Genomic DNA, 144,179 nt, shown 5'->3' on the forward strand with positions numbered 1-144,179 from the left:
TAAATAACAACAACCGCGGACCTAGTCACGTGACGCAACGTTACCCGTTGTTATTATAAACGACTACTACCCGTTTCTTTCAATTAGACCACAATTTATTAATCTCTTCTAGGAACGTCTAGAATACGAATGCTCCTCCGTTTTTTGTCATAAAAGTTTAGTGCAACTTAACTCTATGCAAGTTTCATTGTGTAACTTGTTGTGATCTTCATAGCTGTTATAATTTGGTTCTTAATGGTTGGTAAGTTATTTTCCATGACTCTTATTGCATTGTTTCCTAATACACTCTCCCCAGAAGAAGGACGCTTTTTGTATTTACTGAATCAACTTGTTGCAGAAAGAGTTGAGTTTAATCGCAACGTGAAAATCAAGTGTAGGTCCTAAATAACGCAGTATACTGACTGGTTGGAATTCAACATGTGATTGATTTGTCATGTTGGTGAAGTTGTGTTTGATTCCAACTGGTTCTGAAACGGGCGTCATATCTAGTTCCATTTCTCTTTGCAGGAACGTGCGGTTCCATGACACTTTCTCCGGCGACAAGTTGCTCCGCTCTAAATTCCACACACTAATCGAATGACCAAATTCAACCCTGGGTTTAAAAGTATGCTTTTACCCTTAACCTGACGCTAAACCTATTATAAAACCCTATTGCAACCCTAACCCTTAAACCCGGAGCAATTCTAGCAGGAGCAAACGTCGTACGTGCATTGGTATATTATTTGCCTGTACGCCTATCATTATTCTCCATGATTGTTTTCCTATATATTGTTTTGTTTTGTACGGAATGTGATATTCGCAAGTTAATTTCTATATTATATGTGCAGCCTTTATCTGTACATGGCAATGAATAGGCCGAAATTCGATTCAAATCCAATAAGCCTGTTCACGGTTGTAAACTGCGCACGAGCAGAAAAAGGTCATTGGAGACAACCATGAAGGTGGCTTTCAAATTCACTGATATAGGCATTTGTGATTTGATGATTATTCATGTATTCCTTTCAAATATATTTATCACATCCAAGCTGAAGAGTAATAAATAGAGCCTTCATAATCACTGGTATTTGACAGTAGCCTTAACAATAGTAAAATGTGCCAAAGGCAGACAATAAAACATATTTCCATTCTTTATCCCTGATGTACTATTCTAGTCACCTGGTCTATACAATGCCTTTTGTTCTTAGAATTTGAATACTCTACCGGTAAAGCTTACGCAACATCTACATTTGAAATTGATAGTGCTTATCCTAATGAAAAATCACAAAGGTCATTGGAGAAAAGTTGATCATGAGCTAACCGTGAACTGGCTTATTCAAGTGAATTTCCGTAAACTTGAATGTTGTACCTATAGAGCGATCATTTCGCTCCTCAAAACAACCCCCCCCCCCCAAAAAAAAAAAAAAAAAAAAAAAAAAAAACAACGACAAAAAATAAACAAAACATTCGAATAACAATTTGAAACGATTAAAATGTCTCATTGTGACGAATATTCGTGGTGTATACACCAAAACCATTTAAATATCCGATGTTTAAATTGTTTTGGTGTAAAAACCACGAATATGCGTCACAATGAGATATATCATTTCAATACTGATTTTTGTTACTCTCTTATTTCAAAACCGGTTCCTTTCTGTTTTATTATACTCACGTCGTGGTGTAATACAACCATCATTGTTACATTATCAGCATGAGCAGTAGTCCGAGAGAGCGGTTGAAAAGAAAACGAAATATTTCAGATATCTCTGAAGTTCTGAACCGATCTGTTCCAGTAATCTATACTCGTAATAACAAATCAGTGGGAGTTTCGTAAATACTGTAATAGTTCTGAAACATAATCGTGCCAGGTGCTTTAACTTGGAATAATGGTATATTTTTCAGCCCATGAAAAGTAGGCCGATAGCAAATTAATATATTTCCAATTTAAGTAAAACAAAACTAAGTTATGTTAGGAGAATAATTTAAGATCGGACAAAATTCTTTATGATAATGCTTATGATAAGAGCATACTGATCTTATGATTTTCATTTACAGATCGAGCATACTGATCTGAAACAAATAGGAGTAATGCCGAAAATTTGTTAACAAATTATAATTTCCTCCTATAAAAGCCTCTTAATTTACTATCTATTGTCCACGGCGGACGGTATTTGAATATTAATGAGTCAGAAAGAAGAGGATCGAGGGTATTTGAATTCCAGTTCATCGTGGCTTAGCCGTGAACCAGAATAGCCTGGTGGTTGAGTCGCTGCCCGGAAAGCAGTAGATGGCAGGTTCGAATCCCACTGGTTCCAATTTTTTCTGACTTATGATCTTATGATTTTCATTACAGATCGAGCATACTGATCTTATGATTTTCATTTACAGATCGAGCATACTGATCTGAAACAAATAGGAGTAATGCCGAAAATTTGTTAACAAATTATAATTTCCTCCTATAAAAGCCTCTTAATTTACTATCTATTGTCCACGGCGGACGGTATTTGAATATTAATGAGTCAGAAAGAAGAGGATCGAGGGTATTTGAATTCCAGTTCATCGTGGCTTAGCCGTGAACCAGAATAGCCTGGTGGTTGAGTCGCTGCCCGGAAAGCAGTAGATGGCAGGTTCGAATCCCACTGGTTCCAATTTTTTCTGACTTATGATCTTATGATTTTCATTACAGATCGAGCATACTGATCTTATGATTTTCATTTACAGATCGAGCATACTGATCTGAAACAAATAGGAGTAATGCCGAAAATTTGTTAACAAATTATAATTTCCTCCTATAAAAGCCTCTTAATTTACTATCTATTGTCCACGGCGGACGGTATTTGAATATTAATGAGTCAGAAAGAAGAGGATCGAGGGTATTTGAATTCCAGTTCATCGTGGCTTAGCCGTGAACCAGAATAGCCTGGTGGTTGAGTCGCTGCCCGGAAAGCAGTAGATGGCAGGTTCGAATCCCACTGGTTCCAATTTTTTCTGACTTATGATCTTATGATTTTCATTACAGATCGAGCATACTGATCTTATGATTTTCATTTACAGATCGAGCATACTGATCTGAAACAAATAGGAGTAATGCCGAAAATTTGTTAACAAATTATAATTTCCTCCTATAAAAAGCCTCTTAATTTACTATCTATTGTCCACGGCGGACGGTATTTGAATATTAATGAGTCAGAAAGAAGAGGATCGAGGGTATTTGAATTCCAGTTCATCGTGGCTTAGCCGTGAACCAGAATAGCCTGGTGGTTGAGTCGCTGCCCGGAAAGCAGTAGATGGCAGGTTCGAATCCCACTGGTTCCAATTTTTTCTGACTTATGATCTTATGATTTTCATTACAGATCGAGCATACTGATCTTATGATTTTCATTTACAGATCGAGCATACTGATCTGAAACAAATAGGAATAATGCCGAAAATTTGTTAACAAATTATAATTTCCTCCTATAAAAAGCCTCTTAATTTACTATGATAATGCTTATGTTGCAGAAACTCCGTCAATGAACTCTTTCAAGTCGAACCTTGACAAATTTTGGAGGACAAGTTTAACCCTGTCAAGATATTCAATTGTCCATGCATTTCCACAACAACACAGCGCTTTTTCTAAGTGAATATTGCCAATCTGTAAATCCGAGAGGCAAATAAGTTTGATCAAATTGTATGCCTACTTTCAAGGTATGATGAAAAACGAATGAACATTTGGGAGTCTGGAGATCAATTCGATTTCAGTCATCACCATCACTGAGACAACCTTCCGAGTCTATAGAAGACCGTTGAAGACTTGAACATCCTTCGAAAGATTTTATGTTTTGAAAAAGTTGACCGTGGTTTGTGCACGAACATTTTGTATTATTACGTCACGTGAGTCGTTTTCAGACTAATAGCATATCAGCCCTTATAAAGAAGGATTAACCTATACAAAATAATATGATTCTAGGTCGTATAGGCTGAGGATTTTAATACATTTTTGTGTAACACTTTCTAAGAGTGTGTATTCAGAGTGAAGTGGCTTAAAGATTTAATGAAATTTTGCAAGAATGCACTTCTCGTTCATTTCGAGCTATGTATAACTTAAGTATACTGAAGAAAAAAATTGGAAATGACTTGAGCGATGACAAATTTCAGAGCAGTCCAATACTAGGCGTACTTTTGCCCACACTATGTAAGATCCTGCAAATGACTTATCCATTCATTCTTTATTTTATTATTCTCGAAAGAATCAAATTAAACACGATATAATGAAAGTTTTTTTTATTCAATCCCTATAAAGTTACAAACAGCCTTATTTTCGTTTAAAGAACCTGGGGTCATATGTAAACACATTGCCTTAATGAGCAAGAGAGAAGATAGAAAGGAGCCTTGGGGTATTTCATTTTTATGAAGCATTTTCTTTAGATTTATTTATCCATTCATTCTTTAATTTTATTATTCTCGAAAGAATCAAATTAAACACGATATAGGAAAGTTTTTTTAAATTCTATCCCTATAAAGTTATAAACAGCCTTATTTCCGTTTAAAGAACCTGGAGTCACATGTAAACACATTGCCTTAATGAGCAAGAGAGAAGATAGAAAGGAGCCTTGGGGTATTTAATTTTTATGAAGCATTTTCTTTAGATTTATTTATCCATTCATTCTTTAATTTTAGTATTCTCGAAAGAATCAAATTAAACACGATATAATGAAAGTTTTTTTTTATATTCAATCCCTATAAAGTTATAAACAGCCTTATTTCCGTTTAAAGAACCTGGATTCATATGTAAACACCTTGCCTTAATGAGCAAGAGAGAAGATAGAAAGGAGCCTTGGGGTATTTCAATTTTATGAAGCATTTTCTTTAGATTATGTATTTTTTTTCCTTATTTAAATCTGGAGGAGAAAAAATAGAACAAAAAATATGAATATGTTTCTGATCATTCTTTCTGGTGAAGTTTACCAACATCAAATTGTACGTCAACTTCTGATAATCCTTTAAGCTTGTGAAAACAGGTCACTTTCAATACGAACATAAACTTTTAAAGAAAAATGTCTAAGGTCAAAAGTACTAGGTCTAGGTCTGCTCGTTGTGCATAACAACTGTGCATTCAAAATCCACACGGGAGCACGAATACAACAGAAATAGTCTGGGCACTATTGTATGATGCCCAAATACCTCAATACAAAGATTCTTTATCGACTTTTTTGTTAACAATAAGGTGACTCCATCAAAGGCCTACTTCAGGTACAGTGCGTATAGTTAGTTTTGATCTATTCATATAAGTCTCATACTTTCCGACCTCAAAGCTCGCACCAACCGGCATTCTTTTCAGCCGATATTCCATCTTGTGGAAGCATTGTGACGTATGATTATGACGTCAGATTCTCAAGGTCTTAATTTCATTATCATAGCTCCATAACGTTGTTGTACTCTATGAGCACTGGCTCGCATTTTGTTTTAATTTTCAATCGGGGTACTTTGGAAATTTTCCTCTCCTCTCTTGTGTGGTATTTTGTTCCCAATTTTCGTCATTGCCATTTGGGTAAGTTCAGCCAAGAATAAGTGAGTAAGATTTATTCATTTTGTTTATGCCGTAGACACTCTTATTTGTATTTGGGTATACATAAAAAGAAAGGTTTGAAAAAGCCTTCGAACAGGAAAGAATAAGCGAATAAATAGACTGTAATTACATGTAGACTTATCTCTTATTTAAAAAAAAATCATAAAAGAATTTAAATACCTTTGGTCAGAATATGAAAATTACTGTGTCGATCAATAAGGATAAAGCATTTTGTTGGACAAAGATTGTATGGAATAGCGACACAAGGAATGAAAATCCCACCCATTTTTTGACAGTGGATGGCAACTAGAATCTTTTTTTATTCTTATTCAGATCTTGTACAATGTTTTAACGGAGGAATAATTTCAGAATTGAAATAAAATTATATAACTGCCATTGCCTTCTATTAATCGCTATTTGTTCATTTTTTATACTACATGTACGTAAGAAAGTTTACATAATTATTGGCCAATAAATTTAGTTTTTTGGGGTCTGTATGCCCTTAGAGGTTGATAAAAAAGTTTTTTTTTAATCCATCTCTATAGATTAACCTCAATTAGCATATAGGTTTTTTCTTTGTCATTGCCATGTAAAAACATGTATGTGAATACTGAAACAAGCGCGATAACTTAGCCTTGAAAATCAAAACCAAAAAGAAACATTTGAACACTTTTGACTGTCATTAAATCAATATTGCCCCTGTAAACAATTTGCCACGGCAAATTCCATTGTAAAGGTAGACTAAATATTAAATTGTCAAACAGTTATATTTGGACAAGAAGTTACAATGATCAATATTATTATTTGAAAACATATACGTGATGATATTGAGTAAATAGTACGACAGTACTCTATAAGCGATAAGAGGGATATACAATAATGATAGAAAATTACTTCTAACAATGCACAATATTTGCTTCTCGATACAGGGAAAACGAAAGAGGAGAACTTTCCAACTGTCAGAAATGCAGACTAATCCATTATTGTAAAAAAAACATATGCATGATTATAACACCTGTAACGATCTTCATTTAATAATCATACCAGTTCAATTTAGACATTCTTAAATTGCGTATTAATTTTTTTTAAAAACAAGTGCACACCTAGTTACCAATAATGCACATAGCATTTCCATTTATTTGAAAGCAGGATAAAAGAGCATTGTAGATTAAATGCCTTGCTCACGGGCATAGGTGCCGCGGCCGGGGATCGAACTCCGGACTTTCCATGTATAGCCAGGCGCCTTAAACCACTCGGCCACGGCACATCATTAATAAACTAAATCATTGATTATTAACAAAATTCTAATGGTACATACATGCATTATTTTATTAATAGCCAATGTAAGTTTCTTTTAAATGAAGGTCCTCGCTTCATTGGCACTCTTTGGATTTGTATCAAGTTTCTGTAGTCTATTTCTGTAATGTATAATGCCAGGATGAGAATTAATGCGAGGCAAATAATTAAAAATGATATTTGGGCAAAATAAGCGGCGGCTTGTTAATAAGAAGTGAGATGAACTTTTTTTCTTAGAATGAAGGGGAGTCACTTAATTTGTTAATAGGGGCACAAGAGCCCGTATAATTACGGATAAACACGGGTTTGTGAATTTGCAGGTACTTAAGCTGTATCAATTCAAAGGGCCGCGGAACGGGGAGGGGGGGGGGGGGACTTTAACCCCCATTCTTCCCAAAACCGTGTACAAAACGTAATTTTTGCATGGTCAGCCCCCCCCCACTTTCAAACCCGTTCCGCGTTCCCTGCAGTTTGCATTCAAAGGAAAATCTCCACCACCCGGTATAGGTTAGCTGGTATTCTTAAAGCACAAGTCCACGACAACAAAAACTTATACAAATAAAAGTAAAAAAATCCAATAAGCATAACAATGAAAATGTCATCAAAATCGGATGTAAAATAAGAAAGTTATGACATTTTGAAGTTTCGCTTAATTTCACAAAAACAGTTATATGCACATCCTGGTTGGAATGCAAATGAGGTGACTGGTGATGTCACCCACTCACTATTTCTTTTGTAATGTATTATATGAAATATGAAATATTATCATTTTCTCCTCATTGTCCTGTGAAATAAAGTTTTGTTCCTCACTGAAAATGTAGAATTACCATTGCTTCACATCTTATGGTTCAGTCAAGTTGGTCCTTATTGTCACATCGGTAATAAATGAAATAATGTATAATTCAAACAATAAACAAACAAAAGAAATATTGAGTGAGGGACATCATTGACTGTCTCATTTACATATCACTGAGTTGTGCATATAACTGTTTTGTGAAAAAGAGGCAAAACTTTAAAATATCATAACTTTCTCATTTTACATCCGATTTTGATGAAATTTTCAGTGTTGTGCTTGTTTGATTTTTCTCTATTTACTCAAATCAACATTGTCCAGGGTTGAACATGACCTTTAAACGTATACAACTTTAGAATATATTATGGATTATAACTTCCATAATTGAACTATACCCAAATATATTTAAGATTGAATGAATGAGTGAATGAATGAATGGATGGATGGATGGACGAAAATCTTTTTAATAATAACAGTGTTGACAATTCGATGTACTTGTTTATTTGCTTGCACAGAACATTGTGCAAATTTCCCTTGATAGGAAAAGTTATGGCATTGATATTTATCGATATAATTGTGATTGATCGGATCAATCACAACACTTTGTGAGGCGAGACCCATGCTTCTATATTCAACAGCCATGATAGCATCCTTGCCCCTGATAGGCCTGAAATTCAGTGACCCCTAAACTTATAGCGATAAAGTGATAGAGCACTGTGCCGTAAAATTCCCTCATTTTTGCGCTTAATTATGATAATTGTTATAGGCAGCGATGCATGTACTTCAATGAGGAGGGTTGATTGCCAATTAGGAAGATACAAACTCCCTTGTGTAATATGAACAGATGAAGACATGACCTGTTTAACAGTACCAGGGCCAATCTATGCAGGAGTCATACATGAGGGTAGAATGTAAGATGAAAATATGAAGATAAGACCTAAATATCAGGGCCCCGTCTTACAAAGAGTTACGATTGATCCGATCAATCTCAAGTATTATGGAAATCCATCAATGTCATAATGTTTTCTTTCGGAAATTTGCTGAATATCCTTTGAAACAAAGAGAAGCATACTGAATTGTCAAGAAAACAGTGAATGTATGAATATACGGCATATCTAGAAAATACTTTGCACAAACGTGTATTTTAGATGTTGATGTTGCTGGCTTTCCATAGTTACGACTGATCGGATCCATCACAACTCTTTGTAAGACGAGCCCCAGGAATCATAAATGGGGGTAGAAAAAAAACCGTTTTGTTTTGCAGACTTTTTCGAAAGCAACAACTATACATTTCCAAGACTCAATCGACGCAAAACAAGTTCTCCCTACAAAAAGGTCATGAAAATGAGGAAAAAGTTATTTTCTTCTTCCTCCATTTCTTTCTTTGTCTTCTCCCAGCGTCGCCCCACTTTTTTTTTTTTTTTGGGGGGGGGGGGGGGGGCGGGCAGTGAGGGGGGGATTCTCTACTGGTATACCCAAACTACTTACTTTTGTCAGTGTCTATAATACTCTCTGGGAGTGAAAGATTTTAATCTTTAAAATGTGAATTTAGACAATGAGTAAACCATTCAGAGTGAATATAAAGAAAAAAAAATCACTTAATCTTTTTTTCATTCAAAGAAAGACAACACGGTAAAACGCACAGTTTAGAACGACGCGACGAAGGGAGTGAACAGTGACACATGCCCTAAAACAACATTCTTATTTCTTATTATCAGCATAATCAGAGGATCATTACTGAGACTTTCCATGGACTATTTATGGACACTCATCGAATAGTTGATGAATTCACTATCATGTGACCGTCATTGTGCTCTGAATAATATTCTCTTCATATTTTTCTACTATCATCCCGAGTATCGTGCTCCGCCGTCAATGAGACCATGAGTTGAGAGAAGCATGAGATCGCGATCAGACATTGATAGTGCACAAACTGTATGCGCAGAAGATGATAAATTACTTAAAGGAGAATTAAACCCTTGAAACCAGCTGAATCCATATCAAAGAGAAAAATCAAAGAAACATATTGTTGAAAGTTTGAGGAAGATTGAATGAATAATAAGAAAGTTATGAGCATTTGAATATTGAGATCACTAATGCCATGTAGATCTTCCCATTGGCAATGCGACCAAGATCTGTGATGTCACACACGTACAACTCCCTCATTACTTTAGTACTTATTTCACTTATATTCTCACTTTTATAGAGTCTATCACAAGGTGAGGTGTTCTCTTTATATGAGAGGACAAGTACAGAGGTTTCACAACATTATATCATTGATGAATCGTGTGTCATATGATTAGAATGAGCAAAAAGAGATGTTTTGGGGTATATTTTCAGTGTCCAAAAGGGGAGAGTTGTTCATCTGTGACATCATAGATCTTGGTCGCATTGCCAATTGGAGGATCTCCATAGCATTAGTGATCTCGACATTCAAATGCTCATAACTCTTCTATTGCTAGTCCTATTTTACTCAAACTTTCGTTGATCTTATTCTTTGATTTTTCTGCTTTCACAAAAGCTAACTTGCTCCAAGAGTTTCATTCTCCTTTAAATCCTGGCAAATTGATGTGCAGTTTTGGTTTACCTTTGGCAGTCTTAGTTCCATTTGTTTTATTTGGGAAAATGTATGTATATTTTAAGATATAGAGGCAATATTGTGATGGTCTATTATTTATAATCCCATTTTTGCAATATTCCTCCTAATATTCCAGAGATACATTGCTCATATTTTGTAGAGAGCGTTCATCTCATAATGTTATGGAGGTCATTATGTGCATGCGGAAGTGTGCGGATCAAATAATAACCTATTTTATGTCGCAAAATCGTCTGCTTCTTAATATTGCTGCTTCAGATCTAAAGCATGATGGTTGAAAAGCATTTTCTAACACAGCGCATCAGCCAACAAAACCAAGCAAACTTTGCCTTTGTAAATAATCAGATACGCCTTTGTATTCGCTATAATTGTCAAAACACCTGTATGTTCTCATTAAGATGCACAAAATCACTTGGCCATTATTGGTCATTATGTGCATGCGGAAGTGTGCGGATCAAATAATAACATATTTTTTGTCACAAAATCGTCTGCTTCTTAATATTGCTGCTTCAGATCTAAAGCATGATGGTTGAAAAGCATTTTCTAACTCAGCGTATCAGCCAACAAAACCAAAACCAAGAAAGCTGTGCCTCTGCAAATAATCAGATACGCCTTTGTATTCGCTATTGTCAAAACACCTGTATGTCCTCATTAACATGCACATAATCACTAGGCGGCGGATCTCGTTCGATCAAAGAAACGATAACGGTGAATGTTCATCTCTAATAGGTCCATGGACTTTCTAACAAAAATATCATTAAAAATGAACGTATTCTATCCGGTTAAGTGCCCGTCCGATCTATTCATCTATTCAAATTTGAGTAGATTTTAGAGTGTATAATTATGATTGGTTTTGATGCTAGAGTAATAATAATAATAGCTGGATTTATAAAGCGCTTTTTGCCTGAGGATACAAAGCGCTGCTATTATTACCCCGGCTTTAGCTCGAGCTACCATCACCGGCGCTCAGTGCATTCAAGGAAATAATCCTGCCGGGTACCCATTCACATCACCTGGGTCGAGTGCAGCACAGTGTGGATAAATTTCTCGCTGAAGGAAAACACGCCATGGCTAGGATTCGAACCCACGACCCTTTTTTATTTGACATGTTCTGAGGCATATTTTATTCCTAAAAATGATCCCGACATGAATTTAATGACAGGAATTAGGCACTCATAAAGATGGCCTTCTTTACACAGTTACAAGTCAACTGGTATTGTTATTTCACTGACAATATCACAACTCTTTATTTAGAATGCTTCAGCTTTCCAGTGAGCCTGCATGACGCAATTTTTCTATAGTTGTGACTAGACAATTCCCGCGGGATATCGCTTGTATGATTAACGTTGTAAAATGCACCAATTCATTTTAAAAATATAATTTTGTATTTGACGTGTCCATTCAATAAAGGGGAGCGTTTCATGAAGTGTTTGTCAGTGATTTTTTACTGACAAGGTAGCTCTCAGCCAATCAGGTGCAACGATTTTATTAGCTTTTAACAGTCGTAAGTAATTTGCTTTCAAGAGTTTTATCGATTACTTTGATTAAATTGAATTACTAAATCTCATTGTCAAGTAGGCTTACATTTACATGGAACGGTTTATCACATACGATAAACAGTAGGGAATTCGATCAAATAAACATTTTTATATCATTTTCGTTGAATAAAATGTTCATGTAGACTTCCCCGTTTGTTCTTCGCAGGTAACATTGTGATCACGTGACACCATACCATCTCCCCAAGAAAGGACATCTAGATATATCATGTGCACCATCTCCTATCCGATGTGATGTGACATGGGCCAGGGAGACACGGCACCTGGGATGCGTTCCAAGAGGCGGCGACTGGATGCGACCGTTTCCATGACAACCGAAGAGTCTTCCACGCACCGCATCCAAGGTTTCATTCACCCCCTTTGAGAGTTATCGATGCAACTGGAAAATTGAGAATTGGAATTTACGAATGCTGATACTGGAATAAACCTGATCAGATGACTATAGGATAATCTAATAATGGTCAGGAGCTACCGTTTTGTAAGGAAAAGACCATCAATAAGTTTTCAAAAGAGGAAGGAAAAAGTTTACATAATTATGAAGCAATATTAAGAGCCTCCAAATCTACAGCGAGTTAACGGGACATTCAATGCCGCGTTTGACAAAAGTATACCAGAATCGCTTTTAAAGATATCTCTGACCACCAAGCCAACCATTTTCTTGAAACTGGAGAAACATTGCCCGGCACAAGCATGAGGAGTGGAGTTCATGTTTTCATATAGTCTGTTTTTCATAACGTCTGTTTTCACCCCAAATATCAAGTAACCTACCAGTGTGACCAAACTGACCATTCCAAATTAGCGCATCCACCGCCCTTTCTTGTTTTCAAAAGTGACGTTTTTCTACCCCCCCCCCCCCCGAAGCGAAGCGGATTTGGTAGCCAATCTATGATGTTTTCTTTCTCGATGTTGGCAATGAATACTAGCGTGTTTTATGAAGGACGTTAGCCTGTCGGCGAGGACCGCTTGAAGACTCTTCAGTGAAACAATATCCGTGTTTTGTGGCTTTGATATTAATTTGCTGGTATAGCCATCTTGCAAGCTCTACAACCAAATACTTGTTGGATAAGTTAGAAATTGATTAACGACTTCCAGTAAAATATAATCTAAAATCAGTCTGTCAGAAGCTGTATTTTTTTTCTCCGAGATTTAGATTGATTGCGCTTTATTTTAAAGTTATCCACGAGTATTTCAGTCAGTCCGAGATTAAAGTGCAAGAGGACATTGGCCTTTAAAGACTGGAAAGACCAATGATGGTATAGTCGTGCTCATTTTGAGTGTTAATCAATCGATCGCTGCAAGTTGGATCCATAATCAACCCAGTCTGTTCCTTTACGCGAGTAAACCATAATCACAACTGATCGAGGCATAGAGAAGGATGGCAACAACCCAAGCAATGTCGTTTTCAACAGGCATTCCCGTCGTTACAACGTCGAATTCGACCCCTATGATCGACGGAGACGACAGTTTATTTCCCCACTCACTGACGTGGATCATCATAGTCGGTATCGTCTATTCCTTCATCATCCTCATCACCCTGGTCGGCAACGCTTTCGTCATAGCCGCGTACAAGGTGGACGAACGCATCCGTGCTCGACCATCGAGTATTCTCATCCTTAATCTCGCCATCTCCGACTTCTTCATCGGGATCACACTCATCTTCAATTACGTTTTCCTCCTCTACGACGAATGGCCACTTGGTGAGATACCCTGTAAGCTATGGACGGTCTTGGACTACACCTGTTCCTACATGTCTGTCGTCACCATCACCCTCATAAGCTTAGATAGATACTGGATGGTGAAGAAGAAGCTCGGCTACCGGAAGTACCAGACCAAGAAGCGGATCCTCATCACCCTTGCGATCTGCTGGAGCGTCGTTCTCGCATTCTACACCATAACCGCCTTTGGTTACGGCGCGATGACGAACACCAACCACGTCGATTTCTCCGACGATTGCGAGATGGAATACCTGTACAGCACACCGTTTTCAGCGGTGATGATCACTGTCGAATTTGTGATACCGTTCTTCGTCATTCTCTACCTGAACATCGTGGTGTATATGAATATTCAAATGAGGACAGGGCAGCTTGTGAGGTCAAAACCTGACAAAGGGCATGACATGTATTCGAAGACTTCGTTGGATACTGATAAGACGATAGGGACTGATTCTGCGAGCGGGTTGGCCTATTCCTCCAATCCTCTGTACGCCAAGAAACCTGTTCCTATAGTAACTATATCATATTCGACAAAGGACAAAGCGGTTACGCCTAATGACACTACTGAGTCAACGGACGAAAAGCCTTCAAATGCATACGAGGTTGATGAGTCCTTTGAGGAGTCAAAAGCTTCTGACGAAGGTATTGTATCAGGAGGTACCGACATTGCACCAAATGTCCACGGCTTTGCAAACCCGAGTGTAGATGTAAACGACGTCGATATTAAAGCCGAGACAGCAGTGGTGTCGAATAGCCACAACACGAACAACAATGCTAACCATAGCACAACTAAATCGGATGATGGTATGTTAAAAGTTGAAGAAAAGACACGCCCACTGTCAGCAGCGTCCTTGAATTCTGTTGTTAGCTCCAAGGGGCACACGACTCTGGCACGCACTAACAAGGAAAAATCTAAGAAAGCTCGTGAGTTTCGACGACAACGACGAGCCGCCATCGTGCTCTTCACGCTCGTCATCACGTTCGGCATCTGTTGGCTTCCCTACCAGATAACCACAATCCTTGTAACCATAATGGGTGATGGGTCGATTAATTACATAATAGAAGAAATCATGACGAACCTCCTTTGGTGTAACTCGACCATAAATCCGTTTCTCTATGCCTTCGTGACTGTGTCTTTCCGAAGAAACTTCATTCGGTTCCTCGGCCTTGATCGGATCACGTGGTGTCAGAAGAAACAAACTTCGGATGATGTGCAGGACCGGATTCACACGAGCGACCCAACTGAATGTGATAGCTAATACCGAATGGATATAGCTAATAAATTTACTTGTAGACCTCATCTTAGAGGCTGAAGCCATTGCCTTGCATGAGTTCATTGCGTTGGTGATCTGCAACTGGCGCATCCCTGACAACTCCTTCTGCGCGTATTCCTATATCCTCTGAGGGAGGGCGCTGTGAGAATATGACGTCGTATGTATAATTGTTCATTGTCTGAAGAATAACTCTCTTTAGGGGCGTCGCTAGGATATTTTGTTTGAGGAGGGGGTAGGACCTATTTTTGGCGACAACATATTCGTGATGGTTCCTACGCTATAACTTCAATATCAAGTTTTCGGCCCTTTGCTTTTATGAAAATTTATGTCTGCGAACGAGTGAAGCGATAGATCCCAACATAACCATAATTAATTATGGTATGAGAAAGAAGTTTTTTTTCGAAATAAGTACTACTTTTAAAATAGAAACGATATGACGAATGATCACTACTTTATAACCTTCATCTATCTACCGAAATTAACCATGTCTTTAGCGCCTGTTTTATACTCTCGCTTGATAAACCATAACTATGATTATTCTGTATACAAGGGAGCGAAGCGAGCTAGGATGTATAAAATATTGGACTAATCATTATTCGTAGAAACATCTAGTGACGCCCGGCCTTCTCGTTAGGGGGTTTTGTATCAGAAAAGAATATATATACTCGGGTAAAATAAGGCGTACTTAAAATACTGTAATAAATTCATTAATCCTAATCGTAAGATGCTGTATCAGCGAAAGTCAAAATAAATATTTTATATTTATGTTGTCATGGTAATAACATGAATAATGGGTCAAGATGTGATAATAAGTACATTCTAGTACTTTTTTTTTTTTACATTTTCTTTATAATAGTAGGAAATATCTAAACAGAGAGATTGTATAAAAAGTATACAAGCCCAAAAGAGTTTACAAGAAACATGTAATCAATTACAATATCTCAAATTTAAAACTTTCTGTTACTCTTCTTACATAGTTCTTGGTACTTTTAATCAACTATGTCAGTCCTATCATCATGTGGAGCGTTTCATTTTCATCATATTTATCCGCAAGTTGTCAGATCTGGCTAAGATACAATGTTACTGTTGTAACTGTCAGATAAAAACTGGAGTTGTCAGATATAACGTCCGACAAGTCCTTTCATGAAACGCTCCCCTGGGTCCCGTAACACAAAGGTTAGCGATTGATTGTATACGCTTGATTTTTACGATTGACTGTGTACATTGTAGTCAATGGAATCAATCGTTGAAAAATGTTCTACGATCATTGCTAAGTTTTGTGTTACGGGCCCCAGATCCATTGGCGATGGAAGCCAAATATTTTAGGGGGACCACCAAATTTTTTTGACAAGCAAAAAAAAAAAAAAAAAAGGTTATCAACCCAAACTTTTAGGGGGGACGCAGGAAATAAAATTGACAAGCAAACAAAAAAAAGGTTATCACCACAACATTTAGGGGGGATCGTCCCCCCACCTCAAATTTAGGGGGGACACGTCCCCCTCGCTTCCGCCGCCTATGCCCAGATCAACAAAAGTTATTGCATTTGGAATAGAATGTAATCAGTCAGTTTAGAGTTGGTTTCGATTGTGTGACATTCTTCGGGTGTGTCGCATAAAAACTAATTTGCAATTGATTTCAAAATTCAATGGCAAATTTGCAGGTGATATAGAAAATCAAATTTGATTGGTTTGAAGAACAAAAACCGAATTGTATTATTGATTCTGTGCGAAATATATCTTGAATAACTATTGGAAAAACAGGGTATGCTAATTTTTCTCAGTTGCGCCATGGAGCTCTATGGTTGCGCTTTGTTTCCTCTGTAAAAAAGCGCTATATAAATACAATTATTCCCATTATTAAATTATTGTCAGACACTAACCATTCTACACTGTGGACTATTTAGTCTTCGCTTAAGACAAGTTGTTTATCGGTATTTATGGAGGTTGTCATCTATCCCATCACCCAAATAAAGACTTATTTTTGGCATATTCTTTACAATTTACAGAAAAAGTGGTTATTCGATATGTGGTAGGACTATACTACTTCAATTGCAATATGGAAACTATTGCTTCAAAAGGCAAGAATAATAATTACCCATGATACTGACGTTGAGGGGGTATGATAATTTTATATCACCGGTTATCAATCTGTGTTGATCACGAGGAGTTTTCTTTAGCTAACTTTTTTTCCCAGATCGTTCTTTGGGGCCTGAGGCTGATGTTGCCATCACAAAATGTTGAAAAATGGCCGGTGACTGCCACGTAATAAACCATAATTAAATTAATATTACAAGGTTTTACGTCGAGCTAATTAAATATGAATTAGCACTATTCTTAAATCTGTCCATGTTGGGAGATAAAGTGAATGTGTTGGCGGGAAGTGAATTCCACGGCCATTCATTGTAATTTCTGAGATGAGGTTTTTTTTCTTCAATATAGTGTAATGAAAAGTTGGCCTGCATTTTTGAATGAATGAATTTTAACTGTGTAATAATGTGAGTAGTGCATCCTTGGAATGATGTATTATTTCTTAGGGGGGGGGTGCCATTAGCATTGAATAGTGGCTGATTTGACGGATACTGATGATGTGGAATATTCCATTATAAATGTAATTAAAACATGCATTACGATCAATTTATTAATGTCCATCCATTAAGTAAAGCGAATGAAATTATTGTTTCTTCAGGTAAATGATGTGTTAATCACGAATAGGGAAGAATAATTTTGTTAACTTATGTAACGGGAAATCTATGGATCGTTACGTTTTATCGTCATGATATTGTAACATTAAAACATTTTTGTAATTATTATACTGACAATAACCTGTCTGGAACGAGTTCCTTTATTCCGAAATTAACATGATAATTTAAGACACCAAATTTTGGTAGTGATTGGAGGTAATTGTGACGATGGTGGTGGTGGTGGTTGTGATAGTGGTGGTAGTATAGTGGTTGTGGTGGTGGTGATGATGATGATGATGATGGAAATGATGGTATGATGATGTTGATGGTGGTGATGATGATGACGATAATGATGAAAATGTAGTATGATGTTGTTGATGATGATGATAATAATCATGGTGTTATGATGGTGGTGGTGATGATGATGATCAAGGTGATAATAGCTTGATGAGGACTCGATGATAAGGATGATGATGATGAAGATGACGATGATTATAATGATGATGGTAATGATGGTGATGATGATGATACCGGATAATGATGATGATCTTTATAATGATGATAATGATAATGATGATTATGCTGATGATGATTGTAGTGATGATGATTTTTGTCTCTGTTATCACGAACCAGCCACAGAGATAAATAAAATAAAATTATGAGTGAAGCGCTTTAAAAGTTATGTTTTTGTTTCGCAGCTATTGAGGGCTAGAATATGCATCTTAAATTTAACAAACTGTTGGGCAGATCTCCTCCCAGGAAACTGATAGTGGGGGGGGGGGGGGGATCGGCTGACCATGCAAAAAATCCAACAAATCAAATGGTTATTTTACGTCTTTGTACACTTTTATTGAAAAAAGGCTCTATAGCTGCGGACCACGAGAAGCGCGAGCTGAATCCACATTGACTTCAAAATGTTTATTTTAAGCATATAGTTACGATAAAATATCTGCAGGCGTGGAGTGCAAGCTGAAATTTCATCACTTTTAGGGGTAATGCAGCAGCATTAGGGAGGCCGTTATGGACCGGACTCTTTCGTTTTTTTTAATTCCCCTTCATATTTTTTCTTAGGGTTAGGAGCGAGGTCCTTCGGCATTTGCCTCCCCCTACCATGGACATGTCTACATTGATTATTTCCAATTTTCTATTTATAAGCCCTTTTCATTCCTTTTGGTTTGCCGGCGGTGGGAGGGGGGGGGGGGTCACAATCCCGTCATTCTTTTAACTCTTCGAGCGACCGACAGAGGAAAAAGCTGGATAAGCCCCATTGTCTGACAAATACAGGTTGGGGACTGATATACATTCACAATGGGGGGGGGGGGGGGGGGGGGGGTCTTCAATCTCCCATTTTTAACAACAAACGTTTACATTGAAATGAGCAAATGACCATCTGTTGGTGACATTTTGCACGGTTAGCCCCTCCCCACCCCACTCTCAAAATCGTTCCGCAGCCCCTAAAAGAATTAATACAAATTTAAAGTATAATAGGTTTTGTTTGTTTATTTGTTTGTTTATTTATTATTCGATTATTAAAAAAAACATGAAAAATATATTACATAAGTACATGACATAAATGGCATAAATAGAAATAAACAAAATGAATTGCAAATGAATAGATACAATACAATAATCGAAAGGATAGCCCATTTCAGAGTTATTGACATAAATTACTCTGGTCTTCCATGGGGTCCATAAAAAGATATATTAAAATAGTTTACATTGCAATACAAGGAAAATTTGATTAAAAAGAAAAGTGTGAAATAGAGAAAAAAACATAAAAAAAAAAATATATAACATATGTATAATTGAATGTATCAATTAACACCCCCCCCCACCAACGATACAAATTATCAAACCAGAACCTACTTTATCACCCCCCCCCCCTATGTGAGCAGCAATAGAGATGCTAACAAATGGGGTTTATACATCAACCAAGTATTCAACTATTAGTCTATTGAATTCCTTAAGTGTGCCAGATCACTCCATTTTTAAAACTCTTGCTTATATGCATAAGCACTTCAGGGGTGGATCTCGCTTTTTTCCAAGGAGGGGGTTTGACCGAGCAATTTGACTAGCAAAAAAAAAAAAGGCTTCACTTACTACAAAATAAAAGTCATTTTTTGACAAGCAAAAAAAAAGTTTCAATACCGATAATTTTTTTTTACAAGCAAACACCCCGTAGATCCGCCAATGCACTTGCATTTATTTGATGCAAGATGAAAAAACAATGATTAGGAATATTTCTTTACAGCAACGGTTGGCTTCCATTGTGTGGGGGCATTGGGCATTATACCCAAAGATAGAAGAAGAAGAAGAAGAAAAAGAAAAAGAAGAAGAAGAAGAAGAGAAAAATCTAACAAGCATAAAACTGAAAATTTCATCCAAATCGAATGTGAAATAAAAAAGTATAATGGCATTTTTAAGTTTTGCTTAATTTCACGAAATAGTTATGTGCACATCCTGACCTGGTAGGTATGCAAATGAGCAGACTGATGATGCCATCGATTTACTATTTCTTTTGTATTTCATTATAGGAAATATGAAATATTCTATACTTCTCCTCATTGCAATGTAAAACAAAGTTTTATTTTTTTTCCTTAAATGTGGAATTACCATTGTTTCAACAGTTAATCGTTCAATCAAATTGGTCCTTATTGTTAAATCTGTAAAATGGAAACATTGAACAATTCAAACAATAAAAAACTAAAGAAATAGTGAGTGGGGGATATCATCTACTCTCTGATTTGCATGTCACTGACTTGTGCATAATATTTCTATTTAGTGAAAAATAAGCGAAACTTAAAATGTCATAACTTTCTTATTTTACTTCCGATTTTGATGAAATTTTCAGCATTATGCTCATTTGATTTTTCTCTATTGATTCGAATCAACATTTTTCCGGGGTGGACTTGACCTTTAAGTAAACCATACCACGAGTTGAACCCCGGACTTCCACGGTGAAGCATGCGCCATAGACCACTCGGCCATGGCACCTCACCGCAATCTTGCATATTTGGTGCAGCTCCCTCTAACGTTAAAGAATCTACAGGCCGATGTTAATTTGAATTCGAATGTGCATGGACTTTTGCTTTGCGAGCTCAGTGACGAGTCGGAAATTTGAACTTTTTATAAGTAAGTGAAATAGAGGTAAATTGTTATCAATATTGTCAATTGTGTGCAATTTTTTATGTTCATATGACGTGGAGATTGAGGTTGAAGAGAGAGATTGTGACAGTGCGCTGAACAGGTTGGATTTGCAAATTTTACAAGCATTACTAGCATTAGTTCCATTCGACAGTTTCATCGACACGACAACCGTTACGTTTCCCGGGACTTCCCCCAGGCCCAGCTTGCCGGGGCCGGCTGACGTGACTGGCTTGAGTGAGTGTGTACGTACCGATTACGTGGTAGTGGTATGGTGAGACTACCACATATCGACCACCTCTTTTGAAACCGACCACCTTGCGCGTGTTAAATTTAGACTCCCTCATAGAGAAATGCAATTTCCGTGGAGATCTGGGGCCTGTTGCATGACGAGATGAGCGATACGTAGGAACGTCCTAGGGCTAGGAGTAGGACCATTCTTCCGAGATAGGAAGATTGGCGACAAATCAGCGCTTTCCGTTTCACGAAGGCAATTTTGTCTTCCAAGTCCGCGACATCGTTAATTATCGATAGTATCGGAAAAATATTTAGTCTTCATCGTCACCTGAACCTTTTATTTCTGAATGACGACTTTACATAAAATCCGATATTTCAATAAAAGGAGATCAAATAATGTTTTATTTATTACTGATAGTAGAATTGATGTATGGAGCTTACTTTATGAGGTTATAAAAGAGAAAAAACTTTAAAGATTCACAAACATAACTAAATAAAATCGAAATTTTCATTATTTCCCTTATTTAGAACACGGTGTCTTTTTAGAGACACCTTTTATTGATATTTCAACGAAAGAGACCCTTGTCCGACATAAAAATTGATTTAACTAAGTAATTTCGACATTTATTGGTTCAATATTCTGTATGTTTATAGAATACTTGTATATAATGATAATTTTGCAAATTATGCGTTAATATGTTATTTGTTGAGGTAAATATAGGGTTTGAATGGAGTTAACAAAATCAACAGTGTCTGATTGTAAGAGACTAAAGTAAAAAGGAAAATATGAGAGGCTGCGTGTGAAAAATCTAATTTATTTATTTTATTTGTCAGATATAACGCAAGAAATACAAATGTGAGTGTTTAGAGTATAAACATACCTCAGTTGCATGATGAGTAACAGAAGAAAATGAAAATATGAAAATTGCTGCAAACATGTCCAAGTGGATAAAGTAGTAAATTGCAATAATAATTAAAACATAGAAAAAGGTGTGAATCAATCCGCAACGGAAAAAATACTTTTACAGAAATAATGCTAAATATGACAACGATCATAAACGCTGGTCATATTTAAAGATGATCACTTAATTTATGGAAGTTTATATAAGAATATAAGGTTTAAGAAATAACATTAAAAAAATATATGTTCAACATTTCAAAGTTAAGGAGTATAGAGATTATTTGCTATGACATAAGGGCCGAAAGGGGCCTACCCTAAGATTTAAAATGCGCCTCTTCGTATGGACTTTCCATAATCTTTTCTTTAATGAACTTATCTTCATTTGTAATGATTGTGATGGATTTGTAAGCTATAGGCTTAATCTGTATCTTAAATTCAATATTAGCTGCAGGTTTTTTGTTTTGTTTCACTGTTTCAAATCCAACAATTAATTTTCATTGATTAAAATAAATCTCAGCAAAAAAAAATTATTATAATGAAAATAAAATAAAAATAAATAAATGATTTAGCATGTTTAACATCTTAGTTTTTTTTTTTTTTTTTTTGCTGAATGTTATTGAACACGTTTTTTACCTTAAATAATTTCTTTTAAAGAAATTTGTTTTTTATCTATAATGAGAAAGCATGAGGGGTCGGCTAAAGAGATATAGTGCCGCCCATTTCAAATATTTCAAGTTTATTTTTTTAATAGAAAAGGGGTGGGGATAAGACGGAGGGAGAATAGAAGAAAACATATTTTAGAAAATATTTGGCCCTATACATTACCCCCGGGAATATAATACATGTATCCCGGAGAAGTTAAAATGACATCCGTTTTTGGTCGTCCTGCCGTGCAAAAAGACGACCTGAAATTGATGACAACTAGCCCCCATATAAAAAATAACTTGGCACCATCCCAGATAAAATGCATCAGAGTGCAACCAAAAAAAATGTTTAGAGGTGATATGTCAGTGTGGCTTGCCGTAAATGCATTTTCTCTCAATGCCGACGGTGGCGGGCGGTGTGCAAAGAAGATCATGCCTACGTAGGACATGTCTGGAGGTGTCTTTCCAAGGACCATTCTTCATATCGCCCAAATCGGCTTTGTGAAACAGTTGAGCGATATCTCGTTCTTACGTAGAATGGTTCTACGAAAGACCCTTTCATGCAACAGGCCCCTGCATTTTTCAAAGAACTGCAGGAAAAGTTAGGGTACACGTACAAACATGTGCCTACACTTATCCTGTGTGGTTTTGTACTGATATAAAAAGGATATTATAGAGTAGAAATTACATAATTAATTAATTTCCTTTACTTATACATGTATATCCAAGTCCACCTCACAGTCACACCCACACAAACACGCACTAACCCACACCCATGATTCTGACTTCTGAGCATGAAAAAAAAAAATTTAACAAATAAGTTCTTGATCTTTCATAATTTATTATTAGTAGATAAGACTCTCTCCCTATATTTATATATGTATGTATTCATCTTGTTTATTTATTTTATTTCAGTTTTGTTTATTTATCTTTTTTTTTGGAGGGGGGGGGGTGTCATTAAAAATGAAAAAAAAAGGCCAGTGTGTTTGTGAAGTTGTATACCGGTGTGTAAGGCTGTTGGGGAGTCAAAATACGCTTAAAATCTGATTTACCCTGAATAAATACACCTGGTGCTAATGAATATTAAAATAAAAAAAACGTATCGTGATAGTGCGTTTTAATTTTTGAAATAGTTAGTGACTGGTATTATGCAAAAAAAAATGTGATAAACTTGGGCTCCTAAAAAAGTGCTTGAGGAGCCCGGCTGGCTCCCTAAGAAAAAAGTTAAGGTCAGGCCCTGATTCGTTGTTCGTCGATATATACGCGGATTGAATCGGAGTCGCCGAGCGAAACATGGGAATCTGATCTGCTCAATTTTCTGCACAAATGAGACGAAAACTGGGTAAAATTTATGAATATTTTCGCAGATACGATGCTTAGAAGATTAGGTGGTCGATAAGGGGTAGTTCCAACCATACGTGGCGATTTGTGATACGAATTGCACCGCTGCGCTGGCTTGTCGCGGCTTTAAGTAATATAATGCGCTCCTTCAAATCAGCCTTGTTCGCAGATCTTATTTTCATAACGGAACATAAGACTTGATGTTAGATTTAGAAGACTAGAAAAAGTCACCGAACTCTCTGTATCTATTAGATATAGGGAGTTCGGTGACTTTTTGAAATCTGGAAGAATCCCAACAAAGCATTGGAAAGCTTGTGAAATGAGAAAAATAATGGTGCTTCAATCAACTCATTGTCTGATATATTGACGGAGATATTCCAATTTACAGGGGAAAATATGCAGATTTTTTTTCTGTCAACAAAAATATTAAAGGCTTGTTTGAGTTGGGGAGACAGTTGCGTTTTTAAATCTTGAAGGAATCCCAACAAGTTTGGTACCATTGGAAAGCTTGTGAAATAAGAAAAACAATGGTGCATAAATCAACTCATGATGTTAAATATTAACAGAGATATTTATGTTTAAAGGGGAGAATGTGCCGATTTTTTTTACAGCAAAATTAGATTTTTCATAACTTACACAAAATGCAATAAATGGGACTGTGTAATACTTTTTTTTAAGGCAATGCGCTGCTATGCGGGGCAAGGCATGCCCTTGAATTATACATCATTTTATTCATAAAACTTCAAAGTTTCTCATGGTATATAGGTTTCTATAGGGTTTTTCCTCCTGCTTTAATGGCTTCATACTTGTTTTATACATGGGTGCACAGACAGATACAAATTCTGAAAGTGGCATTTTCACCGAACTCCCTACTAGATATGATATCTTGTTGATTCAATGCCCAAATCGCTGTGGGTAGAGAGTCGAGGTGCACGGCTAACGATATGCTGGGCCTGGGAGACTCTAGTCTTGAGGACTTGATGATGTCTTTAATAAATCCTTTGACATATACTTCTTCATCATCCAATGATGAAGAAGTATATGTCAAAGGATTTAAAAAAGACATGGAGTCCTCAAGACTAGGGAGACTCCAATACGGGAGACAATCTCCCATGTTGGAAACTTGCTTTGCAAAAGAAAAAAAGAAACAACACCACCAAAAGCATAAGTTTTTCCACCGAAAATTTTGTCTCACTGAGGTCAGAAGCCCATTTGATTTGTGTGTGGATGACAACAAAAATCCTTATCAAAACAAAATAGACTGTGAATTTTTAAAGTAGATGGTGAAAAGGGGTAAGTTTTCATGAGGAATCTGCCTATCACATTTTCATTTGCCGCCAAGGTAATCCTTTTGCAGCAAATGTAAACAGAGGAAATTGGTCTCCCAAACTGGAGACAGCTCTGAATTGGATACCCAAATTCTTTACAAAAGTCTCTGATATTGGAGACAATCTCTCTCATGGGAGGCAGTCTCCCATATTGGCTGTGCGCCTCTACTGGTAGAACAAAGCGCAGATCCAACCATTGCCAACCAACGGCCAACCAAGCAAGACCAACAAGTGATCATGCCCATGATCGCCATCATGGCATGTCGTGCCTTGGATCATTGGTGTGAATATGTTGGGTTCTTGTTTTGAAAAGTTTCTAGATCATTCAGAGGGCTATTCCACGGTTACTCACGTTACATTTGGAGACACCTTGACACATACTTGGAGCTATAACTCCATTATTATTGATAGGAACTAAACATCTCTTTATCACAACATAGTACGCAGTCTGACTATACTTTGTATAAAAACAAAACTTGGGAAATTTCATTATGCTCCTGGCAAATCTTTGAAATGTGTCGGTTACTCATGTTACATGATTTGGACATGCATAAAATGAAAAGTGGACATAAGTGAAAAGTGTCCTCATAGAAGGCTTTTATGAAAGTTGATTATATCCATTTCAAAGAAGTATATTTATTATTAGGGCTCCAGACAAATTTGTATATAATTCAAAAAATAAAGAACACATGGTTTTTACTAGGGGTGCAGATAAAGTGGTTACTCACGTTACGGTTCAGATGGGCTATACAGTACAAAGACACATTGAGCTCATGTCCACCAACCTATGGAATTGCCCCAGAGATGATCTAACGTTAGGCCTAACGTTAGAAGTTAGATGCTCGGCCGGGGTTAAATGATCAATACAGTAGATTCTTATTTTGATAATAATACTATCCATTGGTGGGTCTGTATAGTTATAGAATCTTATTCTGATCTGACTTCTTGAGTAATATTCAACAAGTATTATTATGTTGTAAATGCTGTAAAAGTAATTGTTTAATAACAGGCTGGATCAGTAGATGAGGGGTTTTGTTTTGAGCAGGATTCAAACCTGTGCCATTTATACAACAGTACACATGACCGTGCATGCAGTGTAGCATAGATATAATAGATACTATGATGAGCCAAACAGCCCTACCCCTTAATATATGACAACTCCTTACTATGGAAATCTTGTTTCTGCCATCAACGGCTCATGTTCGAGTAAGGTGTCTGCAGGTCAAAGAGCAGAGATAGACCTAGAATCTAGACATAATTAAATGACTCGCTGTTCTACACGTTCTATAACAGAATTGTTTGGATTGGGACAGTACGCAGAATATACATGTAGGGTGGGGAGATGCTGCAGATGCATACTGTTTTCTGAAGTTACATTAAGTGAGTGAACATGGTAAGCCAAGTGACTATTAAAGCTTATTTTTCAAAGTGAAATTGAAGGATTTTGTACCAATGTTTGGGGAGGGGGAGGGTGCAAGCGACCTCCAAGTGTCCTCTTCCCAAATCAATGGTCAAGGAAGTTCTGCATTTCTCATATTTCAATACAGTGGATCATTCTTGTTTGAAAATACTAAATTATTGTTTTTTCTGTTTGATTTTTCCCATCTTCTGCCATGTTATAGTACCTGTTTGAAGAGAGAGACCCACAATCATGTCGACGGAGAAGAAATCAAGGACAGACAAGGTCATCATGGTGACCGGAGGCTCTGGTTTGGTTGGGAAAGCCATCGAGAGAGTCTCCAAGGAAGACCAGAGACCTGATGAAACCTGGGTCTTTCTCAGCTCCAAGGACGGTGATCTACGGTAAGTATTTTACGTCCATCACATTTCACATGATAAGATATGAAAAAAAAAAGAATTGGAAGAGGAGGAGGATAAAGGAAAGAAGTGGAAGAAGAAGAAGAGGACAAGGAAAATGAGGAAAAAGAAGAGGAGGATGAAGATGGAGAAGAGGAAGGAAATGAGGGAAAAGAGGAAGTGGAAAAAGTGGAGGAGAAAGTAATAAAAGAGGGAGCAGAGTAGTAGTAGTAGTAGTAGTAGTAGTAGTAGAGTAGTAGTAGTACATGTAGTAGTACTATTAGTAGTTGTAGTAGTAGTAGTAGTTGTAGTAGTAGTAGTAGTAGCAGTAGCAGTAGTAGTAGTAATGTGCTGCACTCGACCCAGGTGAGGTGAATGGGTACCCGGCAGGAGTAATTCCTTGCATGCACTGAGCGCCGGTGATGGTAGCTCGAGCTAAAGCCGGGGTAATAATAGCAGCGCTTTGTATCCTCAGGCAAAAAGCGCTTTATAAATCCAGCTATTATTATTATTATTAGTAGTAGTAGTAGTAGTAGTAGTAGCAGCAGCAGCAAAGAATATGAAGGAGAAGAAAAAAAAGAAAGCAAGGACATACACATTTTGTTGTTGAATACATGTAGATGAAATATGTGGAATCTGTTGCATAGTTTGTACATGAATGAAGGTTATCCAATATTTGAGGTCTAATATCTAGAGATAATGGAATATTGTATTTCAAATATGAAAGACCAATTCTTTAGCTCTTTCATTTATATACCCTGCTTGGTGACACAACATTTGCTACTGTGACATAATTTGCTCTCGTCACAATATCTAGGACACCGTTCTCACTATCGTCCCAAAACTAGTTCACTTGATGGAAACTAGTTTACATACTCAGGGACTCGGTTTTATAATTATAAGGGGAGCAATAAAAAGCTCTCCTAGAACTTTTAAGGAGAGCGGTAGAGGAGCACTTCAAAAAGCTCTTCTTCAACATACAAGGGGAGCTTTTTGCCCAATTAACAAAATGGATGGAGGAAATGTATGTACTATAAAATTACAATCAACAACCAAAGGAAGTATTTATAATTGTTTTACAATGTATTGTAATTAGATTGTGTGTTGTAAAACCTGTTTTAGTTAGGTTTTGACTTTGGCTAAAAGTTAAGTCAAAACTTTTTTTTTTTTTTTTCGGGGGCTCCATTTTAATTTTTTTGTCAAATTTCGGGGGCTCTTTTTAAATGCTACTTTTTTGTATTTTGAGGAATACCTGTTCACTTATTAAGGAATTATTACTTTTTGTTTAATATTGTATGATTTTTAAAGTTATTTATCATGTTTAGAATCTTGGATGTGGGTGTGTGTGGATGGGTGGGTGTGTGTGTGCGTGTGTGTGTGACTGTGAGTTGGACTTGGATATAAATGAATTCAATATCTAATTTCTACTCCATTTATTCCAGTACAATACCCTAGTCAGCCATGTACAGTACATGTAATAAAGGCCCATCACATACCCTAACTTTTCCTGAAGTTCTTTGAAAACGCAGATCTCCATGAAAATTTAATTTCTCTATGGGGGAGTCTAAATTTGGTGAGAATGTATTCATTAAGAACTTAAATATACATGACAATGAAGAAATTATCAAACTTTATTGGCAGTTTTGAATAATATTCCTGAAATGTAAACTCTGTCTGAAACAGAAAATCACCATCATTGAGGCCTTTACTGAGCGAATTGTCCCCCAGAGCTCTGGCAGAGAGACAGAGCTCCAACTGGCTAGCTAGTAAAAGCGCCAATGCGTGAGCCTGCCGCCGTCCTTGTAAAAAAGATGGAGCTTTGTTTGATGATTTATTGTCTGATATAATACCTCATCCCCTAGAAAAAGAAAACAAATGATTTTTTAGTTATAATTGATAAATTAGATAACTTATTTTGGAAGTTAATAAGCCGTTTTGAAAAGCAAAGCCGAATGACAACTCACCAATGCTAGGTTACTAGACTCTGTGATTTATTTCCTGTGTAATTCGAATTATTTTATCACAGAATTGTGATATCTGTAGGGGAAACATATGCATTCGAAATGGCACACGGTGGTAGTCATAATGGACCCCTATACATGCAACTCTTTCCGACCGTTGCGTTTATTTTTTTTTCCATACCTGGTACCATGTGTATGGAAATACGTGGTACAGAAAAAATAACGCAACTTCGGAATTTGAAACTGCGCTACTCGCTACTTTGAAGGCTTATTCGTGATTTTGAGTGTGGATTTTGGATGGTTTTTAAATGGTAAGCGGAGCTCGAGCATATGGCACTAGTGGGCCGTTGAGTTGTTATCACTCTGCAATAATTTCGGGGGCGACATTCAGATTTTATGTCGCCCCCGAAAGCATGATTTTGGGTGATTTCGAGGGCGACTTTAGGCATTTTCGCGCAGGTCAGCTATCGCGAGGCGCGCTATTAATCGCGCTACCAAAAATGGATTAAGGCGCGCATGTAGCGCGCGATCGCTCTCGCGCGCCTTAAAATCGAGTCCCTGCATACTGTAATGGGAAGTTGAGAACGGTCGAAAACGTCTTGTAGTCTAGGTGATTGGTGAAAAAAATGTTCAGAAAATGGTAAAAGCATGAAAATTGGCACAAAGGTAGAGTAAGTTATTCTAAACACTTTTAGCAGGGGGTGCCAATGTGAATTTGCCAAATATAGCAACGGTTGCTAGGTAACATATTTATCTTAGTAACTGAGCTTTATTGGGCTTAAGTAACATTTTCATGAGCGATGTGTTGCATGAATTTTAACCTAAAGCATGTTCCTTTGTGTCACAACCGTTTTAATCCATTTATTCATAGCAACGGCTGCTAGCAACAAATTGTTTATCATTGTTCAGATGAATATGATTATGATTTACTCAGAATAGCTCAGAAATTAAATCTGGCCCATAGATTCATCATTTTTCCTTAGGTAGACCCAATAAGCACCATAACAACGGTTGCTAGGTAACACGTTTTCCACAGTAACCAATTCTTATAGGGTATTTTTTTTTTCATGATCATAATAACCAAATCTTTTCTATTAAAGCATTAATACATTAATCACAACGACCCAGGAACAATTATACCATGTATACACGCCCATGCAAAATACCAGATGATATAAGTGACATGTTTAGAAGTAACATGTAAGGTAGAGGTACTAATAGATGCTTAAAAACGTAAAATCTTGCACAAATTAAACTACCTCATGATATGGTTCATATTTCCAAAGTCGATGTCTATGGGTTCCACATTATTGGTATGGTAATGCTTGCTGCATGTTAAAAAAACTCACCTTAACACCAATTTTTCTCCATTTGGAAACAATAATTATTATGGATCAACATAAATGATCAACAAATGATTGACCATCGATTTAAATCATTTGGTGTCTTTCATAGCAAAGGGTACTTTGTTAATGTCTGTTATTACTACACTGTAAACATTGAAGTGCTAATTCAGCACTTACAGTGCTTGTATATAGTGACTGCACTTTGATTGCTGATTTTCTAGTTTGAATTTAAACTAGAAAATCAGCATTCGTAGTGCAGTTACTATACATGCACTGTAAGTGCTAAATTAGCACTTAATTTTTTACAGTGTATATAATTTAGTTACACATTTATCATTGAATGATAATAGACCTCGTGTTTACTTATCTGAGTGATTGACAATGGAGGTAGAATTGATCGAATTTGTATCATCGATAATTAAATGTCTAGAAACCTTTGACTTTCTGGAAATTTATGGCTATGTATTCGCCCTATGAATCTTCTTTAAGACCCTATATAACACCTACAAATGCCCTTGGAAAGAATTCCACAAAACCAACATTTAACAAGAGAAGAACAGTTAGAAGAACAGTTACAAGAGCTCACCAGGAGGTCATGGGTGCTTACATGTTGAATATCTCTGATCTTGGAGAGATGAAAAAATGACCGCCAAGAATTGATTGAGTCAACTAAGTTAGAAATTATTTCAAACACCAAAATCCCGCCAGAAAGTAATTTTCAAATGATTGCTTGGATACCCCTTTATCTCTAACTAACACTAGTCGTTCTCTTGAAAGCCAACACACTCTGCCTTGGTTTATCCCCTCCCATTCGAAGCCTGCAATGAAGATCATTTTAGCTTTCCATGTGCAGGAGTTGATTTTGACTTGTCAATTCCGTCTCCAGATGTTTTGACTAGGATCAATCCTGCAGCTCTGTGATCTATCATGACGTGAATGATCCTGCTAGTTGATTTTGACCGGTCAGTTCCGTTTCTAGGCATTTTGGCCGGATCCTGCAGCTATATAATTGATCTATCATGACTTGATCCTGCAGAAGTTGATTTGGACCTGTCCGTTCTGTTTCTCCTAGGTGTTTTGACCTGAATCAATCCTTCAGCTCTAGGATTTATCATCACGTGAAAGATCTCCTAAGAGTTGATTTGGACCGACCATCAGTTCTGTTTCCAGGTTTGTTGGCCTGGATCCTGCTGCTCCGGGATCTATCATGACTTGAAAGCTCTCGCAGAAGTTGATTTTGACCAGTCAGTTCCGATTGCAGGTGTTTTGGCTGGGATCCTGCAGCTTCATAAATCATTACTTGAAAGATCTTGCAGGACGTAATATTATGCGCAGCTGACTTTGTCACCTAAGTATGTGACGCACTTGTGGTATTTGGGGCCCGTTGCAGAAAGAGTTGCGATCAAACGCAACTCAAGAAATAAAGCACCCGTGTTCGGGACTTGCGTTTAAACGCAACTCTCTCTGCAACAGGCCCCAGGTTGGCTGGACGTGATCCATACTCGGCCACAAAACCCCGGCACAGAACAGTAGCATTAAGTTCTGATATGCTTCTCCCTTCCACATACCTCCAATACGTCTTTGCATGTCCAACTCAGAACTCAGATGAAAATGAATTTGCTGATTGCACTATCACCTTATATAATGTCCTTATGAGGAGAAGTCTCTTACACTCTGATTGACGAACAATTCATTGTTACACCGAAGATGATGATGGCTGTATCTTTCTTGATGTATTCCCCTGTTGCATCTAATATTCTTTGTCGAGCATAATGCATGCTTCACAGTGGTTTTGCTTTTCCCTACTTATAATCAATCCAGAGTCTTAACCTAAATTTTGGACTAGATATATGCCCAACTCTGTGAAGGCATGTGCGACACATAAAATGTACGTTCTATTCATTCGCTAGAATTGTACCCAAAGTCTCAAACTACTGGAAACTGCACAGTTGTACATTATGTAAATATTTTTTTCTTCATTATCTAGATAGAAACTATTGCAAAATAAATGACTCAACTGTCCAGCATTATAATCAAATAAAAAAGGAGCAACATACAAACAATGATGCTTGAGCTGTTTCAGGTCTACTGCACATGCTATACAGTGCATATACAGGAAATGATTCTTGAGGCTGTTTCAGGTCTACTGTACATACATATTCAAGTCAGTCGATGTGATATCAAAATTTTACTAACAAGTGCGTGTGCATTACTTCCCAAGAAGGTTTGTCATTTAATTAGGAGCGATTAGTTAATATCAATAAAATTTCAGCTTCCCTTTTCTCTCAAGGTTCGGTGTCTTTCCCAGTGTTCCACGCTACATCCACTACAATTCCCTGTTTTAGTTTCATAACAAGAGAGATGCTATATGCACATTCAATGACCCAATGATGATTTTTGTCTGTGTGTTAGCTTTGTCATGTGTGAGTAAAAAGTATGCAAAAAATAATAAAATTAATATGTACAGGGTATATCGAAATTAGGTTTGTTACCTAGATAAGATTAGGCCTACTATGCAGGCATTATAATTATTTGGATTGTCTCTGAACTTTTTAGGGATCTGGTATATTTTTCACTCCAGAGTCATACTTGACCAATTTTCTAACCACTTTCATTCAAACATAATATTATCAATAGTTGTTATGGAAAATATGTTGCTTAGCAACTGTTGTTATACATGGTCGGAATGTTTCTTGATATGTGATTGTAAAATGGGAGCTTAGCAGTCAAAATATAGTTTTTGAAATGTAAATAACACCCCAAAAATGGTGGTTACCAAGGTAAATATGTTACCTAGCAACTGTTGCCATACGACAAGAGGTCACATTGGCACCCCCTGCTAAAAATGTTCAGCACTATTTTCTCTACCTGTCAGCCAAATTTCATGCTTTTACCATAATCTGAACAGTTCTTGCTATTTTTTGCACCGATCATCTAGACTATTGGACGCAATCTTCCAAACCAGTTCAGAAATCCACCTCGCGATGTAGTTTTGAAGATCGGTTTGCCTCGGTTAACTGGTTTTAGCGTGAGGACACTTGTAACCGTTCTTCGGGAAGCGATCTTCGCACATTCCGAGCACGCTACTCCACACGCTGTGTGTGTGGAATGCCTACGCTGCGGTTTCAAATTTCGCGCAAAACATGTCTCCCCACTGAGAGTGTTCCCATAACAACACAACCACTTTAAGTGAAGTGGTTTTGAAAACCATTTTCGGGTGATCAAATGGGAACGCGAGAAAGCGATCTTCCAAACTGTTTTCCTGAACCAGTTTCCAGTAAACCAGTTTTAAAAAGTATAATTAGAATGGTGTCTTTAAAAGAGGGCATACTGTGCTCTCAGCTGAGTGATTTCTTTGTCAATGGACATGATCGGGTTTGAATACTAGTAGTGCTTTTTTTGTCTTTTTTAAAGAATGCAAGATTGAAAAGGTTGCTTTTCTCATTGACTTCATTTCCAATCAGGCCTGGTTTCAATTCACTTTACCATTTTACAACTTGGAAAATATAGAATCATACATATGTATACCTCTTTCTATATTAGTTTATTTAGTCAACACATGTGGTAGAAATAGGGTATTAATAAAAAGATGAATCATGATTTACTGTTGCTCCATTCTTGTAAATATGTAAATTGTAATGATATAATAATAATCTTTGAAATTTCTTTCATACATGTACATACATGTATGTTAATTTTTTATTTTGATTTATATATATTTTTTTATATTCGTGGCCTTTTGTGGGGGTTAGGCCTACAAGTACAATGATTCTAATCTATTTTCTTTCAACAGTTATTGGCAGAAATGAGCAAGATTAAAGATAGATACCAGTTGTGGTAACAATCTCAATATGAGTTTGAACACAAGTGTTAGTGTACATAAAAAAATATGTGCCAATTTTCTGTGGATAAAAAAATGTGTAACTGCTGACAAATGAGCAAAATAAGCACAGAATTGAGAATTCCATAAAATGTAGGGTATTTTTACAAGCAATGTACATTGTCCCACATGTGCCTTTTTGTGTTAGTTATCATCAGAATTATCGGTTTTCAGCTAAGATTTCATGATTTGATAAAGAATGAGTCTAAATACCTGATCTAGATCTATGATAATATTGCAGTACAGGATTTTATTTTTTCAAAGTTTTCTCATGAAATAATTGTTTGCTGTGAATTACTTTCTTTTACCTTTAACCTTCAGCATTATGCAGAAATGCAGTCTTGCGCAGACTTTTGTCAATAGCAAGTATCACAAGCAATTTGAATCTGTTTACCTTTACTCTTTGATACTGTTTGACATGCAAATAGGTGTGGATTATGGGGAATTGAGGAAAAAGTGAATGAATATATCCCTGCTTGGGACACTGCACTTGTTGAAGTTGGTCTTAAAGGGAAACTGGCACTGGTAACAATAATGTTGTAAGAATAACAACTCGCCTCGGAATAGAATATTCCTAGATAGATGACGCTATATAAATGCCTATTATTGTTATTATTATTATTAATGTTCACAGAATTGAACAAAACTTACACAGAATTATGATAACTATTTATTACAGAGTAGTGAGCATAATACAGATCATAAAAATTACTGAAAACACCTGTCCATTTGCTCTGTGGTCTCCCATGTTGTTTCCACCAAGAAAAGAATGTGGTACCGGTACTGTAATTATAAAATGAATATTACAAGTATACAAATCAAACCTGAATTATTTTTTTAATTGGACTTTGTTGTTTTAAATATAAAGCGTGTATGTGTTGCTTCCAACCAATTACCATTTCCTATTGAAATTATATTTCTATACCAGGGCCCCATCTTACAAAGAGTTGCGATTGATCCAATCAACCACAACTATGGAAAGCAAGCAACGTCAACATCTATAATACACATTTCTTCAAAATATTTTTCTAGATATAATTAATGTATATTCATACATTCACTGTTTTCTTGACAATTCAGTATGCTTATCTTTGTTTTCAAAGGACATTGTGTACATTTCCTGTAGAAAAAAATATGGTATAGATGGATTTCCATAGAGTTGAGATTGATCGAATCAATCGTAACTCTTTGTAAGACGGGGCCCTGGAACTCAAACTTGGCTTTAACCCGAGTATGCACCGAATCTAGAGAAAGAGAGAGAGAGAGGAGGGGGGGGGGGGGCACAGGTTTGGAATATATGTGTGTGCATGAAAGAAAGGAGATTAGGGTGGGGGATTCACAGATTTGTTTGTTGTAAACTCAAACTCATTCAGACTCAATATTTGTATGTTTTCTCCACCAGTGCTCTGTTATTTATGAACACGCTTAATAATGGCCCTGGAGTGAGAGCCAAAGTGGGGGTTTTCATTCATAGATTTGTGGCTCCTGTATCCTATTGTTCACTGTGTGTACATCATGTATACTGAAGGGATTTATTAGGAAAGTATTCTGATGAAATCTTGGCTCTATAGATGTTTGCAGACATACAATGCTAGTGAGGTGACAAAATGTCATATAAGGGTGTTTAAAGGACAACGACCACCCCCCAAAAAAAGTTGATTTGAATGAAAGGAGAAAAATTCACCAAGCATGGCACTGAAAATCTCATCAAAACTGGATATAAAATAAAAAAGAAAGTTATGAAATTTTAAAGTTTCACAATTTTAACAGTACATCATGGTCGGTGACATCATCCACTCACTATTTCTGTTGTTTTCCCTTTTATAAAATAGGAAACATTTGAATTTTCTCCTCAATTTGTCATGTGAAACAAAGTTTATTTTCCTCCCTGATATTGGCAGGCATGCATCCTAGTGAGTTGAGAATACACTTGTCAAAACATCAAGTATGAGTGGCCCTTTTCAGGACCAATACATGCCCATGAAAGAAAACATACATGATGGACTGTAAAATTACCGCACTCTATTTCTGGTTCTTGAAAAAAAAAAAACACCCTTTTTTCTTGGCCTTCAACACTAACGATAGGAAGCCTTATAATATAGCAACAAAGCCTTGTAAAGAAAACTAATAAATGCCATGATGAGAGTTACAGATCCAGGGACTGTTTACTGTTAAAGGAGAATGAAACTCTTGGAGCAAGTTAGCTTTTGTGAAAGCAGAAAAATCAAATAATAAGATCAACAAAAGTTTTAGTAAAATAGGACTAGCAATAGAAGAGTTATGAGCATTTGAATGTCGAGATCACTAATGCTATGGAGATCCTCCCATTGGCAATGCGACCAAGATCTATGATGTCACAGATGAACAACTCTCCCCTTTTGGACACTGAAAATATACCCCAAAACATCTCTTTTTGCTCATTCTAATCATATGACAAACGATTCATCAATGATATAATGTTGTGAAACCTCTGTACTTGTCCTGTCATAAAGAGAACACCTCACCTCGTGATAGACTCTATAAAAGTGAGAATATAAGTGAAATAAGTACTAAAGTAATGAGGGAGTTGTACGTGTGTGACATCATAGATCTTGGTCGCATTGCCGATGGGAGGATCTACATGGCATTAGTGATCTCAATATTCAAATGCTCATAACTTTCAACAATATGTTTCTTAGATTTTTCTCTTTGATATGGATTCAGCTGGTTTCAAGGGTTTCATTCTCCTTTAATAGCCTGCAAGCACAGACTCTTATTTGATACTTTGACCAATTCTCTTGCAAATGGTAAAAGCTTTTTATATTCCCAAGTCTTTGCATGCCTGTATTACAGCTTTACTTTTGTAGACCTCGATGTATCTACTTTCATAAAGACTTGTTATGGACAATATCTACTACATGTATAACAAGTTTACTATCAGCCAATCAAGTGGAATGAATAGCTTTTAAATGTTATTGCTGATTTGTAATATAGCAAGTTTTATGTAACAGGCCCTTACAAAGATGATTTTTTTTAACACCATCGTTTCCATCGACACTATTTCAAATGTAGGTCTGAGTCATCCCGCTTTTTTTTTTAAACCAGTGACCGCCTTGGATTTTTTTCGTTGGAGACTGGTGAAGCACTGAAATAAAGAAATACTTAAGAAATTTAGTGTCGCTAAATGCTATGAATTATCAACCAAGTTAAGGCCCCTTTTTCCTTATCTACATGTAGATCTATATATTGAATATTTAACATGATATTGTTATTCCCAAACCTTGATCAATCAAGTAGTTTATATGAAAATAATGGTATGAATCAGGATTTCTCAATTTTCATGTTTGAATTTATCAGCCCAAAATGTTGTAATCCTAGTCCTGGTGCGCAGCCGTTCTGTTGTTTGGTCGCATGTGCGATGCAAAGTGTTGACGCCCTCTTCGTTGATTGGTCATACATGTAAACAACACCAGATTTCAATGCCGCTCTTGATATCACCCATTATAACCTTTGTACCTTTTGCCCCGAGGGCTGTTTCATATCGCTTGTATAAGTTAAGAGTGACTTTACATGTAAGAACAACTGGTGATCCTTTCTCGTGGTAAATGATATTCAATATTGAATGCTCATTGGTGATTATGTAGCACGGAAGAAAGGATCACAAGTCCGTCTTAACTAATGAACACCCACCTGATATCTTAAACTCTACTATAATTATTATATTTTTGTTTTTGTTGATTATCTTCACAGGTCAGAAGAGGAGACTGCTGCCCTCTTTGAAAAATATCAGCCAACGCATGTCATTCATTTAGCAGCCATGGTTGGTGGACTCTTTGCCAACCTAAAACACAACCTTGACTTTTGGGTGAGTCATATATGTATTCATAACAAAAATCAGATCCCCCCAAAATTACCAGAGTAGTTTTAAAGGGAGGGATACTCCAGGCTGAAAAATGCTAAAGTAAAATCAGACAATTAAAACAGTGAAAATTTTTTGACAAGGAATTACAATGTACAAAGTGGTGGCATCTCAAAATTTTGCATTATGTGGGTGAAACGGAACTTTCTGAAGTGTGCCTTCATGAATATACGATAGGTGAGCTGATGGTATCATGGCCCCACCTTTCTTTTGTATTTTAATACATGAAATCTTTATTATTTTATAGTAAATTTATAAATCTGTTTTGTTTGATATTTGTCTCGTCTGCATACATGTAGCAGAGCGAGACTAGAGGTGCTGCTTTTCTGACGGCTGCGGCATCGTCAACATTGAAAACTTAACCAAGGTTAATAAGTTTTTGAAATGTCGTCATAACTAAATTTATATAAGTATATGGACCTACATGGGCAATTCCAAGCAAAAGTGGACATTTTCCAAAAAATTATATTGGCTCTATTTCAAATCTAAATCAATTTTTTTCAATCAAAACTCATATGGAATTTCATAAATACAAAAGGGGAACATAATTAGCCACAATTTTTTTTTTACGCAGCTCCTTATAGGTGAATCCAAACCATACAAGAAACTCTATACATGGGACTACATATATTGTTTTTTACTTAATTTCAAATTAACAGAAAACTATTGCTTGTTTTGTAAAATTTTCTTTTGGATAATCTGAAGGTCATCATTTTACATCATATCAAACAAAATTTTTAAAATATAAGTTCATTTTACGTTGCCAGTGAGTGGATATTTCTGATGTCACTCTGTAGCCGGGTATGGGTTTACGTTTTAAGTCGTAATTAATGAAATAATACACCAATTTTTTAATGTAATGCAGCATATTAAAGCTAGAACAACATAAAATTTAATCAATAAATCAAAATTATGATAGCAATTCAAAATTCGCAGAGTTTGAGCAATATGTTTTCTCCTCAAATATGTCCATTTTTGCGTCACTCCGTAACCATGTTTATGAATATTCATATCTCATTAATTCAGTGGATCAAAATAACAAATGTTATTATTTTGAAAAGTGGGTTTCAGCAACTACTGCCAGGTACCATTTCTTTGCAAATAACTATTCAAATATGGGTGATATCTTTGTTTGAATGCAAGAATATTGTTTCTGAATGTCACTCCGTAACCGTGGAATTTCTCACATGTATTTCATGATTAAATGAATTTTTAATCTTTTTTTCAACTACTGTAGAGAACCAACATAAAAATCAACGACAATGTTTTACAAACCGCTTACGAAACCGGTGTGAAAAAGGTCGTATCCTGTCTTTCAACGTGCATCTTCCCAGACAAGACTACTTATCCCATCGATGAAACCATGATCCACAATGGCCCGCCGCATGATTCCAACTTTGGCTATTCCTACGCAAAGCGGAGCATCGATATACAGAACAAGTAAGTACTTCCTGAGCAAGTATAGTATGCAAATACCTATTTTAAGTTAAGAGTTGATGTGGCCTGAATACACAATGTTGGTTTTGAATATGTGATTTGAAACTGGCTTATGTGGATTTCATGTCGTGATTATTCAATTCAATTTTATTTCTACTTAAAAAAACAACAACACGTATCAATACAATACAATACAATATTCAATACATATCAGTACTAGTATCATAAATTGCACAAGTAACGGCTTGTTAAAAAGTGACCCCTTACAGTAAAGTAAACATACAAAGAGAAATTGACACAAATGTTTACAATGTATAATACAAACTAAAGAAGGGCAAGACCAAAAGAAAGGAAAAAGGAATCATTCGGTATGTGAATTAAATCTGCATCAATCGGGTAAACTAATTAGGAGGTGACGTTTATACAAACTTTTGAAATGTTTTAGAGTCACTGAAATGGTAGGTTGTTCCAAAGCATTGGACCTTTAACGGAAATTGCCTTTTGTGCTATTGATGTGCAGTTAAAAGGAAGGTGGGTATTTTGAGCATTCCTGGTACTATGAATATGAATTGAACAGTTTAGAGTGAAAGTGTAGTTAAAAATTTTTGGAAGACGATTATTAAATCATAGATTAAACATAAAAATTTGTCTGTTCACTCAGGCTAGCCTCTTCAACAGGTTTCTCTCTCCTTTAAATTCAGTCCATGTAGTGTACAAGCATCCAATACAATTGTGGAGCGTCGTGGCCCAGTGGATTAGTCTCTGGACTTTGAAACAGAGGGTCGTGGGTTCAAATCCCAGCCACGGCGTAGTTTTTTTTAGCAAGGAATTCATCCACAGTGTGCTTCACTCGACCCAGGTGAGGTAAATGGATACCGGTAGGAAGTACATGTAATTCCTCAAAAAGCCATGTGCACCTGAATCGGTAGCCAAGCTTAGCCGGGGTAATAATAATAGCAGGGCCTGCTGGGAGAACAGTTTTCGGAACTGAAGTGGCTTCCCTGGGTAAATATACCATTATCATTATCATTAGTATTTAATAATGAATAAAGAATCATCGTCACTGCGGGGAAAATAAAATACTTTATTTGTTTCCATTGCAGAGGATACCATGCCCAGTATGGTTGCCAATTCACCGCCGTCATTCCAACCAACGTCTTCGGTCAATGGGATAACTTCAATTTACAAGATGGTCACGTGATACCGGGTCTTATGCACAAGGTCTACCAGGCAAAACGTAAGGAAACATTTATAGATAACAGAGGATGACGTGTTACAGCTGGTCTAGCAATGCAGAGCCACCAATTAGTAGGATTTTTAGGATGTTTAAGGGGATAGTGACAGTAAATTGGATTTTTACCCTAGAAATAGGTTTTTAAAAATCTTGTGATAATGATGATTTGTGGTATGTTTTTCAAAATTTTAAAGAAAAATTGGATGAAGATAGGATCAAAAGAAATGAAGAATATGATTTTTCACTAAGGCTGGCAGCTTTGACAATGCTGTATGGGGGGGGGGGGGGGCTGGGGCAAGTCTGCTGTGGAAACCCTTTACTCGAGTGAGTTATAAGGGGTCTGAATGCAAAGCCCATTGTGTACTGAAAGCACTTTCGAAACATCAAGTTTTGTATGTGCTAGTCTTTGTGTGAAGACCCACTTGTTGATCAAAGTTTCAATCAGGGTCTGTGCCTGCAGACTAGGCTGAGGCACTGTCATTTACATGTTGCATGCTGGACATCATTCTTGTACATTATTGACTTTTTAAATGGATCCAAAACAAGTAATTCAGTTCAGCTTACTATTTATCATCTTCCGATCTTAGAATACCCTAAACCTACCATGAAGGTTGGCACTGGACCTCGTGCTCGTGCGCAGACTTTTGAAATGGACTATTAATAAGTCTCATCCTCTGCTGGTCTTGGTCAATACCCTTAAAGCGACCTTTAATTGACAAATCATGGGGAAATCAAGGCTAATCTCGGAACAGAGAAGGGATTCAAGCCTTTCACTCGGCCGCATGCCTGGGGGTGTTATGCAATAGACGCCGGCATGTCTGGGAGGTCTATAGGAGAGCAATTAGTTAGTAGACTAACCAACCAGAAGTAAACTGCGTGTTTTCACTTTTGAAACATGTAACTTCACAGAGGTTATTTATTTTGGTTTAGCAATCAAGAGACATGCTATGAGTCTAGGAATTGGGGTTGTTGGAAACTGGAACTGCGATGATCCGAAGTAAATAACCATCAAGAGTTCGGTCAAATTCGTGCTGTACGAACTTTTATCGCATTAGTCCGACGGGCGCTCATGACGGACAGATCGTATTATGCAAGTCAATTGGCCTTTTGCAAATTTCGTATTGATTCAATTTCCCCATGATTTGTCAGCGGCTGGGCCCTTTAACTTACCCTTAAGTCCAGCACACATTATGCAACGCGATTGCACTAAGGTCCGATTGTCAACTTGGTGCATCACAAGGCAATCGCATGGCTGGCCAGTCTACACAGACTACACAGTCTGTAACAGCTCTGCAGTGTGCTGCAACCCCATGGCACCTCCTTTTCCACTGTCAGTAGCGCAGGGAATTGTTGTTCGTTCAATTCAATTCAATCATGGTTTATTTTGTATAAAAACAATACATGTTACACAGCCAGAAGGCTGAAATTAGCATGTTTACAATAAAACGTTCACAAGACATGGATAAAAGCAAACAATTACAATTTAAACATGTACATAGATAATAAATAATTTTTAAAGAGCAAGTGTACATAACAATTCATTAAATATAATAAAATAGAATGGAAAAAGAAACTATGTAAATACAATATTAAAAAGTGATGAATATTAGACAATTAAAGATTCAAATATCAATTGGATTGAAATGGAGACTTAAACAATGGCAAAAATTGAGTTGATTTCAAGGGTATGAAAGTAAAAATTTATTTAGAATTTAGTAAATCAATGAAATATGGTATTGCACTTTTTCTAAAACGATCTGTTTTGCATTTTATCTGAGCAGAGTTTGGAACACTTCTTAATGATATTGAGACATTTTTCCATTTTGGTTGCCAGTTATTACAGTGAGGGTTTTTTAAAAGAGATTTAGCAAACTCCATACACAGTTTTTTTCGTCTTCTTTCAAGACATTCTAGTCCACATTTTGTTAGTGCATTTTCATAGTCTATATAATCTGAGCCAAGAATTATTTTGCAAACTCTTTTTTGTCCTTTACCTGTTTAGCAGTTAGTGCTCCATTGAAAAACCGTCGTGACGTCATGGTCTAAGACAAGTGGGATACTCTGAAAATTATCACAATGTGTATGTAGAAGAATCGTAGGAAGATTTGTCACGTCCGACATCTGAGATTTGGTGTGCAATTCCTTTGCAAAAGATCGGATCGCCGTTGAAGCGCCTTGTAGGTTGGGGCACACTCTGTGTTTTGTTCAGGCCTGAGATTCTCTCGATATTTATCGGGTTCCCGATATTTTTTCACCAACATAGGTGGTCTCTGAGATCGATGTAAATCCGGTATGAAACTAAGGGGGGTTAGGGTTTCTATTTTCAATGCCTTATTCGCAAAAATTGCTAGAAAATGAAGGGCACATTGCGCCCAAATTCACTCATTTGCTGTTGTTACTTTTCATGAAAATTGCCGTCATGCATTCGCAAACTTGATTCTTCGACGGCTATTTGAAGTTTATCGCACACGGTCGGTATTGATCATGGGCGCTGCCATTTTGTATTACCCACCAGACCGTTTGCGCGTTGCAGTGGAGGAAACAGCGTGCACTCGGTGCGCGCGCGATGGCTGCATTCAATTCATGCAGGCGCTAGGATAACTCAGGGAACTCCAGCCCGCGAAGCGGGCGGGAGCTCACTGGGTTAGCGCTAGGCGTGATTACGGTGATTTGTCAATACAGGAGTTCTTTCGTGCGAGCGAAAAAACAAGAAAAGTTTGTAAAAAATTATGGCTTTTCAACGGAAATTTCTTGATCGAGGTGAAGAGGCGAGGGTGAAAGGGATCAACGCTTCAGTTCGTGAGAAATGGACTTGGAAGTGGGTTGAAAAATCAGTGGATGGAAGGGTGGCAAGTGAGTGCATACGGAAAATTGAGGAACCCGGTAAAGCTTATACTGTACGTGGTGTAATAAGGAAGTCAAGTACGCAAATGGCGGCTGGAGCATGATCAAGCAGCACATGTATGATGCTCACAAGTTTTACTATAGCATTATTAATGTACGTATTGTGCATTTGATTCAGAAATATTGAATTCAAAATCTCATAAACCTCTAACATATATAATTGAGAGGTATTGTTGCATGCACTACAAATGAAAGTATATTTCCTGGTGAATTTAAGCACTTTGTGCCTCAGAAACACAATTCTTTCCCTTTTTTACAGCAAATTCCAGGTACTTCATGGTGTTGAGGAGATGCCTTCTAGATCCTCTGAAAACCCCCAAATCCATGACCTTTGGGGGGCTTCGACCCCCTCCGGGGCGTTGCCCCTGGACCCTCGGCCTTTAGGTGCCAGACTCTGGTCACTTCTCTCCCTACGTTCACAAAAAACAGATATTTTTTAAAAGGGCCACTCTCAGGCCTGGTTTTGTTTCAACGGGACCTTAGTGCAATCGTGTTGCATAGAGTGCGCTGTGCATAAAGATAAACACCAGTAGTGGTAACGATCTCCAAATGACTTCAAACTGAATCCAATGAAATTACCACCCAAGTGTTTGTATGGATATAAAAACATGTGCCAAATGGGTCTGGAAAAAATGTGTAATTGTCGAGAAATTAGCAAAATAAGCCTGGAATTCCATAAAATGTTTTAAATTCAGAATTCCATAAATTTTTTCCGAACAATATTAATACACTGTCACACATATGCCTATTTGTGTTAGTGGTCATCAGAATTACCTGTTTTCAGCGATGATTTCACAAAGATGAGTTGATATTAATGTACCAGAACTAGATCTATGATAATATGGTGGCATTTAACCTTGATTTTAAAGACTTTCTCAGGAAATAATCATTTGCTGCAGCTGTCTTTTACCTTCAATAGTTATCAATTTTTTTCTCTCCTACTCTTTGACCCCTAGGTGATGGCACGCCCCTGACAATCTGGGGCACAGGGAAACCGCTACGCCAGTTCATCTACTCTTACGACCTCGCCCGCCTTTTCGTGTGGGTTCTACGAGAGTACGAGGAGATCGCGCCGATCATCCTCTCCGTTGGTGAGGAAGATGAGGTTTCTATCAAGGAGTGTGCAGAGCACGTCGTCGAGGCTTTCGACTTCAAGGGAGAGGTGGTCGTATCCTTTAAAACAATCAGCATCAGAAATCTACTGAGGGGGGGGGGAGTTTCACAAAGAGCTAGATGCGCACTTACTTAAAGGGGAATGAAACCTTTGGAACAAGTGGGCTTGTGTGGAAAGAGAAAAATCAAAGAAGAAGAACAAAAAAGTTTGAGAAAAATCTGACAAATGATGAAAAAGTTATGAGCATTTGAATATTGCGATCGTTAATGCTTTGGAGATCCTCCTATTGGCAATGCGACGAAGATGTGTGATGTCACATGTGAACAACTTTCCCTTTAATGGACTATTAAATGCCCCCAAAATGTCTCTTTTTGCTCCTTCTCATGGTGATACAAAACTCTTTATCACCAACATATTCTTTGAAAATCTGTAGTACATGCCCTCCTATAGAAAGAATATATGATCTACCGATAGATTAAAAGAGGCAGTTTAAGTGAAATATATACTAAAGTAATGGGAGAGTTTTTCAAGTGACATCACACATCTTTGTCGCATTGCCAATGTGAGGATCTCCAAAGCATTAGTGATTGCAATATTCAAATGCTCATAACTTTCTCATTATTGGTCCAATTTTTCTCAAACTTTCGTTGATCTGTTTCTTTGATTTTTCTCTTTCCACACAAGCCCATTTTCCTTTAAATTCCCATTTGTGTGCAGTATAAAAGGCATCACCGCATTGGTCAAATCATGCCGAGAGGATGCGCACTACTGTGTAATAATCAATAAGATTGCGTGTCACATACCATGTGTGCGTCGGCATTTAAGTGTGACTCTTAAGGCAAACTTGACTCTTTGTGGAACGCTTCTCAGGGCAACGGATGGTTTTGCCCTCATTACTTGCAAAATAATCCCCCCCCCCTCTCCCCCAGAAATCCTGAAATCTTTATTTTTGTGCTGAACTGTGCTCGTCATGATTGTTCCCAAATCTGCGACTTGAGTTTTATACCATGTTTACATATGATCTATGAACTGATGAAATATTAAAGAGATCTATATTATAGCTAGATTTCCAATGTGATGCTTAAAGGCGACCACACACCTTACGATTGGTCTGCGACCCGATTTCAGAATAAAATGTAGTAGAATATGTTGCTAATATTGAGACTTGGAATATCTTACTGTGTAATGTTCTAAATCACCGTACGAATACATATGTTCAAATCTGTGACTATGCTATCATCCTTCTAAGAATAAAAGCGAATTTAATATCTAGTCGTAATGACGTCATAGCAGTCGTACGATTGGCTACGATTTGAAACTAATTTGGTCTTTACTCCAAATTAAAGGCTTGCAATCTTTCAAAATGGTTATATTAGTATTCTTTCAATTGATTTTAACCTCAAATAAAATGATATGTTCCATTCACATTTTCAGAAAATGAGCAAAATGCAATTTGTTCCAAAATCGGATCGCGAACAATCGTAAGGTGTGCGGTAGCCTTAAGGCCAGCAACTACTTTAAATTTTCTATGAAAGTGGGATGTGCAAGGAGAAGGTAGCCTGGAAATGATTTGTTTGGCTTTTGAGCATCATTGCCATGGTACATGTAATTATCATTGGAGTACAAAAAGCTGTCATAATCGTAACATACTTTAGGCACCTTGATAAAAGCCAGAGCTGCATCTTTCCCGCAGGAATCATGCAGTGGCATTTTCATCACCAATCCTCACATTTCACCATAGAAAAGTAATGGGACATATGGGAAAGCCGTTAGGAAAAGACATATAGGCCCGAATTCACAAAGGTGGTTTTTAAAACCATTTGTTGAACCCATGGTTGAAGCAGATTTATACAACTCCCAAGAATGTTCTGTAATCTGATTGGTCCAAATCGGATCACATGATATTCAGCGAATTGCACTATTGCATCCAAACTGCACTATCCTGCACTCTGACGTCATACCAAAAGTACTATCCTGCACTCTGACGTCAGAGTGCAGGATAATGCGAGGTCTCGAATTATCTAGAATTTAGATCAAATATAGCATTCGGGGCAACTCAGTAACATTAGTGAGGGGGGGTTGTATAAAACAAACAATACACGCATTCTTGTGCATAGAGGACCTAAATAATGAACTCTGCTCAACTCGCCAAATGGATATACCGCACTCGGTCCTGCGGACCTCAGTGGGGTATATCTGGTTCTTCTCGCACATCGTTCATTATTTGGCCCTGCATGCATGCGCTATTTGTATATTCCTATATAAATTACGCGTATTTACCGCGTATATTAATAAAAATTCTAATTCTGATGCATGCTTTTGTCACAATTGGCAAATTGGCACCTGTTGCCGTGGTTATCCACTCTATTTTATTCATGAGTCCACTGTTTGAAGAGTGGATTCATTAATTCAAAACAGTGGGCTCATGAATAATATTGTGTACTTAACCATGGCAACAGGCGTCAAGTTGGCGCACTGTGACAAAAGCGCGCAACGGCATTGGACATCTTTTAATATACGCGGTAAATAAGTGTAATTTATACAGGAAATCTACATAAACATGGGTTCAACCGATGGTTTTAAAAACCACCTTTGTGAATTTGGTCCATAGTATCTTTATCACGGGATGCCTGTACAAAGACATTGGCACAGACTTTCAACAAATACCTTATGCAACAGGACTTTGGTGGGTATTTTATTTGTTGAGAATGGTATTTCCTTAATTCTTTGTTTTTTGTGAAACTAGTATGATACAACTAAATCAGACGGTCAATATAAGAAGACAGCTAGCAATGCAAAGCTCCGATCGTACCTTCCGGATTTCAAGTTCACTCCTATAAAGCAAGGTGAGTTATATGAGAGTTAACCTGGGCTCTGTAACACAAAGGTTCGAGATTGAAACCTACAGGTTTGTAATATATTTTGGCCAATTTTAATTTACTTAGTTATTTGGTGCAGCTTTTCATCCATTTAGGCATCTGTGGAATCATAAAAGTATGTTGTAGCTTCCGTCCATTTAGGCACAAAAAATGCCAATAATAGTTTCTGTGCAAATAAACAATTGAATTTGTAATCTGGAAGACAAGGAAATAATCAAACTTTTTGCTCACTCTGATTTTTTATTTCATCTCTTTTTATCTCTCTCCCCTCTATTTTTCTCTCTGTCTCACAGCTCTGAAAGAGACAGTAGCATGGTTTGAAGCAAACTATGATATCGCCCGCAAGTAAGCGACAGAAAGACTTAATTCACTCCAAGGTCACAGGAATAAGGACTTACATGTAGGGGACTTTTCACCGATGGTAGTCAAGCAAATTGTTTTTACTTATTTTTCCTTGATTACATCTTGTTTTAATCATATCCTATGGCCAAATGGTCAACGGATTTGGGGGACTTTTTGCTCACGGTACGGAAACCAAAGTGTTTCTGTTCAGTTTATAGATCTCATTAATTTTATTTTGGTTTGAGTATATTGGTACATGTAGGATATAAAACGTGTGCTTTAGTTGTTGGTGCAATTTCATAGTGTAGTGCCTACTTTAAAAAAAAAATGCTCTCTGCCCAGCGTAGTTTTCTTTTTCTTTTTATTATGCATTGCACAATCTATCATTAATATTCATACAGTTTTTATGTTTTTTTTTTGTATAACTTTCAATGCTTTGTTTTTACTTCTGCAATAATACAAGTTTTTAACTTGTATTATTTTCGATGTTTTATTTTAACATCTGCAATTTTTATTATTTTAATTAAGCATACCAAATATAATAATTATTTCTGGGATAGTATAAATACTATGAGGCCGTTCTCATTACGCTTTCTAAAACTAGTTTACTGGAAACCGATTCAGGAAACCACTTTGGAAGATCGCTTTGCTAGCGTTCCCACTTGATCACACGAAAGTGGTTTTCAAAATCACTTCACGTAAAGCGCACTTGTTGCTATGGAAACGCTCTCAGTGGGGTGACACGTTTCGCGCGAAATTCTAAACCGCAGCATAGGCATTCTACACCTGTCATGTGGAGTAGCGCGCTCAAAATGTGCGAAGATCGCTTCCCGAAGAACGGTTGTGTCCTCACTTACGCTAAAACCAGTTTAACGAGGCAAAGCGATCTTGAAAACTACATCGCGAGGTGGTTTTCCAAACTGGTTTGGAAGATCGCTTCCAAGACCACTTTGATCGTTCTCACTACGCGTTAAACTAGTTTCCACTAAACTAGTTTCCAGTAAACTAGTTTTAGGAACGTAGTGAGAACAGCCTCTATAACATGTACACTTGAGTATAGATATTTACACTGTGGAGTAGACAACGTTTGTATAACAGTAAAGCCTAGTGTGTGTGCAAATGTGCCATATAACATCATTTGCTAAAGTTTCAGACATCCTGAATGTTTTTGTGTATGATAATGCATGTAATAATTGTAATAAATTAACAGTAACAGGCTTGATATTATTTGTTGGTGTTGATTCTGTGTTTGATTTAAATGGTTAAAGGGAAATTAGTTCAAAGAAATTGTCCATTATCTTGACCAATCCTTTTGTTTTCAAAAGTATTTTTTTAACAAAAAGATGAGCTATGCCATTGGATAATTTCTTTAAACTTATTTACCTTTAACCATTCAAATCAACCAGAAAATCAACATCAATGAAAAATATATAGGCCAGTTTTTTATTATGAAACTATTACAGAATTTTACAATTATACACATGTGCTACAGACACAAATTTTCATGTCATCTTAAAGGAAAATGAAACCTTTGAATCAAGATAGCTTGTGTGAAAACAAAAAAATCAAAGAAACAGATCGACAGTTTGAGAAAAAATGAATAAATAATAAGAAAGTTATGAGCATTTGAAGTTTAGATCATTGTTATAATGTAGATCCTCTAGTTGGCAATGCGACAAAGATGTATGATGTCACATGTGAACAACTTTCCCATTACTTTTCTATATATTTCACTTCAACTGCCTCTTTTATCACATCTATCTGTTGATCATATATTCTTTCTGTAAGAAGGCATGTAATACAGATTTTTAAAGAATACATTATGGATAAAGAGTTTGTATCACCATAAGAAAGAGCAAAAATATACATTTTGGAAGTATTTTGTAGTCCATCACAGGGAAAGTTGTTCACATGTGACATCACACATCTTTGTCGCATTGCCAATGGGAGGATCTCCATGGCATCAGTGATCGCAATATTCAAATACTCATAACTTTCTAATTATTTGTCTGATTGTTATCAAGCTTTCTTTGATCTTATGCTCTGATTTTTCTCTTTCCACACAAGCGCACTTGTTCCAAAGGTGTAATTCCCCTTTAAACTTTAATAGGCAAGTGATGGTCCTATATTCAGTTGATTTCTTGTGGCAATGCTAATACTCAAACCACCATACGGTGTGCAGGTACTTGGCTCGTTGAAGTGTATATCTTGTTACAGAACAAGTTGAACAAGAAGACAATATATTATAATACATTAAGTTTTATACGATAGGCCACTCTTATCAGTGCATTATAATGTCTTTCTTGTTTTTTTTTTACTGGTCGTGATCTACATGTATAACCCTCATTGCTTCTGTGCAATAAGGTACGTGTAAGGGTTGGTTACTGTGTTGTTTACAGGGGTAGTTACTCTGATGTCATATGGTATAAACCAGAAAAAGGAGAGAAAATCAGTTTGGCAAAAATACATCAAAGAATAAAAAACTATGGATCATGGATCATATGGATTTCACAAGCAGTTACATGTATAAGAATAATAATAAATCTGGTTATCTATATTGTGCTTAAAACATTGTATGTATCTGATATCGAAAGTTAGATGTTGACATGGCTAGATAGGTCATTATAATCTCGCATGTCGACATATAACTTTTTATAAGTCGACTTTGCAAGATAACATGTCATGTTGACATAGTAAGGTTATTAAAAAGTTGATTTGGCTAGATAAAGTATCTCGCCAAGTTAACTTCTATAAAGTAAGATGTTGACAGGGCGATATATGTTTTCTTTCCACGTCGACATTGCAAGATGACATATCTCGCCAAGTCGACTTATATAAAGTAACATGTCGACATAGTGAGATATGTTCTCTTTCGAAGTCGACTTAAGAAAAGTTATATGTAGATATGGGAGATGACATTTTAAATCTTTTGTGACATGATATCATATGAGAGGCCTTAATTGTGTATTCAGACTGGATCAAAACTTGAGACATTCATTCATCCTACACGTATGTTATCAATTATGTAGCAAACTAGCATTTTATATGGATGTTAAGTATATAAATGGCTGAATTATGAGTGTATACAATTCAAAATGCAGACTTTCATTGATTTTTACTTATCTGTATATAAATATTTTGTTATATCCCGTTGTATCATTTCTATTTATATTATTAGTTATGTTGCGTAGTATAGAACTAACATTTATTTTTTCCTTGATGATGCGTACATGTATTTTCCCTTGACTTTTATTTATAAGCATATATTGGTTTAATTGCAGGGACTATGTTATAGAAACATAGCGATTGATTGATTTATTAAATTTGCCATGTGTATCATTTACAAGGCAAAGTACAAATCACCTTAATTTGAGTTATGCCAGCTGCGGTAACAATCTCAAAATGATTTCAAATAAAATCCAATAAAAATCATGTTTAACGTCCCAAGTGTATGGTTACATGAATGAAAAACAGATGATTCTGGTAGAAAATGTGCAGTTGCTGGGAAATAAGAAAGAATAATCATTGCATTCCTGCCAGGAGTGGGATCTTTTTCCAACCAATTATAATACACTGTCCCACATGTGCTTATCTGAGTTAGTAATCTTCAATGTGCTCGCATTTCAGATTGAATTTCATTTAGAAAAAGTTGGGTTTATGTAAACATATTCTGATCTGTGATTTTGTCAACAATCTTGATTTTAAAGATTATCTCATGCAAACATTGTTGTTATAATTACTTGAGTTTTATAGCCTTAAGTATGCGCTGCTCTTGTATTATGGGTGATTATATTCAATATACAAAGGAGTGTTCTAATGGGTTTAATTTTGCTCTGAGCTAATCTTCTTTCATTTACCTTTACTATAAAGATACCACAAATCCTCCTTTTTATAAGTTCCCTCAGAGAGGACATCAAGACACTATCTCATGGATGACTGAGAACATATATCCTTTCTTACTAATTAGTTGATAAACAACAATTTTAACATTCCACTTAATACTCCTCATTTCGGTTTTGATAATTAATCCACGGTGCTTATATGTAGCATGTATTTACAACTGAAAACAAAAGGGTAATTTGGCGATTCCTTCGTCTAGCAAGGTTGAAACAAAATAATTGAAGTCTTGCTGTTACCCAGTAGTAGCATGTTTTTGCATAATGATGAACGGAGCATACAGGGTCGTAGAAATGACAAAGAGTATCTTTGCAGGTGATATATGACATTATACAATAGTCGATGGGTTAATCAGTTGTTCCTTCCAATGAACAGGGTCCCGTAACACAAAGATTAGCAATTAATTGTACACTTGATTTTCATAATTGATGGTACATTGTAGTCAATGGAATCAATCGTAGAAAATTGTTCTACGATCATTGCTATGCTTTGTGTTACGAACCCCGGGGCCCCGTCTTTCAAAGTTTTGCGATTGATCTGATCAACCACAACTATGGACGGCCACATCAACATCTAAAACACGTTTGTTCAAAATATTTCCTAGATACGATGTATATGCATACATTCAACATTCTCTTGAAAATTCAGTCTGATTCACTGATTCTCATTGTTTACGAAGGAGATTGTGCATATTTCCGGTAGAAAATATTATGGTACTGATGGATTTCCATAGAGTTACGATTGATTGGATCAATCGTAGCTCTTTGTAAGACGGGGCCCAGATGTGTGTTCTAGATCTCAATGGGCAAAGATTAACCCAAAACCTGTCGCAGATTCAGTGTCTGCTGTGAGTTTGTGAAAACAGCTCAGTAGCCACCTCTCTCAGGTGATCCCTCCACTGTTTTGGAGATTTGCAGAATCCATTAGAACAAATCTATTAAGTTAGAGATTAAGCATGTTTCCCACTCTCTAAGAGTTTATTTCCAATTGGTCTAATCCCAGTTCATCCAATTACCATTTTGTCTTCTATCATTTGGTCTACCATCAGTTCGTCCACTATCCACATGGTCTAATTGCCATTTGGTCCACTCACCATTTCGTCTAATTACCAGTTGGTCCAATAGCCATTTAGTCCATATACCATTTGGTCTAATTAAATTAAGTGATAATTGGGCAAAATGAATGAAAAGAAAATGGGTATAGAACTGGTTTTGGGACGAAATGGTCAGATGAACTGGTGATTAGATGAAGTGATTATTGGACCAAATACTGTTAGACGAAATGTTGATGGATGGACTGGCATTAGACTAAATGAAGGTAGACCATGTGATGATTGGACGAGTTGGCAATAGATGAATCGGCAGTTTACGTCTCCAAGTATACTGCACTGCTAATTGAGAATGAACTGTCTTCAGATTGATGTGCCAATTTCTTTTTTACTTTAAGTATAGTCAATGAATCATGAATCAAATTTGGTTTTCATGAAATCAGAATGCCTTGTAGATGTGCTTGGAGTGCAAAGTAACAATAAATATATTTACTTATGGAAAAAACTATTTTGTGACTGTAAAGAGTTTTTTGTTTTGTTAAAGAGAGAAAAGGACAACAGAAGTATATCCAACATGTTGTTAAATCTCTCATGGTTATGATGATCATTATGAAAGAGGTGATGATGGTGAAGATGATGGTTGTTATGATGATGGTGGTGGTGGTGGTAATGATGACGAAGATGGTGATGTTGATGCTGGCTATGCTAATGATGGTGATGATGGCCATAATGGTGATGAACATTGTGATTTCAATGATGAAAAATTATGATGTTGGCAATGCTAGCTGCATAAATCCCATTCTATGAAAGACACAGAAATGATAATAACTGTGCTGCACACAGGTGAAATATGTGTGCATTGTAAGTAATTTCAAGTAAATTATTGTATTATGAACATTACAAATTTACAATCAGTTTTTGTCTCACCTGCATAACAGAGTGAGACTATAGGTGCCGCTTTTCCGACGGCGACGGCGGCGGCGGCGTCAACACCAAATCTTAACCTGAGGTTAAGTTTTTGAAATGACAGCATAACTTAGAAAGTATATGGACCTAGTTCATGAAACTTGGCCATAAGGTTAATCAAGTATTACTGAACATCCTGCCTGAGTTTCATGTCACATGACCAAGGTCAAAGGTCATTTAGGGTCAATGAACTTAGACCATGTTGGGGGAATCAACATCAAAATCTTAACCTAAGGTTAAGTTTTTGAAATGTCATCATAACTTAGAAAATATATGGACCTAGTTCATGAAACTTATACATAAGGTTAATCAAGTATCACTGAACATCCTGCATGAGTTTCACATCACATGACCAAGGTCAAAGGTCATTTAGGGTCAATGAACTTTGGCCGAATTGGGGGTATCTGTTGAATTACCATCATAACTTTGAAAGTTTATGGATCTGATTCATGAAACTTGGACATAATAGTAATCAAGTATTACTGAACATCCTGTGCAAGTTTCAGGTCACATGATCAAGGTCAAAGGTCATTTAGGGTCAATGAACTTTGGCCAAATTGGGGTATTTGTTGAATTACAGCCATAAATTTGAAAGTGTGTTGGTCTAGTTCATAAAACTTGGACATAATAGTAATCAAGTATCACTGAACATCCTGTGCGAGTTTCAGGTCACATGATCAAGGTCAAAGGTCATGTAAGGTCAAAGAACTTTGGCCACGTTGGGGGTATTTGTTGAATTGCCATCATATCTCTATAAGTGTATTGGTCTAGTTCATAAAACGTGGAAATAAGAGTAACCAAGTATCACTGAACATCTTGTGCGAGTTATAGTAGTTTTCAAAATCAGCACTGCTGCTATATTGAATCGCGTGATGCAGGTGAGACGGCCAGAGGCATTCCACTTGTTTCACTCAAAAAACAACTTTTGGGGTTGACCTCGATTTAGAGCACTTTGCTATTACATAATATATAGCTCCAAATACCAATGTTTTTTGTTTGTATGTGATGTACTGTTTCATGTAAATGTATTTGACTGTTAGATTTGGTAATGAAAGTCAATTCACCTCCATTCAATTCAATGCTACCATCCATACACTCTTATTTCAACAACACACAATGACTAGAAACGTACTCGGTCTTTTTATATATTCAATCATAAGTTTACATTTATAGTGGATCCGAATGAATGGTTTACACACAAAATCAATACAATACAGTGCAAAATAGTTCATAGAGTGACGCAGACAGATAATAGCAAAGTACATAAGGAAAATGCATATGGTACTAATATTAGGCCCACTGCAACCTCATTTTCATAGTCTGAATAAAAGCATTTTTGCTGAAAAAAATGTGTTGCAGTAATAATCCAAACCATATCCTCCTAGAAATGGCTGGTAATGTGAAATGTTTTGCAGTTTACACATGCATGCACGTAAAGCCAGGGTAAATATGCTGCATTTTTGTAAAGCGCTAAGAGAGGTATTAAGCACTATAATTATAAGCAAGTATAACTAGTACTTGATTGAAATTGCACCATCTATGAAAACATGTGAAGGTGCCATTAGTGCAGCGGAGTTCATCAATCTTTGAGCAACTGTCAAAGAGGACTTCAAATGCTACGACTCTTGTCGGCAACTGCTGAAAAGCAAATACCTTTGAGTAATTCTTGCAGTTTTATCAGGGATCAGGGATGCAACTTTGACAATTTTCTGAAAGTCATCTAGAATCAGCCATTTTTTAAACACAAAAACGTTTTTCTATCGCTGAAAATACGTTTTAAAAGTGTGAATTCATGATTTAGTCTGAAAAGTGGCATCCATGTGTAATTATCTTGGTGAAATCATGATTATCACCGAGGTTCTTGTGGGGTGCTTGTCTGGCAGTAATTTTCATGAAGAATATTGCTGGGAGTAATCAACATTTTGCAGTGGCAGCTTTCATTTATGGAGTAATTGGATCATGATGGGTGCAATTTGCAAGAGCCTTCTAGTATTCCGACATTGCCGTATATTCTTGGACCATTAACACAAAGCTTAGCACTGATAGTAAAACAATTGCCTATGATTTATTGCATTGACTACGATGTATAATCAATTGTAAAAATCAAGCATATGATCAACTGATAAGCTTTGTCTACTCCACCCTGGATATATATACATGTGTATAAAAAAGGTTGTGATACACAACAACACATGCATTCTAATATTAGTGTCTAATACAGACATCCAATTCTCAACAGCCGAGATAACCTGTGCACATTGAATAATGAAATGTTCTCAAAGGCTAACTTTTCAATAAGAACAAGCAATATAAACAGGTTTAAATTAAAACACATAGCTTGAATATTTGGAATACATATTGGTTCATAGGAGTCCATTTCCTATCTGTAAATATGTAGCTGTTGGATAGAAACTCGAAAAAATATCAATTTTCTTTACCCAAATTTATTTTTTAAAGAGTAAACTAAATTACGCATAATACCACATAACTCGTATAGGGTTTTACTTTTCTTATTTCATAAGGAAAAAAGTTTAGATATCTGAGAAAAGTGCACAAAAATATCAGATGTGTATAATCCCCCATTTTATACTTATAACATATTAAGCACAGAATTTAACTCGCAAGTATTTACAACTTAGACTATATAAATATATTTTCCTTTAAATGAAAACAATTCTTAGTGCAAATCATGAAAATAACAATAGCTGAATATCATGAATACAGTTCCCTTGCAAAACCAATTTTCATAGTAAATTATTGTAAGAAAACTGATTAAGCATAAAATTCCATTTCAATTAAATGATCCGATTGATTTCATCAAGATGACATAAGTTACAAATAATGCACAGAGGAATACAATATTTAGCACCCCATAATTCAGAATGGGTTGCAGAGCTTTACATGTTTACATGCAGTTTCAGATCCAACTTTTAGCTTTCCATACTCTTTATTACACATCGACTGAGGCACTGTCATTAACATCATATGTATGGTATCTCCAAATAAAAAAAAATGAGTATCTACATGTGTATATCAAATTTATAATTCCAACATCATACAGTCATGGTTTTCAAATACAAGTAAGGAATCATTGCAAACAGTAATATTGGATAGGTATGATCTTTAAAAATACCACACATAATATACTCCACTTAAAAAGCCTTGGCAATGATTTAGCCCCAAAATTTTCTAGCGCTTCAAATCAAACCTAAAATACTCCATTACATTATACACAGACATGAATTGAGGTCTACGTACTTGAAGTGAAATGTACATATACATAATTGCATGTTAATTACATGTACATATATAACGATGCTGTCGCACAGTGACTGAATTTGAGATTGGAGTTGGTAGCAAAATCTACATTGCCTTCCCAAGCGCCAAAACCTAATCTGAGTTTACAAACTTGATCCGGATGTCATTGATAGATCAACACTACGTAAAACTTGTCCCAAGACTTGGGGCCCCGTCTAACAAAGAGTTGCAATTGATCCAACTATGGAAAGCCAGCAATGTCAACATCTAAAATGCATGTTATTTCAAAATGTTTTATAATTATGATGAATATTTGTACATTCATCATGTATTCAAGAGGCGCGATAGCAGTCGGTAGAGCTGAAGATTTGGATTCCGGTGACCCAGGTCCGATTCCCACTTGGTGCGCCAGTGCTTTTTGGCAAGGCATAATCCTCATTACCAGGTCCCTCGGAGAGGACATTAAGCTATCAGTCCTCTGGTTGCTTGCTAAAAAGCATTCAGACATGATGTCTTAGCAATCAGGTAAAAAAATCCCAACAACCACCAAATCATTGTCAATTCAGTGTGCTTCTCTTTGTATACAAATGACATTGTGGAAAATTCCTGTAGGAAAAATTATGACATTGATTGATTTTCATACAGTTGAGGTTGATCGGATCGATAACTCTTTGGAAGAAGCGACCCTGATTAATTTCAAGTTTGGTGCTGTGCTGATATAAAACTGACTTAACACCAACACCATAAAATAAACACCAAACTTGAAACCACTCACTACACTGGTTAACAACACCGTCTGCCTTCCTCTTAACACTTTTTGTCAGACGGTGTTAGCCACATATTCAAATTTTAATTTCTTGCCATGAACAGTGACTTAAAACATTCCCACAAATTCCCCACTTTTACCACAAACAGTGGAATCACTAGGTAAAAATTCACATTTCTAATTCATACACAACATTTCAAATCATCAATACATACAAGTACTCCTGTGAACATTTTGAGCATTGACAACACAAAGTTCATCAAATCAAGGTGCAGACATTTTGTTTTCATAAAGATTTCATATCTTTTTACAAAATCAAGGTATTAGATTCGAAAAGAAAGCAGACATATAACAAATCAGTGATTACAGTCAATGATATAAATAATAAATGAAATAAAGAAAATCAGTTAGAACACCTAACTGATAGAAAAAGATTACATTATCGATAGACAGGAATCACTAATGATATCACGTTCATGTTAAAAACAATGCTTCTATTTAATTGTAATCTGGTTTGGCTGATGTAAAGTGAATACTGTCTGGTTAGAACTTTTTATTAAATTGAATCAAACATTTTGAATATTCCTGCATTGGTATTCATTCAAGGTATTCTTACAGGTACTGTACATTAAATTTGGGTAAAATATGAATTATGTATGTATGAATAAATGGTTAAACAGAATCCGATAAATATGGGGCAAGGTGGGGATTTCATAAAGCTGTCCGTAAGTTACGATTGTCTTTACAAACGACTAGTGACCCTTTCTTACAAACTAAATCAACAGCAATGGAAATCTGGTGTGTATCACTTACCACAAGAAAGGATCACCAGTCATTCCTTAAGTCGCTCGTAATTTATGAACAGATTTATGAAACACCCACCTGGATTAAAGCCTTTGAGCTAATGATGTTTACCATCTGAAATCTTTGAATCCATACAGTACATGTGTCAGAAGAAAAAATGTTTAACAAACATACATGTTCTTCAAATATCTAAAGTTTCTTTAAGATATATTTTAAAGGCAAAGCTTAGCAATGATCACTGAGCAATGTTTCGTGATTGGTTGAACTGACAGCTATGTATAACCAACTGTGAAAACCATGTGTATGATCGATCTCTCAAATTTGCATTAGGGGACCCAGGACCCGTTTCACAAAACCCTTCTCAGTCTAAATTCTTTAACATCCAACTGAAACTGTTATACAATCAACACACAGTTCTATTGGATATACATGAATGTGACTGTTGTGAAACCGATCCTACTTGGTTAACATACAATTAGTACACTCAGCTGATATATATAAATCATAAATAATCAAGGGTATAACACACAAGATACATAATACATATATAAATCAACATCTTCAAAAAGGGTAGCTACAATAATTACATTTGTCAACTTAAAATTTCTCAAGAGCACAACATTTTCAAGGTATTTGTGAATTTTGGTGCCGTGCTAATCACAGCCATGGCTAAGATTAAGAATGGACGGTTAGAATAGACACAAGTATGAGAACGTTATTTAATAGTGCTTACAGAACTGGTCATGGATATCTGTCTATTATATTCAACAAACTGTTGTTTAAAGCTAAATCCAACAAGCCTCCCAACAACCAATCGGTTCATATCAAACACCATATTTTTCTCATTTTCAAAGGAATGCTTTCAGTGGTAAGTTTAGATGATTTATTCATTGGATATGCTATTTATATGGACAACACTAGGTCTATGCGATTGGGGGGGGGGGATTAGATTTCATTTCTGTCTGCCTTAAGTATGTGTAATAATACAAAGACACTTTTTGAGGGAGGTATACAAATCTCTAACGATACAGGCTAAATCTCTCAGCTCACCCGACACTCAAATCATTCATAGCTGTGTGGGAGTAATAAATCATTTTCTTCACTATTAAAGCACGACAAAAGAGTACAATAAGATCAGAAACATACCATGTAAACCAAATTTTTATGTTTCCAGCTTCAATAACTTGAGCACAGATATCAGACCATAGCGTTGGCTAAACTTCAAAATCTAGCTTAAGTTTAACTTCAGAATATGGGCCTAAGTGTCTAGTTATTAATACTATGGGTAATTCGGGGGCCACCAATAATCAGTTCAAACCACTATCAGAACATTGAACACAACAAGATTTAAGAACTCAAAGAAAAAAACCCAGGTGTGCATGGAACTTTTAAAGGAATTAAAAGGAGACACATGGTTTTCAAAATAATAATGATGAAAAAAAATCTTTGTCTACTAAATAGAGATCATATCAACAATCTAGATAGATGTGCTAAAAATAAGTCACATAACTCTTATTTTCACTCATTCAGTGTTGCCATAAAAATCAGTAATGCAATCACTTTTTTACAAGGTTCAAAATAGAAATTTCTTGATACAATACAAACAACATCAACACGCACACACACACTTTAAATCTATATCCGTTTTCCAAGTTAAGTAGTTCATTTCTCTTATAGTACATCAACACTATATATCTGGCATAATATTTTCTTTTCTTCTTTTCTTTTTACAGATACTGTACAATCTGACACAAGAAACGTAACCATTGGACAAAAATAATAATTGTCTCTTCCATTTGTAGTACTGAAACAAGTGAATAAGGTGACAATGATTTAGACAGCTTTGAAGAAAAACAGACCATAAAGCATTCATTTGGTCACTCAAGACTAATTAAAGACAAGTCTGGAATAAAATTCTATCTATACACCTGTTTATCTTTTGAAGTAAAATGGCACATGAAATGAATGGATTGTTTAAGTGAAAAGATGGTTCTATATATTTTGAAGGATGTATTCAAATAATGAATCTTCATAAATTTATGTCCACTGATGTCTAACTTGTGATAACAACCAAGTGTTTATAATCATGTGATCTCTGCCTGACCAATCACATTCAAGCTCCCAGTAACACCCTTTATACCGGCTTTTGATTGAATAACACTTATTTATTGTTTATCAGTATCCAAGACTTTTCTATGTGTTGTGTCATGTAATAAGACAATTTAACCTTTCTTAATCAATGTAAAATACACCTAAATTCTAAGGGAGTCAGGCACAGATTGACTGCCAAATTTACTGAACACTTTGAAATTTTGCATCACTAATTGTCTTTCATGAATAAAGCCTTTGTGACTACTTGAATGTGTTGAATTGGCACAAAGGGGTTGCAAAAGACATCCATATAAAAAAAGAAGTATTGTTAGGGCACCCAAAAGCTATAAAGTGCAGAATTACTTTAAACCCACAAACCATCATATGTGCTGATGCCATCGTAACGTACAGACAGCAATATTCACATTAACATTTGGGCAATTCCACAATGTACATGAAGTACGTCCAACCCCCAATGTGTGGCACAGATTCGTCTCTGTCTTCTAATTCATATGAAAGTAGGCCATATATGAAAGGCTGTAATCTTGGAGTGAAATAGAAATGGAGAAAATTGGGGATCAGAAATATACAGAGGGTGATTGCATTGTATCAATGTCTGAACGTAGAGCCGATTTGACAATTCTGATAATTCACACGTCAGTTTAAGCAGCAGCTTTCTCGAGACCGTTGTGGTAGAGAAGGTTGATACTCGCATTCTTGAATATAGGGTAGGAAAAAATGAGAAAGGGGGAGAGGCGGGGGAGAAGGGGGGAGGTATGATCATTCACAAGCCAGCTTGTGATCAAAGCTACTTAGCGTGATACCAAAAGCCTGGACTGCACAGAGAGGATAGCTGTAATCCATGGTGAATACCTCCTCACCGACACGACCAAACTGCATGATAATGTAGTCCACTGGAGAGGATGAGAAAGATGGAGAAAATGAGATTGTAGATCAATTTGTGAGTTTTTGTTATCACAATGCTTCACTATCATTGTGCATTGTAATATCTAGAAGTGGCATCCTGTTATGAGGTGTCTTCAGAAATTGACCCATGCTTGTGGATAAACTCGTTGCATTTCTCTGATATTCAAATTGACTCAATTTGCTCTATGACCATGGAAAAGTACAATCTTGTAATCAATGTGTCCATCACCACCACCACCACCACCACCACCACCACCACCACCACCACCACCACCACCACCACCACCATCATCATCATCATCATCATCATCATCATCATCATCATCATCATCATCATCATCATCATCATCATCATCATCATCATCATCATCATCATCATATCATCAAATCATCATCATCATGACCAATATCGACACTATGATTATAATGATCATCATGATCATATCATCAACAACATCTTCGTCATAACCACCACCATCCCAGCATCACCGCCAAAACCAACATCATCACCATTTATCATTATCAAGATCACAATCCATTTTCATAGTTGTCGTCATCATCATCATCATCAATGTCATCATCAATATTATCAATATCATCATCATCATGACCAATATCATCACCATGATTATCATCATCATGATCATCATGATCACATCGTCAACATCGTCTTCGTAATAACCACCATCACCACCACCACCAACACCACCCCAGCAACACCGCCAAAACCAACATCATCACCATTTATCATTATCAAGATCACAATCCATTTTCATAGTTGTCGTCATCATCATCATCATCAATGTCATCATCAATATTATCAATATCATCATCATCATGACCAATATCATCACCATGATTATCATCATCATGATCATCATGATCACATCGTCAACATCGTCTTCGTAATAACCACCATCACCACCACCACCAACACCACCCCAGCAACACCGCCAAAACCAACATCATCACCATTCATCATTATCAAGATCACAATCCATTTTCATAGTTGTCGTCATCATCATCATCATCAATGTCATCATCAATATTATCAATATCATCATCATCATGACCAATATCATCACCATGATTATCATCATCATGATCATCATGATCACATCGTCAACATCGTCTTCGTAATAACCACCATCACCACCACCACCAACACCACCCCAGCAACACCGCCAAAACCAACATCATCACCATTCATCATTATCAAGATCACAATTCATTTTCATTATTATTATATTGATACTCACGATCATTGTCATGGACAATCTGAAAGTTTTTGACGGAGGCTTGCGTGACTCTGCCATGGAAATTCAGGACATAGGATTGCGTATCTGTCAAGGAAGAGAATCAAACAGAAGTGGTTAAACATAAATGACTCTAGCCACTATATGGTCTTCTTCTGGCACCATATATGTGATATATTCACTAACTCGTAGTAGTTATGGTGTGAAGATAATTTTTAATTGCTTCACTAATAGTACCCTGATCATTGCACTTTGGCCAGCAATCACACAGAGTATACATATTCTACACCCCAAAATGATCATTTAAACCATGCGTAATGGTACTATAAGATATAGTTTTTAAATTTACTATTAAATGTCCTTTTATATACATGTAATGGTAAATAATAATGTAAAGCATTCTTACCATCATTCCAAACAGGGGTTTTGTTGTGCAGCTCGAGAAGATTTTCCATGTCTTTCCTCTTGAATCGTTCTAACATACTTTCACGTTCCTACGAAACAAACAAAATAATAGAGAAGTTGAAAAAAATACTAGTAACAATAGTATCTATTTCTTCTGGTTATACACGTACAATCCGGTGGATTCACAATACGGTGCGCCATCTATCGGTTGCAGCGAATAGGCCAAATTTCTAACTTTGGGGTCGACATCGCACGCAGGCGCAGGCAACGCAGTGTATTTCATCTCGTTTCATTGTATATCAATAATTTCTTATAATCAAGAAATAAAATTCTTAAGGCTCTATCACATCGTTCCGTGCAAGCTCTGTGGGTGAGTTGCGGGCAATCAACTGCAACCACCCACAACAAAGTTTTGAGCATGTTCAAAACTTTTCTGCGTGCAAATTAGACGTGCGTGCGCTTCTGCGGGTAACAGCATGTGAGAAACGTGCGAGATACTGTCAATGCGGGCGACCTGTGGGCAGCAAAAAATTACCTGCAAGTCACACGCAAGACTTGCACGGAACGATGTGACAGAGCAATTAGTATCAAGAAATAACATTAGCTGATAAATCAGCTTGTCATATATATGACAGCATATGCTTATTCTAATGAGACAGCCCCTTCACAAATGATTTCTAATTAGTTACTTACATTCCTTGGTTTATGTTCTACTCTCATATGATCAAGGCTCATTCCTGGAATGATAACTGTCATCTTACGTGGTCCCTTACATAAAACCCTCCAACCCACCCTATCAGTACCTTTATCTAAGATATGATTTATAAATGAGATACTTACATTCCTTGGTTTATGTTCTACTCTCATATGATCAAGGCTCATTCCTGGAATGATAACTGTCATCTTACGTGGTCCCTTGAATCCTAGTACATTGGTATCCTGGTTTGAATAATATGAAAGAAAATCCATATTTTATTGTTTGAAATAGACATGAAATGAAATACTCCAAAAAATTGCTTGCCTAATTGATCTTGGGCCCGGCAGCCGCTGTGCAGCGCCAGATCGACAAGGCTCTATCCCTTTATTCGTTGAACGCCAAACAGGGTAGCAGCAACTCCCATCTTTTCGACGTCTTTTGGTCTGACGTGGCCGGGGTTTGAACTCTCGACTTCCCAGTTGTGAGACGCATGCTCTACAATTGAGCCAACACACCGGTTAAAATTATCAAAATATAAACGACTATTCAAGTCAGAAACATGCTCATATTGTCAAAATGTCTTTTTTTACCTAAAAAAAGAAACACAGCTCAAGTTGATTTCCAATTCAAGAATGCTTTGAACAGAGTCATCTCAAGACCTAAAATACCTCATGTAGACTATGCATCCTTATCCAGGATGTGACATTTTGATATGGCCTGATATGTAGTCGAACAATATACACTCACTACAACAATGAATGATTTCCTTCTAGTCTACACAATACTTATACCATATTATTTGCCAACATTTTTCAATGGAGATCAAATGACCATTACAGTTTTACAACCAAAATTCACAATATATGATTATTTCTCGTAAAGGTAGACATGTATGCATCAGGACAATCCTAACTCACAAAGTCCTCTGGCAAATAAGAAGACCATGTGCCAGTGCCCCCCAGCTATAAGAAGTTACTTACATAGTAAACTACAGCTAGTTCATTGCGAATGTTACCACCATCTGGTAATGCGCCAGGTTTACCTGGGGCAAGGCCTCCGTCGAAGATTGTGAATTGTGTGCCCATGAAATTCGCCCTGTACATAAGAGGACAAGAAAGAGAAATATTCATGATTTATCATTAACAGTTATTACTTCTTCAGTGTATCGTTTGTTGAATTTTTACAATACAAAACATACAAATCAGTTTGAATGACATACAAGAGGTACCTTTAAAATATTTTTAACATGCCCTAGGCTTAGCCGAGGGTGTTTGGACAGTTAGAAAGAATGAAGTGCGGGGATTTAAACTATAGCTCACAATTAAATCATGTGCATTATTTGTTTTATGGCATAGAGATGTGAGCCCTTAATTCAATATAAAACCATCTCTAGTCTAGTCACCATAGTTTACTAATAACTCATTACTGGTTATGAATAAGATTATGGATTATCTCAACAATTCTTAGTAATATATATGCCTGGGCTGTTTCATTAAGCTGTTCGTAAGTTGAGAGTGACTTTAACAACGACTGGTGATCCTTTCTTATGGTAAATGGTATACACCATTAATTATTCATTGGTGATTATTTACCGCATAAGAAAGGTTCATCAGTCATTCTTAAAGTGGCTCTCAACTTACAAACAGCTTTACGAAACACCCCCCCTTATGCGCATATACACAACCAATTATTTGATTAGAATCCAGTACGTCATTTTAACAAACTATATTGCTTATTATTTTATTTGATATTCAAATAACAGAGTACACAAGGAGAATATTAATTAAGTGAGACAAATAGTGGGCGCGTCGTGGTCTAGTGGTTCTGACTCCCGCCTTTCAAACAGAGGATCGTGAGTTCAAATCCTAGCCTTGTTTTCCTTCAGCTAGAAATTTATCCACACTATGCTGCACTCGACCCAGGTGAGGTAAATGGGTACCGGCAGGAAGTAATTTCTCAAAAAGCTGTGCGCACCAGAATCGGTAGACTAGCTTAGCCGGGGTAATATAGGAGCGCCTTCAGCACCTAGCAAGGTGGATACGTGCGCTATACAAATCCTATATTATTATTATTATTATTAGTTAATACCCCTAAGTACTGAGCAAAAACAAAAACCCTACCTTAGTTTACCAACAAAGTTTTCACCATCTCTAGAAAGGTCTGTGGGGTCTGTCGTCATGAGATAGTTTGACGTCTTACTCTTCTTTCGCCTTCTAGCCGCTAGCAGAAATTGCTGTAAAACATAATAGCTTTACAAATTATACTATGAATGTAGAATTAAAAATAAAATACTCTGTAAAACTACACAGCGATGTTTACTCTTTGGATGCTAATAGGTCACAATAGCCTAGAATACATGTACATACTTTTTTTCTAAGTTTTTCTTCATGAAAAGTGGCTTAGTTGGTAGAGTGGCAGTCTTGTATTCCAAGAGACTCAGGTTCTAAACTTACTCTGTGTCTTGTTCCCTTTCTTAAGGCATTTAATCTCAACTGTTTGGATGCTAATAGGTCACAATAGCCTAGTATACATATCTTCCAAGCTTTTCTCTGTGGGTGGAGCAATGGTCTTATATTCCCGGGGACTCGGGTTCTAAACTTATTACATGCCTAGTTCCATATGTTCAGGTATTTATCCACATCACCAAGTCCCTCAGAGAGGACCTTAAGCACTCTGTCCTGTGGTTACTTACTATCAAGCATTCATGCTTTCTTAGCAGTCACTGAACAAGTTTTACCACTCGATTTGATATGTAATACTGCAGAAATACTCCTTACAAAATTAGGAAACCATAGTATATAGCACATTGACTTTTTGTAGCAAAATACACAGAAAATGTGAAAATGATTATACAGGGTTCCCACAGAAATTTGAAAAAAAAAACAGAATTCCATGACTTTTCCATTGCTGCTTCCATGACTTCCTGTGACGTGACTGACGTCCCGGGAGTTATGTAGAATTTGGGATGTCAAAAAAAAACTGGGAAAAATGGAAATCATAACACCAGTTATAATGAGAGTTGCGAGACACAACAAACTGGAAAGCTGCCATAACCAAGAGGTAAATGCAATTCCATGACTTTTCACAATTACATTGTGAAATTACATTGATCCAATAACCATATTTGTGTAAGTTTTATAAAAAAGAGACATAATATAGAGATGATTTGTCTCAAATTACGGTTTTGTAAAAAAATAAATAAAAAATGTATATATATATTATTATTATTTTTTTTTAAACAATATTGTATTTTTAAAAGAAAAAACGTACTGGTTGGCTGCTCTGGTTATAGCCATCTGAAACCTACCTTTCTTCCATCCTCTCTCTCCATGTGTAAGTAGTACGTGGGATAAACGCTTCGATCTACGCCCTTCTTATCACGTGTGATCCGACACCTGACCGACTGTCCCTGGGGAGCCGGTGCCAGGACAAACCGATCAAGCTCTGGTCCATCAAGGACGCCCCCTACTGCTCCGGCAAGGTTATTGTTCCCGCTGTCTGGTCTCTGCTGTAGGGACAAAGAGGATTTTTTTTTTTGGGGGGGGGGGGGTTATATTCAGGTTAACTACACTTCAAAGAACAACTATTATCAATCATTGATAAAATCATAAAACAACAAAAATGCTAATCTTAGTTGTTTTGGACCTTATAAAATTCATTATTCTTCCTTATGACATTTTAACAGCTCATGACATGAATTAAAAAGCTCCAGAATTTCTCCTTTCCCCAAACTGTTTGAGTTCCATGCACTCAACACAGAAAATCATGTTTGGGACTACAAGCAAACGTTTAGGAATAAAGTTTAGTTCTGTTTCATGTTTATGCTTTGCATGTTATGGGCATCTGATCACAAAATGAATGTTTCAGGTCTTGAGAGATATTTTGGCTCAGAGGAAAACCCTAATAATAAGAGAATCTTAGCGAGCTGTTATCTTGCCGGGTTACAAGAAAAGTTAAGACAATTTTCAGAACACCACCCTTGGACTTTGAACAAGGTCCAGGGTTCAAATCCCAGAGCAGCTGTAGCATTTTGAGATTAAATACCTTCTTTTCTTGCACTGGTTGTGTCGGCGTGGTAAAGTTTCCACCCCCACCGGCTGTGTACCCTGTTGTGGTGAGGGTCTGTACAGGGGCTTCGTACCCCGACGTCTGGAGGGAGGTGTAAGGGGGAGGGGCGGGGCCGATGTTGGCTGGGGCTACGATTCCTTCTGGTAGGGTCGAGGTGGGTATACCGTCGTCTGGATCCTCAAAAGGCACTGTGCCGGAGATGCCCATGGCTTTCAGTTTGCGTTCCGTTTCTACATAGGACAGCAGATACAGTATGGAAGAGTGTTAAAATGAAACGTTAGTCTTAGTGTCTTCACTACGCTGGACTGTGCTGCTTGGAACTTTCCACCCCTAAAAGTTTCCAATGGGCACTGAATGGAACACGACACCCACCAGCCCGGCACTAACTTCCCCACTGACATTGAAAATGAAAGGAAAATTAAATTTCTAATGGCTAAGCACTGACAAACCATCTGCAATATAGTTTTTGTCCCCTTGAACTCCTGTAACAAGAGGCTGGACAAACAGATGTTCCACCAATAATGATTCCCTAGTAAATTTCCTTGTTGCAATGTATTTTGTGCACCTATGTATTAGCTCATAATATCTACACCAATATGTGATACATTTTTTTCCTGTTATTATACATTGGACCAATCAACTAAAATTGAAGTGATTTTAACTCTCCATTGTCATTGGAAGATGATCAACATACTACGCCATCATCATTTTAAGATATTGAACTGGGGTGCATTCCATGAAATGATTTCATCAATGAATTCACTGACAACTCTACGAAGCTACCAAATCATTGCATCTGACTGGCTGACAACACATTTGCCTTTGAAATATATATACAGGATGCCTTTGTGAAACTAGGTCCTTACCTGTTGCTCCTTTGGATTTTGGCATTGGTTCCGGGTCGGTAGAAGATTCTTCCACGGTTAGGACCTGGACCGTTGTGAAAGATCCAGAGTTATTTAGCGTGTACGTAGCTGCCGGTCCATCTATCCCTGTATACAAAACAACAAAGGAAAGTATTTAATGGCTGCGGAACCTAAAAAATTCAATCAATTGAATAATTATGGTGCTGATGACGACGACAACAACAACAATAATAATAACAATAATAATAAATGTGATTTATAAGGCGCCATATCCGTTTAATTCTAAATATACCCCAGGAGCACAAGTGGATGGGGAGCCAACAAAATAACAAAAAAGCACAGAAATGTTATACTCAAATCATTGATAAAAACAATTTATGAAAGTTTTCATTTCAATGTCGTAATCTACTACAGACTTTTTCAAAGGTATTTTTTATCACATTTATTGAAAAAAGTGTGGCTGAGTGGCAGTAGCCTCGGCTTTCTTCTGTGGCCCCTGGTATGTACATGTTCATGCCATGTTGGTGACAAAGTTATACTGTATTAACTATTGAGGGTAAATTTTAAAGGGATGGTCCGGGATGAAAATATTTATATCTTAATTCATAGAGTAGAATTCACTGAGCAAAATGCTGAAAATTTCATCAAAATCGGATAACAAATAATAAAGTTATTGAAGTTTAAAGTTTAGCAATATTTTGTTAAAACAGTCGTCATGAATATTCATTAGGTGGACTGATGATGTCACATCCCCACTTTCCGTTTTCTTATGTTATTACGTAAAATCATAATTTTTTCATTATTTCATACTTGTGTGAATAATATGTCGCTGTTATAATGAAATAAGTTGCAGCAATAAAAAGCTAATGCACTAAATCAGTTGTAAATCAATTTTTCTAGTTCTTGGAAGAAAAAAATTGAATAAACCTAATTTCATATAATAAAATACAAAAGAACAAGTGGGGATGTGACATCATCAGCCCACCTAATGAATATTCATGACGACTGTTTTCACAAAATATTGCTAAACTTTAAAATTCAATAACTTTGTTATTTTTTTATCCGATTTTGATGAAATTTTTGGCATTTTGCTAAGTGAATTCTCCTCTATTTATTTAGCTATAAATACTTTCAGCCCGGACCATCCCTTTATAAAGCAATGGTGCCAAGGTACAGATTTGTGTAGGCCTAAACAGAAATAGCAATTTTTAATATATTTTTTTTTCTTATTTCAAACAGTAGATTCACAGAACTGCATGTTTCATAATGCACACTCCAGTTTGAATTTTCCAAGAAGAAATGAATATAAAAGATAAACCAGAGAAAGCAACCAACTTAATTATCCCCACAGGAGAAATTTACTCAGAAATCAGGCAGGGCTTTCAACGCAACAAAAAATTATAATACAGAGATACAACAGGAGCATATGCATATTTTCAATCAATGCAAAAGCAGGGAGATATTGAATAGTATTTGTATTTTTTGTGACACACAATATTTTCAGACAATGAAGAAAATTGACATGACAAAAACTGAAATGATACAATCCTTTTACGTCATACCTTAATTTATTCATCATCCAATTTTGATGATTCATAAATGTATTACTTGTTGATTAGGCCCTATTGTTGATCATTAATTTATTCAATACAAGTTCATATACTGGCCATGGTAGATCACTTACAATGTCAGTATTAAACATTACTGTACATTTAAACTTAAATGCATGTTTTCTTTTACATTTGATTTTAAAAGCAATAGCCATGAAAAATGTTTTACTGAAATGATGCAAACATTTTACGTCATAACTTTAATTCATTCCTCATTCAATTTTGATGATTTTAATCAATGTATTACTTGATGATCATTAATCTATTCAATACAAGTTCATATACTGGCCATGGTAGCTCACTTTTTAATACAATATGTTCATAACTGTACATCTAAATTTTAATATACTTGTATGTAAATGCATGTTTACTTTGATTTTAAAAGCAATAGCCACGTCTTTATTTTAATGAAATTCATAAAATGGCCAAGCTCTTGCCTAGTCCGACCATATTTCCCCCTTTTTAAACAAAATCATCTCCCTAAAATGTCATGGTTCATATTGATCACCCGTATTCCCGGATATCATGGTTTCCCAACCTAATAAACCCTTCTCCTGCATGAAGTCATCGTCACGAACGACCCCGTGTAAGACGAGATCAGACGCCAGGAAATGAAAGCTTCTCACGGTACAACATCACCAATTTTTATGAGGAAAGTGATTTATCTCGGACTGATGAGAGTGTGGTAGTAATCGGAAGATGGGTCTCCGTATCATGATTACTCAACGCGACGCTGACATATTCAGGACTCCTTGATTTATGCTGTCTGCCGTGTGTTTAATAGATAAATTTCACTCACTGGATTGGAAATACATATATGTACAAGTTCATGCATTAAACTTTGATAATTCTAGGGCAAGGACGGGGCTGCCAATCCACAAGATTTGTAAATTGAAGAAAGGAAAAAAAAGGATTTGGGGTGGAAAAGAGTATTCTGAACTTTCTCCATAGTTTGCGTATGAATACGATTTTAAGAAGAGTATTTTTTTTCATAAAACCTGCAGTAGTTTTATTTTAAATAAAAGAATTGAATTTACTGCAATAAGGAACATTCGGCATCTCTACAATGTGTCTCCTCTAAAGGTTACATTTCTAAAACTGCACACATGGGTAAAATTACACACACAAAAAAAGCACAAAAATATGCAGGGCCAATGAGAGCCATTTAGAGCATCAATTGCCATGGAATAGATAGTCCTTTTTTCATTTTTAAAGTTATCCAGCCCAGCACGCATGGACTTTCTAATATACGCATATTTTATGATCTCTGAGAAGTAAAGACATTCAACTTTTTTTTTTTTATTATGTTGTGTAAAAAGGAGTCTTGAAATCCTAGAAGGAGGGGGGGGGGGTGGGGTAATCACCAACACCTATCAATCCCTTAATATTTAAAAGCTGTAAATATCAAATCAGAAAACTGACTCTAGATCTCACTTGAAATCTATATCTTTAGGGTACATGTATTCCAATAGTTGATTGATCCCCCATCAACTATTTGCCCAACTTGCATTCCTTCTCAAAGAATAAAATTGTTTATTAAATGTCTTCATTTCACAAGCAACCGGAAACAAGGAGAGTGCTTGTAAATAAAGTGCTGGTAAAAATTTACATATGTACCCATAGGATATTTGAACAGATCCAACAATAAACCTGGGATTTTTTTCCCTATTAAACCAAAGCCTCAAATTCTCCTAAAACCAGGCGCTGGTTTTCATTAATCTAGATTTCCAGACTCTCAAGGGAGCAACTATATATCTCAACACAGAACAGCATTTCTTCTCGCAGTATTTAATCATGATTTTAATTTTCTGCCTAGCACCCTCCCTGCCATCCCCTTCTCTGTCTCTCTCTCTCTCCCTCTACAACCTTCTATTTTCCCCTATTTTTTCCAATCATTTGTCTTCATGCCCTCCCTATAAACTTCAGAAAAGATTCATACTCATCCCTATCCAGCAGATTTGTTTGCCTGTCATTAAATTTCCTGTTTTTTTTTTCTTAATCTGGTTCTGACTCTCTCAGTCTCAACTCTCCCCCTCCCCCACAATTTTTTCTGTCTCCCCTCCCTAAACTCTCTTTCTCTGTGATTTCATCTTTTCCAATAATTCTTCGTATTTCCTGATTCTTTCTGACTGCTCCAGTCACACAAAGAAAACCGACTCCAAACCAAACACGATGGCCCGTATTCTGAAGTCAGTGCTAAACTTTTTATGGGGAGCTAAAAATTAATTCTGTTTGTATTGTGTATTTCTTATGTTTACTAAATATTTTGTTTCCTTTTGCTTTCATAATGAAGAATAATACTTCAGTTATCATTCCTAGACAACTACAAACAATTTGGGTGTCATATCAGTTAATAAATTGAATGTGTACTGTTAGGGATTTGTGCTCCAATTGGCTCTCCATAGTTAAACCAGAGTTTAATTTAAACCCGAGTTCAGAATACGGGCCCATATCTTTGATTGATCAGGGGGGTGTTTCATCAATATTTTCGTCCGACAACTGTCAGCGCTGACTAAAATTGTCAGCGCTGACAATTTAGTCAGCGCTGACAAAAATTCGTTTCATCAAACTCTCGGAGCTTCTCTGACTATTGTCAGTGAATTTTTATTTTACAAATCGTCTTGAACGAGGTTCGCTGACTAATTAGGCCACGCCCACTCCCAAAGTCGTGATAAAACAAATTAAAGATGTAAAATTGGTTGATGTTTTCGCCGCCACGATTCGAAATGAAACGAAGAAATGAGAAGAAGCGAAGGTCCTCGTAGACGTGAATGAGGATTTTACCGTAAGTAAAACCCTTCAAAATGTCGTTCATATTGTATGTAAGGTGATTGAATTATTCGTTGTGCGTGATTATCAAATGAATTACAAGAAAAGAGGATCTTCTGGCAGGACCCCTGTCGATACGATCGGTGAACTTGACAGTACAAAATCCAGTCTAGTCCCATACCCGTGTTTCTGTGTCTGTAGAACTATCTCAGGTCCAAACTAACGACACGGCTCACGGCTGTCACGTTTTTATGATCCGCACATGGCTGCAATTTTATAAATTTTGCAAAGAGAATTCTTTATATTGTTCTACCTTTATGTCATTCTATGTTGCAAATCATATTTTTTCATTTCCTTTGGTTTTGTAATAATTTTGTTGCTCGGTGTGGTCGGAGATATCCTTGATCACCAGGCAAACCAGCGTGTGCAATTGTAAATGTACACATATCCAATGGGGCCATCCTAATTCTGTGTTACAGAAATTGGAATTGAACAGGAGCTAAATCACATGGTAATAGTGTGAGTGGTAAATTTGTAAAGTGGATGTTCTCAACTATTAATGTAGGCTTAGCCTTAGCAAGTCACAAGTCGAATGAAGTGAAGGCTCTCGACAGCTGGCGAGGATTCGGGGGGGGGGGGGTGATGCGATTGTGGCAGAGGTGCATTCACACCCAATAAAAATTAAAATCTAGATATAAAAAAATTATTAGATCTAAGTTTTAAATAGTGCAACCGGCCCGTGGCCGTACTGGTATAGCTTATAGGCCTAGATCTATCTTAAATTATCTTGACTTTGCGCACCCAAGTGAAATGAGCCATTGCATAGCTCCCTTTTAAAAAAAAGATTGATCGTCCAATTTGGGGGAGACAAAATAATGCTCTTCATTTGTGTGCGATTATGAAGTTTGTTTTGCTTTTATTTTTCTAAGTCAATTTTTTAGACAAATTACTATTTAGCATGAATCTGCAATAGCATCGGTGTTATTGGGGTAAATAAATTAAATTATTGTTGATAATGTCTCTTAATCTATTTTTTGAAAAATACTGTCGTACCACATAAAGTTAGAGTCTAGTCATACCTAACCTTAAATAGCATGTAAAGGTTAAAGGTTTCTTCATTAGAAAAAAATATAGGAGAATATGGAATGGATCTCATCAATCCCAAGTATTTTTCTGCCTTGAATCTCATATTAAAGTTCCATTGAACAAAGGTCACAGTCCAGAAATAGTTGACAGTTTGATGGGGATGCAATTTGCTGCAGTTATGAATTAGGAGCCTATTCATATTTTTTATTAATTTGATCGTGGCTTTTAACCGGCAAGGTATCCAAGCGCTATTGAGTTAGAAAAAAACTTTTATTTTTATTTTTTAATTAAAAAAAAAAATTATTGAAAAAGCTGTTTTACTATTTTGTATGGTCAATGTGTTAATTACCGTCTTGTTTATAATCAAGTGAAAATTATATGAATTAACAAGGATAAATTGTTGACCGATTGTTGGTAAATTCTATAAATTTCAGGATAATAAAAGAAGAAAAATGATTGGTATATTCGATCATTCCCCTTTATGAAATGTCAACAATATTCATTGAAAGTGCAGTATTTTTCAATGATCACTGTAAATCTACATATTTTCTTTGCTACATGTATAACAATGTGATATTATTAATATTTTAATTTCAGACTATGGACATTTGAACAGTATGCAGAAGAAGACGGATCTGGAACTAGAAAGCAAGGCTCTGACTGGTCTACTACAGCAAGGAATGTGCCAGCGGCCAATCTGATGAACATGTGACAGAAGATTTGGCGATGGGTGAAGAAATACTGAGATTGAAATGCAACCACAGGTAACATGTAGACTAGTAAAATGCGATAATGATTAAAAAATAATGAAGGATATTGTTTTGGTTGCAGAATGTAAAATCATAAAAACCCACATCAATGACAATGAAATCGGACTGTGACCAGATTTTCTATTTAAAGTCAGTTTGAAATGCAAACATTACATAAGCATGAAAGACATAATAGATTCAATATATTTTGCATGTTAGCTGCAGGGTCAGCAGAACGGTTTTGAAAGTGAGGGGGCTGAGCCGAAAGTGGGGGGGGGGGGGGGGCTGACCAATGCAATAAATCATAAGCAGATGGTCAATTTTACATTTTTGTACATGGTTTTGGAAAACAGTGCGGGGGCTGAAAAATATGAAATGACCATCTGGTTACGATTTTTTGCATGGTCAGCCCGTTCACTGTAAAAACCGTTCCGCTGACCCTGCAGCTAACATGCACCCCCCCCCCCCGCCGGTTTCCGGAGCCCCTGCTCTCACCCCTCAATCCATTTAGCACTACTTGCTCATGTGTATGTACATACAAGCTACATTGTGAGGAATAATTTCACTTTTTAAGTTTCTCAGCCAGAGCATATGTCATTTACTATTGTTTGTATTTTTTATTAACATAATAAAAACTTGAACCCTTTATTTACCCCCTTCTATATGAAACCTGGTAATCAAAAGATGTTTTATTTCCTGTTTTTAGACATGTACATATACATGTGAGAAGAAATACCAGATTATGGCAAATATTTTAATTAGTTATTTCAATACTATTTTTCCTTCAGGTGGAGGCTTCAACCAAACTTTTCAGACAGACATGAGATACAAAGTTACACAAGTATAAATGGTTGAAGGTTTAGGAGAGCCAGACAAGAAGGCAGGAAATGTGATGTCACTTGTAAGTTAAAACACACTTAATTATGACTGCCTCACTTTGGCGAAGAAAGTAAAGTCACATTAAAAAAATATTAAATTACTGGTACTGCTCTCTTCTTTATTTGGTCTACTCAAATATTTGAAAACAATGACATCTATAAGTGCTTAGATGCTTAATTGATTAATGGTGATATTTATTGGACAGTTGTAAAACAACCAATATCAATCAATGCTAGATGGTGTGACTTGCTTTCTATTGCCAAAGTAGTAAATGAATGTTCCATTGTTCTGCATTCCTATTAGACCCCCCCCCCCCCAAAAAAAAAAAAAAAATTATATCTCTTGTAGGCCTGTATAAATGTAATGCCTACAAAAGCAGTCATGAAACCTCATTAATTCAAATGATCTTGGTAGGGGGGGGGGGGTGCCTCAGGATCTTGCCTGTTGATTGTGCACTCGCTTCAGAAATCATGCTGCTGTTCCTGATGTTTTTTTTTTTTTTTTTTTTATATGATAACATGACTCTTGCATGAAATCAGCATTTGGCTCAAGAAATAAAGACCAAATGTGATAATATTGGATTTTGACTCCCTTTCTTTGGTAAACCAATGAGAAAAACCCAAGTCATTAAAATCAATTGTGTATAAAAAAGAGGAAATTTTAATCATTTTCTTATGCATTTCTTTGTTATTAACTTTTTTGTTTTCATTGTTTAATAAGGCTTTGGTGACAATATTTTAACCATTTAGAACTTAAAGTTCTTATTTCAAACATTAGAAATAAAAAAATGTAAGTTTTAACAATGATAATTAAATTAAGAATAAATGACTGATATCAATAATGATGGAAATTGATATCTTTGTTAATAAAATATCACATGCTCTATAAATTAAATCCATTTCAGTTACTTCAATGAACATGGACAGCAGCAGGAGCAACAACAACCATGCAGGGAACATCAGGCGCAACATAAATAACTTCATCAAGAGATGCAACAACCACAGTGGTAAACATCAACAGCAGTAGCAACAACGACAGTAGAAACAAAGCCAACAGCAAGGATTCTAACAAGCAATCATACAAGCAACAACATCAATAGATGCATCAGGAGATGCAACAGCCACACTCGTAAACAGCAGCAGTAGCAGCGATGACAACAGCAACCACACAGGCAACACCTTGAGCAACATCAGTAGCAAAAATAACTAATTGCACCAGGAGATGCAACAACCACACCCACAACACCAAGAGCAGCAAAAACAAACAGCAATTCCAGCAATCACGATGACAACAGCAGCAGCAACACCAACAACACTCATGAACATTGAAAAAACTTGTACAAAAGTCAATGAGGTCGCATTTTTCAGACATTATCAGACATTATTGATTAAAAAATGCACAATGATTTATTTGGGTTAAAGAAAATTATGTTTGAAAAAATGTGTACATTTGAAGATGTTTCCTATGTATTGATTGATATAATATAGTTTTAAAGATGAAAATATTATTCTTGAAATGTCTACTTTTTATTTGTCATTGACTAAAAATAAATACATTTTCTTTGAATTTTCTCAATGAAATGAAAAATAAGCAATTTATTAAAATGTTATATTCAAAATCAACTGAAATTGATCGATTTTAGCTGCAAAGGCCCTCAAAAGGCTGATTAGTCGGTGAAAATTGGATTAGTCGGTGAAAATAAGTTTTGTCGGTAGGTGAAGGCCACCGACAAAATTAGTCGGTGGTTTCCAATAATTTGTCGGAGAAAATCACCGACAAATTTTCATGAAATGGAATTTAGTCGGTGATGGCAAAATTGTCGGTGAAAATGAAATTAGTCGGTGAAAATCACAATTAGTCGGAGAAAACCACCGACTAATTGTTTGATGAAACGCCCCCCAGGAGGGTGTTTCACAAAGTTTTAAGTATGACTTAGAGTCGCACTCAAATGCCGAAGCATACATGATATACAATGCGTAATCTTATTAAATTAATATGCAGTGGTACGCGTCCTCTTGGTATGATATGGCCAATGCCTTTCTAATGTATACCGCACGCAACTAGGAATTGGAGTGCGACTCATTCTCATTACGCTTTCTAAAACTAGTTTACTGGAAACCGGTTCAGGAGACCAGTTTGGAAGATCGCTTTGCTAGCATTCCCATTTGATCACCCGAAAGTGGTTTTCAAAATCACTTCACGTAAGGCGATCTTGTTGGTATGGGAACGCTCTCAGTGGGGCGCAAAATTCGAAATCGCAGCGCAGGCATTCTACACAGTGAGTGGAGAAGCGCGCTCAAAATGTGCGAAGATGATTTGATTTATTGATTTCCATTTCAGAGTACCGGTAGTATATAATATGACAAACATAACAAATTAAATTTTTTTTACAAAAGACATACGGTTGATGTCTTGTGCATTTGTGCAGTTGATTTGTGCATTATTTGTTGTTGTTTTTTCTGCCACACTCTCACTCTCATCTTTATCTGGTGATTTTTTTTTTTCAATTCCTTTTTTTCAATTCAATGTCTTTCAGTCTACATGTATTTTCATATCCCCTTTGTCGATGCAATGTTTACCCAAACTGAACAAAATAGTTTATCACAAATACATATATATATTAAAAAATACACAAAATGATCATACCGTAAGTAACGGTGTATTAACCGCACCTTTTTCTCGGCGGGATATAAGCAAAAGTCGGGGGTGCGGTTTATACACGGTGACGGGTCTGAGCCCGCCCGCGTAGCCCCTCCCGAACATGTAAGAAGTCTGCCAGTTCACAACACATCGAGTGGCCGGCCGTAGCCGCCCAGTGCAATGTCGTTTAGAGGGGTATGAGCCGCGGGTAATGGGTAGCGATTATTATGATCTTATGATCAAATACTGTCGTAACAAATGCACCCACCTTCATGACACTAATTTCGACTTTATTCTCGATTCAAAGCAGCGAAGTTCCCTGGCTAAGTTCATAGAGACGCCAAGCATTCTCGGTAATAATTTGTCACAGCTGAGCGAGAGCCAAGAGCTAGCTTGCGTTGTATTTTGGTTTTAGTGCGACTTAAGCTGGCGCTATTCATTTAATTTAACCCCTCAAAGTCCCGTTTCGCGCCAGCTTATTTTTTTCTTTCCCGTTTGCTTTTCATAAGATACCATGTACACCGTGCACCACGCACGATAGAGACGGCACGAAGCCGTCAAACAACTGGAAAAAATACAAATTTCTTTGTTTCTTGAACCTTCCTGTAATCCCGTATCCAAAATTCATGCTAAGACATCGAATGCTAGACAAATTCTGAAAGTGATTGTGAGGTTGTGATGCAAGAAATGTGAAAGACACAGATCACAATTTGATAAGATGTACTGGTAGTGGTACCGTATCGAAGTTTGAAATGTACATGTACAAGAAAGGCAGTGCTGTGTGTGTGTACACTGTGACTGTGAGGTGAGTGAGTGTGTAAATTGCCAATATTGGCGGGACCTTTCTTTCTTGCTAACATTTGTAGATGAATTGATCAAGAACAGCAGATTTCTGCATACTGGTAATCTCTTTGAATACTTTGAAATCTTTAACTTAGTTTTTGTTTCTTCGTACCTCAAATATGCATGTAAATGTGAGGATTTTTTTTTTTTTTTTTTTTTTTTTTTTTAGTCCAAAGTTGGGGGTGCGGTTTATACACGGGTGCGGTTAATACACCGTTACTTATTAAAATTCAGAAACATCTCGTCAGGGGAGAAAAAGTGTATAAAATATTTTGATTGCTTGGGCCCATTTCATTAAGACTTTATTAACAAATATTATTGTAAATTATGTATACACTTTGCACCATGGAAACTTTCATTGTGATTGGCTTCTGAGCCCCGTTGAATATGACGGTTATACATATATAATCTTAATCTTTATTCCACATAGAATAGGCCATGGGATCTGTCAAATCCTTATCTTACCTTGCAGGCCCTCACTCGCTGACGAACTGTGTGATGGTGACACCAGAGGGCGCACTTCTTCTGGTACTTTTCTGCGTGTCTTCCCACCGGAACCCTGCCTTTCTTCATTAGGCTGTACCATTAGGGGTTGGTTGTGTCTGGCACGTTTCTCTTTGAGTAAAGCACGCTGGATTATATCAAAGGGGACAGAAATATATCATACATTAACATTTTGAAAGAGTCCTGATTATTAACTATTAGGCAAAGGGATTATATTTGAAAGAGACAAATCTTGTAACATCTAGATCCTTCTCCCACTCATTTTACATAAAGTGAAGCTGGCATGTGTAATACAGAAATAGCATCTCTACATGAAATGATTACTTAATATGAAGTGGATAATCCGATAATAGCGATGAGTTCACATCAGCTCTAGATAGCACATGTATAGCAATATTGAAGTTCCAAGAAATTTCATGTAGATGATAAATTGCGGGAATGCAAGGTATTGAAAAACAAAAATAGTGAACCATAAAGGAAGAAACAAGGAGAAGGAGGAGGAGGATAAAGAGGAGGAAACGTTAGAAGGACAAGAGGGTAAATCACGAGAAGAGGAAAAAGAAGAAGAAGCAGCAACAAGGGAGGATGCAGAAGGGACAAGAGGGGAGGACAAAAGACAGATCAAAAGAAGAGGAATAGGAAGGAGAAGGAGAGGAAGGAGGAGGAGAAAAAGAAGAAGAAAGAGGAGGAGAAGGAGAAGAAGGAAAGAAGGAGAAGAAGAAGAAAAAGGAGGACAAGGAGGAGAAGGAGAACAAAAAGGAGGAGAAGAAAAAGGAAGAGGAGAAGGATAAGAAAAAGGAGGAGAATAAGAAGGATGATGAGGAGGAAGGAGAAGAGGAGGAGGAAGAGGAGGAAGGATGAGGAGGAGGAGAAGGAGGAGAACAAAAAGGAGGAGGAGAAGAAAAAGGAGGAAAAGGAGAAGAAAAAGAAGGAGGGAGGAGAAGGAGGAGTGAGGAGAAGAAGAAGAAGAAGAAGAAGAAGAAGAAGGAGGAGGAGAAGGAGGAGAAGGAGAAGAAGGAGGAGTAGAAGGATGAGGAGGAGGGGGAGAAGAAGGAGAAGAGGAGGAGGAAGAGGAGGAAGGAGGAGGAGAAGGAGGATGTGGAGGAGAAGGAGGAGGGAGGAGGAAAAGAACAAGAATGATAAAGATTTGAGAATCTTGAGACAAATCAAAAGGACAAACCAAAATAAAACAAGAAACAAACACAAAAGGGAAGGAAAGAAAAAGACTTAAGAGCACTGTACTACATGTAAAAGAAAATAGCCAAAAACATCCTTCATAAAGCTACCTTGGTGTAACCAACGTCATCATCCGAAAACAACCCACCGGGTACTGACACTCGAAGCCTGTGATAAAGTTCATGCACACCGTTTTCTTCCATGGCAAAAACTATTCGATAGTCATGAATATCACAGCAAAAATTCCTGGTGATTGACAACCTCAGTGCAATTATACAGCAAACGATAGCTGGGAAACGTTGGAAGGCGACAGGTTTTTACGCGGTGTGTAGAGTCTTCAAGGACTGTGTAATATCGACTTGACAAGAAACACTATTCAGATATCTCGTTTTCCATACTATGGTATGCCCCCTCCCTTTTTTTGTGGGGAAATCTTCAGCAATTTATGACAAGTGGAATGCCTCTGGCCGTCTCACCTGCATCACGCGATTCAATATAGCAGCAGTGCTGATTTTGAAAACTACTATAACTCGCACAAGATGTTCAGTGATACTTGGTTACTCTTATTTCCACGTTTTATGAACTAGACCAATACACTTATAGAGATATGATGGCAATTCAACAAATACCCCCAACGTGGCCAAAGTTCTTTGACCTTACATGACCTTTGACCTTGATCATGTGACCTGAAACTCGCACAGGATGTTCAGTGATACTTGATTACTATTATGTCCAAGTTTTATGAACTAGACCAACACACTTTCAAATTTATGGCTGTAATTCAACAAATACCCCAATTTGGCCAAAGTTCATTGACCTTAAATGACCTTTGACCTTGATCATGTGACCTGAAACTTGCGCAGGATGTTCAGTAATACTTGATTACTATTATGTCCAAGTTTCATGAATCAGATCCATAAACTTTCAAAGTTATGATGGTAATTCAACAGATACCCCCAATTCGGCCAAAGTTCATTGACCCTAAATGACCTTTGACCTTGGTCATGTGACGTGAAACTCATGCAGGATGTTCAGTGATACTTGATTAACCTTATGTATAAGTTTCATGAACTAGGTCCATATATTTTCTAAGTTATGATGACATTTCAAAAAAAAAACCTTAGGTTAAGATTTTGATGTTGATTCCCCCAACATGGTCTAAGCTCATTGACCCTAAATGACCTTTGACCTTGGTCATGTGACATGAAACTCAGGCAGGATGTTCAGTAATACTTGATTAACCTTATGGCCAAGTTTCATGAACTAGGTCCATATACTTTCTAAGTTATGCTGTCATTTCAAAAACTTAACCTCAGGTTAAGATTTGGTGTTGACGCCGCCGCCGCCGTCGGAAAAGCGGCGCCTATAGTCTCACTCTGCTATGCAGGTGAGACAAAAACTAATGATGGTATTAGTACAGCAATGTTCTATGACAAGATAGCTGCCAAACAATGGAGCGAAACAAGTTTATACGCACTGCACAAAGTCTCCAAGGACTCTTTCACCGACTTGGCAAGAAATGCTATAAGTCAGATATCTCCTTTCAGGACTCCAGTCCACCCCTTCCCTGCGTTCTGGAGAAATCCTCAGCAATGTATCATTAATAACTTTTGTCTTCCAAACTGACAATGTGCCTCACAAATTTGTTCCATAGATAGAAGATGATTCACGACTCCGAAGACGATTCAGAAATAAACATCCTCAACTGATGAACACATGTATGTATCAAGATCAAAACGTCTTCTGCCTATATTCTTTACACAGATCTAGACTAAACCTGCAAACATTGGTTGAGCTGGCGGTGAGGATGATTGGTGTGTGGTGATATAGATGACCACAAGCATCCCTCCCCCAACTGACTTGTTTATCCATCTTCATGTACCAACCTTCAAGATTTCTTAATCTATGTTTGCCATCTTATAATTTGCTCGGTAAATTATTAAAAAGATGGATGATTTTGTCATTATCTGTGAAGGATAAAGCTTACATAACAAGAGATAGCAACAAAGCTATTACATGTACAAATGACACTGAGACATTGTTCTGAATATCAAAGCCCTATTAGCTACATCAAAAGTAGATCATCATCACTATTATTATTTTTATTATTAATATTATTATATTATCATTATCATTTTTGATATTGTAATTATTAACATTACCATTACTATTATTCTTTATATTATCATCATTATTATTGTATGAAGCCGACCTGATTAACATAAATATGACAAGCTTTATGATAAAAGAGGCAAGAAAACAATCATTTTAAAAATATTAAAGTCTTGCAGTAAATCTGACCATGCACATACTGTGCATTTTAAGGGATTTTGGGATACATATATTGTAGAGTCATGGAAATCTTTAAAATATCATTTGAGTTCTTGCACATTTTTCCTCTAAAAATTCTTCAATCTTTCATAAAAATCCTAAATCAAGAAAGCCAAACTTCTAAATATCACACTTCACTGTATTGGGATTGCTAGATATAAATGAGTTCAGACTCATTTTTTGAAGTCATAAAATCTTGTATTTCACGATGTAGCACCATGCATTTTACATGTATTTTCTTATTTTCTGTTAAAACTATTTCAATGCCAAATGAATCTACATGTATAATCAGCAAACATTGAGAAAAAAAACATGGATACATTCATGATTTTCTTTTGCTAAAGATGTGTATCAAATACATAATATACACAAAGTGTCATACATGTACATGTAATTCTTTGAAATCATGCAGATATATACATATGTAGTCATTTGTGATCTATATTCTAGAAATTTCTTTCAATATTGAAGATTCAGAGCATAAAGTGGGTGGAACCTATAAAAACTAACAATTTCCAGCGACAATCTTGGAAACGGTTACCATAGCAATGAAAGAGTGATCATAAAAGGTTGTTACGCAATGACGTGAAGCTTGGCTGACAAGGCTCTCAATTCCAAAGGATGAAGCAATATATGAATTTCTTGAAAGGATCCATAGAGTGAAGATACATGTTTTTTTTTTACATTATTGAGGTTTATTTCTTGAAAGGATTCATAAAGATGAAAAAAATATATTGACTTTTTTACATTATTGTATACTTTTGCAAAGGATTCATTTAATAAAATTTGCAAATTTGACTTGAACATGAAACTTGTGCACACTGACATCAAGTTGGTTGAAGGACAAAAAATACATGGGGCTGGGGGTGATTTAGCCCCCCAGATGCTCAAGAGGGCCATGGAAACTAAGAAAGGGAGGACTGGAAATCCTCATTCATCACAATAAAAGCTTATCCAATGTTGCAGATTTAGGCAGTAAGCTGTGAAAAGAACATGTAACCTCCCAAAACAATTAAAAAAAAATTATTTTTGCCTGAGCTGGTTTATAGCAGAAAAAAGGAACATACCAAAGAAAGTCTAACGGAAATACACTGGAGAATATTAAATATGTTATTTTGATTTTGTGATTTCAACATACGACAAAGCCGCCCCATAAGTCCTCAAAAGATATACATTTGCAAAGACTGTAACATACTGCACAAGTCATGCAAAATATATGTTGTGACTTTTGATTAAAATCATGTCAAATTACAATTTAGCAAAAACAATTGAAATTCACCTGTTTTTCAAGTTTTTGTTGTCTGATGGCATTGGGTGAATTGGAATGATCGTCATCCATGATGGCGCCCGGTGGACCGCTCCCTCCTGAGCTCCAGTCACTGTGTGGCTGGCTCGTCCGACTTCTAAAGAGGAGATAGAAAAGAGAATAAAAAACACATGAGGGTTTGCAAAGTACTGGGGGGTGTTTCACAAAGATTAAAGTGTTTAAACTATTAATTGGTGTGTTGCAAGAAACTTTCAATTGATCACAAGTCGATTCAGGTCCCAAAACCAAATGAAAGTCATGCATTTTATTGCAAACTTGCAACTGATTCATTTCGATGGTGTGCATCTTGAATCGACTAGTATACATGCAAATTGATTTGTTTTTAATAGTTAAAGTTAAAGGACAAGTCCACTCCAACAAAAACTTGATTTGAATAAAAAGAGAAAAATTCAACAAGCATAACACTGAAAATTTTATCAAAATCGGATGTAAAATAAGAAAGTTATGACATTTTAAAGTTTCGCTTCATTTCACAAAACAGTTATATGCACATCTCGGTCGGTATGCAAATGAGGGAACTGATGACATCACTCACTCACTATTTCTTTTGTATTTTATTATATGAAATATGAAATATTTTGATTTTCTCGTCATTGTCATGTGAAATGAAGTTTCATTCCTCCCTGAACACGTGGAATTCCATTATTTTAACATTTTGTGCTTCAGGCAAGGAGGTCCTAATCGTCAAATTCGTAAAAATTGAAATATTGTATAATTCAAACAATAAAAAACAAAAGAAATAGTGAGTGAGTGATGTCATCGACTCTCTCATTTGGATGTAACTGGCTCGTTCATATAACTATTTTGTTGAAAATAAGCGAAACTTTGAAATGTCATAACTTTCTTATTTTACATCCGATTTTGATGAAATTTTCAGCATTCTGCTCGTCTGATTTTTCTCTATTGATTCAAATCAACATTTTTCTGAGGTGGACTTGACCTTTAATATCACTTGTAAATTTGCAACTGAAATTTGCAATTGATTGCGAATATTTTGTTGCAACTCCCCCATAGAGTCGCACTTAAATTCCCGATGGCATGTGGCATATAAGACATCACCACGTACACTGGTCAAATCATGCTCAGAGGACGCGCGCATTACATATCATGTGCATGTTGATACTCTATCAAAGTTGTATTTAAAGCTAATGAAATGAACGTAGTTGCAGTAAAACACTGATTTTGTGAGAAAGTCTGTAAAACCAAGGTAAAGTATTGATATTTCATCGTGGATCTATATCTGGTAGTTACATAAACTGAACTTTGTGAAATCATAATATCTAGCTAAAAAACGATCACATTGAAGATCGCCAACACAGATAGGCACACGTGGGACAGTGTATTATTGTTGCTGGAATAAAGACCCGACGGAAGTGACCGAATCCGCGCTTATTTTGCTTATTTCTCAGCAGTTACATGTACACAAATCCTTCCAGAATCCTTTGGCACATATTTTTTATTCATACAAACAGACACTTTGGTGATCATTTTATTAAATTCTGTTAAAAAGTCACTTTGAGATCGTTCCCACAACTGGAATTTATCTTTAAACTCTTTGAGAAACACCCCCCCCCCAGAAGACAAGTTTTAATTTCCACTTTATAGCCAAGTGCCTGTACCTGCAGCAGATAATGATATCATGAGAGTTTTCAGAATCAAGGTTATGACCATATCATTGTAGATTTAGATCTAGTTCAACATAAACCATACTCTGTAAAATCATGAAATCTCAGCTAGAAAAAAATGATCACAACTAAAATCACTATAACAGTAACACAAATAAGCACATGTGGGACAGAGTATTAATCATCATTGCTTTAATCATTGGATTTAGATCCGACACATGGCTACCGCACGCTCTTCGCTCGCATCGTTCATGTCAGTCAATGGTATGGTGCGAGCGAAATAGTGCGCGGTGTAGTCTCGCGCTCCGTGCATGTTGCTGCTTGAGCTAGCGTAGCTAGCAACGGATCGATCAGTGCGTTCCCCGCCGGCGCGACCCGGTAAGGATTCAGCCTCGCGGTGACTCGCTACCCCCCAGACCCTACCCCCCAAATATTATATCAAATTCACATCGAACTCGGCGACCACAGATTTTGACGAAAAAAAATCGGAATTCCGATAAAAATTGGACAATTCTCATGCCTGTATTATTATTATTTTCAGATCGTTTAATTTTGAGATTGTTACCACAAGTCCTGTTAACATGTATAATTATATGTTTTTGCCCTCTGCCTTGCCTTTAAAAAAAAAAACCCATATAATTTTGGGATATTTATGGGACAAAACAAAAATAAAGAATGACCAGTATCGAACTAAACCCCAGATTCTTAATACCTTAATGCATTTTCAAATTGAAGACTTATTAAAATGGCTTCATTCTAATAATAGGCCAAAGAGATTGGTGACTGCTTTGAATGCAAATCCAAAACACTAGCAAAATTTATAAACAGGCATGCAAACAAAACATCTTGCCCTGTATCTTCTAATCTATTTTCTTAAATAAAATGATTCTAATACAAGGCTTAAAAGATATTGCAGAAGTTGATATAAAAAAATATACATGTACAAACAATAAATCTAGGAAATTCATATCACAGTCATCCTTCCTAATCTTCATCTCTGGAAAGAAATATGAGGCAAGCGATTTTTATTTTGTTGTCAGGGTCAAATAATTTTTTTTCTCAAATATAACATACGACCGAGTGACTCCTACAAAGGTCAATCGAAAACACTGGCAAAAATTGATATTAAAACAAAAACATACAGCTTCAAATCCTGCTTCATCTTCATTTCAAAGAAAAAATATGAGGGCAATTTCCTTTTCTGAGCATGATGAAATAAGAAGCGGTCTGGTCGAGGAAAAAGAGCAATCTGAAGATTATAGCCATCAATAATAAAGCGAGTCTGGATTAATATCAGCTGTCATGGTTGCCATGGTGATGGCTGGCAGTGATGGTGTGTGTGAAGAAAGAGCTAGCATGAAGTGAGTAGGGTATTGGAGGAGGGTGGTAAGAACATGATACCATTCTCCGGTTTCTCCATCGTAGAGATGATATCCCCAGTGCGAAAATGAATAGGAAGTCATTATAAAACAATATGTACATCTATATGTGATCACTCATGAATCACACGACACGACTCATGAACATTTGTTGCAATGAAAATCTATAAAGTTCCAGTTTCCCCATCGTAGAGATGAAATCCCCAGTGTGAAAATGAATACCGATAGGGAGTTATTATAAAACAATATGCACATCTAATGTACATGTATATTTGTGATCACTCACGCATCACACTTTACAACTCATGAACATTATAATGTAATGAAAATCTAAGTTTCTAGAAAATGAGCAAACCCCTGTTCATACATGTAGTCAGCTTGTTGAACCGGTTCCTAATGAAGCAATTCAGTAAACCAATTCACAATTCAGAGGATTGCTTTTTCAGCATTCACAGTTGCATTGCCAGCAAGCTGTATCGATCTGAACACTCACTGCCAGGCTATGAGGTCGAAGCTTGAATGCGAAACTCCAGGGCCCCGTCTTACAAAGAGTTAAGATTGATCCGATCAATCGCAACTATGGACAGCCAGCAACGTCAACATCTATTATGCATGTTTGTTCAAAATATTTTCTAGCTATGATTTATATTCATGCATTCATTGTTTTCTTGAAAATTCACTGCACTTCTCTTTGCATACAAAGAACATTGTGCAAATTTTTCGTAGAAGAACATTATGACACTGATGGATTTCCATAGAGTTACGATTGATCGGATCAATCGGAGCTCTTTGTAAGACGGGGCCCTGGGCTCTGTAACATAAGGTTTTGCGATTGATTGTGGAAATGATTTCTATGATTGGTCATACACAAAAGTCAATGCAATCTATCGTAAAAATTGGCCTAACTATCAATCGCTAAGCTTTATGTTACGGGCCTGGATATGTTCATCACGCCATGGATGTACCAACCTGCACAACAAACTGGGTGAACATCAAGGGCCCGTTTCATATAAAAGAGTTATACCTCGGTCACAGTTGCTCTACGGCGGCCGTACGGCAAGTCAAAAACAGCAGTTTTAATATTTTGTACCAGCTACATAGTTGATTTGATTAACAAGTGGAATGCCTCTGGCCGTCTCACCTGCATCACGCGATTCAATATAGCAGCAGTGCTGATTTTGAAAACTACTATAACTCGCACAAGATGTTCAATGATACTTGGTTACTCTTATTTCCACGTTTTATGAACTAGACCAATACACTTATAGAGACATGTATGATGGCAATTCAACAAATACCCCCAACGTGGCCAAAGTTCTTTGACCTTACATGACCTTTGACCTTGATCATGTGACCTGAAACTCGCACAGGATGTTCAGTGATACTTGATTACTATTATGTCCAAGTTTTATGAACTAGACCAACACACTTTCAAATTTATGGCTGTAATTCAACAAATACCCCAATTTGGCCAAAGTTCATTGACCCTAAATGACCTTTGACCTTGATCATGTGACCTGAAACTTGCACAGGATGTTCAGTAATACTTGATTACTATTATGTCCAAGTTTCATGAATCAGATCCATAAACTTTCAAAGTTATGATGGTAATTCAACAGATACCCCCAATTCGGCCAAAGTTCATTGACCCTAAATGACCTTTGACCTTGGTCATGTGATGTGAGACTCATGCAGGATGTTCAGTGATACTTGATTAACCTTATGTATAAGTTTCATGAACTAGGTCCATATATTTTCTAAGTTATGATGACATTTCAAAAACTTAACCTTAGGTTAAGATTTTGATGTTGATTCCCCCAACATGGTCTAAGTTCATTGACCCTAAATGACCTTTGACCTTGGTCATGTGACATGAAACTCAGGCAGGATGTTCAGTAATACTTGATTGATCTTATGGCCAAGTTTCATGAACTAGGTCCATATACTTTCTAAGTTATGCTGTCATTTCAAAAACTTAACCTCAGGTTAAGATTTGGTGTTGACGCCGCCGCCGCCGTCGCCGTCGGAAAAGCGGCGCCTATAGTCTCACTCTGCTATGCAGGTGAGACAAAAATGAATAGAACGGCTATTTTCCACTCGCCGTAGAGCAAATGTGACCGAGGTATTACAATTGTCAGACCTGCCAACCTCTGGGAATGAAAAACTGTATTCTGTGATAAAAAAAAATGTATTTTTCCCCAAAAAAGTGTATTTCATAATAAAATGCTTGGCGCACTCGCTCATCGCGGCGCTCAAGCTGCATGCAAGCTAAAATGCGCACTGCTCTTGCAGATGAAAAAAACACATTAAAACATGTGTTTATCTTCACCCTGCTTTTAACAAAATGATTGAAAAAAAAAAGTTACCTGAAATTAAATTGATCTAATAACCATATTTGTGTACGTTTTATGAAATAGAGACATATAGAGATTATTTTTCTCAATAAATTACGATTTAGAAAAATATTTTTTTTTTTTTTTTTTTTTTTTTACAAAAAACATATTTTTCAAAGAAAAAACGTATTTTGGTTGCAAAAACATACTTAATACGGCTAAAACGTACTGGTTGGCAGGTCTGAATTGTTTTTATTTTGTCATTATGGCAACTACCATGGTGATCCTCGATTATGATTGGCTGCTGAGCCCTGTTGCCATGGTAGTTACCATAATGGCTAAGTTACCATAGTTGTACCTCTTTCTGAAACGGGCCCCCAAGTCTCAAGATGAAAAGAAAAGGTTCATGAAGAAAAGCGATATTAAACACCATATCGAAGGTTTCGTTGACCGGTTCATACCAGACCACCTTTAATACATGTATTGTTTGGAATGTTCAAAGCCACAATGAGAAAAAAGGAAGGTGGATGTGAAAGGGAGCTGTACCCTGCACAACTACAGGTTTATATTTTATGCACATGTACTTTCTATATCTGTACTTTCTTGCAGTTTGTGCTCGGGAAGCCTATTCATGATAATTACTCTCGGTTTGATGGTGTTTCGATTAATTTTTTTTTTTTTTTTTCAAAGTGCAAGGTGAGGTGGGATGAAAATCCTTTGTAGCTATTTTCTACTTCAGGGCTTGTTACCATTATCCTGTAAATCATTTCTACAAGAAAGACTATCAAACAATAACGCACATCCATGAACAGTGAACATAAATAAAAACCTTCATGAAATCATGTTTGTATTCTTAGAAATTTCACTTCAATAGATTTCAAACAATTTATTTAAACATCATTTGCTTTTATAAGACAATTTAATGCCCCCCCGATTAAATTACCTAATTCCGTGCGTGTTCACTAAACACGACAGCAAATAATACAGGTTGCTAGATGACACCCTTGATGTTGCTAGGCAACAGAGAAAGTGCTTGGTAGCTCATCTATGCAAATCAAATGATTGGTATCAGACGTGAGAATCTTTTCTCCACGTCTTCTTAAAGGACCTGTCACATTGTCCCGTGCAAGCCTTGCGGGTGAGTTGCAGGCAATCACCCGCAACAAAGTTCTGAGCATGTTCAAAACTTTTTTGCATGCAAATTAGACTTGCATGTGCTCCTGCAGACAAATGCGTGCGAGATACACTATACAAGCAAGATAAAGTAAATTCCGGCAAACATAGTCACCCGCAAGGCTCACACTGGAATTGGGCCGCGGAAGCGGGGGCTTCAGCCCCCCCCCCCACTTTTTTTCAAAAATGTGTACAAAAATGTAAAAATGACCATTTGATTGTGATTTTTTGCATGGTCAGCCCCCCCAATTTGAAAACCGTTTCGCGGCCCCTGGGAATGATATGACACGGATGCCATTTTAATCATAGTCTAGATAAAAAAGTCTGAAAATCATCTAGAATGACCTCTTTCTTAAATGAAACAGATTGAAAAAGTCTGGATTCCCATTTAATTCTGGGAAGTGGTATGCCTGCTACAGTACATACTGATCTGTGTCTGTTTCAGATTTACAATTATTTTGCTTTTACAGTTTTATAAAGGACATTCTTGTGCTTTTAAATGACACAAAAAGTTTTCCTAAGGAAGATCACTCAAGTTATGCCCCCCTCCCCTCTCATCTTGAAAAACAAGTTCACATGTAAAGCTTTTCTGCATAAAGTACAACCCATTATTATACATGTACTGTACATGATCTTCATCAGGTATGATCTTCCTCTAGTGCAACACTCAGTACAGCTTCAGCGATGCATGAAAACAGCTTGGCTAAATTGTCAAAACCAATATTTCACTATGCCCATTGCCATGGCAACAGCAGCAGCCATAATTCTTGATAAAGCAGGAACTCGAAATTCCAAAATTCATTTGGTTAAAGTCTCTATTGAAAGCCTTGACGAGGTATATGTCGTTGATAGTTATAGTGTATATAATTTTACTCATACATGTATAAACAGGAAATAAACCCATCATAATTCAAAACAATAAAATGAGCCATGCTGATGTAGGTCAATCAATTATGCAGGATAAAAAGGAAGGGTTCTTTTGACAAGGAATAGTATACAATTTTACAAATGTACAAATTCATGATCAAACAAACGTAAAATAATATTTCTTGCTCAGCTGTTTTGTTACCTGTGATAGTCATTGGAATGTATGCTGATCAAATATTTTAACAATTTTTGTAAACAAAAGGACTGATCAAAACTAAAGAAAAATATATTCAGCACTGGCAATCTTTGTAATGAAAATATCATAACAAATAACCTTTTATGAACAATTTCTCATCATTGCCAGAATAATCAATGAGATCTGATCATTACAGGTTTAACGTCACATACACAACAAAGTATGATTTTTTTGTTAGTAGACTTAAATTTTTGTTTCATTTAACATTCTGAACATTCCAACACATTAATACGCAGTGTACAGTACTTGTATGTACTTCCAAATAGTGTCACAATCAGTAAAGCATGTAATGCAATGCAACGCACGAGTTCCGCACCCTATGTGATGTCCAACCACGAACCATAGCAAGAAAAGTGCTTTCCCTTTCCATTATGATGAAACAGTTCCAGTTCATCTATTGAGGCTGATTGATATTCATAGTTTATTCCCAACTACAGACACTGTGCAACTACATACGTGTCACATGCAAACAAACTCTTTAATTTTCAGGGGCTTCTTTTCTCAATCTACTGCATAAATCTGCAACATTGGATGAACTTTAAACATCGAAGGAATGCCCAGGATTTCCCAAGGCCCTTTTTAGCATTTCCGGAGCAATATCACCATGAGCATTCCCATGACATTACATGTACTAGAACATAAATATACAACTCAGGGGGGGTCATAGAGTATTTTGCTGTGTCGGCATACTGTATGTGCACCCTGAACATGCAATCCAAAAAAAAAATGTGTGGTGCTTGATGATGATGGTGGTGGTGATGATGATGGTGATGACGATGATGGTGATGATGATGATCATGATGATAATGATGATGGTGATAGCAATGATGATGATGAAAGTGATGATGATGATGATAGCGATGATGATGATGATGACTGATGATACAACATCAATAGGCATTTATACAGTGTAGCACTTTCTAGATTGAAATAATATTTTCAGAGGCCATACAAGTATTACTAGTATAGCATTAAAAGACTAAAGTAGGGCCTGTCTTAGAGAGTTGTGATAGATTATCTAATTTAACTCAAACTGAGATTGATCTCAAACTGACTTGAGAGTGATTGCATGTTTCTTGCAATGCCTTTTTTATAGATAGATGATCAGTACGATAATGATTATACCACACACCCGTGTACTGTGTTATTATACTCCGCCATTATGAAAAAATTCTTTGAAAAACAATTATCTTGCAATGATTATGGCAGGTTGATGCAAGATTTCAATTTGGAGGCTACACAATCAATGATAACGAGCTCCTCTCAATCAGGGTAATCATAATGATGTATTGACCTCATTATTTGTCTATTATGGAAGGCATAACAAATGAGCATGTTCACACGAATAGGCTCTCTGATATTAAATTGTTGTAGGTTTACTGCATATACAAATTATTACATTACAACATTTTTAGCATGTAACATGTAGACTGAATTAAAAACATGATTGTTTCATGCTGAACAAAAGGGGGAAGGGGCGGTTTTGCCCCTCAAAATGCTCAAAAAGACCCCTGGAAAATCACTATATAGCCCTAGAAAATCAACATTCACTTCATATCAAAGCTTATCTCATGTTGCCAATTAGGCAGTACACAGTAGGTTGTGAAAAATAGCCCCAAAAATTGGGGGAAATCTTTTTTTCCCATTGTTTATGAAGACAGTCTGTAGAAGTACATGTAAATAGAGTGAGTCTAGAGAATACCAAACACAGTAGGATCAGTATCATTTTTTTTAATTATTTTATACGGGGGGGGGGGGGGGGGGGAGATGTACATTGTAGGGTAATACAAGTCTGCTTGATAAATGCACAAAACAGCATAAAGCCAGTAGAAAAAAGATTTACATGTAGAATGTACTGTGAAGGCCTACACATACATGTACACATATTATAGATCTAAGGAAGATATGAACTGAATCAAACAGGACCTACAATTGCTCTGGGTTTTGTCTATAAAAGATGTAGGGTTAGGGTTGCACTAGGATCTTATATTAGGTTCAGTGTTACCCGTACGTTTTATAGAGTAGGTATACTTTTTAATCTAGAGTTTAAAAATAGTGATTCAATAATAGTGCATGGAATTTATCGCGGGGTAATTTTGTCTCCAGAGCAAATGTCGAGGACCCGTTAAAAATATGTCACAGAAGGGCCATCTGCACCAGCCCGAGTTTTCAAATTTGCAAGCTATTTCTGATCCGGAAAATTATCCCGATCTAAACAATCTCGAGATTATTTGCAATGGAGACGCAATTATCGTGCCAGTTTGTAGGATTAATCTCGAGATTGCAATTCCAAGTCAACTTGGGATTATTTGCAAAATAGCGCGCTATTTTACGAATTATCCCGCTAATTCGCAGGTGCAGACGCATTCGGGACAATTTATTCAAGGCGTCAGACCATAATGCATCGATGCCTCGCTCGAGCAAGAATCGCTCTTCTTGCGATGGTGGAGACGGGGTATCTTGAATCTCGAGATTAATCGCGAAGAGGGCAGATCGGGCTAAAATCTCGAGATTGAGCAAACTCGGGCGGGTGCAGCACCGCCTAGAATTGGAACGTTACACCAAAGAGTGTTACAATGACAAACAGAACCTTACAATAATGATGTTGAGCAACATGTAACACCGCTACTTTGGCACTGCTGTATTCCATTGTGATTCTCTACAAAACTCTCATGGTGTAGTTTTAACAACACTTTTCGTAGTGTACAAACTGACCTTAATTTGGTACAATGTTATCTTGTGAAAAAAAAAATATTCTCATAAATTTATTCTTAAAGATCAGTGGATAGGGATGCTGGTACATGTAGGATTCTAGGTTACCATGTATGGGATATTTTTTTGATGGGATGGAAAAGATACTTCAAATAGTAGGGTCAGCTGAGATTCAATTAAGCAGCTAAAAATTTAAACCCCATTTCACATCACAGTGAAACCAGCTACTATAAAAGTTAGGGTCAGTTGTCGTTTGAAATCTAATACATTAACGAAACCTATCCCACCTATCCTAGGGAAAAAAAATATGTACCTCATTTGCATTGCGGAAAGTCATGCTACCATTAAAAGTTAGGGTCAGTTGTGATTTGATTTTTTAATAATGATAATCTATTCCGTAGCCGATCAGGCATCCCATTTGCATTAAGGTACATGTATAGGCAAGCTATGTAGGGTCAGTTGTGATTTGATATTCAGGACATTTAATTGCTCTAATAAATAAAGAAGGCCCATTCACATTGCAGAAAATGTTACACTATGCAAAAATAAAGGGTTAGCTATGTAATTTAAAGAAAATATATATATTCAGGAAAAAAAAGAGTATCAAGAAGATTCAGAACCGAACAACTGAAACCCAAAAGAAAAGTAATTGTTTCCTTGAAAAATTTAATTTTACAAAGAATATTTTTATTGATATGATACTAATTGTCTGAATAAAATCTGAGACAGAGGTACAGTACATGCAGATGAGATTTGTTTTTGTTTTTTTGTTTTTTGTACCCTGAAGATATACTATAATCCTTGCCTGAATTAGGCCACTTCAGTTAAAGTGTAATCCCCCCCAAAAAAATAGATACCCCCTTTCCTTATAAAAAAGTATTTTGATGTACAATATAATACAAACAATCACGTTCCAATTTCAGTGGATGAGGCAAATAATCACTTAATATTCTAACCTTTGTTTTGCTTTAGAAAGACATCCAAATCACCTTGGAATAGATAGTATTTTTGTAAATACCTTCACCAATGTAATTATTTGCTTTGTTATCATCACCATAACCATAACAATTTATCCTTTAAATATACCATTATCACTTTCATCAGTTGATCACGTCTATGTTAAAGCTAAATTACAGTAGTTGCAGTAAAACACTGATTTCGTAAGAAAGTCTGTAAAACCAAGGTTAAGTATTACTATATCATCGTTGATCTAGATGATAGATCTGGTACAGTTACATAAACTGAACTTTGTGAAATCATAAAATCTAAGCTAAAAAAGCAATCACACTGAAGATCGCCAACACAGATAGGCACACGTGGGACAGTGGACGGAAGTGCCCGAATCCGCGCTTATTTTGCTTATTTCTCAGCAATTACTCAATTTGTTCCAGAATCCTTCGGCACATATTTTTCATTCATATCAACAGACACTTGGGTGGTCATATTGGATTCTGTAAAAAGTCATTTTGAGATCGTTACCACAACTGGCATTTATCTTTAAGTAGGAAAAAAGTAGAAGAGCAGTGAGATTTTATTTGCCAAATTCATTACATTAGACTGCTCTTATTTTGTTTGAATCAGCACCATGAATTAAATATATTTTAATAATTGATGAACATTTCTTCAAATTTGAATGACAAGCAATCAAGCAAAACGATGCAAGTCATGCAAACAGACAAATAAAAGATACCAAGTCAAGCATGAATAACATTGCGCTCTCCCACCATCCATTAGCGGATTGGACCTATACTTTGTCCAATTGCGTACAGCACAAAAGGTTGGTGAAGAAAAGCGTTCAGTATCCAAAAGCAGAAACACTGCACAAGCTACTGATTGAGCCATGCCTTGACATTTATCATTGTACATACTGCTTTGTGTTGAAAAATAGGGTCCTTTTATATGGGAAAATGTTCTAAATGTCATACATAGTATGAATGGATTTCTCTACCTTATTTTTTTTTCTAAAGGCCACCGCACACCTTACGACCCGACTGGTCTGCGACTGGCTTGCGACTGAGTGAGGGGAGATGAATCGCAAGATAGTCATAAGCCTAGACACCGCACACCTTGCGATCCGATCTGCGACTCACGCATGCGCTTTTTGCTTTTTGCCATGTAGCAACTGCGAAAGTGCGCTTACTACTGCGTATGTGCGTTGTTTATACGCGTCGTGCAACTCTGCTGTCTGATTGGCTGGAAGTTGGATTGAGCTTGCGATCCAGTCATAAGGATTTGACATGTCAAATCCTTACGATTTTCCTTGCGACTTGTCTCTGACCGGTCTGCGACGCTCAAGCTGACAAGAGCTATGACGTCACATCTCCCCTCATTCAGTCGCAAGCCAGTCGGGTCGTAAGGTGTGCGGTGGCCTTAAGGGAGGGAGGGAGGGGAGATGAGGAAGCGAATGGGAGGGGAGGGATGCATGGACACTAGTAGGTTCTGTAGGGGGGGGCAGGGAGGGAGGAGAGGGGAGCATGGACCCTAATAGGGTCCATGAGGGGAGAGAGGCAGGTACATGTAGTCTGCATGCACAGACCCTGATTGAAACATTGATCACCAAGTGTGTCTCCACGCAAAGACTATCACATACAAAACTTGCTGTTTCAATGAGCGAGAGGGCCTCCAGTACACAAGGCATGACTAGGCTGCACATTCAGACCCTTAACGTGAGTGAAGGGTTTGCACAGCACACTAGGAGGGAGGGGAGGAAAGGGCAGGAAGGGAATGGGTGGGGAGGGAGGCAGGGGGTAAGGGATAGAGGGACAACAGAGGATGAAGAGAAAGCAGGGAATGAGACATTAAAACTTCACTATCTGAATACAACTCAGAAAGTAATAATGCAAACTATTATAAAAAGTTTGTATCTACTCATTGACTTTAGACCAATCCTAGAATTGTCCATGTGTACATGCTTGGTAAGAGATGCATTCCATCAAAGTTGAAAATGAAGTATTCCTCAGACATACCGAATCCCAGGAGGCAGTACAATGTCCGGAGGAAAGAAATTTTAACTCGTCTACCGGAACCGAGTGATCCCTGTCAAACGCCTGCGGGAATTACAAAATTCACTGGTCAACAAGAAAATAAGGCTGTAAGTGATGCAGATAAAAACACAAACAATTGCCTGTCTGTCTGTACACGAACACCAGGGGGCAGCGTGCATCGGTATTGGATTCTTGAATCTATGTATTTCAATGATGGCCCTCGCCCAGAATGGGGGTTCATCACGAATTCGTTATTCAAACGAATGTCAGCTTACGACGCAGTCCACCGGATTGATGGCTGACATCTGATATGGAGCGTGTGCAGATCTTGGGCGAGGGGATGAAATTACCACACAAATAGCTCACTCCTATAAACTATAAGCCCCCGGATGATGGAGTCCCTATTCTAGGTAAAGTTGGGAATTACTTTGAGTGTGTTCATACCATTTTGCTCAAGCGAGAATCACAAATCGAAACAAACACAAAACATGCTTGACAATGGGACAGCATTCATGGAATTTTTCATCAAATCTGTTCATCTACAAATAACTGCTGATTTATCTTCAAAATGCAAAACACATCCTTTTCTCTCTATTAAGATATAATAAGATAAAACTTGCATGTATATTCTGCTTTTATTTAGCATAACATCGGAATGAGATATCTCTAAAAATATATTTAAAAAAAATGAAGGACAGTTAGTACGATGACCTGGGGGTATTCACTGAGAGCCTTAATCAATTTTTGAAAGCTGTTGACCAATCAAATCATCTGAACTTTGTTTTTATTCATTTAAAATTGATTTTCAGCTGTTTCATCACTCCCTGGGGTAAAATTGAATCAACGGAGAACCTTCAAACGTATAAACAGCCAGTTTTAAACATACCGTTGAAATGTAGCAACAAGGGTTGTTACGTTGATCTGTCACTTTCATGTCAACACTTAGCAAAATTCAATTAGGCTAATGGCGTAGTTCAATAAAAATGTTTTCTTGTAAATTGATTCACACTTTGGATTTTTTGCTTGCAGCCACCTTGCCCTGTTTCTCCTGTACTGATCATGTGTGAAGGGCAAAAATATTTTCAAATTTTTCCAAATTCGATTTGAGACCATTTACTGGGGGCATCGTGGTCTAGTGGCTACAAATTTCATCTTTCAATCAGAGCTGGGACGTGGGTTCGAATCCCAGCCATGGCGTGTTTTCCTTCAGCAAGAAATTTACCCACATTGTGCTGTACTCAACCCAGGTGAGGTGAATGGGTACCCAGTAGGATTAATTCCTTGAAAGCACCAAGCACCTTGATTTAATACAGTAAGAGTGAACTTATGCAAGGATGTAGTCAAGGCCGGTACTTCCGAGTTATGAGGCCATTGGAAAAAACCTCCCATAGACTATAGTACACTTGACTCGGACCGACCAGTTACTATATAAAGCTTTAGGTTAGAGGGCCCAGAGTTGAAATTATGCACCTAAATCAACTGATATTGCTTGAGAACGGTTGATTTTTATAGTGTGAATGATACCAGCTTGGTGTGAAGTATAAAACCAAAGGATAGGATTACTGTGAGAGTCAATGGTGATTGTCTATCACATCTTAACCAATAATTGTAAGGGATTCCATCCAGACAGAAAATCAAGTAATATCATGATAGCATCTTGAATAAATAACGAGATGCATTCAGCAAGTAATTGAAACTGGAGATTGCTTCTCTTCTCTTTTTAAAGCAAACTCCATTTTCTTTCATAATGGCGTTATGCAGTTTGACAATCTCTTCAAATGAAATACAAGAGCAGTTTGAAGAAAAGTTGATGAAATAGGGCCTTGATTTAATATTCATTTATTATCTTTCTTTTTGTTGGGGGTGATTATGAGCAAAAAGAAATTATTACTATAAGCATGGACTGACAGGTCTATGATGGTATAAGGCAGTTTGGACTCAAGAAATCTTGACAGTATTGTTACAATTTGGTTCAAATGGATGGGGCATACAGCATACACATATTTACATTTTCTATCCATGAAAATTCAAGATTTACAGTAAAAGTAAGCCTTAATATGTGATGGGCACTCAGCAATCTTAAAGTGGTACATGCAGGACACTACTAAGTGAACTTCATGTATCTGTGAAATCTCACTTCCTAATAATGATCCTCGGTGCATTTCTCTACAATTTTCATTACATTATTTTCAACTTGCGATGTGATTCCCATTCCTTAAAAAACTCAACACTGATTTGCAATCACTAGGTGGTTTCAGACCGCCTCGAAGTTCGCCAGTTCCAGGTATTCTCTGATCGGGAAATTTACCCCGATCAGAAAATACCAGGTATTTTGGCGGTGTGAATGCAAACTACGCGTAATATCCCCGAAAGAAAATACCCGATAAATAGTAGGTACTTGGCGAAATTACGAGAACTTTCGCGGGGATTTTTCCAAGGTCGTGGGTATTTTGGCGATCTGAAAGCAAATTACGGGAACTTTTAGCCCAGCGTGTCGTTGGGTGCGGCGCCGTGCATGGGTTGCTGCTGGGCTAGTGATTTTGAATTTTGCGCCTTGCTGCTTATCAGACCATACTGCGCATGCTCGTAACTTCAGGATCTTATCCCGAAGGGTATGTTTCAGGGCGGTGTGAATGCAGGAATAATTAATGGGTATTTTTCAGCCTAAAAAAGTTCTCGTAATTTAACGGGGATTCTTGTGATTGAGGCGGTTTGAAACCACCTACTCAGGGAATTCCCCGTGTTTTGATAGATAATCGAAAAATCTAATACCAAATTCAACACGTCCTTCATTTGTCTGATCTTGGGGTTTCTAATGCAATTCCAGTCCATGCCCTGCTAGACAAAAGCCTCAATTGTCACCCCAGACCCCCCTCACACACACAAAAAAAAAAGAAAAAAAAAGAACAGGATGTGCATATCCCAAATTAGCTCCATTTAAATCCATTTCATTGAAATATTACCTGTAAGTCTAATCCTGTCATTCAGCATTGTGGTTGAGAAGAATAGCATCTAATGACTCAAATTAGCCCTTTCTCTAATGAGCCCTCTCTGGAATTATTGTCTTTAGTGGGTTTTTTTTTCTTCCATTATCAGAAGATTTTTGCAGTATGAAAGAACCAAATCTGCTTTAATTGGTGCAGTATTCTAATCCCTTTATTATAGATACATGTAGGTTGTAATCCCTGTTTGATAAAGAGCAATCTATTTCCTGTTGTCTAGTACTATTTGTTTCCTACAGGGAAAAATTGCATGGGGGCTAGGGGCGATTTACCCCCTGAAATGCTCACAAGAGCCCTGGAAAGCAAATGTTGCAGAATTACCCAGTAAGTTGTGAAAAGTAGCCCTGAAAATAAAGTAATATTTTGCCTTGTCCTGTCATCATGTCTAAAGCTTTGTTAAAGGTTCAAGTGATAAAACTTTAGCTCCCAATTCTCGCCAATATGGGTACTCCAACTAGCCATTAACACATACATGTAGCTCCTTGCCCCCTCCCCCGCTTTGAGACTGACAAATGCACACCCACATCTGAACAAAATGAGTGCCCCCTCCCCTATCCCCTACATGATCTTATAAACAGGAATAGTGAAAACACTTTTGGGAAGATATACCAAAATGTAAAGAGTGGATTTAAATTAAATCTGTGATATATATCATTCTATGATTTATTCTATTTTCCTCTATTACATGTACATGTAGTCCTCTCAGAGTGACAGCCCCTCTACCTCTTATATCACCTTCACAATTCAATTCTTCTCAACATACACATAAGATTTCCTTCACTTGAAAAATCAGACATAAATCTCTATTTACTCAGCCATTTCGCGTGTTTCAAATAAGCTTTATCGCTCGTGCAGGAAAAATGTCACTTCAAGGAGTTCACTGCATGTATTTTCACAGCTTCCTATTTTTGCATGCATGCTGTACTGTATGCAAACTTGATGGGATCAGTTCACATCTAACCCTGATTTAATGTTGATTCCATACCTCTACATGTATGGAGGGGGAGCACTGCACAGCGGTATAGGGACTTTCACATTAAAGTGTCGTTCCTTTCACGAATTAATCATATTCCAGATAGAATGTGGAGAATAATGTGGACTCGGCAATAAAAAATGTGTTCATGAATTTAAAAAATGTGGATTATTTCTGAAGAGTGTAGCAAAGAAATAAATGCAGTGCAGATAATTTTCATGGTAACCGCTAGTGAAATGATAACGTGTGCAGAATTTGTGGTTTGATTGGAGAGTACATACATGTGGTGCAGCGTGGCAGTGTGCGGGCAACAAGTACCCTTCAATCTCACAAGTCGCATTATAGAATCCTGGGAGTGTTTCACAAAGATTTTAAAGTATGACTTGGAGTCGCACATAAATGCTGACGCGTATATGTTATACAATGCGCAATCTTATTGATTAATACGCAGTAATGTGTGTCCTCTTGGCAAGATCTGACCAATGCGGTCGTGTCTTTTATAACGCACACAACTGGGCATTTAAGTGCGACTCTAAGTCATACTTAAATCTTTGTGAAACACCCCCCGACCCCCCCCCCCCCCACGGTCATGAATTCAAAGTGAGATGGTGAGCGGATCGACTGCGAACCGAGCCGTCCTAATACAGCAGCACTCAAATAATCTGGATCATTCTGGTTCTTGACCTTTAATGAATAGAGATAAGCTGCATCCTATCCGCATTCACAAATGTTGATATGAAAGGGGGCTGAAAAACAGAGTTCTCACTGTACATGTGTTCGTTACTAGTGTCTAAGAGTAAAGAGAGGCGCCACCTTTTTAGTAGCACTGCCATCGTTTGAGAGAGAAAAGCATGTTTCAAAAAAAGGCAGTCACCCACGTATTTGACAGAAAGCACTTCTATCCATGGCAACTGAATATTTTCCCCATTTTTATCAGGTTCACAGTTGAGATAAAAGAGGCTGAAAGGCCTTTCAGATATGATTTTCTCATCACCGGAGTGAGCAGTATATTTTCTTGTTTGAGTATTGATTTTGTTTCTAAGGGCATTTATTTTTAAAGCACTTGTTGTGCAGTGCGGTGTTTGTAGGGGTTTTTCTGATAATCTCACCTCAGTCAATCTTGTATCTACATGTTTGATAAACTCTTCATTGTACTGTACATTATACTTTCTTGACGCAGTTGAAATAAAATCGGATGAAAAATGGCGGCAAGTTAAAAGATGCAACTTTCGTTTTCAAATTGGTATACTGAAATGTAATATTGTGTATGAGCTACATGTAATCAACCAAATTCATCAGGGGAGCATTCCCTGAAACTAATCATTAGTGATTTTCACTGCCTATTGTTATAAGCTACTGAATATCCTTGCATCTGATTGGCTGAGAGCAAATCAGTTGGTGAAATTCACCGACAAGACTTTTCATGAAACACTCCCCAGACCTACTTTCTCTACTTGTCCAGGGAATTTTTCGTTTATTTTCGGGGGCGACATGTATTTTTTTGACAACCTACAGTACAGCCTAAATCTAAAGCTTTAACATTGCCATGAATGGGGATTTTCCCAGGCTCCTTTTTTAATTTCCACCGTATATTCCAGCGCTCTTTCGCGGCAAAAATCGCCCCGAGCCCCTAGTATGCTGTGCAAACCCTTCACTTGAGTTAAGGGTCTGAAAGTGCAGCCTATATATAGTGCACAATGCCTTGTGCACTGAAGGCCCTAAGTTTTGTATGTGCTAGTCTTTGCATGGAGGCCCACTCATTGATCAAAGTTTCAAACAGGGTCTGTGCCTGCAGACTACCGAGTCCCCATGTAATTTTTCCTTGCTACACTGCACAATGTACACCACTGGTCTATAATCACACTATAATCAAATAATGTTTTGGTTTGTTTGAATGTAATATGTTTTACTGATTTGTCTGAACAGACCGGAGGATACATTATTAATAGAATATCCAAAGGATGTTGTAAATTACTCTATCAAAGCCAAGCACTATATCAAGTGTCAGTTACAAAGCCAATGGTATGGGGAGTATTTCAGTAATGATGTCGAGCTTTTAAGGATAATGATTACGGCTTGAGCATGTATCCTTAAGCTCAGGCACGGATATATCCGGGGGGGGGGGGGGGGGGGGGGTGGAAGGTGGAGACACACCCTCTAACATTTGAAAATATAATGGTACACCCCATATAAAATTATAATGCCTTCATTGCACACCCAGTAAAATGAGATTATCTTTTTTTTTGGTTGTCAATTCTTTTTAGGAAGATGAAATGTCCTTCATCTTGGACCGATGACCCTATTAATTTATTTTCAAATGTTTGGGTTCTAAATTTTTTTGAAACAACTTTGCAACCCATAAAAGTCAGATGCTGGTTGCAGATGATGTAATTTTCAGATTAGAACACTATTATTATGGCTATTTAAAATCTTGGTCTACAATAGTCCACCATAATGTCCATCCATCACTACGTCTATAGATTACTTTTAGACTCAAGAACATGTTTGTAGGTCTGATTTTTTCAAAGGTGCTTCTTTTTCCTAAAACTTCAAGCAATTTTTTTTCATAACTAAAATCTGCAGCAAATATCAAGGGTCTTTTACAACATAGGCCTACATTTACATGTGTATATGAGAATTTTAAAGATTTTGGGAATAACCCCCAACAGATTATTTTTCACCCAGGAAGCACAAAAATTGGCTGCCTCACATATGTAGATCTGTGCAGCCTTTCTGCTGGTTGATTTCCAATTTGTCTAATGCCAATTCGTCCAATTGCCAACTCATCTACTATGATTTGGTCTACCATCAGTTCGTCCACTATCCACATGGTCTAATTGCCAATTCGTCCACACAACATTTCGTCTAATAACCAGTTGGTCCTATGGCCATTTAGTCTATACATGTACCATAAATTGGACTCGGTGTTGATTGTCCAAAATGAATGAAAATGAAATGGACATTAGACCAACCGGTTATGAGACGAAATGGTCATAGACCAAATGGTGATTAGACTAATTGATGATTGGACCAAATGGTTGTTAGACGAAATGTTGATGGATGGAATAACATTAGACTATTAGTAGACCATGTGGTAAGTGGATGAGTTGGCAGTAAACGAACTGGAAATTTACCTTTCCGCTCCCCAACATTATAACATGTGCATGCTATCAAGATGTATCCTGTGACAGTGCGAATAGGAGTGCGCTGAATTCTTTGATCTTGAAATTTGTATAATTTAATATTGATCAGTTAAACGAAGGAAACAGCCAGAAGGCATTTTGTATCTCCTTCAGCCCACTTCCATCCCTTCGTTGAAACATCAAATTGTGCATTAGTAATCAAAATCAATAAACTGGTGGTAGGCGACCTGCACTGTAGACAGACATGGAAAAGGGAGTCTACGTATACCAGGACCACGTCTTACAAAGAGTTACAATTGATCCAATCATCCACAACTATGGGAAGCCAGCAACATCAACATCTATAAAATGCAAATTGGTGTATTCATCATTTTCTTGATGATTCAGTGTGTTTCACTTTGTTACAAGATTGTGCAAATTTCCTGTAGAAAAATTATGGTTTGGATGGATTTCCATACAGTTGAGATTCATTAGATGTAGAGGTGTTGTGGCTCAGTGGATAAGTCTCTGGACTGTGAACCACAAGGTACGGGGTTCAAATCCCACTGCAGCACTAGCGTCCTTTGGCAAGGCAATTATCTACATTTGCCACTCTTGACCCAGGGGTAGTAAATGGGTACCAGGTAGGAAGGAATTCCTTGAATGCTCGAGTGTCCCATCAGGGTAGCCGTGCTAAGGCCAGGGTAATAGTACATGTATGCAGTGATTAGAAACATTTGTATTAAGCGCTATATACATGTAAATGTTGCATATTATTATTATTAGATCAATCGTAACCCTTTGTTAGATGGGACCCGGGATGAATCCTATCATTAAAGGGAATAATCCCCAATTTCATAATACTGGGCATGATAATTACATGATTAAATGCGTATGTATGCTGTACATGATAATCATGAAAACGGGCATTCATCAAATATATTGTACAGTGCAATGGAATTGCATAGCAAGTGGGCTGTGATGCCAACCTGAACAAAAAGATTTCAGTATATTACAAAAAGCTGAAAATCTGTAATTTGGTGAGGGAATCAGTATTTTTAAAGAAATAACACAGGACAACACATAAAACTGGAATAGGAAATCAGTATTTCGCATGAAACCATCAGTGTTCTTCTAATTTTTCAGTACTAAATACGGAAAATCCATACTACTTGGCAGCTCTGGAGTGTGACACTCCATGATGAACAGTAGGCTACACGTAGCACTGTCTGTCGGGACTTTAATTAAAAAGGACATAAAATATGTGGATGGACAAAACTGCTTTGACGGGTGCCAACAATAAAAGGGGACACTCCGTCCAGCAATACATGCCTATAGCACTATCACAACAACTTGAGAGTGAAAACAAAGCCAACAGCACCAAAGGAAAATGTTTTTATTGCTTGAAAGCACAGCCGGGTTGAAAAGCCGTTGAACAGCCAGCGGTCAAACTTGACAGTATAATATCTCCAGCAACTGCAAACCACTCAGCTTGGCATAGATTTATACATCCATGTACTTCAAAAGATATGGTTGGTTTTATGAATTCAGATGATTCGGCTCGCACTGCAATGTATAAAAAGAGCACATCACTCTAAGTGCTTCCTTACAAAGCTAAGGGTTGGCATGGCAACAAGAGGCAGATAGAGAGTGGACTGCTCACCAATTACAGGGCCATATTTGAAGGCATCGGCGCAGATCAATTACATTAGCACACCCAAGGCCCCTTGCGTCACTGCGGTATTTTAACTCTATCATTTATAGACAACATTGGGAGACAGCAAGTCACTCGATCAATTCGGTTTAAAATGCATTGTGACTACGTTTTTATAGCAAGCACTACAAATGACAATTGTCATCTCAACATATATCTTGGTTTCAACTCCAACCTTTCAAACTGATGAACTGTGTCATTCATTTTTAATACATTTTATCATGTGAAACTACTATTCAAGACACTAATGCATGAAATTTCATGATTAAAAAATGGACCTTAAAATAAGAGGGGGGGGGGGGGCTGGGGGCAGGTGCAATGTGGTTTTAATATTGTCAAAACACACTGGAGGCCTACAAAATTTCTTCTTTGTTTGAATTTCATGCATTCTGAAATAAATTGGCAATAAATTTGAATTATTTTCACTTTTTAAATTTTGTGAAGTCAAAACTTTAGAATCCTTCTCTTTTTAACTAAAAATGACCCTTCATTTTATATGCCCAGGCTTTAATATAAGCCCGGATATAAAAGCCTACACTACTATTATAACACCAGTACAATAATACTAGAAGCCTACATTCATACTGTAGAGAAGTTTCACATTGTTAAAAAATATCAATCAATAGTTTAGCAACTGATGCAAAATATCCCCTGGCTTGCTTGTCATTGTTTGCGGGTTCAGGTTTACTGTATGGCTTTTGATTTTATCACTACCATACCTGTACCATCGCAATAATGAACTTTGACCTCATTCAGTGCTCAACAAACCCAGCAGTGATAACAGACTTTTGTGCATCTAAATATACATATCATTGTTACACAATTATACAGGTAAATGTATGTAGACCAATATGTTTGCAGTACATGTTACTGAAAATATCAAAACTGCATCCGCCTGAAAAAGCCTGCATACTGTGATCCTGGTGTCTCCAGCACCTTATGTAAACATGTACATTGCAGTTGCCAGTACCAGTCAATAGTTGCTAGGCAACCATCAACAATCATATCATCATAATGAGTCTACAGCACAAGTACAATCTTCACAATCTCTTCCTGTGCAAAGTTCCCCATGAACATGTTCTGTAGCTTCAGGTTATTGAAGACGATCAGCCCACGATCCACCTAATTTTAACATCCCCTTGCTGTATCGATGACAAGAGGAAGTTGGGTTTGATATTAATACCGGGTTGTAATGAAATTAGCATAAGTAGCAGAGAAGGGAAGGGAAGTCGGTAGCACTGATTTGATAAGGATGACAGAGTGGTGTCAGGGGATCTCAACAAGAGTCAATGTTTACACTCTGGTTTATGACTGACTTTATTAGATACTACCCCTGTATTGAAGACACATGTCCCGGGGGGGGGGGGGGGGGGCCACTTACATTGACGAGTGGATACCATGCGCGACCAAAAAAAAACGTAAAAAGGATGTCTTTTTCAAGATAGGGCACGTTACGTACGTAACATGATAAGGGTGTCAAAAACACAAAAATATTGAAAAAAAGGGTATCTATTTCGCTCGGAAAAATATACGTGTTTAGGGTCAAATGTGCGGGGATGATAAAACAAAATCAAAATGTTGTATAAAGGATGTCCTTTTTGCCCCAACACTACGTGTTTAGAGTCCGATTTGCGCGAGGTGTGGAAGATGGGGCCGTACTAAACCAAAATAATGGTGTCTAAAGGTAAAACCGACGACCGACGGACGCGTGACATAACAATAAAATATCTCTGTACTTGTTTAGGGGTTCATTTCAGGGAATTCTTGCTAAGAGTATCGTTTCCAATACTTGTTAAGGGGTGCATTTTCAGAATATGGAAAATACATCGCTGTACTTGTTTAGGGGCTCAGTTCTGGGAATACTTGCCAATAGTATTTGTTTCCAATACTTGTTAAGGGTAGGGTTTCACGCCAATACTTGTTAAGGGGTGCATTTTCAGAATATGAAAAATACGTGTTTAGGGTGCTTTTCAAGACCCCGTGGTCGCGCATGGTATCCACTCGTCAATGGAAGTGGCCCCCCCGGGACACATGTATGGTAGGGCTTACAGCTGCAAATGTTATAGAACCAGGGGGCCGTTTCATCTGTCCGTATAAAGTTACATGTAAGACTGACTGTAAGAACGACTGGTGATCCATTCATTGTGGTACATGACAATGTTCATTGGTGATTATTTTAACCCTACAAGTACTGTGCTATTTGAGATGTATTGAGGATCCCCCCCCCCTGTCCTCAATACATCTCAAATAGCACAGCACTTCTGATCTCGGCTGCCGTTCCCGTCGAAATTTGGCATGCACATTCTTTACCACATAAACTACAAGCTAGTATAAATTCTGAAAATAATTATTTTTTATATATTAGGAATAAAATATGCAAATTTATTCATGAAAAACATTTGCATATTTCACACCCAATTTCACTTCACATTTTCTTTTTTTTTTGCAGATGTCATAATCTAATAAGGTCTCCACAAAGAAAAATTGCAAAATCAAATTTTTTCCTTATGTATTTCTTTGTTTTTAGAATTTCTTATGTGTTTCTTTGTTTTTTCGTCTTTTAAAAAAAAAAAAATTATTACTGACCATTTATCAAACCCTAAATTAATCAAGCAGACCAATTAGAACGAAAAAAAAATCACCCTATTATGATTTTCATCTCCCATACACATTGTACAAAAAGTTTAAAATGAGCCATTTTTGGCAAAACATTGTCTCGTAAAAAGTCATGTGACGTCGTGATGCTATACCCTTATGTCGCGAATTTGGTCTCAAAAGTTGCGCGAGACTTCAGAAAAAAATGTCATAATATTTTGCGGCGCTGTCTTTATACGTTTCGGAAATATCGCACAAAGTGTCGAGGGGGGACCATCATGGCCCCCCAGAGTATTTTTAGAGTTATGTGTAGGCAAGGTTCATCAGTCGTTCTTAAAGTTACTCTTAACTTTTATACAAACAGAAGTTTATGAAAAGGCCCCCAGAGCTGGGCCCCATCTGCGATAGATGGAAGTAAAACTCAAATTGTGAATGATCTAATGAAATGTACACGTGTACAGTAACTCAAGAGGTAATTTTAGATGAACCGCAATTTGACTTTGATTTGTACAATGGGCCCCTGGTCTCAAAATTGTGAAAGAAACTACGTCTATAACGGTACCTCAATGTGATTGAGGAGAAGTGCTGATACCTTCTCTTTTTTTGTATGAGCACTACAGGAATTCAGAATTGCCAAAATTATTGTAAAAACAAAAGGACCTCCAAAGAGTATAAAATATGAAACACACACAGAAATACATTAATGGGACATATAATAAAATAGACAAACATCACATTACATGTAGTTTGGAATGTGACCGCATCTAGAGAACAATTCTATGTCTACGAGCATTCTACATCTCACTAAATCAAGATGAAAAGAAATTATTGAGTTCATAAGATTTTATTTTCACCCTTCCAAAATTGTTGAATTTTACACTATTAAAGGCACACTGACATGTGTTATTACAGACAACTGAATACATCCATATCAACTTTGTATGCCAATACTACATTAATATAGGTTCAACTTTTATGCTGATTAGTCTAATTATTCTCTTTAGTCTTTATATGCTTTACATGTATTTTGATGTTCACGTTTTATATTCATGCTATTATTGCTGATTACTGTACATCAGACCTGCCAACCTCTGGGAATGAAAAACTGTATTCTGTGATAAAAAAAAATGTATTTTTCCCCCAAAAAGTGTATTTCATAATAAAATGCTTGGCGCACTCGCTCATCGCGGCGCTCAAGCTGCATGCAAGCTAAAATGCGCACTGCTCTTGCAGATGAAAAAAAAACCATTAAAACATGTGTATATCTTCACCCTGGTTTGAACAAAATGATTGAAAAAAAAACTAGTTACCTGAAATTACATTGATCTAATAACCATATTTGTGCACGTTTTTTTTTTTTTTTAATACAAAAAACGTATTTTTCAAAGAAAAAACGTAATGCCGTATTTTGGTTGCAAAAACGTACTAAATACAGCTAAAACGTACTGGTTGGCAGGTCTGGTACATGTACATTTTTGAAATTGGAAATAAAGATTGAAGTTAAAATGCAATACATCTGAGCATATTTCTCCACTTTTGTTGTCCGAATCTCCATGTATAAATGTCTCCCAATTTTTGCTACAGGAGATGTTACATGTAATACACCTGAGGGCACTGGACACGAACAACTTCTACTAAAAGTACACAGTCTGTAGTCAATATATGAAATTGCAATAGAATTACATTATACATGCACATGGTGGTTGCAAGCACCTTTTATGATGTCCATCATCATCAACATCATCATAATGATGATCATGAGGATCATCATCATCAGCAGCAACATCATTATCATTAGCATCACCATCATCATCATCATCACCGTTATCATCATCATGATCACCGTCACCAACATCACCATCATCATCATATCATCACCACCACCACGAGCTGATGTTGATGATCATCATCATCATTATCATCATCACCATCAATATCATCACCAACATCGTCAGCATCATAATGATGATGATGATCATGATCACCATCACCATCATCATCATAACCATCATTAACATCACCATCATCACCAGCAGCAGCAGCAGCATCAACATAATTAGTATCAGCATCATCATCACCACCACCATTATTAGGATGATAATCATCATCATTCATCATCAACATCACCATCATCATCACCATCATCATCATCATCATCACCTCTCTCTCTTGTATCCTTCCTCCGTTAAGGTCAGAGATTGCTAGTATCAGTAGCAACAAATGCAGACACTTCCTATATAAAAGGGTTGTTAGAGCTAGAAAAGTTGCTGAGGAGGTTTTGGCAGGTTATGTGAAGATTGCGAATGAAGTATAAAATTAATGTGTGGAGCTGGGTTTTACTGGCATTGTTGAGGTGCACAGGGGAAAAAAGATAACATCACCATCATCATCAGCATATCATCATCATCATCATGGTGGTGGTGGTGGTGGTGATGATGATTATGATGATGATATCATCATCACCATCATCACCAACATCATCATAATGATGAGATGATGATGATTATCAATCCTCATCATCCACATCATCATCACAATCACCACGTCATCATCATCAATCAGCACCACCAATAAGTTTGATATTACTTGTTTTTTCGCATAAATTTAAAAGGCCAAATCTAAACAAAAAATAAGCTGGAAAATAGTGAATTTTTATGACAAACAGATCAGGATCAGCCAGGTTCTTCTTCGATCGCCGTCAGTGCAGCCACAGCTGCCATTCCGCTGGCGATCGAGGAAGAACATGGCTGATTCCGATCTGTTTGTCATCACAATCAAATTCGCTATTTTCCCGCATATTTTTCGGAAAGGTAAAAAGCCGTTTGTATTTGATATAGATTTATCTTTATTATTTCTTTTTTCCCCCGTCAAAAAGCAAAATTTAGAAGTAATCGAGGAGGGTGCAAAAGCGCACCTTTCTCCATAAGTTTAGTTAGTTATACTCGTTCTCATTGATGCTGTGTAGACAGTTTGCTCCACCATAACACCTACGAGATGGCCATCACCTGTCTGTGTACGGTAGAAAGTTGTTGTGTGTCCGGACAGGTTGTGTGTCCAGACGATCAATTTTAGAAAGTCATTTGAAAAAAATTACAACTTATACTAGTTATACTTATACAAGCAAAGTTTCATCAATTTTTAGTACAAAAAAAAAGTCAAAATGTTAGGAAATATTATAGAGAGCAAAATAGAAGATGATTAAAAAAAACTATTGAATTTATATAGTCCAATCCAAAGTCAAATCCGCCGTTTTGGAGGAGTTTTTCAACATTTTCTGATACTAAATATAGCCTAGGTCGGGTGTCCGCACAAATTAGTTACAAAAAAGGAGGCTTCAAAAATATAAAGACAAAGTGTCCGGACACCCGACCAAATGAATCACTATCAGAAAATGTTGAAAAACTCATCCGAAACAGCGGATTTATCAGTCTACACGGAACAATCCACAACTCACAAGCCTGCAGTAGGCTAACTATAATATTATAAGCTCACATCGTTTTCGCACGGCGCGTTCGAATGCTCTGGCTCTGCAGAATGCAGCGGTCGGCGATCCGCCGGTCCTTCCCACCGCATTAGCCGTGGCCGGCCGGGCACACACTACCGTTCCCGTACTGTGTAGGGCTATGGGTGACATGATGTAGTCCATCCGCTGGCCAGCACTGCCGCTGGTCGCATTCAGCGAGAACTGCACGACAAAATCCAAATATCTAGTAATAAGCGGAGGTAATATCATATAATACTCACTCCTTATGATACATCGTTCAATTCCCTATGATATCCTGGTGATGAAGATCACTTTTCTTGACACTCTATTGAAATAAAAGCAAATATCTTGTCTGACTTCAAGCTAAATGGCTTCGGATCTGTCAATTCATTCGTCGCCCATTAGTAAATTGTGTACATAACAACGACTCTCATTGGTCAGCCTCATCCACGTGACGAAAATTTATGAAAAATATTGCTCGCCGGATCGCATCCGGGAATTTGTCAGCGAAAAGGAATTTATTCTAGCGAAACGAAAAGCGAGTCTAGCCTTTTATTTATAGCGAGGGGTACCAGAAGTGGGGTTTGCTCCTGCATAAAAAGTATTTTACCTCCTGGAACAGAAAGTTGTGCCGTCAAATATTAGTGACATGATATGAGCCCCCCGGGGGGCCACTTCCATTGACGAGTGGATACCATGCGCGACCATGGGGTCTTGAAAAGCACCCTAAACACGTAATTTCCATATTCTGAAAATGCACCCCTTAACAAGTATTGGCGTGTGAAACCCTACCCTTAACAAGTATTAGAAACAAAACGATACTCATGGCAAATATTCCCTGAAATGGGCCCCTAAACAAGTACAGGAATGTTTTATTGTTACGGGTCCTTCGGTCGTCGGCTTTACCTCATTTGGTTTAGTAGGGGTACGACCCCACCGGCTTCTACACCTCTCGCAAATCGGACTCTAAACACGAAGTGTTGGGGCAAAAAGGACATCCTTTATAAAACATTTTAATTTTGTTTTATCAACCCCGCAAATTTGACCCTAAACACGTAATTTTCCTAGCGAAATAGATACCATTTTTTCAATATTTTTGTGTTTTTGACACCCTTATCACGTTACGTACGTAACGTGCCCTATCGTGATAAAGACATCCTTTTTACGTGTTTTTTGGTCACGCATGGTATCCACTCGTCAATGTAAGTGGCCCCCCCCCCCCTCATACCCGGGGATTGCGTAGCCCATTTTGAGGGGGATATGACGTATTTATGGGGGCAAACTTTCGCCAAAGCTGCTTGTGAAGCGAGTAAGCAAAACGTACAACACAAAAATCCAATTTTGTGATAGATTTGACATAGGCCTAATGTCTAAAAAAGGCTATTATATTCATCCCTTTTTCCTTTCCCTTTCTGTCTTTTTCCTCTATTTTTCTTGGTCGTGAAACTTTTTTTTCGGTGGGGCATGGCCTCCAAACCCCTAGCTATCTGTATGCCAGTGGGCCACTTGGACTGCATGGGAAAGGATGGAGGTTTGCGGCCCCAAAATCCAAAACAGTGCCCTTAAAGGTCAAATCCACCCCAGAAAAAATGTTGATTTGAATAGAGAAAATCAAACAAGCATATCAACGCTGAAAATTTCATCAAAATCGGATGAAATTTTTAAGTTTCGCATATATGTATTTTTCAGAGAATAGAAAAACAACTAAGTGATGTGCAAATGGGAGATTCGATGGTGTCCCTCACTTACTAGATCCTTTGTTTTTTATTGTTTGAATTAAACAATATTTATACAGGGTTTTTCTTTTTTTTTAAAAGGCAACCGAAGTTCAAAGGCCATGGGATCTGGAATTTGACATGAAATGAGGGTCTTTATACTCTTGATTTGTGAAAACTGACGCCTGCATGGGGACCGTTTCATGAAAGAACTTGTCAGACGTTTTATCCGACAAGTTCAGGGGGGCGTTTCATGAAAGGACTTGTCGGACGTTTTATCCGACAAGTCCCATTTTATCCGACAGTTACCATAGTAACAGTACCTCATCATCATCATCATCATCCGTTTAAGTACAGTCCACCAGGGGAGCGTTTCATGAAAGGACTTGTCGGACGTTTTATCCGACAAGTCCCATTTTATCCGACAGTTACCATAGTAACAGTACCTCTCAGCCAATCAACATCAGAGAAAGATGTCAGATCTGACAACTTGTCGGATGAAAATGTTGATGAAACACTCCCCGGGTTGGTGTATTATCGTACTTGTAAAAAAAAAAAAAAAAAAAAAATAAATAAATAAATAAATAAATAAATAAATAAAAAATAAAAAAATAAAAAAAATAAGCCAATCAACATCAGAGAAAGATGTCAGATCTGACAACTCGTCGGATGAAAATCTTGATGAAACGCTTCCCTGAAATTATAGGGGCTTGGGGACGGGAGAGAGCGGGTATAATAGGTTACAGTGGATTATAATTGGGAACTGATATAACAGGCGTGAAGGGGGGGGGGGTGGCTTAAGGGCTGCACATAAGTAACCTATACTGCCGTACGTGAGTGCCCATGGGACCCCCCTACCCAGGTGCAGATATATCCTGATTAGATTTTGAGAGGCCGACTATTATGCAAAAATAAACAATATGGCCTCTAAAATGGTGTTGTGTCTTATCCGGCTGAATCGGTTCCCCCCATTTGTAATTCCTGCTTTTGAATTTGAACTGATGGGGGTGGTGGCTGCATGAACTTGATACCTCAAAACGATTTTTTTTTATCAATCATTTATTGGATTCCCACATAATTTGTTATTGCTAGACCTTTTTTATACAAAAACTGCAAAATATACACCAATTTAATTATTGAATTTGCTTGTGATCGACAATTTTCATGATAAACAACTGCAAAATCAGGTGAGTAAATAGTATGATTTTGATTAATTTAATTAAAATTTCAACCCTTTTATTTCTTCCTAATTGCTTAATATTGGAAAAGGAAAATTTCACACAAAGTTCAAAGTTGGTTTGAATAAAAAGAGAAAAATCAAACAAAATTGGATGTAAAATAAGAAAGTTATGACATTTTAAAGCTTTGTTAAATTTCAAAAAATAGTTATATTCACATCCTGGTCGGTATGCAAATGAGAGAAGACTGATGACATATAAGATTCGGTCTATATATCTATTAATCATTTCCCCTTACATTTGCTTTATTCCCCCCTTTTATCTTGGTCGTGATATTTTTCAAACTCTTATTTTGTTTTATTTATTTTATTTATTCATTAATATTAATTTGATTATTTGTTTGTTTATTTATTTATTTATTTATTTATTTATTCATTTATTCATATTCCACAAATTTTCAAATTACATTTAAAAATAAATTCTATTCCATCAATTGATTATAATTTATCATCATTATTATTATTTATTTATTGTTTTTGGGGAGGGGTTATGGCCCTCAAGCCAGGCCTCCATCTGTACGTAATAATAATAATAATAATGATAATAATAATAATAGTAATGATAATAATAATAATGTTAATAATAATAATAATGATAACAATAAGCGCCAAATCCACTCTGTAGATTGCTCAAGGCGCATAAAGAGCAAAGAGTTTAAAAAAAAGTTTTTAGAAGATTTTTAAAGTCTCGACAGACGTACGTTTTTTATGTCTTCAGGAAGGCTATTCCACAAAGTGGGACAAGCAAAAGCAAATGATCCCCCCCCCCTCAAGTGATACGTAAGTGATATGATGTCAAATATAACCATTTTTTTTTTGTAAATCATAAAAGCAGCTATACTTGCATGAAGGTGAGCATTGCAGTGGCGTATCTTGGACAAACGGCGCCCGGGGCAAGCGCTAAAATCGCGCCCCTTTCAATGCGAGTGTGAATGTTTTTTAATATTAAGACATTAATACGGAATATTCTAAGTTGTCTTTTTATCATAAACATGAAGCGTATCTAACTAAGGAACATGTTCACACTCTTTATAAGTGATGTGCAATGGATTGACGCTCAAGTATATGTGACGAGAGGTTATAGATCTTCCCCTTTAAGGACGTTCCACAGTTAAAATGAAATCCATGTCATTTTCACCAAACTTTGCACATAGATACTTTAGAACCTGAATATTCGAAATATGCAAAAATTAACATAGGTCCATGTGCTTGATTTTTTGCTATGGAGCTTCAAAGTTCACCCGAATGAATGTTCTTACGGATTGCGCATTCAAAAGAATTTGGCATTTTTAGACCTCGCAAGATCACTACAATGAGTTTAAACCTCTATTACTCAGTCAAAATACATGAAAAAGTCATCAAATTTCGCAAGAGAGTTTATAAGTGTATCGTTAGAATGGATAATCTATTTATAGTGCTATTTGTTTGCAATTTTAAGTCTAACAGCACTGTGAGTTCTTAAAAATGGCGTAAAACATAACAAAAACCCAATCTTAAAAATGTGAAATTTCAATAACAAACTACAAAAGTACAATAAATGCTGCACTTTATTCAAAATCCATGTCATTTTCACCAAAATTTGCAAAGTTGTAGAGGAAGGTATACCCAAGAGGTGCAAACATTAAAAAATAGGGCTTCATGTGCTTGTTTTCAAACTATCAGCATTTTCATTAGAGCAAATGTGCTTTTTAAAACACCAAAATGCGCCAAATGCTTTGTATCTATGAGAAGAAAAAATCAAAACCACTCTACCATTTATTTAAACTCGGGGTCATATTTGTGATTTTTGGCAGCACTGCAGAGTAAAGTATTTTAAAATTGTAAAGATGTTTTTTTTAAATGGTCCATGGAATAATTAAGGTTTTTTAGCTTCATAAACTAACGCATCGGATCTGCAGTTAGAGTGCAGATGATGAGAAAATTCAGTTCATACCCACAGCTAATTAATCACCTGTTCATTCATTGTGACGTCAGCGCGCGGAGTGTAAAATATGCGCAGATCATAATGCACACAAACATAACTGTGGAACGTCCTTAAACAAATTTAGGGGGGGGGGGGTGAAAAATTACCTAACTTCAGAAAAACCCAGTGCACTTCATTCGCTATATTGTATGAGCTAAAATGTGCAATGTTACCAAGGAGTTGGGAGTTTTGTGTTATGAATTTTAACTTCATAACCTGTGTACCATATACCTTCCACTTTATCATGTAGATTGTGCGCCCCTCTTTCTATCGCTGTCCGAAACTATCAAATTGATTTTTTAAAGATTTCTTTATATATAACATTAATGATAAAATCACTATTCGATGGTAATATTGACATTTTGTACATGGAAACTGAAAAAAAGTATGTGTGTGTGGGTGTGTGTGTGGGAAGGGGGGAGGGGGGCTCCAGTTCCGATGACTCATCCCCGGGACTCACCTTTGATATATGGCTAGCTCGGGAGACAAACCACTGTCTGAAGCAAGCCAGAGAGAGCAAGCGGTCTAGCGCCAGCTGTTGATGATATACAGCCGATTTCCCGAACATTCGTCCGTCCATATCTGATCGAAGCTGAATCAGAAGTATTGAAGCTCTGACAAAATGGTTGATTACAGCAAGTGGGATCATATTGAGGTAATATTATGTTCCGTTTTAGGTTTATCATTCGTGACTTTACATAATGTATTTTTTTGTGATGATTAAAATCATTTGCAAACAATTTCAAAGCCAGTCTTCATTTTCTTTATTGCAATTTGTTGAACCCCACCAATTTCAGTTTATGGGACTGATGTAAAGTGATTTTTGTGACTCTGACTCTGAGTCTGACTGAGTTTAGCTTGTGCCAAAGTTGTGTGGGGGGAGTGTTGCAAACGAGCGGACTTCATTTTTCATCAGGTTCGACAGGATTTTTTCCTCTCATATGTGAGTTTATTTAAATTTGGCACTGCACTGGCAATTTAAATTGGAAAAAAGACACAGTGACTGACTCACTGAGTAAAGCCTGTGCTTCAGAAGTTCAGTACCGGTATTGTATTACCGTAAGTAACGGTGTATTAACCGCACCCGTGTATTAACCGCACCCCCCATTTTCGGATGGAAAAAAAAAAAAAAAAAATCATAAAAAAAAATTTAATCAAACTTACTTTCTATCTCTAATATGCGTATTTAAGAAAGAGTCAAGAGCCAAAAAATATCGAACTTTCGAAGAATTACTGGTAAAAAATGATGGGAAATCAGCGCTTCGTCACTTATCTGCAAGTTGCCGATATTATTGGCCACTTCCACACTCCGAGTCACCTCACACACACACATATGGTACCGGTGTTCATTGCAAGTACCGATACCAGCATCAACATGGGGGCTCACCCATACGAGAAGATCGTTCATATCATATTTCCTGCATCACAGCCCCACTTTTGCTTTCAGAATTCTGTCTAGCATTCAATGTCTTGACATGAATTTTAGACAAGGGAATACGGGAAGGTTCAAGATACGAGAAATTTGCGATTTTGTTCAGGTGTTTTTCTTGTCTGCTTTGAACCACTACCGGTAGTTCTCAGTACGTGTGTGGCAGTATCTTACAGACAGCAAAATAGGAAAAAAAATGCTAGTACCGGTATACCGTATTTTCAATGGGAGCTCTGGGCGGGAATAAAGTGAATAATAATTAAAAATAAAAAGTCGGGAGGAGTGAAGATGGGGATTGAAGATTGATTTTGAGATGATGGATGATAGAGAGAAATGAAGGAAAGGCAAATGAAAGAAATTAATTGTCAAATAATACCAATAATTTGTCAAACAAAATAACTTCCACAGAAAGGTAAAGCGCCAGCTTACGTTGACGTTGCGATAAACATTACACATGCATGTCTTATTCGGCTAGCTGCACCGCGCTGTGCGATCGATTGGCGTCTGAACTTTGCCGCGATGACTAAAAAATGACAACAAAGACAGAGTCACACCATTAAAATAAGTCAGTTTCATGAAGGTAGGTGCGTTTGTTACCGTGATATAACTTTGAGGGACATTTACGGCAGATACCGGTAGTCATAGTTGCTTCCCTTTTATACCCGCGGCTCATACCCCTCTAAACGGGATTGCCCCAAGCGGCTACGCTCGGCCACCCGACGCGAGTTGAAAAATGGTAGTGGTATCGGGCTGAGATTGGCTTGGCTCAGACCTGTCACCGTGTATAAACCGCACCCCCGACTTTTGATTCTGTCCCGCCGAGAAAAAGGTGCGGTTAATACACCGTTACTTACGGTACTTTGTAAAACTAAAATGAAATGGTGCATGTGCTCACTGGTTCACCCCGACCATTCGCCATACAGAAAAATGTACGGGGTGGGACTGATCTGAGACCAGTGCCGCTAACACTGTCATTTCTAATGTAGGAACGCGCGAAGTAAAAGAGTCTGACTTACCAATTCTTGTGTTGACCCAAATGCAGATTTTGGTTCTACTTAAACAGGATTCCAATGCCCAATGAGTCAAATATCGTCCTTCAATTGAAGATTTCTTTCTAAATCGGGTAAAATCATAAGGAAATTTTTCCTTATTCTCGTCTGGTCCATAGTCTCCTACGTAAGTATTTCAGCACGCCCTCTTGTGCTGAATAAAAGAAAGCTAGCCACTGAACAGTGGCGACCACAGAGCTGGTTACAATAAGCTCCTACCTGTTTCCGGTGAAGCATAATAATAGGAAGCTCCGTGATCCGGGGACTGTAGTCTTTTTCTCACCAGACACCACTAACGTACCTAAGGGGCAGGGAGGGCAGACTGCACCCCCTGACGAGTCACAACTCATGCAAGGGACGTACCCCTGCCCCCCTGACGAGTCACAACTGATCCCTGTGACGAGCCACAAGTGGCCCCCTCTTTTGAACTTGAAGACCTTTTTTTTTTTTTTTTTTTTTTCAAATTTTTTGGCGGACGAATTTGCCCCCCCTTTGGAAAATCCTGGGTACGCCACTGCCTGACACTCAATATTTTGTTCACTATTTTTTTTTTACACAAGAATTATTGTTGTCACAGGCGGCGGAGGGGGGGGGTACACATTCAATACCCCTTAAATTTCAGGAGGAGGGGAGAGTTCCCCTTAATAGAAATAAAGAAGAAAAAAAACCAAAGAACAAAGACTGAAAAAAAAGTAAGAAATAAAAAATCAAAAGAATTAATTTACGCTCAAAAGAAAAAAGAAAGAAAGGGTAAGGGAAGAGGAAAACAGACAAATGATGCTCTGGATACAGTACTAGAAATATTATAGATAAGCCCCCCAAAATAGCCATTTGGAGTTTTTGGACTTTTTTATTCTTTAAACATGTTTATCTAGACGAAACAAAATTGCCAATCTGTCGAGGCTATCGAGACATGTTTACCAGAATGCATCACGAGTAGTGTTTCATCCATCGGGGTGGATGAACCTCTATGGCTTCGTGATATTTTTTTCTTTTTCGATTTGTCACGATCAAACACCATTGAACGAACCAAGAGTAGTGACGGTCACCGGAGGTGGAAAAATCGGTGAGTTTTTAGTCATTTTTCATATTATTTTCAGCAATTAGATCAAATTTGTTATATAAATTTATGTCAAGTATCACACTTGATCTAGTTCGATAAGGTCATGATGTTTGGGTGAGGGAAGGGGAGGAAAATAGTCGATGCTTTTTTTGGCCATGCTAGTGTATACACACGAGAACGAGGTTATATTATAACCTCGTTCGTAGGATGAGTGCATGTGCTGAGCTGTGCCATATTTGTGGCAATCGCAAGTTGAGAACTTGAGTCTTGACTAATGACTTGTCTTGAGTCTTCACTCTGTTGCAAAAAAGTTTGTTACTTTGTGACAAACTTTTTTGGGCCAAGCCAAGAAATAGTGGAATTTGTACGTTCTGCCCTTACACCTTCATGACCTTGTTTTCTCCATGATGGAGCCACTGTTACCGCACTCACACTAATTACGAGGTTCGTATATATACGAACCTCGTACACCGGACCGTGTTTGACCGTAGATTTCGAAGTAGTCGGCAAACATTGCTTCATTGCTGAAGTAATATTTGCCGAAACTCCTTCTCGCTACGCACCGGGGCTCTTTCCGGTAAGTAGCAATACATAACAAAATTATACATATATATGATATTATACTAATTTCATTTAAAAAGAGCAAATTTCGCTTACCTCGGCCTAGCAAGTGACTTCGTTTGTCTCTTCTACGGAAATACAAGGAAGCCCGTTGGTGGCGCTAATAAATTTCACAACCTTAATTCAGCTCCTCGGTAATTTTATAACTGTGTCTAAATTCTTTGAATGCGCAATTCTTCTGATTAATTTACTAATTATGGGCACCAATAAATAAAATACCTTCAAAAACATAATTCAAGATTACTATTTGCGATGATAACACTTTTGTTTCAATCAATTTAAAACGATCACTAATATATATATATTTTTTTTAAATACACATGCCTGGAACGAAACCAGCAGTACAAGCAGTATTAACGAACGTCACGGTATACCAAAGTCTATACAATGAAAAGATTGGACACTTCACGGACTTCGCGTAATGCCTTGCGTCGATTTGCGTGTAAAATAGTGTAGGTTCCTAATCTTTCCCTTGTCGTGTCTTTGATATGAATATAAATCGCGCGCCCTCTTTAGGCGAAAATTGATATCTACTCTGACCAAATTTTATCTCCGTGAAATCTTCACTAAAGATCAAGAAAATATACATATTTTAAAAAAGAAACTTCAAGGAGAAGTCACGGAATGATCTAAATGATTCGGTAAGTGTCATAGCAGAATGTGAAATACCAGATTATTGGTGATATTTTATGTGGGCAAAAGCCCACTATCTTTTTGACTTGTCGTGTGTGTCCCGTGCATATGACTGATATTCCTTCGCACGCGAGATGATATGAACCCATGGGTGCTGTTACCGAGGCTATCATTTCTGATACTCTTAACTCTTCATATCTATTATCTATGATTCATTGTGCTCGAACTCAGCAGAGCAGAATATCAACAGCATCCTTTCAACAACTCCATTTGAATTGAGGGGAAACTACCAAAGAAAGAATTTCAACAGATTACGTGTACCAGAAGTAGGTCATCTCTTAGAGTCTGATGGCAAATGCTTGAGGAGTAGAAAAATGATAATCCCCTCTCTACTCCTGAGTGGTAGACTTGAGCTTAATCCCGGACCCAACACGGTTTTATTCCCATGTGGCCAATGTGGGCATGAAGTTAAAGATGATGATGCTGGTGTAGCCTGTGACCACTGTAATGTCTGGTTTCATTGCCAATGTATGGGAATTACTGACAGCCATTATGAAGCACTGTGTAATGACTCTAACATTTCCTGGATCTGCAGTTGTGGACTTCCAAATTTTTCGCATGGGTTATTCAGAACCTTCATCTCTGTTGACACATCGAATTCCTTTACCCCTCTCATGACTGACAAGTCCTCTAGTCCATCAAGTCCTGATAATTCAAGCGTAGATCTATAGGTCTTCCTTTTCTCCTCGGCTGACCTCAACGCCATTGAGAAACGCCCCAAGAGCGAAGAAGAAGTCCAAATCTCGTCGAACAAAGCTTCGTGGGATGCAAGTTAACTGCAATGGACTGAAGTCTGAGAAGAGCAAAATGGATTTCCAGGCTGCTCTTGCCCAACATGATCCAGACATAATACTTGGATGCGAATCAAAACTGAATGTTGACGTGCCGACATATTCTATCTTTCCAGAAAACTATGAAGTATACAGAAATGATCGGAATGCATTTGGAGGTGGTGTGTTTGTTGCAGTGAAGAGGGACTTGGCTTCAATCAGGCGTCCTGAGTTTGATTGCTCTGCAGAAGTATGCTGGGCTTCCATAGACTTTGTCAAAGGAGGGCTGCTCTATCTTGGTAGCTTCTACAGACCACCCGGTTCTAAGGATGAGGTGATTGACGAATTACAAGGTAGCATCAGTACTATTTTTCGAAAGCACAGGAAACTGCCTGCTTTAGTCCTAGCGGGAGATTTTAATCTACCGGATATTGACTGGTGTAAAGTTGTAACATCGAATCCTAGAACTCATGCAATTCATTCTCACTTCCTCAACTTTGTGAATGGATGTAGTTTAACCCAGATGGGTAGGGAGCCTACAAGACCGGCCTCTGGAAATATCTTAGATCTTATACTCACAACTACACCTGATGCTGTGAATAATACCCAAACAAAACCTGGGATCAGTGACCATGACATCACCCTGTTTGACATCAATATGCGACCCAAACTCCAAAGAAAACCAGTGCGGAGAATTTACCAGTATGACAAAGCTGACAAACAAGACATTAAGGAGCGCTGCTCTCAGATGTCATATGACTACTTTGAAAGATCTCCTGAAGACATCTCTGTAGAAGATAATTGGATATTCTTCAAGACTTCTCTTTTTTCAATCATGTCTCACATTCCCCAAAGGAACTCGAGGCCCAAGACAAGCCACCTGTACATCACCTCGAAGATCATACGGGAAATGAATAAGAGGGACAGGCTATACAAGAAGGCAAGACGTTGAAGGTCACATTCAGATTGGGAAACATACAAAACAGAGAAATTCTGTTCAAAGAGCAAAAGAATCAGCTCACAGTGAATACCTTCAAAATGTTGTTGGAGGAAGTCTTATGACTGACGCAAAGAAATTCTGGAGGTACGTCAAAGCTCAGCGGAGAGAGTCAGTAGGAATCCCAACTTTGAAAGAAGGAAATGTTTCCTATGTATCCAATGAGGAGAAAGCTAATGCTCTAAATGCTCAGTTCTCTTCAGTTTTTACACATGATAATACTTCATCGGTACTACCAGACAAGGGTCCCTCACCGTACACACCAATTGAAGATCTCTTCATCAGCTTACGAGGAGTGAATAAACAACTGAAAGAACTTAACACCAACAAAGCCAGTGGTCCAGATGAAATACCTGCTAGAATGTTAAGAGACTATGCAGATGAGATTAGCCCAGTCCTTACTCATCTCTTCCAACAATCCTATGATGAGGGAATTCTTCCAAGTGATTGGCTAAGAGCTCAAGTGGCCAGCATCTACAAGTCTGGCGACAAGAGTAACCCAGCCAATTATAGACTGGTGTCACTCACATGCATCTGCTGCAAGATCCTAGAGCACATTGTATTGAGCCACATGTCAAAATACTTGGAAAAGAATAACATCATCAACCCAAACCAACTTGGATTTAGGAAGGGACTGTCATGCAAAACGCAACTTGTTTAGGCCATCAAAGACTGGGCATACAACATCGACCAGCAATGTCAGACAGACGCCTTCTTTCTCGACTTTAGTAAGGCCTTTGATAAGGTATCACACAGGAAGCTGCTCTACAAATTGGAGTATTATGGCATTACTGGTCAAATGCATGGATGGATCAAAGCTTTTTTATCAGGCAGATCTCAGTCAGTTCATGTTGATGGAACATCCTCACCACTAGTCAGTGTACTCTCAGGCGTGCCACAAGGCTCAGTACTCGGGCCTGTGTTATTCCTGTTGTACATCAATGACATCTGTGAATGCCTCTCATCACCAATCAGACTCTTTGCTGATGACTGTGTGCTGTATCGCAAGGTCAAGACAAGAGCTGACCACGCAATTCTCCAGCGAGATCTTTCAACATTATCAGATTGGGCAAAACTGTGGGATATGTCCTTCAATGTCAAGAAGTGTGCCCACATGTGTATCTCATTGAAACGACAACCCTTGGCTTGCAACTTTACCATCACAGACAACCTGAGTTGGAACTCCCATGCACAGAAGATATCCTCCAAAGCTGCTCGTACTCTTGGAATCATACGTCGAGCATTTGGTAAATGTGACCTGAAAGTGAGAGACATTGGGCCGTATGCATAAAAACAAGCACTTGCTTGTGCTAGCCTTTTGCTTGAATCGGTATGCACACAAACAAGCAATTGCTTATAAGCAAAAGCTTTTGCTTACAAGCACAAACAATTGCTTACTACTCGTAAGCAAATGCTTACCAAACAAGCAATTGCTAAAAACCGTATGCATAAAACAAACCTTTTACTTGTCTTGATAAGCAATTGCTTGCGTTTTTTCAAGCACCTCCGGACCAGCTTGAGCTCTTGCTTACTCAGGGCATTCTCGTTTAAGGATTAAATTTTCATACCGTTTCAAGCTCCATATTCCAGAGGTTATGTTGTGATTTCATATCTAATCAAATTCCTGTTACTTTAGACTTTTTACGGCAATTTTTGTCCATCGATCTACACAGAAACCCCCCTGATGCTCTGCACTGTTTTCTTCCTATTTGCGTAATAAAAAAATACAGCTGCCAGGTCGGGCACGAAGCGTCGTTGTCCTACTGTGCGATGTTCGCACAACCGTAACGATCCTTTGTACAACACATAAGCAATTGCTTAGGCAGTGCAAGCAAAAGGTTTCAGCACAAGCAAAAGCTTGTGCATACGAATTTAAGCAATTGCTTGAACTTGCCCTTTTGCTTGACCAGCTCTTGCTTTTGCTTAAAGCATTTGCTTATAAGCAATTGCTTGTCTTTATGCATACGGCCCATTGCGTACAAGCAACTTGTCAGACCTCAACTTGAGTATGCTTCATGTGCATGGAATCCTCACATACAGAAAGATATAAACATTATTGAGAACATTCAGCGTCAGGGTGCTAGGTTTGTCCTTCATGACTATAGCAGAGAATCCAGTGTAACATCGATGTTGTCAACTCTTCACTGGGATACTCTCCAACACAGACGCCTTCTTAGCCAATGTGAGATGTTCTACAAAATTCATCACAATTATGTTTACATTAACATGCCACATCAGATTAAGTTAAGCAGCAGTTCTCGTCCACAACGTGCACAAGTACACCCAGCCTTTTTGTAGAGTGAACTGCTACATGTACAGTATGTTCCCAAGAACCATCCGTATTTGGAATACTCTCCCAAACGCTGCTGTGACATCGACCTCTATAGCTGGCTTCCGGGGAGCAACATTGCCTATCATTCAGCAAATGTTGCCTCCCCCTCCCCTTAAGATGCTGTAAGAGGGACACACACGCACCACCCGCACACTGCACCTAGCACACTGTATATAGTGCACCAAGAATACCACCACAGGATCACCACATCACCTGAAGCACTGGCAGCACCTGACACAGCACAACCCTCTCCAGGACAGCGTGTGCGCTTTTTGGGAGAGTACTTCTTTAAGGTTCAAGGTTCAAGAAATCAAAATTAAATAAAAAGATTTATATCCATTGTATAAGATAATAGATCTAATCTGAACAGGAGATTGGTCTAATTTAACCCCATCATATCATACCAAATCCCCCAAAGATAGTTCCAACCAAACAATGTGACACGATTGGGCAAAAATGCCATGAATTTATGACATCGTCAGACGATCTGATGTGACTCGCACAAGCTGGGAATAGTCGTGATAATAATTGATAGCTAATTAGTAATTACACGCTATTTGGAGGAGTTTTCAAAGATTTTTTGAAACCTTTTTTACATTCTCCACTTTTTAAATATGATTCAGTCAATTTTTTTTCCAAGCAACAAACTTCGAAATCGGTAGGATGTAAATTTGTAAGAAAAACTGAAATTAGATTCAAATTCAAAATTTTGTACAACTTTTAATACAACAAAATGCTTTTTTTTTTTAATTGTAGGTATCTGATGATGAGGATGACACTCATCCCAACATTGATACACCCAGCCTGTTTAGATGGCGACACAAGGCAAGAGTAGAACGCATGGAGGAGCAGAAGAAGGAGAGAGAAAATGTGGAGCATGGCACAGAAAGGTATTTTTTTTAGCACCACTCTAAACTCTTACGTATTTATGGGGTGTGTTTGATAAATATGATATTAGTGGTTTCCTGAAAGTTCTTTTTTTCAACAAAATGTTCTACAGTGTACTTTAAGGAATTTGTGTGTTTGAAAAATATTGTGATTGACATCAGAATTTAATTTCAATTTAAAAACACAAGATTTATTATTTATGGAAAGGTAGTCCTTGTTTTTTAGCAGAACTGTAGACTGAAGGTATTGTGTTTGAAAAGTATATATTGATTTACATTAATAAGAATTCTATTTCAATTTCAAATGAAAATCCTTCTGGTTTGCTGGAAGGTAGTTCTTGTTTTTCTGTACAACTTTAGACTTCTAGGAGTGTATGCGTTGTGTTTGAAAAGTATTGGGGTTTACATGAGAAGAATTCTATTTCAATTTCAAATGGTTAGTCAACTTTATGGTTTCCTGCTCAAAGTGTGGTAAAATGTACCACAGTCTGGGGCACGCGCGACTGCTCCCTACATACATGTACTACTGTGGGATGGGTTGGAGCAACTACCTCCTTGGTTGGAGCATAGAGTATACATGTACTATGGGCTAGAGTCTGTGTGCACACAACAATATACCCAAACCCCCAAGCCCTGTGCATTCATCCATGCTTGGGTGCACAACTCAGCAAAGCTACATAGTCAGGCCAGCCAAGGGATCTAATCGTCACTTTGGACGTCGGATACACTGCGAGGAGGACTTGTTTCACCATACATTTCATCCTCTTCGCCTTTCCGACAACCAGGGTTCTTTGGTACTGCGAGTGCTACATCTATATTGCCACCAACTTACATCACATCCTAATATCTACATTACTTTGGGCTATGTTTGCCGTATTATTTTGGCTGGCCAGTCAGCGAGTGTGCTCAGCTTTTGAGGTCAAAAGCATTAAAAAAAATCCATTTCTGTCATTATTATTATTGTTTTCTCATTATTTTTGTTTAGGGCTCATAATGCTGTTGAAGATACAAGACAGTTGCTTTCTGATCTTAAGACCAAAGGAGATGAGGTATGTAATGAATTACTAAAAATCATGGGTTAGTTTTGTTTGTTCTTTTATATGCTTTTCACATTGCATTTCCTTAACCCCATACTATCCTTAACCCCGGACTATCCTTAACCCCATACTATCTTCTTTTTGGATTCACACTGTCTTAACCCCATACTATCTGCTTAGCAGGGGTTAACGCCTTAACCCCGGACTATCCCACAGCTCATGAATATTGATGATATTACCATACAGAGCGTGATTAACATGCAAATACGACTTCTGTGATTGGCTATTGCTTAGCCCCACTTTTCCTTAGCCCAGTTTCGTTTCACACTGCATCTCTTAGCATCACACAATTGTGGTGCTAGCACCACAATATGCCGGCTAACCCTGCTTTTTTTGCAGGGCCAGATAGTACCGTACTATTTACCGTGCTAGCCCACTTTGCTAAAACGTAGTGTGAAAACGAAGTGGGCTAAGCTTAATCCCGGGAAATTGGTGGGGCTAAGGCCCCCCCTTAGCCCCACCAATTTCCCGGGGTTAAGGAAAAAAAGTACAGTGTGAAAAGCATATTAGTGTCCCAATATTTATTCCCACATCAATTGCCTTTGTCTAAAAATCTTGGAATATATAATACATGTGATAGGATGATTGATGCTAAATCATGGGGTATACAATATCTTTCTCTGTCCTGTTTTTTTTTTTTTTTTTTTGGGGGGGGGAGGGGTGCCAATTACCCTTGTCTTCATTTCTTGGAAGATTGCAATGTTTTTTTTTCTCAGGCATATGTTAGGATTAGTTGGATCAGGATTTAGATACATCATTCAGTTACCTTTTCTGTGTGAAATATGAATTCTAAAAGTAGCAGCTCAAGTATGATCACTCTCAATATGTGACCTACCACTCCAAAACCAACAATAAGTCCACCCAAATGAATATTGAGATTTTTAATGAGCTTGAAAATGCTTTTTCTAAGCTTCAAAATGATATATGATATGTTGAAATTGACCGACAATAACCATTACAAGTACTTGATTGAATGCAGAGGAAATTCAGCAAGAGCGTGAAAAAATAAGGAGAAAACATGGTTTGAAGTTTTGGGTTCACTCAAGCATGAGATGTGCATACTGTGTAATCTCAGTGAAACTTCCAAGCAGTCCGAAAAAGTAGTGTCCGAGACGACTTCAAATTTCACTACTTAAAATGTCGACAGTATGAAGAAGAAGTATTACTCGTTCAGATAAGCTTTGTTTTTAATTTTTGGTTTTTGGAGACTGAATTACTATTTTGGCTATTTACAAAGAACCTTACCTGGCGACTTATTGGTGGTTTTGGGGTGATAGGTCACATATTTTAGCCTTGTTAGTCCTCTTGGACATTTTTTTGAGATTCAAGCGATCACATCTCCAGCCCAAGTGTGAGAATTCTTGCCTGAGCTTGGTATATGATCTTGGGCTGCGGGGGTATGTACACAGTGGGCTCCATCATGATCAAGGTATCCCAAGTCAAAGTATTAGCATGTCTCCACTTACAAATGAGACGGATAATTCACAAAAATTATGCAATTTCATGTTATGCCCAATGCCTAATCAGGTTTGTCATCTTCAAATGAAACCCAGGGCCCTGTTGCACAAAGAGTTACGATTGATCCGATTAATCGTAACTATGGCAAGCCAGCAAAGTCAACATACGAAATGCATGTTTGTTCAAAAAAAAATTCTAGATATGAATGCATATCCATAAATTCATTGATTTCTTGACAATTTGGGGTGTTCTCCTTTGATTACAAAGGACATTTTGCAAATTTCCTGTAGAGAAAATTATGACACTGATGGATTTCCATAGAGTAACGATTGATCGGATCAATTGTAACTCTTTGTACAACGGGGCCCTGTTGGCCAGATAATTGTGTCTTCATTAGACATGAGTTTTGGATCATCAGTAGCAGCTGCCTTTGTTTGATAATTTCTTCTTTTTGCATGTACTTTAATGTTTTCTAATTCTTTTTAGTTATTTGAGTCATTTAATATTTATTGTGTTTCTGTACCATTTTCAATTTTTAGGAAGGAGCAAAAAAGGCTGGAGCCAAATTGAAGGAACTTGAGGACGAGGAGAAGAAGTGGAGAGAGAAAGAAGCGGACATTGAAAAGAAAGAAAAGGTAGGAGACCACCTGCTACTTTTGTTATACTGTTGGTTTGGGTTTAGTGAACTCTGTGTAGCAAGAAAATACGTAACCCCATAAAGCGATAGATACATATAAACACTTTAGAGTGAAGGTCTCGGACATGACAGTGATATGAAATTCCACTCATCAAGTTGAAAATACATATATGTGGAATGCTGGAGAGTGGTGAGGCTTGAATGGATGGTGGCAATACCACTTTTGTGCAGGATTTATATTACTTGGCTTTCCCATTGTCTTTAATGCAATCCTATCATAGCTATATGATAAGTGCACAAATAGGGGTCTATGTCTGCAGACCTCTCTCAGTGGGGGTGGGGCTCCTGTGTCCCGTCATACCAAGAGTTACGATTTATCTGATCAAATATGGAAATCCATCAATGTCATATTTTTTTGTGCAGGAAATTTGCTCGATGTCCTTTGTTAACAAAGAGAAGCACCTTAACTTTTCAAGAAAGCAATGAATGTATGATATTAAACAGCATATCTAGAAAATATTTTGAATAAGCCTGCATTTTAGATGTTGACGTTGCTGGCTTTCCATAGTTGTGGTTGATCGGATCAATCGCAATTATTTACAAGACAGGGCCCAGGGATTTCCTTGACAGAGCACTGATTGGTGACTCTAACAATGGCAACAATTTTTGTGCTGACAACAAACTTTCTTGAAACGCTCTCTTGCCCCAGTAACAAAGGTTAGCAATGAATTGCAAATATGAAACAACCACTGTGATTGGTTCCTGATCAGTGTTTTGAACCAAGTACGCCTACAACAATGATCCTGATTGGTCATTGGCATTTGGTGACTGATTTTATGTTACAAAGTCTTTTTTTGCATTCTTATAAACTCAAATGATTCTTCAGATTCATTCATTTCACTCTTACAGCTAACACCATGGAACGTTGACACCCTAAGCAAGCCAGGCTTTGAGAAGACCATGATCAATTCGTATGAAAAGTCGGAGGAGGACCTTACGGAGGAAGAGAGGGAAAATAAGATGGTAAGAATTTATGCTATCTTGGGGGGGAGGGGTTGTTTCACAAAGAAAAAAAAAGTAAGTGTGACTTAGGGGGTGTTGGAAGAAAATATTTGCAATCAATCACAAAATTTCAGATGCAAATATACAAGTGATGATCAATTTGAACGAAAGCAAATCAATTTTGGTTTGTTGATGCAATCAATTGCAAATTTGCACAACTTTCAATCGATTTAGGGTCCTGAAATTGACTTGCGATCAATTGCAAGTTTCTTGCAACACCCCATTACTTAGAATGTCACTTAAAATGTTGTAAATAAGGCAGCACTGCATTGGTCAGATAATGCCCATGGGACGCGCACTGTTGCAAATCCATCAATTCGATTCTGTGTTACATAACATATACACTTTGGTTTTTACTGTTTAATCATGACTCTAAGTCACACTTATGGGGTGTTGCAAGAAACTTGCGATCAATCACATGTCTATTATTGGTCCCTAAATCAATCATATGTCTTGTAGTTAATTGCAAATTAGTGATTGATTGCTAATCTGCTCTTTGAATTTTGAAACAAAAAGTTTAATCTGATTTGCTACAGCTAACGTTGATCTATCAGTTGTACAATTGCAAGAGAATATTTTGCAATTGATCGCAAATATTTTCTTGCAACACCCCTTAACTTTTGAAACACCACCCTGATTTATGAATTTGATTGACATGTATTGATACTTGTTGATGCTTTTACAAAACTGAATGCTGGTCAATTTCATGAAATCATCAACCGTTATGTACACCCTACCCCATATATTTCCATTTCATTTTACTTCATAAAATGCTCAAGTCGTGATGATCTAAGAAAAATAATTTCAGAGAGAGCCCGAGTATAACAGGCTGAAAGTAAGTATTCTATGGCATTGTTATGGGTAAGCAGTAAAAACCTGGGCAAGCTCATTTCTGTTGTGTATGCACGTGTGATCTTAATGCTACTGCTGGGCTGGATAATCTCTGATACTAGAACTAGAGACCATGATCATTGTAGAAAAGTTACTATGTAGGATAATGTATAATTTTTGTGGTTATTCCCAGTGGACTGAATATTCATAATTACATATCATGTTATATTTGATATAGGAAGCGTTTGTGGAGAAGAACAAGAAGTTGGTAAAGGAGTTTGGAATGTACACAGTTCCCTCATAGCATAGATTTTTTTTTATAGTGCAGTGGACTTAATGCCATAGTCATATGCTATACTTAATACTGTTTAACGTTTGTGGAGAAGTACGAGAAGTTGATATCGGAGTTTGGAATGTATGTACTGGTAGTACCCCGATAGCATAGAATTTTTTGGGTTATTTTGCAGGGGACTTAATTTTCAATAATCATGTTCTATTGTGATACAGGAAACGTTTGTTGAGAAGAACGAGAAGTTGATCAAGGAGTTTGGGATGTACAGGAAGTACCCCGATTCTCAGCGATTCCTGGTTGATCACCCGAACCTGGTGTGCGAAGAGACGGCAAACTATCTGGCGATATGGTGTATCAACTTAGAATGCCAAGAGGTGAGGATTGCCCCTATCATAGTCTTCAAAATACAGTGGGGGAACCAGGGGAGGGGGGGGGGGATGCTACACCAAATTAAGATTTTGAAATTTGGGGGCTGCTAAGAGCAAATCTTTAAAGGTCAAGTCCACCTCAGAAAAATGTTGATTTGAATAAATAGAGAAAAATCAAAGTAGCAAAACGCTGAAATTTTCATCAAAATCGGATGTAAAATAAGAAAGTTATGACATTTTAAGGTTTTGCTTATTTTTCACAAAACAGTGATATGTACAACTCAAATGACACAGTCGATGATGTCCCTCACTCACTATTTCTTTTGTTTTTTATTGTTTGAATTATACAATATTTCATTTCTTATAGATTTGACGATAAGGACCAACTAGACTGAATCATATAGTATTAAACAATGCTCATTCCACATGTTCAGGGAGAATTAATCGTGGTTTCACTCGACAATGAGGAGAAAAATAGAATATTCCCTTTTTCTTATAATAAAATACAAAAGAAATAGTGAGTGGATGACGTCATCAGTCTCCTCATTTGCATACCGACCAGGATGTGAATATAACTGTCGTGTGAAATTAAGCGAAACTTTAAAATGTCATAACTTTCTTATTTCACATCCAATTTTGGGGTGGACTTGTCCTTTAATTTAGCTGTGTGTCATTTACCAGTTTTTTATTGTAATTATTATTTATTATTTGTGCAGTGGTTGGGGGGTACTGCCCAGACCCCCAATATTTTGCTGAACCTGGGAAAAAAAATCCTGGTATTGCATCACATTTGGCGCCACATTTGATGTTAACATAGGAATTTACAGAACTAAGATTTTTTTCTCTTGTGATAAAAAATGCTTGTCAGATTTCTGAAGCAAAATGATTCATTGTGATGTATATATCCACCTTTTCATCTAATCTTTTATTTTCAAACAAATATGTTCTTTTCTCCAGAAACATGGCTTGATGGAGCAAGTAGCCCACCAGACTATTATCATGCAATATCTACTGGAGTTAGCCAAAAGTCTCAATCGTGATCCAAGATCGTGTATCAGGCCCTTCTTTTCAAAGTAAGTTTCTTAAACGTCAAGTCCACCCCAGAAAAATGTTGATTTGAGTAAAAATAGAGAGAAATCAAACTAGCATAAAGATGAATATTTCATCAAAATCGGATGTAAAATAAGAAAGTTAAGACAGTATAAAGTTTCGCTTATTTTTCACAAAACAGTGATGTGCACAACGAAGAGACATGCAAATGAGACAGTCGATGATGTCCCTCACTCACTATTTTTTTTGTTTTTTATTGTTTGAATTAAACAATATTTCATTATTTTGCAGATTTGACAATAAGGACCAACTTGACTAAGCTCTATAATATTAAATAATGCTAATTCCACATATTCAGGGAGGAATTAAACGTTGTTTCACTTGACAATGAGAAAGTTTGAATGAGTGAGTGGATGACGTCATCAGTCTGCTCATTCGCATACTGACTAGGATGTGCATATAACTATTGTGAAATGAAGCAACACTTCCTTATTCTACATCCGTCTTTGATGAAATTGTCAGTGTTATGCTTGTTGGATTTTTCCCTTTTTATTCAAATCAAATTTTTGTTAACCCTGTAATCAGGATCCTAGCTCATTTCAAAGTAAATTTCTGAAGTCCTTGAGCTGCCAGATTGCTACTTGATATGACAGTCCTTAAAGAATTATTAAGAAACTGAAATAAAATAAAGAAACAAAATGAAAAGAAAAAACAAACAAAAAGGGACGGATATCTGCACGTCCTCTTTTGCTTGTATCTGACATCACAAAACTAAAACTGAAAAAAATAAACTCTTCCGGAAATTTTGGTTTTATGGAATTTGGCAAATTTCACCGATAATGTCCATTTTAATAGGAACAAGATTTCAGCGTTGACTTCCTCATTATTTTGTACTGCCTGTCTAGTCTCTAAGTGCCAACTCTGTTGAAATAATTTTCCAGTTAAAAAAAGTTTTCTGATCTCATTCTGTGACCTACATTCCTACTTGTTTACACATTATGTGTATATGTCACGATATACCTCACTTGTAAATTCCATCATGTATAATTGTGAATTTCATGATTGGAATGACAGGTGGAATGCAGAAAGTACATATACTTGTTGATTTCGTGTACATTTCATGACTGACATTCATTGGGTTTGTAAGTTTCATCCTGAGCTCCAGGTGGATTATTCAGTTGATGTAGATTTCAGTATTTGATTTGAAGAAAGGAAACCATGTTTTAGTAACTTGTGAGTATTATATGACACCTAGACAGATCCTAGTCATTTGATTGGTTGTTTGATATCGATCATTCAGCCCATTTTACAATGACGTCATCGTCCTTGCAATTTTGGATCCATACGATTTTGTCCATTGCACGCGGGTACCCAGAAAGCAGGCACCCCATAAAGTAAAAACACTTGTGTTTGCAGTGTGCGACTAATGTACACGACAATCAACAGACCGAGCTCGCACTGCATGAGCATATTTTGTATCAAAATTAATACATTTCAAATGAAAAAGGATCTATATTTAGGTGTCATATAAATTGAATAATGAATGTTCTTTTCATTTGTGCAATGGACAGAATACTTATCATTCGGTGAAAGATAAAAATGTATATGATCCATTCAACTTGGCTATGCTTCGTTGAATGGATTATTTCATCTTTCACCTCATGAAGTATTCTGTTCATTGCACTCATGAACCATGAACATTCATTATTTGTATAATATATGATCTAGGCGTTCAAACAGAAAGGAAATCAAAATAATTTGAATCGTGGTCGAAATGTCATTTTATTTTTGCTGACACCATTCTCACACAGCGAAAAAGGTGCGATTTGAATTGCAGGGAGTAAATGCTCAAAACGTGCATGGCATGACACATGATATTGACATAGATAGGTGGTATGCTGGAGCATCAATTGTTTACAATTTTGAGCTGTGTTTCGTGGGATAGAAAATGAATTTTCACACACATTGTTTAAAAAGCAAATGATAGCAATTAGTCTGAAACAATGCATGACTGTGATTTGAATAGTGAGAGCTCTTAAAATATTTACACATGGAAAAAAAAGATCAATTTTGGCATAGCTATTAAAAACAATTCATTGTCAAATCTCTCTTTGTGCTGTGTGTATGTGTGAACGCCAATGTCGTGAAAAATGGAATAAACCAGTCTAGTTTCACAATATTGTATTCCGGTTGGTCTGAAACAATTCTAGAAGGAATGCAATTTTGAAACTTGAGAGGTCTTTAAATATGTACAGATCCAGTCAGCAATTTTTTTTAGACTAGAGCCAGAACAAAGGAAATGGTCCAGTAAATCCATTTTTCTATTGTTCTGGACTTGAGTGTACTTTCAAAAAATTGCTGACTGCCACTGTATGTCCACACGTGCAAAAAAGAAATTGATTTTTTTTTTTTTTTTTTTTGTATCACAAGTAAAAAAAAAGTTTTTTTAATTCACAATTTTCCATTTAGGGAATGTCACTTCTATGAAAATAAAGTAAACCAATTTAATTAATAAATATTGTATTTATTTGTGCCCCAGGATGGATAAAGCTGAGAAGCAGTACAAGGATGCGTTTGATGATGAGCTTAAATCATTTAAGAAGCGAGTTAGGGAGAGAGCTCAGATCAGGATAGATAAAGCTACCAAAGAAGCTGAGGAGGTATGTTCAGATTCATTAACCACCGAAATTCAAAACTCATCAACAGGGCCCTGTTGCACAAAAGTTATATTATGGTAACTTTGCCATCCAATGGTAACTACCATGTTAACGATGCTCAACAGCCAATCAAAATTAAGGATTTCATCAAAGCTACCGGGGATTATGTAACAGGAGCCAGGTATTTTTAAAGCTTTTTGATGTGGTAGTTCGTTCAAATCCCAGCGGAGCAATTCCAAAGACGTAATCCTAGGAATACTGGGCTTATTTTGATGCATGATTATGGTGAAAATTGGTGTGACTTTTATCTGTAATGTCATCTGTAGACTGTTTTTTTTTCACTATGTTAATTCATTTATTCATTTTCTTAATTATTCTGTTTATGCTTATTTATGCATTAAATCTGACAATTTTTGTTCTCAATCACTGAACTGTAATTCATTTTTATTGGTCTGATACTCTGATTGCTCTTTTTAAAATTCTGAATAAATTGATTAAGAACATTATGTGGATTCATAACTAATTTTTTGTAAATGATATTTAAAAAATGTCATATGATGAATTCTGGTACATGTTTGATGTTTAAATCACATCTTTTATTTATGATTTAGGAGATTGAAAAGGAAAGGCAGGAAAGATTAGGACCAGGAGGCTTAGATCCTGCAGAGGTGTTTGAATCATTGCCAAAAGTAAGTAGTCAAGGGGAGGTTCACCCTGACAAAATTGCAAAAATAGCGCAATAAGTAAATAAAATATTGAAAGTGAAAGTGTGAGGAAAATCTATCAAAGACTAAAAAAGTTATTGGAATTTTAAGTTTTTAATTTGTGACGTCATGTGCGAGCAGCTTTCCTACATACCGTTTAGTAAAAGTTAATGAAATTTCATTTTCTTAGATAAAACAAATGGTTTTATTGTACCTTCAGTTTATCAGTAGACAAATCATTTGTGTTGGCTCAGTTGGTAGAGCTTCCGTCTCACAACCGGGAGGTCGAGGGTTCAAACCCCGGCCGCGTCAGACCAAAAGACGTTAAAAGATGGGAGTTGCTGCTACCCTGTTTGGCGTTCAACGAATAAAGGGATAGAGCCTCGTCGATCTGGCACTGCACAGTGGCTGTCGGGCCCACGATCAATTGGGCAAAGCAAATCTTTGGAGTATCTCATTTCATGTCTATTTGGAACAATAAAATATGGATTTTCATCATTTTGATCTTTTTTCAACTTTCACACTTGCTCCTGAAAGGAAAAAAATAATCATCACAAACCATTAAAATTTTATATTTATATTTATTTGACTATATTACATAACATATGTGGCAGCTGCTGGTATATATGACCTCACAAATTAACATATTTAAAGTCTAATAACTTTCTTTGTTTTTGATGAATTACCTTGAACCTTCACCAATTTTTTAAATATTTTTTCTTCTATTTTTTACAACAAACTTTTCGTCTGGGTGAACTTCCTCTTTAAGGCATGGTATAGGCTACACGATCAGATTTATAAAACAAGAAGAATATTCTAGTAAAACGATGTGCTGCAAACGATCGCTTCTCACCCCTCAGATGCCATCACATGTAATCTATAACCTAATACAGCTGAATTGCTCTTTAACTGGAATATTAATGTGTAGTCCCAATCAAGGTTTTCTGTGCAGATTATGTGGATCTCAGACTTCTATCATTTTTTTTTCTGCAGGGGGGGGGGGGGTCAAAAATCTTCACAGTTTCTTAATAATGCTTTGGTGTGTTGCAGTCAACCTTTTCTAATCACTTTTGAGGCAGTTACTTCAATAGTTTAATCTTATTTGTCTTTTCAATGAACAAGATGCATACAGGTAGTCTACCTACAATTGCTTGTGTGTCTTGTATAGAGTGCAATGCACAATGCATCAAACAATAATATCTTTTGTATAAGGGATGTCCGGGCATTGATTCATAGTATTATATATTGTATGGTCTTTTTTTATTAGTTTTGAAATTCCCCTCCCCGACATAATTGCAGACGCAGGTTACAGTATTTTGACGATATATGTGTATTTTAATTATCCTTTATGTTTTTGTTTTGTTTTGCAGGAGCTGCAAGATTGCTTCGAATCCAAGAGCGTATCTCAACTCCAAGAAACCATTGCCAAAATGAAGCCTGAAGATGCCACGTACCACATGAAGCGATGTGTGGATTCTGGCCTGTGGGTACCCGGAGGGGGTGCGGACAAAGATGAAGACGGGGAAGGGGCGACAGCGGGGCCAGGAGACGGCGACGAGGAAGAGGTTTACGAAGAGATCGACAAAGAATCGGAGACGAATCTTGATGCTGTTGACTAAACCAAGCTTCTGTTGATCGTGTTGTAACTCACTAAACTAACTCAAAGACGCCTTAGCGACATCTGGGAAGCGTTTTATGAAAGGACTTGTCAGATGTCTTAATCGACAGTAACCGTATGAACAGACACCTGTGCTATCAGCCAGTCAAAATGAAGGAAGTTAGAAGATATGGCAACTTTTCAGACGACAGACATTCATCAAATTTTATGAAGCTTTTCAGCACTGACTAGTCGGACATCAATGCTTCTCAGCCAATCAGAGCCAAGGAAAGTTGTCAGATCCGGGGGGGGGGGGGGGGAGTTTCACAAAGAGTTAAGTGTGACTTATGGTCGCACTTCAATTTCAGTTTGTGTAGTATGAAAGGCATCACCACATTGGTGAGATTACTGGGCCCCATCTTACAAAGAGTTATGATTGATCCGATCAATCGCAACTATGGACGGCCAGCAACGTCAACATGTATTATTCATGTTTGTTCAAAATATTTTCTATGATGTATATTCATTCATGCATTCATTGTTTTCTTGAAAATTCACTGCGCTTCTCTTTGTTTACATAGGACATTGTGAAAATTTCCTATAGAAAAAAATATGACACTGATGGATTTCCATAGAGTTACGATTGATTGGATCAATCGTAACTCTTTGTAAGGCAGGGCATTGGACGCGTAGTACCACATATCTGGCAATCAGGGACCCGTCTCACAAAGAGTTGCTATTGATCTGATCAACCACAACTATGGACGTCCTGCAACATTAACATCTAATATGTATGTTTGTTCAAAATATGTTCTAGATATGATGTATATGCACACATTCATCATTCTCTTGAAAATTCAGTGCATGATTGTCTTTGTTTACTTAGGAGATTTTGCAAATTTCCTATAGAAAAAATTATGGTATGGATGGATTTCCATACAGTTGATATTGATTGGATCAATCGTAACTCTTTGTAAGACGGGGCCCTGATTATGTGTTAAATAACGTGCGCTTTGGCCTTTAAGCATGACTCTAATCATACTTTACTCTTTGTGAAACACCCCCCTCGCGACTTGTCAGAAAACAAATGTTGATGAAACCCTCCCCGCGAGTGTGAACAGATGAACATATGCCTGAATATATTGTTTCGACTCTAGGTGTGTTTATACATGATTGAATTAGCGTTTTGAAATGCACATGCTGGACTCATCTTGTGGAAGTACTGTTGATGCTCAACTTAAACATCCCAAGAGAAGGCCCACTTTTTTCAATATTTATCTGTGGCATATGGAAGGTGCTGAGTGAAACGTCATATGTACTAGCTTATTAGTAATGTTGCCTTTATGTTCCTCTTATAAACAACATTTATGTATACACCATATCCCAATGCATCTTTCTTTGGTGTGCATTAGCAGTTAGCGTTCTAGATTGGCACTTTTTAAATAACAAGAATGACAAATAAGAATGTTCATCATTGTGGTACTCAGAGCTGTAAAGTAGTACTTGTTTTCAGTAATTATTACTGAAAAATGAGAAAGAATACTGGTGGTTTCATGCAATTGCTGATTTCTAAAGTTTCAGTTTATGTGTTGTCCTATGGTATTTCTGTGAAAATACTGATCTTCTTACAAAAATACTGATTTTCAGCCTTTAAAATGCTGAAATGTTCTTGATCGGGTTGGCATCACTGCATCCTGAGCGTGTTAACCCCTCCCCTCTCATCCTGCCCTCAAAGTTGAGCTACAAATGATGCTTTTGTACTATTTCTGTTGAGCCATCCTCAGTGGAATTCATAAAAAGATAAGAAACCTCTGCTCGTGCGGTCTTGTGGTTAGACCATTGGACCCATGATTATGAGCTTGTGAGTTCAAGTCCCGCTTGGCCATTATCTCCTCTTTAACCATAAAGACCAGAGAGTAATTTCTATTGTCTAAGATCAGACACTATGTATGAGTGCAGCGAAAATAGTGCAGCTTATCGTGGTGAATCAGTGCAGTGCCTGTGTTTAGAAAATAAGCCTTCTAACCACAGAACAAGTGGGAATATATGTACATGTGTATCCACAGCTTTATTATTCATTTTCATTTCTGTTGGTGCTTTTGCTAACAAGCATAAACAAGTTTTCATCATCAATATTAGCCATTAAGACTGCATCCTGTTGTGTATGTTACTAAACACCTGGGGGTACCTCACAAAGATGTAATTGTGACTTTGAGTCACACTTAAATTCCCAGTTGCATACGGTTTATAACGCATCACCGCACTACTGCTTTATCAATCATATTACGCGTAAAACAACATGCGGTCGTTGGCATTTAAGCATGACTAAGTCACACTTTACTCTTGGAAAGAAAAACACTCCCCTGGAAGTTTGAAATTGATGGAAATGGATTTCAAATTGATGTTATCACAACTCTGTATGTAAAGATAGGCTGCAAGTTAACATTTGATTTGATCGCTCATAGTTATTGTAGTAAAATTTGTTAATGGATATCAGCTCCAATGAATCAATTTCTATTGAATACATTATCAAATATCAATAAATGCATTAGCAATGGATGTATTATCCATGAATAAAAACTTTTATAAACCAAACAGTTCGAAATATGCAAAGCTGTGCTCTTGAATGGAAATGAGAGGTAGAGAAATAGAAAATCTGTAAATACAATGGTTTAACCAAATTGATTTCATAAAAATATGTCATTTATTGTCAGGAAGTTTTTCCTGAAATTCCGCCTCATTAAATTCAATTTTGAATGTATTAAATACAGAGTTCTGTTTTATTTTAATGTGTAACGTTATGCTTAAACCTATTGTTTATTTATCTTATGGTATGGTATTGTTTATTTATTTTAACATTTTGTTATTTCGTGAAGAATGCATGGCATCAATTCTTATTAGTTACTCAGAAGTTATGATTTTGTCCAGAAAATACACCAAATAATGAATATATGATTTACCTTAAAAGTTTCAGATATGTTTACATCTTTTACCTTCATTGCCATAAGTACATTGATATATTTTAGGAGATGGTTTCATAAAATTGTTTGTAAAGTTACAAATGACTTGATTATGGTAAGTCAAATGTAAACCAAATGTGATCAATCATTATGACCCACAGCCTTATTGCTCAAAATCGTTTTTGCAAAAAAAAAAAAATGAATAGAGAAAGGTTTTAAATGCAGCCATAATTTGTTAAACATATGATAAAAACCTGCATGCACCTCATTTTTGCAATTGATATTCCATTCAATTTTAGAATCATGCATAACTTTGTAGAATAACCTTCAAGGGCCTGTTGCAGCAAGAGGTACAATCGATGGCAACTCAAAAATTCAAGCACTAGTCTGAAACGGTGTATTCGAAGGATGAAAATTAAGTTGCTTTTATGGAGTTTCATGAAAGGACTTAAGTCCCATTTTATCTGACAGTTGCTATAGTAACATTGCATCTCAGCCAATCAAAATCAAGGAAAGTTGTCAGCTCTTGTCAGACAAAACTGTTGATGAAACACTCCCCAGATCATTTAATTTCATTTGGTATATTATACCATTATTTGTCATTAAAATGCAGTGATTTAGAACAGAACTTAAATGCATTGATTCTTGGAGCCATTTTAATTTTTTTATATATATTAATGCTGCAATGTTTGTATACCTTATCAGTTACGAATTCTGAGGAGTATTGGAAAGCAAATTTTACGTTGTAAGTTGTTCTGAGTAAAATGATAATTCAATGTATAGGCATATACCAAATCTGCTTATTTTGATAGTTATTCTTGTTGCTTTGTAAGGAGAGAGGAGTGAGAAGGAGATGGAGAGAGAGAGAGAGAGAGAGAGTGGGGGAGAGAGAAATAGAAGGGAGAGAAAGGTGGGGGGGGGGGGTCACGGAAAGAAGGCCTAGAGAAGGTTTGTGTGTGTGAGTTGTTTAAAGGGATGGTCCGGGCTGAAAGTATTTATAGCTTAATAAATAGAGTAGAATTCACTGAGCAAAATGCCGAAAATTTCATCAAAATCGGATAACAAATAACAAAGTTATTGAATTTCAAAATTTAGCAATATTTTGTGAAAACAGTCATGAATATTCATTAGGTGGGCTGTAGATGTCACATCCCCACTTGTTCTTTTGTATTTTATTATATGAAATTGGGTTTATTCAATTTTTTTCCTCCAAGAACTAGAATAATTGGATTGACAACTGATATAGTGCATTAGATATTTATTGCTGCAACTTATTTCATTATAAGGGAGACATGTTACTCACACAAACATGAAATAATGAAAAAATTATGATTTTATGTAATAAAATAAGAAAACGGAAAGTGGAGATGTGACATCTTCAGCCCACCTAATGAATATTCATGACGACTGTGTTCACAAAATATTGCTAAACTTTAAACTTCAATAACATCATTATTTGTTATCCGATTTTGATGAAATTTTCGGCATTTTGCTCAGTGAATTCTACTCTTGTATTAAGATAGAAATATTTTCAGCCCGGATCACCCCTTTACATGCTTTAAGGCCTCGAATGTTGCTCATCTCACGTAATCTAAGTAAATGGAAATTCAAAAGAAAATCTTACCTTCGTGAAAAACATAGTTGCAAATATTGTCAAATTTGTAAGCCCATACCTCTCCTTTTTAATCTTCTTTCTTCCCGTTTCTTCCC

The 144,179-nt window shown here is 37.0% G+C and overlaps 4 protein-coding genes and 1 long non-coding RNA gene across 7 annotated transcripts; 4 read left to right on the forward strand and 1 right to left on the reverse strand.

The window, feature by feature from the left end:
* The first annotated feature begins 5,201 nt into the window (after positions 1-5,201).
* LOC129283111 (histamine H3 receptor-like) lies at positions 5,202-17,384 on the forward strand. 3 transcript variants are annotated; one of them, XM_064113802.1, is made up of 2 exons: positions 5,202-5,506; positions 11,914-17,384. In XM_064113802.1, the coding sequence occupies exon 2, from the start codon at positions 13,141-13,143 to the stop codon at positions 14,734-14,736; it is 1,596 nt and encodes a 531-aa protein (XP_063969872.1). In that variant the 5' UTR covers positions 5,202-5,506; positions 11,914-13,140; the 3' UTR covers positions 14,737-17,384. The 3 variants fall into 3 exon arrangements, with proteins under 3 accessions (XP_063969872.1, XP_054774923.2, XP_063969873.1); XM_054918948.2 differs by having other exon boundaries at positions 5,236-5,526; XM_064113803.1 differs by having other exon boundaries at positions 5,247-5,530.
* Positions 17,385-37,613: 20,229 nt separating this feature from the next.
* LOC129283391 (GDP-L-fucose synthase-like) lies at positions 37,614-53,271 on the forward strand. The gene is made up of 6 exons (XM_054919224.2): positions 37,614-37,854; positions 39,146-39,348; positions 40,449-40,582; positions 44,440-44,651; positions 47,344-47,443; positions 47,770-53,271. The coding sequence occupies exons 1-6, from the start codon at positions 37,807-37,809 to the stop codon at positions 47,823-47,825; spliced, it is 753 nt and encodes a 250-aa protein (XP_054775199.2). The 5' UTR covers positions 37,614-37,806; the 3' UTR covers positions 47,826-53,271.
* Positions 53,272-54,867: 1,596 nt separating this feature from the next.
* LOC129283142 (tubby-related protein 3-like) lies at positions 54,868-71,536 on the reverse strand. Its single transcript, XM_064114052.1, has 10 exons — positions 71,515-71,536; positions 68,868-68,993; positions 67,978-68,231; positions 67,241-67,441; positions 66,054-66,166; positions 64,914-65,028; positions 63,930-64,175; positions 63,238-63,325; positions 62,835-62,918; positions 54,868-61,562 (listed from the first exon to the last, which is right to left on the reverse strand). The coding sequence occupies exons 1-10, from the start codon at positions 71,534-71,536 to the stop codon at positions 61,429-61,431; spliced, it is 1,383 nt and encodes a 460-aa protein (XP_063970122.1). The 3' UTR covers positions 54,868-61,428.
* Positions 71,537-73,168: 1,632 nt separating this feature from the next.
* On the forward strand, positions 73,169-77,462 carry LOC135157599 (uncharacterized). Its single transcript, XR_010296595.1, has 4 exons — positions 73,169-73,262; positions 74,930-75,096; positions 75,870-75,982; positions 76,865-77,462. It is a non-coding gene; the product is annotated as an uncharacterized LOC135157599 (long non-coding RNA).
* Positions 77,463-118,469: 41,007 nt separating this feature from the next.
* On the forward strand, positions 118,470-143,264 carry LOC129283388 (hsp90 co-chaperone Cdc37-like). Its single transcript, XM_064113770.1, has 10 exons — positions 118,470-118,570; positions 127,626-127,759; positions 128,742-128,805; positions 130,851-130,946; positions 131,858-131,971; positions 133,349-133,507; positions 134,459-134,574; positions 137,091-137,211; positions 137,820-137,897; positions 139,283-143,264. The coding sequence occupies exons 1-10, from the start codon at positions 118,538-118,540 to the stop codon at positions 139,529-139,531; spliced, it is 1,164 nt and encodes a 387-aa protein (XP_063969840.1). The 5' UTR covers positions 118,470-118,537; the 3' UTR covers positions 139,532-143,264.
* Positions 143,265-144,179: the final 915 nt, after the last annotated feature.

Source organism: Lytechinus pictus, chromosome 19, assembly GCF_037042905.1.
Source record: "Lytechinus pictus isolate F3 Inbred chromosome 19, Lp3.0, whole genome shotgun sequence".
Classification (NCBI taxonomy): Eukaryota; Metazoa; Echinodermata; class Echinoidea; order Temnopleuroida; family Toxopneustidae; genus Lytechinus; species Lytechinus pictus.

Coding starts and splice junctions, on each gene's coding strand:
- LOC129283111 (XM_064113802.1), top strand. CDS start 13,141: ATGGCAACAACCCAAGCAATGTCGTTTTCAACAGGCATTCCCGTCGTT.
- LOC129283391 (XM_054919224.2), top strand. CDS start 37,807: ATGGTTGGTGGACTCTTTGCCAACCTAAAACACAACCTTGACTTTTGG. Junction 37,855..39,145: donor AACACAACCTTGACTTTTGG/GTGAGTCATATA, acceptor CAACTACTGTAG/AGAACCAACATAAAAATCAA. Junction 47,444..47,769: donor GTTCACTCCTATAAAGCAAG/GTGAGTTATATG, acceptor TCTGTCTCACAG/CTCTGAAAGAGACAGTAGCA.
- LOC129283142 (XM_064114052.1), bottom strand. CDS start 71,536: ATGCCGAATGTTCCTTATTGCA. Junction 68,232..68,867: donor AAAATCCAAAGGAGCAACAG/GTAAGGACCTAG, acceptor TGTCCTATGTAG/AAACGGAACGCAAACTGAAA. Junction 63,326..63,929: donor TAGAACATAAACCAAGGAAT/GTAAGTAACTAA, acceptor TTTGTTTCGTAG/GAACGTGAAAGTATGTTAGA.
- LOC129283388 (XM_064113770.1), top strand. CDS start 118,538: ATGGTTGATTACAGCAAGTGGGATCATATTGAG. Junction 128,806..130,850: donor TTAAGACCAAAGGAGATGAG/GTATGTAATGAA, acceptor TTCAATTTTTAG/GAAGGAGCAAAAAAGGCTGG. Junction 133,508..134,458: donor TCAACTTAGAATGCCAAGAG/GTGAGGATTGCC, acceptor TCTTTTCTCCAG/AAACATGGCTTGATGGAGCA.